This window comes from Magnolia sinica, chromosome 8, assembly GCF_029962835.1.
Source record: "Magnolia sinica isolate HGM2019 chromosome 8, MsV1, whole genome shotgun sequence".
NCBI lineage: Eukaryota > Viridiplantae > Streptophyta > Magnoliopsida > Magnoliales > Magnoliaceae > Magnolia > Magnolia sinica.
Window position 1 is genome coordinate 20,813,034 of NC_080580.1, and position 122,569 is coordinate 20,935,602.

General features: G+C 39.1%; 3 protein-coding genes and 3 long non-coding RNA genes across 12 annotated transcripts; 3 read left to right on the plus strand and 3 right to left on the minus strand.

The window, feature by feature from the left end:
* Nucleotides 1-30,538: 30,538 nt before the first annotated feature.
* Nucleotides 30,539-38,474, plus strand: LOC131253050 (ankyrin repeat-containing protein ITN1-like). Its single transcript, XM_058253872.1, has 4 exons — nucleotides 30,539-30,698; nucleotides 30,789-31,283; nucleotides 34,404-34,813; nucleotides 37,246-38,474. The coding sequence occupies exons 1-4, from the start codon at nucleotides 30,677-30,679 to the stop codon at nucleotides 38,080-38,082; spliced, it is 1,764 nt and encodes a 587-aa protein (XP_058109855.1). The 5' UTR covers nucleotides 30,539-30,676; the 3' UTR covers nucleotides 38,083-38,474.
* On the plus strand, nucleotides 31,290-32,124 carry LOC131253051 (uncharacterized). Its single transcript, XR_009174811.1, has 2 exons — nucleotides 31,290-31,743; nucleotides 31,784-32,124. It is a non-coding gene; the product is annotated as an uncharacterized LOC131253051 (long non-coding RNA).
* A 17,954-nt stretch (nucleotides 38,475-56,428) lies between the features above and the next one.
* On the plus strand, nucleotides 56,429-94,380 carry LOC131253052 (nudix hydrolase 9). Of its 4 annotated transcripts, none has more exons than XM_058253873.1 (9): nucleotides 56,435-56,700; nucleotides 58,588-58,662; nucleotides 64,982-65,038; nucleotides 71,595-71,677; nucleotides 82,085-82,143; nucleotides 90,223-90,386; nucleotides 92,151-92,294; nucleotides 93,514-93,672; nucleotides 93,930-94,380. In XM_058253873.1, the coding sequence occupies exons 1-9, from the start codon at nucleotides 56,605-56,607 to the stop codon at nucleotides 94,023-94,025; spliced, it is 933 nt and encodes a 310-aa protein (XP_058109856.1). In that variant the 5' UTR covers nucleotides 56,435-56,604; the 3' UTR covers nucleotides 94,026-94,380. The 4 variants fall into 4 exon arrangements, with proteins under 4 accessions (XP_058109859.1, XP_058109858.1, XP_058109856.1 ...); XM_058253874.1 differs by having other exon boundaries at nucleotides 56,437-56,700; nucleotides 90,238-90,386; XM_058253876.1 differs by lacking the exon at nucleotides 92,151-92,294 and having other exon boundaries at nucleotides 56,429-56,700.
* An 11,059-nt stretch (nucleotides 94,381-105,439) lies between these two features.
* On the minus strand, nucleotides 105,440-106,065 carry LOC131253055 (uncharacterized). The gene is made up of 3 exons (XR_009174816.1): nucleotides 105,875-106,065; nucleotides 105,695-105,800; nucleotides 105,440-105,628 (listed from the first exon to the last, which is right to left on the minus strand). It is a non-coding gene; the product is annotated as an uncharacterized LOC131253055 (long non-coding RNA).
* Nucleotides 106,066-106,656: 591 nt separating this feature from the next.
* LOC131254162 (uncharacterized) lies at nucleotides 106,657-108,560 on the minus strand. The gene is made up of 3 exons (XM_058255166.1): nucleotides 107,875-108,560; nucleotides 106,966-107,773; nucleotides 106,657-106,881 (listed from the first exon to the last, which is right to left on the minus strand). Exons 1-3 carry the CDS (start codon nucleotides 108,558-108,560, stop codon nucleotides 106,657-106,659), a joined length of 1,719 nt encoding a protein of 572 aa, XP_058111149.1.
* A 444-nt stretch (nucleotides 108,561-109,004) lies between these two features.
* On the minus strand, nucleotides 109,005-112,702 carry LOC131253053 (uncharacterized). Of its 4 annotated transcripts, XR_009174815.1 has the most exons (5): nucleotides 112,439-112,702; nucleotides 111,260-111,371; nucleotides 111,102-111,164; nucleotides 110,965-111,017; nucleotides 109,005-109,053 (listed from the first exon to the last, which is right to left on the minus strand). It is a non-coding gene; the product is annotated as an uncharacterized LOC131253053 (long non-coding RNA). The 4 variants fall into 4 exon arrangements; XR_009174814.1 differs by lacking the exon at nucleotides 109,005-109,053 and having other exon boundaries at nucleotides 110,673-111,017; XR_009174813.1 differs by lacking the exon at nucleotides 109,005-109,053 and having other exon boundaries at nucleotides 110,673-110,969; nucleotides 111,102-111,371.
* Between the last annotated feature and the right edge of the window lie 9,867 nt (nucleotides 112,703-122,569).

A 122,569-nucleotide genomic window follows, 5' to 3' on the forward strand; every position in this document is an offset into this window, starting at 1 on the left:
ACCAAGTGAGGAATAAAGAGAATCAAAGATTTGAAGTGAAGAAAATGAATCCTGAAATTGTCCTGAAAAAGCATATTCTGAAACTTTAGGTCATTTTGTGAAATTGCGCAGAATGAAGCCTATTTTGGAAAGCTGCGCAGAATAAAGTCTATTTTAATAAACTGCATAAATTTGAGGTGGTTTCTAGAGTTTTCCAACTAGGTATGAAAGTTGGAGTTCCACAACTATAAATAGGATTCCCTAAGATGTTCCAAGGCATTTTCTAGGGTTTAAGGAGTGGAGCAAAAGGGTGGAGAAGCCGTCGCTGAGAGTTTTTTTTTCTTATTTCTTAGTTGTTTTCATGTTTTTCTTAAGACACTTTGGTCCAATCATGTCTATAGTTAGCTAAACCTCTTAGCTAGGGCTAAGAGGTGAAGCTTGTACCATGATGAGATGTTTCTATTGCTTTGATTCATGTTTATGTTGAACTCCATAGATTCCGATTTGATATTTAAGGAATACTTTCAGTTTTTAATAGTTTATTGTGACTCAAATTACAGTAGATCTGCAATAGCTTTGAGTATCTTCTTTTCCTGATTTGAGATTGTGAAATTAATAAGTCTTGTTGTTTACCATCATCCATTGGGCATGATAGGGTGATGGAATCCTTCCTAATCTTCACAATTCTCCTTCTTTGAGATTATGGGATTGGTAAATTCTGTTGTTTGCCATTGTCTCCTGGGTATGGTTCGGTGATGGAATCCCTTCAATTATCATAGTTCTCCTCATTGAGAATTAGGTCAATTAAAGTTCATATTTGATTTTATTAATATATTTTCCAATTGAATAGGATATGACTCCAATTCTAATTGTATTACTTGAATCAAGCAAGAGGACTCCCTAATCACTACAAGTGGATCCTTAGCACCCTAGTTCCTACATTTAAATTCTTAGTTTTAATTACTTAATTCACAATTACTCTCTTAATTACTTTAGAATTAGTTTTATATCTTCTTCTAGTTCTGTTCCTAGTTAATTTCAGAAACGTACAAGTTTCAGTCCCTGTGGATTCGACTTCGGTCTTACCAAGATTATTACTAAATCATTACCCTACACTTGGATTTGTGAACAAGCCCCACCCATGTGAGGTGGATGGCTCATGCGAGGCAGAACCCATATGATGTGAGGCCCACGAGGGGGTTTAGCCAAGGACTTAACCCATGAGATATGCGGATTGGGCTATGAGATAAAGGGATTGATTCATCATGCTCTGTCATTTCAAGCTTTTAGAGCAAGCGGTTAGTTATCCTACACCTATTATCAGAGCGAGAGGTATTCGGCGGGTCCTATCAACTATAACCCAACTCGTGATAATGTCATTTCTAAAATCATGGTAATTGGGTTAAATGCTCGTGGTGTTTACTTTTAGTTGCTTTAAATTCAGCTTAGTTATAGAAATTATAATTGAAAAGGTTACACAACTATTGATTGAGAAGAGAAAGCACTTTCGCAACAACTATCTTTAAAAAAAAAAAAAATTTGACCATTTTTACTAGAATAAAATCTAGGAAAACTTTCCTAGCAATGGTTATTAAGTCATTTCTCTTTAGGGATCTAGAAGCCCGAGATTAGCTGGGCACAAGCCAGAGAGGTCCTTTGGGTGACCGTCCATGAAGAATCATTACAGTAGTGCAAAGGCAAAATCCCTGGATCGAGACTTTGGACACTCAGAAAGTCCTTTGGCCTATAAGTCAGATTTTCCAATGTCATTCTCTACAAAGTTCGTGTGTTAAGGAGATGTAATAAGCAAGAATTCCTCATTGCAAGACGCCATTCGTGGCATTAGAAGGGAAATGTGTTGTTTCTACGACCATCGAATATTTTATATTAAAGGGATGAGTCTATAATTTATAGTTGGTTTCCCTCATCACCTTGGAGATGAGTGGAATAATACAATGAAAGTAGCGTCTTAAGGGCCTGTTTGGATACCACCAAATAAGTTACTTTTTAACTTATTTTAAGTCATTAAGTTACTTTTTTCACTTAAGTTAATTTAGTAAGAATCATTGTAAAAGTAACTCAATGCTAAAAACTACTTATCTTAATAAGTGTGTGTGTGTGTGTGTGTAGCTTTTTGACTTGTTACTTTTTTTTCTCTCTCCATGTCAAAGGAGGGGGCTCTCTTATGGTCCTTATCAAAGGAGTCCCCACATCATGAACTGTCCCCATCGAAGGTAAGGCCCACATGATGGACAGTCCACATCAAGGTGAGCCCCACATGATGGATGACGCTATATTAATGTGGGCCCAGATGATGGATGGTCCACATGATATCCAAGTTTTCTTAAATCACCTAATCCCTAGATTCCCAATTTTTCTAATTGGCCATAAACTCCAAACTTCCAACCATCCAAATCCCCAATTCCCTTCTATTAAGGCTTGAAGCCTCTTACACTTTTTTCCCCAAATCACTTAAATTGCATGTGGTGGTGGGCCATGGGCTATGAGTGAAAGTTAGGCGGAGCTATGGAATGAAGGTTATGTCCTAGAGGAGGGTGATTAGGATTAAATACATTTTTTACCAATTAAACATACAATTGCTTACTTAAACTAACTTTTGATTAAAACTAATTAAGACAATTAACTTTAAGGCTGTCAAGCCAATAGAGGATTCAATCACATAGACTGCAAATGATATGCTAATGAAGCAATTAGTTTATAAATGATATTGTACATGTGTATGTGAGATGTGCTACCTATTAACTCATAACATTCATCTAATCATGCATATATAATTCATTAATTAATCATTAAGCATAATTAAACAAGTGCTCAAAAGACAATTTCTAATACAAGCATATATAGTGGTTTGGTTTTTCTACTTTACTATTGGCGGATACACTTAACCTAAAAGTATACCAGATTTAACTATTAGGGTTTTAAATTAGATTCATATCTAACTTTTACAATCCTACACAAGGACTGACTCCCTTAGATGCTTACATGGTTTCTATAGGCTAGCTACGAACCTCGATCCTACACAAGAATGTACATGCACGCACCCGTGTTGGTTGCCTATACAAAAACTTGATTTATGTCCTGCACAAAAACCCAATCGAGTTTGACAATCAAACTCTTACACTTAATCCTACACAATGAAGGAGTGTACATGGACTATACAAATGACAACCTTACTTGTCAGATTAAGCCTTATTGACGTGCTATCTTAATATGCTTCTTCAATACTCTCACGTGCCTTGAATCAGCTTCTAGTTGCTTCCCCGATAGTTGATGTCGATGCATTGTTAATGCTTCAGCTCCATAATTAAATGTCTTGCATGCGATGCTCTGTTGAGGTAACCAAGGTGATGGGAGGTTAGGTGAATCTCCTACAACTAATAAAAGGTTGTAATCCCAAAAGATTCACCTATAAGAGTGTTCTAGAGTATTTAGACAAAGGGTATACCAATAAGGTCAGGTCTAATCTCTGAAAAATTATGGAGATTGAGTTCATCTTCAATATTGAGGTTCAAATCCTCATTAGAATGGTAAAGCTCAAGAAGATGAATAAAATCTCATGGGATTAGAGGCTTAGGGTGTGGAATATGAGTGGGAATTTACCTAAGCTTTTATTACACCAAAAAATCATTAAAAATGCCTAAAGACTAGATGCTTTATATAAATGAATTAAGTTCCAATAGTCATAAAACAGATAGAAACGGCTAGTCTTCAGTCCAACCGAACTAAGCTTTGGTCACATTGAATTAGACAGAAAAGCCATTGGACATATTTTGGCACTTTCAGTTACACCGAATGTAGTATTTGGTAAGACCGAATGTGGCATTTAGTTGTAGCTGAATTACCTAACTTTGTTCATATCATGCTAACTTGTTTTAACCGATTTCGATTGGATCAAAGGTGAGTTCGGTGAGATCAAAGGTTGATAAAATTGTACAGTTTTTTCAGCAACTCGGGACCTCTAAAGCCAATCTAAGTATATTCGAATAAGGCTCTTAGGTCTAAGGCATGATCAATAAAGAGTTTATCTATTAGGTTTAAGATTATCTAGAGGTTTAGGTTGTTTTAGGTCAAGGGTTAGAGTCATTAAGGCACCTCATATACCTTTTCTTTGCTCCTTTATGCTCCACCTCTACTTGTTTCTTTGGTCTTCAGTTTCTAAGGGCTCAACCGACTCCCTGACACAATGACTTACGTGATTAAATAAGTTGCACAAATCAGTGCACAAACAATCCCATGAATCCTAAGTTGGACTAAAACCTAATTGAGTAAACCCTAGGTAGTGTTAGTTTTTCCTTTTTGAAATTAAACTAAAATTTATGCCACTTGGATGTTCCTACATCTATGAGATCTCATCTTTTAGTATTTAATTTTCATGCATCGCATAGTTTGACATATGTGACATGAACTTCTCATAATTACATACTTGATTCTTAGTATATTTGATGATTTAGTATATTTTGTAAATTTTGATTATTTAGATTAAGTTATTGATTGATCTTACTTAATTATTTAGTCGCGTACATACGTCTTGCATCACATTGGAATCTATTTTAGTTGTAGAAGAAAGTGGTGTTATTCCAAGCTACAAGACTACCATGCCAATAGCTTGTTACCTCAGACTTGAACTAGAGAAGAGATCGATAGTCAGAGATTGGTAACTCTATCCGAGTTCGTGCCATTTTCCATGGAGTTTATTCTCTTTTTCATATCTTTTTACAGTTATAGTCATGGAGGAGGAAACAAACTCCTACATTGATGCTTTGAATGCAGGGGAGTTACAGTATTCTCTGGTTTTCATTTGAAGCATGAAGAACCCATTGTACATGATCTAAAACATTGGTCTAATGGCCCCATGTCACGCCCCAAACTCGAAAACCGGGCTCACAAAATTTTTGATCGCCGAATCCGGTGCTGACAGCCTCCGTAGTACCCTATTCTCGGCTTCCAGTGCGCATGCGCTCAATTCCGATCCTTGGATCCTACAAGAAGGATTTTTAGTATGATTTTTTTTGTATGGAGCATAACTACAAGTATACCCAAATCATAAAGGTAACATCATCATCACATATCCACTAATATAATCATTTGGATACAATGCTGAAAGGGAAATACATGTATCAAAATCAAAGCTCCAGAGGATAGCTGCACGCTCCAAGCTCAATGCTGCTCCAACCTAACGCCACCTGCACGCATCTATCATACATAAGCTTACAAAAGCTTAGAGGGTGGTGAAAGTGTGTGCATAAGATAAGTGCCAAGTATACTATAAAGCCCATAAATCATATGTCATTGGAATAAACGGAAATACTGACAAGATCACGAATCATACGATATCAGAGTAAGCGAAAATATACTGGTAAGTCCATGAATACTATCAGCCGTACCAAGGCTATGCGATGCAAAACATAACAAGACAAGAACAGATGCTGAGGATGCAATGCAATATGCAAATCCTGACAAGCCATGAATACCATCAACCTCATCTAGGCCATATAAGTGCAAAAACATAGTAACCTAAAATGCTAAGTACTGCAAATGCAATGTAATATGCGGTGTGAATGAAATGACCATGCTGGAATGTGAAGTCGGGGTGATAGTACGTAGTATCGCAGGCTACGGGCTCCACCACAAGGGACTTCTATCCAAACCAGTCTCATACCTAAATTTAGATAGTTCGACTCAATGTGGTAAACTCCTGATCTCAGGTTAATCGCGCGCCCAACCGAAATTGTGGTCATGCGAAGGTACAAGTAACAAATAGTTACGTACCACCAGCCCGAGTGGATAGTGAATGAATTAATGGATATGTAATTCCTGCTCAATAAGTCCACATATTAGTACAGTTGCTCTTTGGAGAAATTGCCGGGGTCTATTACACTCAACACCGACTGCCTCCACCCTAGCTGTACAGCCTAGTGAGTGGAAGAGACCTCACTATCCGCCTAGCCAACAGTCTGCCAATACCTACTCGGCTCGTCGATAGCGGACCCATTTACGAGCTGGTCATACTCAGCCTAGCTTATAACCTCTCACTTGGGCGGATAAGGCCACACCCCCTTTCAACCGACCATGACACAGTGGAAGACACAACCTCATGGTATAGGCACCGGCGCTCATATTTCACTCGGTCTAAATGTTAAAGCATCTCCTAGTACTCAAGAGGTTCTGAAATTTTCACCCAAGGACATCCTATGTGCCCACAGTGCTAGAACCAAGCATTTTCGGTGTCCCATCTGGCCATCCACGATGTGTCTGTGGAGGCCACGGCCTTGATGTCGCTAGGGCGTACAATGATCAAGTCACATATATGCGAGATGCATGAGTCACACTATCCAGTCATGCAACAATCCTGCGCGTATAGCGCGATAACGTGGGCACTCCGTTTCATAAGGAGTCTTGTAAATAGTCTGCCTAATGGCGTATGCTATGATCAAACATTCCTCATATCAGGCATAGACATGATGCGTATGGGCATGAATTATAGAGTTATACTAAGCATTTTATATGGTGATGAACTATCCTCACAATGAAGACGGGCCTTATGGGCCTTGATGGCCTACACATAACAAATATGGGCCTATCAATGGGCCCTAAGGAGAGTTATAATGCGGACATTTAACCAACATTATTCTTATAATGTGGACGTCAAACCAACATTGCTCCCAAGGCATGGCCTGCCATAAATGTCATTACATAACCCATGATGAAATCATACAATGCAATAGACCTTGTATACATCCCATTGGCCCTCGACCCATGGGCCTCAAATACATCAAATGGGCCTTAACAATGGGCCTCATACACATCAAGGTGGGCCTCAACAACGGGCCTCATACACATCAAGGTAGGCCTCAATAACGAGCCTTAAATACACCACAATGGGCCTCAACAACGGGCCTTGAATACATCACAATGGGCCTCAACCCATGGGCCCTAATGCATCACAATGGGCTTTAACCCATGAGCTCCAAATACATCACAATGGGCCTCAACCCATGGGCCTTAATACATCACAATGGGTCTCAACCCATGGGCTCCAAATACATCACCGTGGGCCTCAACAATAGGCCACAAATACACCAAGATGGGCCTAATCACATGGGCCTTTTGTATATCAGATGGGCCACACCAATTAGCTCACCAATTAAATGGACGGTTTGGATATAACACAAACACCAAGGGTGGGCCCACTGAACTATGGATCGGACTCATTCTTTAGCTCATGTCATAAAATGAGCTTTCAAAATGGTTGGACAGTTTGGATGCGGCACATGCATCATGGTGGGTCCCACCGTCCAGGTGTGGATGGTGTGGATAAAACACATAAATCATGGTGGTTTCCACCATCCCAAGCTGTGGACGGTGGTGAATGAAACACATACCTCATGGAGGCTACAAGACTTGGTGACGTCAATTCACCAGCCATATATGGCTGGTGTGAGATGCACCAGCCAATCTACTTCAAGGTGGGTCCCACATGGGGCCCACCATAACGTAAATTTTCCATCCAATTTGCTGTTAAGGTCACGCAGACCTGGAGGCAGAGGAAAAACAAATTTCGTAATGATCCAAAACTTCTGTGAACCCAAAATGGGTTTCAAGGGCAGACGGTTCACCTCACTATTTCCGATGACGTGGGCCACCTGAGCTTTGGATGAGGCTGATCTTTGGAGGGGGCCCACTGTTAAAAGTGGCCCACCTAATGAACGGGTTGAATGATAACCAAACATCATGGTGGGGCCCACGGCTGGGACCGTGGGTCCCTGCCCATTCACGGTGACACTAGCAACGTCCTGCTGCACAACAGCAGCAGGCGCTGCACCTAAATTTGTTTTTATATATATTTTTTTTTAAATCTCATTTTTCCGAGGTTTTTCGTACATGGGGCCCACATCGGAAGAATCCACCTCGCCCACTGGTTTCTACAGCCCATAAAAAATCCATCAAGCCCAATATTAGGCATCTTTCAGCTTGTAAAAAAATTAAAGTGACTTTAAATGGTGAAAATCACTATTTTCAAAAGTATGGCCTGCCAAAAGATTGGATCAGCTTCATATTTCGGCTCAACGCTTAAAATGAGTTGGTAAATAGGATGTACGGCGTGGATTGAACTCATACACCAAGGTGAGGCCTGCATGAGCGGTCCACCCCAAAACCCAAAGAAAATCCCTTTTTTTTTGTTCAGCTAACGTCCAGCGTCCCTGGACGCTGGACGGTTTTGGGCAAACGGCTTTACAAGGTGGGCCCTGCTTAGGTGGGCCACCAAATGATGGATGGTGTGGACACAACACATATGTAAAGTGGGCCCCACCCACAGATGGCTTGGACCAAATACGTGCTTCATGGTGGGGTCCATCCAGGTAGGCCACACAGCCACATTATCATACAAGAAGAAATGAAAAGGAGAGGGAGAGAGAGAGAGAGAGAAAGGGAGTGGGACACGTGTGATGGAGGGATCCGCCACTATGAGCCCTCCCTTGCATTCAATCATACATCAAGTGGGTCCCAATACATGTGGACCCACCAAATCAAAGATCAACGGTTGAGATCCTTTCTCCACCCAAAATGGACGGTCTAGATGACCTCTTTCATGTAAGGAAAATAAACATCATGATGGGGTCTATGGAGAATGGCCCCATCATGGAATGATCATGAGCATCAAGGCAGGCCATCGGCCACACCTAGGGTCCAAAGTGAGATCCATACCATCAATCGGTAGGCCTCACTTAGCCATCATCAAAACATGAAAAATCTATCCTAATAAGCACCCACCGTTCGATCTTCTTGGTCTGTTAGAAAGCCGATCTCTTTGTGCTTCACATTGATGGAGGGTGATGAGAGTTGAATAGCTAGGATGAAGGTTTTTGGGATGGGAAAGGTAGGCCACACAAAGTCATTTTTCTCTCTTGGAATGCATGGATGTGCATTTTTTTTGCTAGCTTGGGAGTTGTGTTGAGAAATGAGAGAGAGAGAGAGAGAGAGAGAGGGTTGTAAGAGAAGTGAGGGATGGGCGTGATGGGTGAAAGGGTGAGTGCTATGTGATGTGTACTTGACATATATGGTTATTTAAGAGAGAGGGTGAGAAAGAGTTGACTTGGTGGTTGCTTTTGGGGATGGGACATGTACTTGACATGTGAGGTGATTGATTGGATTGATTTGACATGTTGTAGAGATTCTCTTGGGATTGCAAACGCACTGTGTTTTCTCGAAATAAACGCAGGCTCACATCTTTTGACCTGGGTATTGGGTCAGTGCGTGAGTCGCGACGTTGGAACCGCGGCGATGGTGCGGTCGCAATGGTACACGTCTTAGATTAAGCCCACTTAAATCTACAGGATACGACTTAGAGTCGTGTGCAAATGTCGATCATAGGTCGCAGGTTGCCGGAATTCGACGGGAATGATTGCGAGAGTCGACGGAACAGTACAAGCCAGGATATGGGTCTTACACCCCACTTTGAATGGGCCATGCCCCAAATAGATCACAGATTAGAAGATCATAGTCACCAATCTTAGGCCTTTTGCAAGTTGAATATGGAGCCTTTTGTACTTAGTCTTCTTAGTAGTTTATTCGCAAGCCCAAAACTAAAAGGGTAGAATTGTTTGATTAAGGGTCATGGTCCATCTATGGTGGGCCTAACAAAATAATTGTCTATATTAATGGAACATGGGCCATGCATGTACAAAGTGAAAACTTGAGTCCACTACATATGTGCTAACTTATTTGTGATAGCTGAGGACACTTACCCCACACGTACTAATATGGCACATGTATGCAAAATGTGGGCCATTCATCAGGCTAGAGCTTCCCATTTTTCTTTAGCTTGAAAGTATTGCACTCCATTCATTCGTTGGTCCACATTTTTATGAAAAATGGATGTTTAAAAAGAAATGAAAATGTGATGAGCGGACCAACCTGGTTTTCATGCCTTGCCTAATGAATGTTTTTTTCCACACGCATACACTTACACCCCACACACACCCACACACTCACACCACAGTGGGTTTTTACCACAATGGGTATTCAAACCCATGACCCCGTGTTGAAACTCTTTTGAGTCAACCACTGAGGCATGAGTAAGGACCCATCCTAATGAATTATTTTAGATCCCTTGTGTGTCATGTAGTTAGGTGTGAGGCAAATCCACATTCCTCTCCTTTCTATAGAATGCTTTGGGACAAATCTCAATTTCTATGGAGGCTTGCCATTTCTACCCCACCACATGCTACAATTGTGGGTTTTTGTATTGGTCATGCGGTTTTAAGAATGTGATGAGTCTGATACGATTGGTTAGAGCAGACTCAAGCTCATTAGCACCTAATCTGGTTTGATGCCATGAGTCACTCTCCTAGTCACCCCTAACTTGGGTGAGTTGGGCCAATTCAGCCCCAATTCAGTGGGTCTTGACTAAGCTTTAGACCTAACATGTTGGTCAAAGTCGCAAAGTCTTTTAACCATAGTGGATATCAAAGTTCCCGTTTAATCCAGGCCAATTAGGATACTATACATGATTAGATCTATGATTTTAAAAAAATTACAACTCATGAATAAAGAGAAATGATTAGCATTAACCACTTTTTTAGAACCATACATGCTTGCAACTTTCTAATTAAACCTCACATCATCGCCACTAAAATAGTCAAAATCCATGAATCATTACCACACATTATATCACATCATTTACAAATAAGAAAATATTTAAAATAGCTACAATGTGTCCTAATCAAATACGGATTTAATGTTGATTATCAACGATAAGTAAGTTTAATCGGCTTCATCTCCCAATCCATATATTTATGTTCGCTCAAATTGCCAATGAGTGTTCTTCTTTAGGGTTCCACTAATATGGTTGGTTAGAGTGCAAAAAGGACATATACTCGTCATTCATCAATACAATCAAAATTAGAAATTAATGAATATCGAAAATAGAATGCTCTATATCACTTTTTTTTTTAGGATATTTAGAAACACAATGAAAATTTAAAGCTTTTCAAAAGTCTATTTAACGAATTATCCTATAGATCCCTATTTACATATTATCAAATTTCTAAAAAGCTAAATTCAGAGAACTCTAAAACTAAAATTGCCTATAGGTTTATAGAAAGTCAAAAATCAGAAAACTCCAAAGCTAGACTTGTCTGTTTGAAAACGCCGCATAACCATTAATGTTGATCTTCCAAAGTAGAAGGTACTTAGTCTATTCCAAATGGAGGGAAAAGATATTAGAGCAGGGTTGAAGAGACGCCCAAGAGCCATTCTAGGTGGACCTCGCATGTTAGGACGTGTGAATGTGTGAAAGGAGAGGGGAGATGACTCTCTCTCTCTCTCTCTCTCTCTCTCTCTCTCTCTCTCTCTCTCTCTAGTGGTGACACCCTAGTGGGCTAGGGACATCCAAGGCTCTTCTCTTCCTCTACTTTTGTCATAATATCTATTTATAAGGAGTTAAGGTAATAGAGAAAGACACCAATTATAGTGCTCCACCACCCCATAGTCTTCTGAAAGCCCTACTACATCGGAAGTTTGTGATCTTGCCTAACCACTCTCCTTGGCCATCATCACTGGCTTAATATCCCATGCAAGTCAAATGGATGGATCATCATATCTTAAACATTGGATATCTATTAAACTTAATTTAAAATAAATCAATGGTTAGAACTATAAAATGAAAACCTTGGTTAACTGTTAGAAAACTTTTCATGCAATAACTTGCTTGAAAAACACTTGATGGACAGTCCAAACTATAAAATTATTCTAATGATAATATCTAGAGTAACCAAGTAGATTCCTTTTTAGATCATGTTAAACCTCAACAAGACCTTGATGCATGCGATCTAGTACTGAAATGATGGGTTTCTTAGTCTAGAGATTTAAAGTGATCCTCCAATGCAAGAATCCAATGAAAGAATCCCACATCCATACACACTAATACTCCTATATAGGACAGGGCAAAGACACCAACTCATCATTGAACCTAATAGCAGTGACCTTCTAACCCAACTCATTATCCATTCCCTCACACAGGATGAGCGCATAAGGATAACGATAGCTTTCATTCTAAAACTTGTTAGTTAGTCATGACCAAATAGGGTACTAAGATCCATGGCATTTGCCTCTCCCTTGGCCAATGGTAGCTATTTCCAATATTAAGTTTTTAAGGAAAGCTAGAGGAATCCCTCTCTTAACCCATATTTAAAGTTTTGTATGTATTAATGAGGAAACTAATGAATGATTCATTAATAATAATATACAAAGTCTATAACATAGACATTAGTTTTCCAACACAAAACCCTAACAATCTCCTACTTGCCCCAAAATCAATCTACCTCTACACATAATCCCATAATATGAACATGAGCATCGAAAGGATGAGTAGGAAATATCTTTGTAGGAAGATTCGAATGATTATTAGAACCTCAATTACTTTGTTCTCTACATATTCTCAAATGATGTGATACTTCCAGCCAACATGCTTGGCCCTCCCATGACCGAAGCTCCTTGCATTGCGCAATTGCGCCATTATTGTTGCATATTTACAAAGGTCTATCAATCCCTAAACTCTCTTCTTCTAGACCTTAGAGTTGAAATTCCTATTCTGATTCCTTTTTTCTATGATAACTAATTTGCAATCCATGTTGCTTCCAATTCATTATTTCATGAGCTCATCATATATATTGAGGTAGATTGTCATTTCATTTAAGAGAAGTTAATTGTAGGTTTTGTTTCTCTATCTTATGTTCCTTTTAAGGGCCAATTAATAGATGTGCTTATAAAAGCGGTTTTGTCCTCCCATTTAATCGACATTATATTCAAGTTGAGCATGCTTGATGTCTATGCTACAACTTAAGGAGTGTTAATATATATTTATTTGTAAGCTTTGGCCTAGGCTCAATTGGGCTTTATTTGTAGGCTTTTTCCTAGTCTTAGTTCATTTTCTATAAATAAAGAACAGAGTTTAGAGAGCTCTCTGAACCCTAGTTCTCTCCTGTAAAATTTGTAATGCAACCCACCTTGTCTTTAACTTAGTGGTCATTTGGCCCCAATGATTTGGGATAATTTGAGAAGATTTTATTGTATTTGACACTTTTAGAGGCGTTTGGCACTAACAACTCAGATGTAATCCAAATCCTCCGAAAGGGAGAATTTCATAATCATAATAAAGAGGTCAAATTTGGGAGGATTTTTCCCTCGATTGTTGGGTCCCCCCTCCCCGACCAAAAAAAAAATTCTCTTAAGCTGTGTATTGTTGGCATTCTGTCACTCACCATTATCACTGACACTATCAACTGAGCCACATGTTTGCCACCACTTGCTGGTCCTTGTTCACCACCTCCAACAGCGGCTATTCTCGTCGTTTAACCCCCAAGCAACACTCAAGCTACATATCCCAATAGTTGCCGCCTCTCTTATCTCTCTCTTCGCCGTTATTTTTGTGAATATCTTATAGAAATCAAATGCATTCCAAATCCAAGCTGCCAAATACAATTTTCAAATTTCATGGTATTCCAATTACAAGATACTAAACACAGTCAATTTTCAAATGGAGTAAATCGACATTATATTCAAGTTGAGCATGCTTAATGTCTATGCTACAACTTAAGGAGTGTTAATATATATTTATTTGTAAGCTTTGGCCTAGGCTCAATTGGGCTTTATTTGTGGGCTTTCTCCTAGTCTTAGTTCATTTTCTATAAATAAAGAGCAGAGTTTGGAGAGCTCTCTGAACCCTAGTTCTCTCCTGTAAAATTTGTAATGCAACCCACCTTGTCTTTAACTTAGTGGTCATTTGGCCCCAATGATTTGAGATAATTTGAGAGGATTTTAATGTATTTGACACTTTTAGAGGCATTTGGCATTAACAACTCAGATATAATCCAAATCCTCCGAAAGGGAGAATTTCATAATCACCATAAAGAGGTCAAATTTGAGAGGATTTTTCCCTCGATTGTTGGGTCCCCCCTTCCCGGCCAAAAGAAAAAAAAAAAACAATCTCTTAAGTTGTGTATTGTTGGCATTCTGTCACTCACCATTATCACTGACAGTATCAACTGAGCCACATGTTTGCCACCACTTGCTGGTCCTTGTTCACCACCTCCAACAGCGGCTATTTTCGTCGTTCAACCCCCAAGCAACGTCCAAGCTACATATCCCAATAGTTGCCGCCTCTCTTATTTCTCTTATCGCCATTATTTTTGTGAATATATTACAGAATTCAAATGCATTCCAAATCCAAGCTGCCAAATACAATTTTCAAATTTCATGGTATTCCAATTACAAGATACTAAACACAATCAATGTTCTAAATCGCTTTTATGCAATTATGATTTGAAATGGAGGTAAATGAAAAATGGAATTGAAGGTAAATGAATTGGGAGTAAATGGCTTACTCAATTGTGTTTAGATGAGCGCAAATGAAATGCACTTGAAATCCAAATATCATGTTTGGATGGAAGTAAAGGGCTATAAATGGTCAAGTTTGGGGTGGGTTTAGCCAAAGGTAGACCTGCCCATTTACTAAACAGGCCCGCGTGACCCAAACCCTTTTACTAAATGCGCGGGTATGGATTAGGTCTAAGTCAACCCCATCAAACTCATTTATAAATAGGTATGGGTTTGGTATAGGGAGATCCACCCAGACCCATTTATAAATGGGTAGGGTCCAATGAGTCTATTTAAGGGATATCCAGACCTTGAACCGAACCCACTTATAAACGGGTCTAATGAGTCTGGTCAGGTCTAACAGGCGTAGATCATCTTGATTTTATATCAAAATCAATCAATGCCAATGAATAATAATAATGTTAATTAATAATAATAATTAATAAATTTAGCAACTTCTCGTAATAACAAAAATGCAAATAATGGCGTACATCCTAATTTACCAATCCCCTCATCTTTAGCATCAATTTAGAATCTGTGGTGCCATGTATTCTCAACCGAACATGGGATGGATTTCTCGTTTTCTCATGTTACTTGTCAAGGTATGCAAGAATTTTTACCATGTTTAAAACCAGAACTGGATGGGTCCCTTGCAACATAGACTGCACTCACCATTTACTAAATGAGTTCAGGTCGGGTCAAGACATGCCTAATATAAACAAAACCAGATTCACACATGTTTAGCAACTGGGTTTGTTCTTTGACCTACACCTGTACCATTCAACAAACGGGTTGGGTTTGGGTCTAGTCTAAATGGGTTGGATCTGGGTACCCCATCGGGTCCGCTGACCCATTTACAACCCAAGAAAATGGGAGGAATTGGAATGCATTGGAATTTTTTAATATATTCACAAGAACTTATGTGATGTCCCAAATCAACTTTATTATCCCAAATTAGTGTACATATATGATATTTAAGAGAATGATTATACTAAGCCCATTGAAATATATACTTTAGCTAACAAAGAGATATTTTGAGCCTCAGGTGGGCCATAACTGTAAGGATCACAAAAAATAATTTAACAATGTTTTTAAACCATCCATTTAGATGGTCAACCTTTGTACGGTTTAGATCATTCTATTGGTGTGATTTTAGTGATGTAACCGATGAGTGGATTGTTTTGGAGTATTATTAGTGTGTCAGGTGTATGGTGGATATGTAGATAGTGGCACCTTTATTTACTCGTGCGACTCTCCAAGGGAGCTTAAAAAGGCATTTCACCCCCATTTACTTTTAAATCATTTACAAGCTCATTTACTTCAATTTCATTTTATTTCCATGCATGTACTCTTATCCAAACTATTACGTCCTGAATTTTCACCAACTAGGATTCTAAAAAGCCTAAAAAAAAATTTGCTAGAATTATTTTATTCTATCTTTAATACGTGATCCTAACAAAAATGCGGGTGTTGCCATTAAAAGAACTGTACAAATTCAACTAAACGCCTTTAGAAACCTATGGAACACGCCTGATCACTTAAATCTTAAGTCTAGCATTGTGATCTGATTACCTAAGGCCTAAATCTAAGAAATCTATCATTGATTAATTATAATCACCATATTTTAATGAAGATCCACTTGAAACCAAGACAAATAATTGATTAGATCTTAATTATTCTACACACCTATATCAAATTAACGTAGTAACTCTTTATCCTAAAATCAATTATTTAAGATTATTAGGACCAAATCATCGTTTCTACTAATTGCAAATAAGTCACACCATAAACTCTAGTAATCCAAACCCTAATCGTCGTACACGAAAAATCTCATTGTCCAATTTATTCTGGAAATGCATGTATTAACCAAATAGCTCTAGACTACTCATTAATGGGTCGTTGAACCCGAAACTATAGAAAAATGTTCGTCTTTGCAGACTTGACGTCCATTGCAGGACATTAGGCCGAGATCTTGCTTCAAATTGTTTAACTTGGACTCATAAGGTGAACGCATGAGATATATGAATGCCTGAAAAATTTATCAAGAACTTAAGCAAATTGCCCCATGTCTGATCTTTATTGAAATTATGACTTTTCGATTGTTAGATCACGATCATATTAAGGACTCCAACCTAAATTAACATCTTATGTGTAACGCCCTGAAATTCGGGGGTCGAGTATAACTCAGCTCCCGAGTTCCAAAACATCACTAATGCAACATATTTAATGATAGATGTATGTTGACTGTATTAGTGCATAAAACATGGAATAGATTAAGCCAAAATACAGATATGATTCAGGGATAAGTGAACAAAGCAACCGGAAGACTTATAAAAAAATGTGTACAAGTGTAAATCCCCGAAGTACATATACAAACCAGATCGTATGAAAGTGTTATTTAACAAAATTGTAAGTATCGAGTTACATCATTTAAGTTCCCAAAAAATAATCCCATAACCCCGCACATCAGATCGAGGCTCGCTAGAACCCGTCTGAAAACTGCATATAAGAGAAGGCAGCCTCATCATCATCCATCTCCCGCTCTGCCTCAGAAGTCGCATCCACATCTGCAACATCAGAACCTAAGACAGAGTCTGGTGAGTGTTTAACACCGCCCCAGAAATGTGGGAGTGAGTGATCAACTCAGTGGAACAATAAGGCACTGGTTAACATGTTATCAGTTCAATCAAACAGTAATGATAAAGCAAGACAATTAAATAAATCCTAAGTACTCTTGTTAATGCAAGGATGTATGCAATATGATGCGTGCCCTCATGCGTACACCCTCAGCGTCTTCATCTTACGTTACACATGACATCGCCTCAAAGTGCGCCACATCTATAAAGCACATGCAAATGCGGTGCATGGATATGATTACCAAGTTATTATTAGTCCGTTTCCACATAGCAGGATTGGGAAGCTAAGATACCTTCCTCATATCACCATCCAAACAGTGATCCATACTAGGGTCGTCAATCCTAGACATCTCATACGATCATATGTTTGAGGTCGTAGCAAAGGGCTCGTCACCAATCAATGCACGCCTTTCATGCCTTTACTACCATAGTTCGGCTCGTCACCTCCTTGCGGTATCCAGGTATGCTTGAGGTCACTACAAAGGGCTCGTCACCAATCAATGTAGGCCGACAGCACGAATATAGTGTCCCATACTACCATAATCGGCTCACGAATTTAGTTGCTCACTGATCACTACGGGGAGGCTCGTCACCCCAGCGTAGGCCGACAGCTCGACCACGGTGTCCCATACCACCATGTCCGGCTCATGAGACTTAGCGGATCAAGGTACAATGGTTATTAGAATTTTAGTGGTAAGTTCGGTACCCTAGATTCAAGCAGTAGCGTCCATACATGGTGAACATACATCGGACAATTGGGTTACTTGACGAACTCGACTAGCACGAGCGCACGTTGAATTGAGCGACAGAGTGCGCAAACACTCCGCGTGGCCAAATCACTGCTGACAACTCTAATACGACTCGGGTTCGTCTAATACGTCCTACGTGGCGAAAGCAATCTCAGCCACGAGCATAGGGTCAATTACCGATTTCCTGAACTAAGGCATAGTCCCAAACACCTTACACTACAACAGATATTCATGTTGAATGTAAAATAGTAATGGAACAACAACTTAAATCATGGTACATACGCATTTGAAGAATATCAACTTAACATAAATGTAAGCATATGGAATGCTTGAATTTAAATAACATGGAATGTAACTTGCATAAAGGAAATCATGTGCATCAATAGGAGTGTTGAGAATCACTTCTCAACGCCCGCAATTAGTGTAATAAGTTACACTTTAGATCATTCATGCATTTCTACAAACACTTAGCATACATGAACAACATACATGACGTATGTTGAAATACATGCATATAGACAATTCCTTTTACCAAGGAGTTGTCATACATGCATCTAGCATACATACATGACAAATAATCATGGAAAACACAAGTGCATATTTTATACGTATACGATACTTTATAAATACACATAGAATACACAAATCTCAATATAACGCATGCATATCAGGAAAGCAACGTAAACACAACATTTGGCATGTGAAATCTCATCCATAACAAGAATAAATCACTAACTGGCGTTGAAAGCCTTGAAAACCATAACCTATATACTTAAAGTCCGCACCTTAAGCAAGGAAAGAAACACCGAACTGATTTAGACGAGTTGTCTTCGTCAACGGCGATAAAATATCCTAAAATAAGGATAGAAATGAGATACAACAATACCAAGACTAATCTAAGCTCTAACACAAATTAATGTTAGGTTAACTTACCCCAAAATGAACTCAGAACCGTCAGAATAACGATTCAAAGTGAAGGTTCAAAGATGAAGAAGAACAAGGAAGAATCCAAGATGATTCACCAACTTCTCTCTCACTATCTCTCTCTTTTCCACTCTCTTTCCAAGCAAGGGTTAGAGAAAATTCGTATGGAAAAGAGAGCTAGGGTTTAAGGACTATAAATAGGCCTCAAATTGATGAAAATAACCCCAGGGACAAGGTATACTTAGGTTATAACCAAAGTAAGCCTCTCTCGATCCAACGAAGCATTTCTGGTGGGCCTATAACCACGAAAGGTCGGACTTAAGCTCATAGACCATGGATCTAGGTCAAGCTGAGTTTTCGTACCGACCGGCTCTTCAGATCAGCCGTGGCGGACCACACTCAAATCAACGGTCACGGAAACTCGATCAGGTCCACAAGCACTAGGATATGCCTGGGCCACCTTCCCTGATCAGAGGGTGAAATTGGGTCAGAATCCAACGGTTAGAATGCTTAAAATCGTCGCGCAAGCGACACGACTTAGATTTCATAAAAACATATTAAATTCCAACCGTTCTCACACTCTTCACTCCGAACTCAATCAAATCGACCCAGAACATCACATGGACTTGATTTTCGAGGTGATGGTCAAGCCCAACTCGGTGACCGCAACAGCCTAAGATCATCGCCATCGGACTTTCGACGCGCGGTCCAGGTCCGATCCAGATCTTCCAAAAATTCCCCAGAACAACTGGATTTAGCGATGGATCCCAGATTTCAGAGTAACGTAGCGCTAACTAATCTACAAGTTCAGAGCCATGCAGATATAATTTAAAGTGATTGATGCAAATTTCACAAGCAATCGAGTATAGTGCTAATTACCCCAAAAACAACTACTTAAGGAAAGATTAGCACAAAAATTCCAAGGTCGTTACATTATGCGTATTCATATAGTCGTGACCCCGATCGATGATCGATGGCCCTCAATCTAACTTTCGATCATAGCCATCGATCAACGCGTCTGAATTACAGGGCGATTGTAACCATACGTAGATCACCACTAGAGACAACTATCCAACGACATAAATCAACCTATACATCTCCCAGCGAGCCCCATCAAGTAAAAACAACCTCCCATAGGGTTATAATACCGAATAACTAGCCTTTAGGGTTAGTTGCACCCTTTCTAGCACTATAAAAGGCCCCTCTATTACATACGAATTTTTCCCCAGCTCTTGTGAGAAAGAAGAGAATGAGAATGAGAAAGAGAGGAAAAGAAGAATAGTGAAAGTGAGAGGGGAAGATTAGTGTCTCCTATATCGATTCCCTTTGATCAAACCCTAGCCACTACTGAATCCTCCATCGAATTCATTTCCGTCAATGATCGGAGGTATATGAATCTCATATAACGATTCGAATTGATTTAAGAAGCAGTGTTTTCCCCAAGAACCCAAACCCTAGGCAAGATTAGATCGTGTAAAACTTTACTAAGGTATGGACTATTCTCCTAGGTTTCCTTTTATCAGATTTTAAGGGTGTTAGATAATGATTTTCGGTTGTTGATTAGAACTTCATATGATATTTTTGTTGTATTTGCTTCATTATTACAAACCATATTGTTATTGTTGTCGGCAGTTAACATGTTTGGTGAAATGCTTGATCCATATGAAATTTCTATTATTAGAACCCCGTCATGATAAACGTTGTTGATGCGTATTGACTTATATTAATATACATTTGATTGTAATAGTCCGTACATATGTTTCATTGATATATCCTAGTGGGGTATTAATCTGTATTATTGATACAATTGGGATTGTGTTAATATACCTTAAATTGTGTTGATTCATATATGTATTAAATTGATATACTCTATTGCAGTATTTAGTTGTTATATGACTACAATTGTGCATTTGATGAGCTAAATTTCTATGGATGTATATTTTAGATTTTGGAAGTGATTACACTTTTATTTAGACTTGTATATATTGTTTTGTTTAGATCTTACGATTGCTTGGATGCCAATGTAACTATACAGGTATATCACGCTTCCACAAAGCAAAAGTGACACACGAAATATCGAGAATCGAGTTTGTTCTTAACCCCTGAAATTTGGGGCGTTACAAACACATTGCAAATGTCATTCACCCTTATTTACTCTCATCCAAATTTCTTATTAATGTGTCGGTAGTGGTTGTAACTGGTGTCCGATTATGTACCAATGTAGTGGAATCGATCTCAAAACTGGGCAACGTATCACGTCAGACTTACAGTGATGACCCGAACAAATCCATAATATGTATATTCTACAAGATAACGATAAAATATTCCACCCCTCTAGCAACTCTAGCCAAGATGGATGACCCATGCAATGATAAACTAAGGTCGACCTGCCCTTTTTAATAGAGGTGCTAATGTTGTTGTACATTGATAGAGATACCTTTTTCAAGAAAGAGAGTTCTTAGAGATTATTGTACTCTATTTCTGACCGTTCCTAAAATAGTCAATTAGAAATAGACACGTGTCATTATATGGGAAAGAACTAGCATGTAAAAGATATTTAGAGATATTTGGAGCACTTTTCACAAAAGTACAGCTAACGCTAAGTTGGGTGATACACATCAACTGGTGATGAGGCATAACCGAGAAGTCCAAGAGGTGGAAAGCGTTGAGCGGAAAAGAACGATTAGAGGGACACGAAAAGATAGAAAGATTTGGAAGACCAGCGTGACAACAATTCAGCTATCATAACCGTTGAAATAAAGAAGAGAAACGCCTTAAGAAAAGCTACAACGATGATCTATAAATAGCAAGAAGTGCAATTAAAAAAAGTTATCCCATACTAACCAAACAAACCAATTACTTTATATTTTCTTATCAATGCTTTAGTTCTATCTTAGGAAGAACAATAATCTTTATTGATAATCTTTAATTGTAATTCAAGTTTATGCTCTTATGATAGACTATTTTTGTTTCAATACAAACAATTCTTCATTAAGAAAGGCTTCTTGCAGTTTCGCCTTGTGGTCAATTATAAGTATTTCCTTTCTTTGTGATTGTTTCTAATTGCCTGGTATACCGAAAGTCCTTTCATATAGAAAGAAAAGCGTAACCCATCTTCAGAGGAAGAACCCTACCCTCCAACAGCCGCTTGATCATCTTATAAAAATCTTATGCGAGTGGTTGAATAAGCGATCAATTTTCTCAGGTCTCGATCATATAAGATCGCATTCAACATATCTGACTATCTTAGCCCTTGGGGTCAAAGTTGTTCAATTTGAATCGAGCCGCATAATCAATTCTAACATACTCGCACACACCAAACGCGAAAAAAAATAAATCGAGTGCCAACAGAGATGCAATTCTCGTCTTGGATTATTGGCTCTAAACATGAACTTTCTAGTAAGGAACCTTAGTCAACCACGAGATGAAATCTTACCCACCATTAATATAAAAATCAGTCCCATTACTATCTAATTGCTATGTTTAGAGCCTAAAATTCGCAAGCCATCTTTGACTCGACACACATGTGAACTTTTTGGTGAGCCCCCACCACATGGGGTCCACATCCGACGTAATACAATTCTGATTTGAATTTCAACGCACATGCGTTGCCGAGTTTTAACGCATACGCATACTTGCCTGTTCTGCGGCGTGTGTTGCATGTAAAAAGCATACATCTCAATGAGCTGGCAAAAATAAGTAATAAAGCTAGTGGTGTCAATGGGCCGTGCTTGGGCTGAAAAATCACAATTTTATAATAGGACTGACCCGAAAGCCCAGCCCAAAATAATTCAAAATCTGGGCTGAGACCTACCCTGCCCGGCCCATCCCAAAATAATTCGTACGAAGACCCTAATCAAGAAATCCTAGCCATCCAGCTGGAGACTATCCAATGAATCGAGACGATAACAACGACTGCTACAAATTCAACACCAAAACCAGCTGGACGCGGATTAGTTACAGGTTGAGTAGCGAGACTTGCTACTGAAGTGACGTCACCAAGTTCTGTGGGGGCCACCATGATGTATGTGTTGCATCCACACTGTTCATCCATTTGGAGAGATCATTTTAGGGCATGATGAAGAGAACTATGCAGATCCAAACTGGAGTGGACCCACCACAGAAAAAAGTGGTGAGAGTGACGCCCACCGTTGAAACCTTCCTAAGGTCCACCGTGATGTTTATTTGAAATCCAATCTATTCATAAGTTAACACAGACATTAAAGAAGGGAAAACACAAATATCAGCTTGATTGAAAACTTTTGTGGTCCTTAGAAGTTTTTAATGGTGGGGTAACTCTCTCCACTGTTTTTTGTGGTGGGTACACTAGAGATTTGGATCTGATTCATTCTTTGGCTTATGATCTAAAATGATCTCTCTAAATGGATGGACGGTGTGGATATAAAACATACATCATGGTGGGACCCACAAAACTAGGTGACGTCACTTCAGCAGGTACTCTCGCTACTCAACCTGTCAGTAGCTAATCTGCGTCCAAAACCAGGTGGTCACTGTCATATGCTTAGCTGTATTATACGGTTTATATTCCTCCAACACGGTCTCACCACCGTGGGAGGTCTGGATATCCGTACGATGATGCCACGTGTACGGTACAAGAAACACCACATTTTTAAAAAGGTAGTGTGAACTCTGACGGTAATGTTCTCTTAAAAAATCCGCGGAAGCTACCGACCGCGCTACTGCCAAGTGCCAACGGCTGCTTCCGTCGTTGACTGAAAGACAAACCACAAACAAACAGAACATACCAGCATAGCAAAGATTGTTCTCGTACTCCGCAGGACCATTCTAAATTATAGTCTTAGAGACTCTATCCAGCGGGACATTGCGGACGTCCAAAATGCAAACATTGCATCTGTTGACAGTCAAAACGATTAAACATGAGCCGTCCGTTTCTTTATGTATCCACCCAATTGCAGGGTTTTAGTGTCCCACCCTGGGGTCACCGAAATGGTGGGCCACAACCCGCCGTATAATCATGGACGTGAAATGATTACATGCACTCGAATGTACGGTCATTACCATACGTGGTAGCTGTGTGGGGCTCACCCGGGATGTGTACTTGGAATCCAAACCATAGATCTGGTGTGCCTACTCTTGTTTCACAGCACATGCTTAGAATCATACTGAATCAAGACTTATAGAGGTGCACAAGGGTTGGTGAAGTCCGGTTCTGGGGTGAAACCATAACCGTTCCAGGAAAATCGGAGCCCGACTGTGAAATCCAGTTCAGTTCAACGGCCGTGGGCTTTTTATAATCTAACCCAATTGCATGTGTGTGTACATATATATTAATTCAACCAATGTCCTTTCGTGTTGTGGTCTATTTTTTGAAAGATCTATACATTGTGTGGGGTGTGCAAAAAGATATTTATACAAACAATCAAATGGCTCATTGTAAATCATAAATCATGAGTTAAACAAACAACTAAAATATATTATAAACTAATAAAATAAGCAATTTAAATATATTTTAAACTCAGATCGATTTCACGTTTGGTTCCGAGTTCAGTTCTGCGGTCCAGTTCTAAGTTCGGTTATAAGACTCGTTTAGTTTTACAAGACCCCAAACTGAGAAACAAATTAAATTAATGGATTCTTTGATTTTCAAAACTCGAACAGAAACCGATACAGTTCGTAACCGTCTAAATTGTCTGTTCCAGTCTGATTTACAGGATTTACCGGTTCCATGTGCCCCAAAGAGCCCCTGACAGGACCGTACGTCTCCAGATAGGTCCTGCTGGGCCTGGGGGTAGTACTTGACCCAATCCGCGCGCCGGTAGAGCGGTGCATCTGCATTATTATATATACACAACACAGTGCACCCTACATTCCATTTTAGAAGTTTCTTTGGTGGGTGTTACTCGATTTTAGGGCCCTGGCACTAATATGAGGGAACACATCTGATGGACAGTTTGGATGGCACTCAAACATCGCAGTAGGCGTAGGCTGTTTTTGCTCGTTCATAAACCTCTCATTTAATCGCCAATCGAATTCTCCACTTGGTTGGGATCTTTCGGGGCCCACCTCGTCTCGGATACGATAATCCCCGGATTACAGTTCGTGGCAGCGGAGAATTACATTTCCATACCGGTAGAGCAGGGCGGGTACTGGGTACTACCCCACAAAGAGACGGACGGTCTTGTCAGGAACTCTATGGGGCCCACCGTGATGTATGTATTTTATCCACTCCGTTCATCCATTTTGAAAAATTATTTTAGATGATTAGGCCAAAAATGAAGTATATAGAATGCCCAAATGAACCACACAGTAGGAAACAGTGGGGATTGAATGCCTACCACTAGAAACCTCTTGTGGGCCACAGAAGTTTTGGATCTAGCTTCATTCAGGTCTATGTGAGCTTATGAACAGGTTGGATGAAAAATAAACATCAAGTGGGCCCTAGGAAGGCTTCAACGGTAGGGTCCACTTGAGCCTTCCGTATGTTTTTTGTCCTAATGCCTAAAATGATCTTTCAAAATTGGATGAACGGATTGGATAAAACACATATATCACGGTGGGCCCCAAAGAGCCCCTGACAGGACCGTACGTCTCCAGATAGGTCCTGCTGGGCCTGGGGGTAGTACTTGACCCAATCCGCGCGCCGGTAGAACGGTGCATCTGCATTATTATCCCCCACCGTTCATACCCATTTACCCACTGTGTGATATAAGATCCACGGTCTCAAGCTCATCGGACCATCATAGCCATCTCATCCATTTGATGGTCCTCATTTGGATGGTTATTATTAGTTTAGATCTTGATCGATGTCCATTTAGATGTTCTAGATTGACATGCTTGTACCCTAACTATCCTTCCTGGGAAACGGATTGGCTACTCCCCCTGCCACTAGCCCTTGGCTGGTGGTCGGTGCTCTGTGGGCCCCACCATGATGTATGTGTTTCATCCATTCTGTTCATCCATTTTTACATATCATTTTAGGGCTTGATCCCAAAAATGAGAGGGATATAAATCTCAGGTGGACCACACCACAGGAAAACAATAGTGATTAGATATCTACCATTAAAATCCTCCTAAGGCCCCTGTACTGTTTATTTGACATCCAATGTGTTGATTATGTCATACATACCTAGATGAAGGTAAAAGAACAATATCAGCTTGATCCAAAACTTTTATTGGCCCTAAAAAGTTTTTGATGGTAGATGTTCATTCAGCACTGTTTCTTGTAATGTGGTACACTTGAGACTGTGATATACCTAATTTTTGGTTTGATATGCTAAAATGATCTATAAAAATAGATGGACGGCATGGATGAAACACATACATCATCGTGGGGTCCACAGAGCACCGACCATCAGCCATTGGCCGGAGGCAAGGGGGAGTAGGCAATCCATTTCCTCATTCCTCGGGTTGCTTATTACATGGACCGGAGGAGGACTAGATACGTCAGATTCACGTATTTTACATGGACCGCAGGAGGACTAGATACGTCACATTCAACTTAGAGATAAGAGGCATATTTTATGGATGAGCCACCGAAATGGGCGGATGCGTGACTACAGGGCGTAACTTCATCCATTTTTTCCTAAAAGGCATGAGCATAACTTAAAGGAAACGGTGGTGCTTTAATGTCTACTGTTAAAAACTTTCTAAGGCCTGCTTATATCATATTATTTTATTTACCATCTAACCTTTTGATTAGGTCACAAATACCTAAACAAAGAGAACACAAGCGTCATATTTCCCACTTGGGTAGTGATCTACCTAAAATTTGAATGTACCATATATATTTTTTGACTTAAAATTTTTTAAAAAAAAAAAAAAGAAAAGAAAAGAAAAGAAAAGAAAAAGATGGATAGTACGGATATAAAACTCATCATCACAAATGGGCCCCACAGTCATGAATCCACCGACCTCAAAGTAACATGGTTACTCCACTTCCTGAAAAACTGGCACCTGGGTTGAGTTGAGGGGAGCGGATTAGGTGTGGCCTGTTCTCACCCCGGATGATTGTCCCTTGCCATTGGACAGCCTCACCCAAGAAGATGTGTTGCCATGAGGCCTACCTTGATTTATGTATTTTACCATGAAGCAGATTGCTTCTGGCCCTTGATAGACAATAATCCTTCCTGGTATGGTTTTATGGGACCCACTACAATGCAGGGGCTTTATCCATGCTGTCTATCCATTTTTATTTTTTAATTTTCATATCATTTTAGGATATGAATTTAAAATGGAAGCAGATCAAAAGCTCAAGTGGATCACATAATAAGGATTTAATTCCGATTATTAAAAACTTCTTACTAGTTGCGTAAGTTTTGCATCATAATGATATTTATGTTTGCCCTTCATCCAAGTGTATATTACCTTACAAACCGGATAAATAGTAAATAAACATCACAATGGTCCTAAGAAAAGTTTCAACAATGAATTTTATTATTATTGCAACTTCCTATGGTGAGTTCCACTTGAGCATTGGACTTGCTTAATTTTTAGACTCATATCTTAAAATGATAAAAAACAAGGACGGAGGGCATGGATAAAATCTATGCATCAAAATGGGCCCCATAGAGCCTCTACCTAGATGTATAAGTAAATGCATCCAAGTAGGCCAGGACACAATCCACTTTCATATTCTATGTCCATCTTGTCCATCTATCTTGCTAAATCATTTCAAGGCATGATTGAAAAATAAAAAAGATTTAAATCTCAGGTGGCCCATACTTCATAAAACAGTAGTGAGTGAACATCCTCCTGTTAAAAACTTCTTAGAGCTTACTATAATGTTTTCTTAATGTTTATTTGTCGTTGATAAGGTCATACAAATTTGAATGTGTATATATATGTGTGTGTGTGTGTGTGGGAAAAGGTACTATGTGCTCGAGCTGACAAGTACATCCCATGAGGTTGAGCTGTGTGGGACCCACCGTGATGTGTTTCGAACATCTACGCCATCAGTTAGATGCACCATTCCATCGTGGGCCTAGGTCTCAAAAATCAAGTCAATCCGTGACTTGTGTGGGCCACACCACATATAGAAGTGGGTAGGGGCCGTGCACCATTAAAACATTCATAATCGTTTTTTGGGCCCATCGAGATGTGGTTTGCAAATCCAGCCCATCCATTATGTATGTCCCACTTGGACGAGGGTTCAGACCAAGTTTCAGCAGCATTCAAAACTCAAGTGGGCCCCACCAAGTGCTTTTATATATTTTAATGGTGTCTTCACATGATTTTAGATGGTATGGCCCACATGAGTTCCGTATACGGCTGATTTTTGGGATATCTCATAATTTAGAGGGGACTCCTCAAATGCACGGTGTTGATGGTCGACACGCGTCATGGTGGGGCCCACACAGCTCGACTTCACAGGAGCTTATCGTGAGGTCGAGGCGCATAGTACCTTTTCCATATATATATATATATATATATATATATATATATATATATATATATGGAAAAGGTACTATGCGCCTCGACCTCACGAGTCTGTCCCATGAGGTCGAGTTGTGTGGGCCCCACCGTGATGCATTTCAAACATTTATCCCATCAGTCAGATGCACCATTCCGTCGTGGTCCTAGGTCTCAAAAATTAAGTCAATCCGTGACATGTGTGGGCCACACCACATACAAAGTGGAGAGGGGCCATGCACCATTAAAACATTCATAACCATTTTTTGGGCCCACCGAGATGTGGTTTGCAAATCCAGCTCATCCATTATGTGTGTCCCACTTGAATGAGGGTTCAGAACAAGTTTCAGATGCATGCAAATTTCAGGTGGGCCCCACCAAATGCTTTTATATGTGTTAATGGTGTCTTCACATGATTTTAGATGGTATGGCCCACCTGAGTTCCGTATACGGCTGATTTTTGGGATATCCCATAATTTAAAGGGGACTCATCAAATGCACGGTGTTGATGGTGGACACGCATCACAGTGGGGCCCACATAGCTTGACCTCACGGGAGCTTATCGCGAGGTCGAGCGCATAGTTACCCCCCCCACACACACACACACACACATATATATATATTAGCATATTAGCTTGATCCAAAACTTACGTGGCTCATTAATAGTCAATCACCATTGTTTCGTGCACTATGGTCTACTTTGAGAATTGGATCCACCTAAATTGGATGACGCCGGATGGATGGCGTCCATGTAGAATACATACATCAAGGGGAGGCGCACCAGGGTGACTTAGGGGCTGCACCTAATTGGGCCCTGGTCCACTGGCTTACGTTTGGAGCAATCTGGTGCATTAGGGGAGTATACGTGAAATATGCATGCTCATTCTCAATCGTTCTGGTGGCATGCGTGTACCTAATCCAACTCTTCCGCAGCTTAGGACCCACAAAGCTGGGGCATACGTGTACGGTGAGCCGACAATGATGTGTTACACCTCATTTAATGACATGATTAAAAAAAAAAAAAAAACCAAACAAACAAACAAACAAAGCAGATCCAAATTTCAAGTCGACCAAACCATGGGAAGCAGTAGTGATTGAATACCCACATTAAAAACTTCTCGAGGGCTAACATTTACCATCCAACCCGTTGATAAGGTCATAAAGACCTGGATGAAGGGTCTACACAAATATCAACTTGATTCAAAACTTTTGTTGCACCCGAGCAGATTTTAATGGTCAATCACCAATATTTCCTGTGGTGTGATCCGCCTGAGAATTGGATTTACTTCATTTTTAGGATCATGCCCTTAAATCATTTGTCAAAATGGACGGACAGCATGGCTATAGGGAACATAGAGAGAGAGAAGAGAGAGAGAGAGACTTGCGCACCTTCTCACGGTATCACCTGCTTGCACATTTGCGCATATGGGCACAGAATCTGAACGGTCCACGTGACGAGGCTCTCATTGAAAACTTTAGTGGATTATAAAAAGAAAAATGTAAATCAAGGGAGGAAATTGTTTCCCTTTGCCATGGCTCATATCAAGATGGTGAGGTTTCAAGGGGTGTAGCATCACGTGGACCGTTAACATTCCGCACACATGACACTTGTGCAAAGGTGCTCCGGTGAGCATTCCTCTCTGTACATATATAACCATTCTTCAGATCTTCATCAATCAGGCAATTAGAACCATCAGGTATTTTGTAATTTATGGGTTATCACCCGTCTAAAGTGTGACCCACAATCAATGGTTCGGATCGAGGTGCGTGTATGGTAAATGGACAGTGCCTCCGGGTTCATGTGTAAGGATAAGCGTACTCTCGACGTGCATTAAAAGATCTCAGAGGACGTAAGTAGCGCACCGTGCAACTGCACTCGAGTCGCCTCTACCAACTAAGAAGTCGCAAATTGTCAATTGTCTGAAATCTTGTTCGCTTATTAATAGGCCCACGACCACATGGAAAGTTCACCACAATTCCATCTGGCGCCATCTTCGCGATCGGATAAGATGTCGCACACGTGTGCCAACATAGCATTTAAACAGTAACAAACGCACACTCGAAAAAAGCAACCCCACTCCCGTCCAAGCATTGAATAATACACTGGCCGATGTAATATACAATACCATTCGAGCATTCATCTTATACAAATGGGGCCGTTATTCACTGATCTGGACCGTTGATACTATGGACCGCATCGTGAATGGTCTCCACACCAAAAATCTCCGCCGTGAAATATTAATAAAAAATGAAGGAATAGTCCCCATCCAACCTTCAAAAAGCCAAATATTCTATGGCTAAGATTACTTTAGAAAGAATTTTGGTCTATTGACCATCCGACATCCACGGTGAGCTCCGTCATATAAACGGCTTGGATCACTTTAAAAATGGGCCATCTTGTAAAAACTCAAAGCCCGAACATACTATACAGTTCTCCGCCCGAGCATCGTTCAGTACTCCTTTCCACACTGTCTCCTTCCTCGCTCCTTCGTCGTTCACCTCTTTTCCACTCCCTCCCTTTCCTCCTTCCTTCCTTCCCCTCTCTTCTCATGCAAGCTTTCTAGGGTTTCAGCCGATCTTCCAGAGCAAAGTCCCCATACAATGGATTCCCAAATTCAACAAGGTAAGATTATTCATTCCTCTCTCTTTCTTTCTCAATCATTTCCAGCATTTAAAAAACCCATCTGTAATTCCTCTCTTGTTCCAAAAGCAGGAGATAGGGATTTGGAATCGGGGCCTTCTCCGTTACCGATAGCGTCATCGTCAACGTCTCCGTTACCCTCCCCGTCGCCGTCCCCGTCGTCGGCGTCGACAGCTCCGGCGCTCGTGCTGTCGAATTCCGGCAAGCGGATCGACCAGAAGAAGAAGTATGTGAAGCAGGTAACGGGCCGGCATAACGACACGGAGCTCCACCTGGCGGCGAAGCGGGGCGATCTGGCAGCCGTGCGGCAGATCCTTGGGGAGATCGACGCGCAGATGGTGAGGGCAGCGGCGAGTACGGACTTCGACGCTGAGGTGGCGGAGATACGGGCGGCGGTGGTGAACGAGGTGAATGAGCTGGGGGAGACAGCGCTGTTTGTGGCAGCTGAGGGTGGGCACCTTGGTGTGGTGGAGGAGCTTCTTAAGTATTCTGATCGGGATGGGGTCGCAAGGAAGAACCAGTCGGGGTTCGATGCGCTGCATAAGGCGGCGACCCAGGGGCATAAAGGTGAGTGGAAATTCTCGAAGCGGTACTTAATTTTATTTTTGTAATTTTATTTTCATTTGGGTTTGGAAATTGGAAATTTGTTATTATTGTTGTTTGAGTTGGATTCAGATGATGTTGCAGCCCATCCTTCGATCGAGTTTCTGTCTTGTGAGCTCACTGAGATGGTTGATCTCTCATATTTGTTTGCATTTCTGTTCCTTGTTCTTTTTCTTTTTGAAATTTTCATTTGATTATTCTTGTTTTAAATGGAAGTTGGGAAAGTTAAGTTATGTTGGATGAGGAAATACTACAGTTAGCAAACTGAGAAATGGGTGCTCGAATGGTGCGAAAATAGATGGCATGAACCTCCAAACTAGGTGTCCCTCCAGCTTCAGACCATGCTTTAGACTCTTGCTCAACCTGCCAGCATTTTGAAACAGATGTTTTCCCGCTCCTGCACCTGAATTAGCTGGTGCTTTCGGTCCCACTTTGTGCAACTATGGTGAAATGTCTCGCTTTAGAGTAATAGTGACAGTAGTTAGAAAGAAGATTGAAAGGAATGTAGGGAATGGGAAGTGAGAAATGTTCCTATTTGGGAAGTTCACAATGCTCTTAGCTTGAATTACTTCGGCCAGCATATTGTAACAAGAGGGGCCTAACGTTGTGTTCTGAACTGTTTTTCATGTGTGCCACGTTTGTAACAGGATGGATGATGCTCTAAAGAACTATGGCTGGTGTATAATCCTGGAAATCAGATAATTAACTTGATGATATAAGATGTTTAGGGAACAAAATGCAGTCAATGGCTGTGTGCAATGTAAGAAGTTCATTGAAACAATAGCTGGAATTGTTTGATGGAGGATATTTAGGTGTGTTTCTGATGCAGGACAATTAACCACTTGCTCTAAAAGCTTGAACTGATAGAGCATGGCCAATTAATCCCCTTATCTCATAGCCCAGACTCCAAATCCATGGGTTAGGTCCTTGGCTAAACTCTCCTCGTGGGCTCTAAATCCATGGGTTCCTCCTCACACAAGCCACCAACCTCACACGGGCCCCAAATCCGTGGGTTCTGCAGGCCGCCCACCCCGAGTGTGCCCTTGCATCCCACAGGCCACCCCACTCGAGCCCGATGTGAAAATGCCCCCGCATTAGTTTCCCATCCACGACCACAATGGCCTACCAGATGAACAATCCGGATCATTGAAGATGGACCCTGCCAGTATGAGATGCTGGCCAACATAAGCATTTTAATTTGTCCCCAGCACAATTGATGTAGATAAATCTCTTGGTGCATTTGGTCTATCAATGGGCTGGGCTGGCCCGTCAGGGTTTTGGGCCCAATTCTTTCTGGGATGGGCTTGGTCTGCTTTATCAGGCCCAAGGGCCTAAAATCAAGCTCTATATTGATCCGGTAGGTGCAGCCCATTTCTAAGTCACGATTTACTTAAATATTATGTGCATAGAGTACTTTTTGGCAATAGTTACGGATATTTCCTCATTTATTTATTTATTTTCTTATAGGTAATGAGTAGAAAGCCTAATCCTTCCATCTCTACTCCCAAATTTCATATTGTCTCTCCCTCCCTAAACCCTTTCATCTTCTCTCCACAAATCCTTTGTAACCATCTGTTTTGTGTAGTTTGCGAAGAGCGTCTTTTTGGTCCGCTGTTCGATTTGTCATGTATGATGTATCGCTGGTCTTCCATATCCTAAAACTTCTTCAATCCAATCTTTTATCTTATTTACTTTCAATAGTTGATGCAGAGTCTATGTAGCTCTAAGCTCTGTATTCTTAGAAAGGATAAACATTCAATGATGTGTTCTCCATCTCAGATTTGTAAGTCAACAAAGAGGACTGGTGCTGAGTTGGGCCGGGCCTGCCTAGCTAGGCTGTAATGAGCCTAGGTTAGGCTCGGTGTTAGGTTTATTTCATGTGCTGGGCTTGGGAAAACCCTGGCCCGAGGGGAATTAAAGGACTGCATTGAGCATCATTTGTGTCTACTTGACTTCTTCTTGGAGACACAAGTTTGCGCTTGGTCATCCATTTTGGATTACCTATATAGCTTGTTTCATTTTGAATGTCTTTTAAAGATATTCCATGTTTATTTCTTCAATCATTTCTGGCTTTGAATTATCCATAAGGTTTAGTGACAAAGTTTTTTATTTTTTTTCCATTTGGTTTTTAGGTGTTGCTGACATTATGAAATCTTTCTTGGTTAGAATTAGAAAGTTATTAGATTGAGTGAATTCAACATTGGAGATTTCAGATTAGTCTTAGAGTTCAGATTTTAGTAAAAAAAATTCCTTTCAAGTGGTTCAGATTATAGAATTAATGGAATTTTTTAGATTGGTTTTGCTCCAAGGTGGGCAAACCAACAAACCCCATTTATGGCTGTTCTCTTTCTACTTTGCATGTTTATTAGTAGATTCGTGATATTTGTCATTGTTTTCGTTTTGGCAGATTAGCTTAGTTTAGAGGGTTTTTGTGACATCAGTTGGATAATGCCTCTCATTGAGTAGGGGGTGTAGTAAGATTAGCTTAGACTTATCTGACTGCCTTTTAAATCGTGTCTTATAGACTTTGTCTAGGAGCTTCAGATAGTAAAATGGGGGGATTGTTTTTTTTTTTTTTGGTGAAGCCCCCATATTAGTACAAATTGAATTCCGACACTTCATGATTTCTGGCATAATACTTATTGTTTATGCCAGGTTGAAAGCAAATAAAAAATGATAACTCTGGTTGGTAGTAATAGAAATTAAAGGAATTTGTTGTGATTACTCGGCTTAGATGGTAGGATAGAGGTTGACATTGCATGAATTGTTTTAGATGGGTCAAGCACTGATACTGATACATGGCGAGTTACAGCCATGGTCATTTCACTTCAGATAGCGATTGTTTATAGATGACTGAAAGAAAAGAAAATCTCCTGTCTGAAGCAAATAGAAACTAATGTATTTCACCACAAAACTAGTTTTTGTTTATGCAAGTTATATTTCCATCATTCTGATGTTTCTTTTAAATAAAAAAATAAAATTGGAGCTCTGTTTTATTGTTTTTAAGTATTTTCTTTCTCCCCTTATTCTTAACAATATATACTCAACTGAGGTAATGTAGTTACGTTGACATGCTTTATACAGACATTGTGCAGGTACTTCTGAACCATTATCCAGAGCTAAGCAAAACGCTTGGCCCTTCAAATGCAACTCCTCTTGTATCCGCAGCATCGAGGGGGCACACAGAGGTAGTGCATGAGCTACTATCAAAAGATTCTAGCTTATTGGAGATATCAAAAAACAATGGGAAAAATGCATTACATTTAGCTGCCCGACAAGGGCATGTACAAATTGTACAAGCATTACTCGACAAGGATCCGCAGTTGGCACGGAGGACTGACAAGAAAGGACAAACTGCACTACACATGGCTGTAAAAGGAGTTAGCTGTGAAGTAGTGAAGCTGCTTCTTGAGGCAGATGCGGCTATAGTAATGCTACCAGACAAGTTTGGAAACACAGCATTGCACGTAGCTACAAGGAAGAAGCGGTCAGAGGTACTGTTTCTTGATGCTACTGTTTAATATGTTATATCCATGTTAGTAGTCAACTTTTGTTGTTTAGCATTTTTGTAAGAAAAAGCAGTCTAGTTTTCTAATGTTCGAAAACTAGAGAACTCATTAGTTTTCTAATGTTTGAAGCTTCTAACTAATTGGTTTCATCATTTCAACAATCAATGACAAGGTCTTGGAAGGAGATCTGAAAGATTTTTGCCATAACCATTCGGGAGTCATGGAAAAATCCAAAACAGTGTTGGGCTGTTGGAAATTTGAATTCTTACTTGACCATGAAGAAATAAAAAGTGAAAACATGAAATTGTAAAAATTAGCCTGGCTAATTAACTCAAAAAATGTCATTTCATCAGGTTTCTCACCTAATTCTGAGACTTTGAAGTTGAGATTCATGTTTAATGAGATTCACATCTGGAACATTTTGTTTGGCCATGTTCTCTAAGATGTGAATTTTGCAGCCGATGTTCTCACTCAAGTAGGTGTTGTTGAGTGGAGCTTTGTATAGTGAAATCATGCCTGTTTTGATTCTTCTATAATAATTTTTCATTACCTCTCCAAAAACTTAAAAGAAAAAGAAAAGAAAGAATCATCTGCATATCCACAGCATCAAGGTATCTAGTTGTACCAATTTTTCTTGATGCTGAAGTATCCTGAAGTCCCATAAAACTTCTACAACTCAGTTTACCCAAGGGCTTGTTTGGATGCATTGAAATGTTAATGGAGGAAATGCCATTTCCACGGAAACAATGTTATGGTTGTTTGTTTTTGTAAGTTTTCTAGAAATGCCAATTCCATTTCCCTCCAATTTCCTAACAAAAATGCTACATTTTCATTTCCATACCCATGTAATTTTCAAGAATTTGAAAAGGGGGGGGGGGGGGGGTGGAGACAGCGCAACTACCTACATCTTAAATAATAATAATAATAATAAAGAGAGAGAAGAAAAGAAAAAAAAACAACTCATCTTTCTACAAAGTGCACTTTGTGTTTGCCATACATGCCATTGACCTTCTTCAAGCACCACACATGTGCCCCCATCCATCTTCAAGTGCCTTACATATGCCACTATCCGTCTTAAAGCGCCACGTGCGTGACTGCCCATCTTCAAATGCCCCACGTGTCAATGCGCCACCATCATTTGCAAGCACCCCAGATGTGCCAATGTGCTAATTGTGCTATTTGTGCTATTGTTCCAGTCCATCTTTAAGCTCTCCATATGAGCCAATGTGTCACATGTGCTACCATCCATCTAGTGTCATGCATGTGCCACACATGCAACATATGCCATTGTGCGTCTTCAAGCTCCCCCATGTCCCAATGTCCAAGTGTCCAATCTGGCACATGTGACATGTGACACAATCCATCTTCAACACTGGACATGCCACATTTCATCTTCAAGTAAAATTTCCATGAAAATTCCATTTTTCCGAACAACATATTTGGAAATGGAGGAAATTCTTTTTTGAGATGAGCTTGTCAAAAAACAGTAAGGGAAATAACTTTTCCTTTCCCACAATTTCCTGAAAACGCTATTTTCCAGGAAACATTGTTTCCTCCATCCTTTTCATTCCACGAATCCAAACTGGCCATAGAAGTGCCCATAAAAATAAGAAATGTCTTAATCTATATCCATAATCCCAGAATTGAAACCAAACCCTAAAATATAGTGTTTAGTGTTTAAACACTTGTATTTGGTCAAAATGACTTCACAAAGTGTAGCTAAAGTGGAGTAGACTATTATATGAAGATTGATCTCCCAAGTGCAATGTTCCAGCCATCCGATGGCAGCTGCATCCAGTCTTTAACCAATAGGCTATGTGACTGAAAATTGAGTGAGTCTACCATTCTCTAGAACCAAGATCCGAGAGTACACCGTTTTCATTGCACACCTTTCTTTTGCTGTTAGATGATCATGGTGATGATGATAATGACCTTTCTTTGGCTGTTAGATGATGATAATGACCTTTATTTGGCTGTCCTGAAGATTTACTGCCTGTTTGTCTCAAGTCACCATCATCTAAGCCTGTTTGTCTCATGTAATTCACCTAAAAATCTATTTGGGCAATTTGTTCCTAATATTCATATGCTGCAACCAACTGACCAACCTGGGTTTGGGTCAGGCTATCAGGGTCGTCGTGTTGGAAATAATCACATGTATTTTGGTCAGGTTGGGTCAGTTTAGGATCAAGTATAGAGGAATTCATGTTGGGTTCAGGTCGGGGGCCTCAGGTCGGGTTGTGATTTGAGTCCTCTGAGGTCGTGTCATGCTTGGGTTGACCCTCAACCAACTCAACCCACCTGAGTTGCATCTGTAATGTAATTAGTTTCTTTGATGAGTTGGGATTTAAAGCATGCAGCTAAAATGAGTACACATACTTCCATGCTGTGTGTGACTTTGAATCTCTCTTTCCTTGCAGATAGTGAATGAGTTGCTGCTACTCCCAGATTCCAATGTCAATGCACTAAACCGAGATCACAAAACAGCATTCGACATAGCTGAAGGGCTGCCTCTCTCTGAAGAAGCCTCGGAGATAAAAGAGTGTCTGGCCCACCATGGTGCAGTTAGGGCAAACGAGCTGAACCAGCCAAGGGATGAGCTGAGAAAGACTGTAACAGAGATCAAGAAAGATGTTCATACCCAACTTGAACAAACCAGGAAAACCAATAAGAACGTACACGGAATCGCCAAGGAGCTTAGGAAGCTGCATAGGGAAGGGATAAACAATGCCACCAACTCCGTGACTGTGGTTGCTGTGCTCTTTGCCACAGTGGCTTTTGCGGCCATTTTCACTGTGCCCGGTGGGGACCACAATTCTGGCGTGGCAGTGGTTGTGAATCACACTTCGTTCAAGATCTTTTTCCTCTTCAATGCTGTTGCACTGTTTACTTCTTTGGCGGTGGTGGTGGTTCAGATCACGTTAGTGAGAGGGGAGACGAAATCAGAGAGGCGGGTTGTGGAGGTGATCAACAAGCTGATGTGGTTGGCATCGGTGTGCACGTCGGTCGCATTCATCGCCTCATCTTATATTGTCGTTGGTCGCCATTACAGGTGGGCCGCGATTCTGGTCACGGTCATTGGTGGAGTGATAATGGGTGGGGTCCTTGGCACCATGACTTACTATGTGGTGAAGTCCAAGCGCAGCCGGTCACTTAGGAAGAGGGAGAAATCGAAATCGTCGAGGATAAGCGGGTCGAATTCGTGGCATCACTCGGAGTTCTCTGAATCAGAAATCAATCCCATTTATGCTCTTTGATGGGATTCAAGCTGGATCCATTTTCAAGATGGTTTTTCATTTTGCATTCAGTGCCTGTTTATGCTACCCAAAAGAATCAGTTTCTGTTATAAGCTGTTACCTTGTGTATATGATACAAGGATTGAGCAAACAATCCTGTCATGGAACTCTTGCCTAGACGGAGTTTTGACGCTGGATCAGATGGCTTAATCTTTCATCATTATTAGAAAAATTCGATTCGTCTCATTCTCCACCACATTAATGAGCAATCTCCATGTATCTTGCAGGCCCCTCCATGAATGGGCCACGGCCAAAAAATCTCTGACCAGATGATCTTAACAGTGGAAGTACTGGACTGGTGCTGCAATTCCTATATGTTTTTAGTTTAACTCAGCCCAAGCTATCTTCTTGCCTGACTGTTTTATCTTGCTGCTCTCTGATTTCTCCACAAGGTTTCACCATTCATCATAATAGGCTGTGTGCAGGGCAGTTATCTAGTGGGCCCCACTGTTGAAAAAAAAAACATTTTATGGGAGTTTTGCCTAGCGCCCAGGTATGTATTAATCAGCTCTTGGGACGCCCTACATGTGCCAGCCCTGCACATTGGGATAAGATCTAATCCATTCATCAGAGGCATACAACCATTTAGAAGCTCTGGCCCAATAACCCAATCTTTAGGTGGGCCAGGATTTACGGAATAAATTTATGGGTGAAATTTACTTGGCTGAAGCTTTCTCAACGGGGCAAATATTTCTGACATTGTGGCCAACCTGCTGAATGGACTGGATTTATCGTGGGAGAGAGTCTACGTGGCCCTTCCTTCTTGACTATGCTGGCAAATTTATTATATCCTACCTGTGCAGTATGAAACACATTAGTGGTGGGATGTATTCCACATGTTTGATCTAGTTAGTATTTTCGATTTTCGATCTCTCTCTCTCTGTCTTTTTTTTTTTTTTTTTTCTGTAAATCATATTAAATTAGTGTGAAATTGTTATAAATGCATATTTTTTTTCATGTTTTAATGAAAAATTATAAATTGGGAGCTTCGATTTCAAGATTTGAGGAGATGAGCTGAGTTAAAAAAAAAATCAAAATTTCTTAATTTCTCATAAATCGCTTGTGATCTTTGTGTCCAAATGTAAAATTGAATATGCATGTAACCTGATCTCGTGATTTTACGTTTGCTTTTTAATGTATTATTTGTATTTTGACATGTTTTCTTATATTCATAAATTATATTAATAGACTTTAAATATACTTGCATTAATTCGGTTAGACAACGCATATATTAAGATCCCATATAAAGAAAACCTATTACTTGTTTTCCTTTCTTCGTTCTTTTTTTTTTTTTTTTTGTAATATTTTGATTTATGAGTATGTATTGATATCTTTTTTAATAATCACTAGAGTTTTATTGAAAATTTTGACTAATTTTAAACTATTTTTCTCTGTTTTCAACAATTACGCAATATAATTAATATATCTTTAATTAATATATCCGTATCCCAATGGTGCAATGCCTAATGCAATACTGATATTTTGAACATTAGAGAAGAGGATTAAAACATCAGTTTCAGTGGTTTTGGTGTGCTGAATCAGTAAACAGGTGATGGATTATAGGCAGACAGTTCGAAAATTGCCACAGGGTCAATACCGTTTACTTGATGGTAATAGATGCATGGCTGGCCCATCAAAGGGACGGTCATCATCCACTAGAGAAAGACTCAGACATTCTGGCAGTGTGATGGACGATGCCCATGTAATAAAAAATGGCCCATCACAGGGTTAATCATCTTCGAACTTGGGGTCAAGTAAATACCAACCATTCATTACAAAATGCTAGTCCTGCTTATACTTCTCACGTTGTACCTTTTGGATTATCCAGATGCAGTTCACATGTGCCGTGTACGCTAATATGGCATAAATGCCATGTGTAATGTGACTCGCATGTGTGGCTTGTGCCATTGTATATCTATGCGTGGCACACATGTAACATGGGTCAAGTTGTAAATGTGCACGCGTGGAATTATCGTTTTTTTAATTGGGATTTTTATTTTATTTTTTCACAGTGGCTTAGCTGTTGGACTTTATACCAATAAAATCTTAATAGTTTTGAAGTATTTTCATAGATACCTACCCCAATTCAGGAGCAGCCTATTGTCTTTATTATTATTTTGATGTTTGACAAATCCATCCTGCCCAGTAGTGTTTCTAAATTATTTTAGGGCGGAGACCTAAAAATGAAGTAGATTCAACCTCAACTGGGCCAAACAGAAGGAAACAGTGAGAGAGAAATGCCTAAAGTTGAAAGTTTCCCTGCTGTGACATTTAAAATGAAGTATATGCCACCTAAACTGTCCATAAGGTCATTAAAATTGTTCATAACCCATTGTTTGTGCAATTCAATCAAACATGAGGCCACACATGTTAATAAGGGCATGTATTTAGTTTACTTGTGTGATTAGGATGGTGTTGCTATGCTAGACTCATACTCAACTTGGCATGTATTTAGTTTACGTGTGTGATTAGGATGGTGTTGCTATGCTAGACTCATACTCAACTTGGCATGTATTTAGTTTACGTGTGTGATTAGGATGGTGTTGCTATGCTAGACTCATACTCAACTTGAGTTTGATTGAACATTGGTGTCCCCATGCTAAGATGGACTGATTAAGACTGAATTTAAGAACTCGACTGCTCTCCCAACCACCAACGGTTACAACGATCAACGACTTTAGAAGGTTACGGGTTAATCCTTCCGAACGAATTCTTTTTACCTTGAGTTTGAGGACTTTTTCTTTCATTATATTTCTCAATAAAATAAAGATAAACATGTTTAAAGCTAATAGGACTAAAAAAAAGTTAATTTTATTAATAAATAATGAAAATTCAATACAATCAATAGAGAATAAACTAAATAGATAAATACCTATTATCACCTTTTGGACAAACAATCAAGGCACATTAGTCAATAGGATGTGACAAAGATGTGATCTTCTAAGTAAGATTCAGTTGATCAAGATCCAATGACAGAAGGTTGTGGATATTTATAGTATTCTTAAGCGTACTGCAGTGGTGGCGCTGGACAATAGCGATCTATGCTAATCTAAACCTCAAACATTTTGCAGAATGGCTAGACAGAAGTGAAGGAACTAAAAAGTAAGGTAAAAGATAAAAGAGTAGTGTTGCGTTATATAGATAGATTATGTTTAGTGTGAGCCTGGAGCTCTTCATCACATTCTCCTTTCATAGCTTTGGGAGACAGCAAAACCTTCGTTGGGTTTCCTTTCTGATTGAGGATTTTGGACAATCATGGTGTTTAATTGTTCTTTGATCATTCTAGCCTAGCCAAAGAGATCTTCATATATTAGAAACCGTTTCATATCTTTGGCTGGCGTGGCTACATACATTCGTGGATCTTACGGGATCAAACTTGCTAGGCCCTTATTAATCTTGAATCCATTGGTTCCCACCCGCTTCGATATTAGTACGATTCTTAAGTCTTTGTAATCACCGCAAAAGCTTTGATCGTCTCTGAAAAGATCTCCCATTTTGGAAGGATTGTGTGAGACGACCTTACCAAGCATATCTGGATTTGTGATAAAATCCTTGTCTTAGTGAGTCTTTTATAGACTTATTGAATACGTTGCCTTAATCACACATGCCACACGAATTAGGGCTACGTGTCATTAGTCGCTTTAACTTTTTTGCAAGTGTGTGTACGACTTTGCGCCACTTTTCTTTTGACAGGTGGCGTCGTTAGTACCTTGAGTTTGTCAATGACGTGAACTAGGGTGTCTTAAGTCAGTTGAGCCTTCATGGGAAGACATCGAAGGTTGAAAACTTGAAGACTTGAAGCATCAAGTTCGAAGATAATAGGTAAAACATGAGGTGCGTTGGTAATCCTTAGCCTAAACCCTTTAGTTTCAAAACAACTTACCTTAGATGATTTGTTCCATATAGGAAAACATTTAGTCATCAGGTTTGTGGTGGCTAGATCATGTGCAAAGTGGGTGGAAGGAATAAAAACAAGAAAAATGCACAAGTTTGATTGATCCTCAATCGATCAAAGGCTCTTCGCTTAGTTGACCGAAGGTGCGCAAAAACGTCCAACAACATTTTGCCTCGAAATCAAATTTAGTTTGATCAATCGGATCGATCGATCGAAACTAGTCGTTAGAACTTCATTTGAGAATTTTCCCTATATAATTTGCAACCAGATCTTTAAGAAAATTATGGATTTGATGTTTTAGAGACCTTAGTGTATCCCAAGCCTTACCATTGCTCATAAGCTCAATCCCAAAGAGATTCATGATCTCTTATTAGTAATTCTTCGCTCTAATGAGCATTCAAAGCTCAATTTCAAGAAGTACATAATCTCAAACACTCTCTAGCATTTAGACACCACACTCATATGTAAATCCTTTGTTTAAACACCCTTTAGAATGCCCATCTAGGTGAATCCTCAATTGAAACTAGCTAATATAATTAGTTGTAGGAGATTCAACCATCTTAACTCCCATTACCTTAGCATCTTAATAGGAAAATTGTTGCCAGTAGTTGATTCAAGAAAGCGAAAGAAGATTGACTTCAAAGATCGATGGAGCACAAGATAAGTAGATTTAAGAAAAGAAGATGCTTTCAAAAAGGTGCATCAATGGAGCTCAATTTGACAAGGTTGTTATTTTTAGAGTCTATTGTATATTCCTCATGTATGATTGAGTATAGAGTTTGAGATCCAAACTCGACTAAGTCCTTGTGTAGAACCATCTCTGACAGGGGTGTACGTGGGTTCTTGTGTAGGACCACCACTGGGCACGCGTGCATACGTGTTTGTCTCCGTGAGAGCCTTTGACGAGAGTATACGTAAGTCTTGGATTATGAGCATAGTTGTTATTGGTTAACCGATAAAAAACCAAGTAAGGGGGTTGAGAAGGGAATGAATGTTGCACGATGTTAATGGTTGGGTTTGATGTAACTGATATAAACTTGAATAATTGGATGAACGGTAATATCACAAGGCTAAATTGAGTGGCTCATATTTGAACTTCGGTGGTTCAGGAGGCTTGGACTCTGGCTAGGCTAGACTAGACTAAGGCTAGGCTCTCTCTCACTCTCACTCGGTGGAGGAATGCTTCCTGATGGGTGTGATCTCTGAAATGAGAAGGGAAATGTGGCTATTTATAGCCTCCAACTCAGTTTTCTTATAATTCCTGGTGATCCTAGGGGGAAAAAGTGTTTAAAGGGTTATGATTGGAGATTGCCATATGGCATCATTTCATGGGTTTAAAGATGTGGTAAAAGTGTAATTTTGGGTAAGGACATGGGCATCAGAGTAAATACACTTTAGCCGCACACTTGGAGTTTGAAAAATGAGAGTTGCACATACTTGAGGGATGCTGCCCCAAAGGGGGGGAGTGCTACGTGGCCGGCAGCAACTTGATTGCTGCCAATACCCACTTGGACTCCCTAATTTGGTAAGCAACATCTTCCAAGTGTACTGATGGTCTGTTGTAAAAGTTGTTGCTTTGAGGTTTTGCATATTTCTCCGATTAGGCTTGCTTTTGGGCTTTGGTTCAGGCTTGCTTTTGGGCTTAACTAGGTCAGTTGACTGGGTTGTAAGGCTGGATAGGCTGACCAGGTGAGTTGACTCAGCGAGTTGACTGTGTGAGTTAACTTGCTAAGCTGACTCAAGGCTCTAGGATTTTATGTTCATAAGGTTTAGGGTTAGGCTGATTGGATTAAGTGGGTTTACTGAGTTGGATGGCTGAGTTTAGGGTTTATGACTGGGGTTCGTAGGGTTTAAGCTTCTAGGATTGGGGTTCGGATGTCCATCCATTAGTTCCAACTCAATCATCTTATCAGCCTCGGGTGGGGTGTATACGATGTATAATCTTGGGGGTATTTCTTTAGCCTCTGAGGCCTTTCATTTGACTTATACATGTGTTAGGAGTAGGGAAGAGCATTGGCACTTCTTTAGAGCTAGGAGTCGAGGAGTTAGGAGTTAGGGCGGCTGTGCTTTGAGCCAGCCTGTAGATCCGCATTTTTAAAAGGTTATAAAAGCCTTTCACGTTGTGAGGAACAAACAACTATAAAGAACAAGAGATTTGAGAGATAAGTGTCATGCCCCAGAACCGGACACTTGGGGAGGGTTGTATCTTAATACACTTTATTTTTTTAGCCTCGTTACTTAGGTGTCAGGTTCTGGGGCATGACACTTATCTCTCAAATCTCTTGTTCTTTACAATTAGTTGTTCCTTACAATGTGAAGGGCTTTTATAACATTTTCTAATGTTTCTATAGGTTTCGAAGGTCATACTTGTATAAAGCTTTTTCGAGCGTTGCAACGAGTTAACGCACAGAACAATTTGTACACAAAACTGTCTTTGCCAGTGATTGGTTGGCCATGATTAAAATATGATTTTTATTTATATAAGTGTAAATAAATTCTGATCGGATGGGTCATGCAATGCACAGTTTGGATTTAAATTCGTAGCTTATACAAAGATCCATGTTGGCTTCGAGATCAAATAAAATAACAAAGGCTAGCTCCAGTGGCAGAATTTGATCCGAAATATATTTCTTCATTTTGATCATCATGGACAATTTGAATTTGATGCATGATGTTTGTGGATATGGATTTTCGAAGGTTGAAGGTTTTTTATCCAATGAGTTCTTCATTTGCAAGCTCTAACCCGACGTGGTTCGTTTATGAAAAAAATCAAATGGATGATTTGGAGAGGGGAGATTGGAACGGGAGAGAGGTGAGGAAACTCAATTTCCCTTTTCCAGGAAATCTACTATATCCATTCATTTTTTCAAATCATGTTTGGACATGGGCTAAAAAATGAGGTTGATCCAAAGCTTAGGTGGGTTGCATGATAGGGAGAGATGCCTACCATTGAAAACCTCTCTAGGTTCATTGTAATAGATGGATATGTTGGATGACTGATTTGAATGAGTGTGTGCATGGATGGATGGTTAAGGGTTTCATGGATGAATGATTAAATAATGGGTTTGATGAATAAATGGTTAGGATTGGTTAAGTGAATATGGTGATGATTGACCTGGACATCCTAACAAATGGATGGTTGAATTTGTAGGAAGGATGGCCATGGAAAGATTGATTGAGTTATGTTGATGGTTGATTTGATCAATTAATGAATGATCACATAGTTTATAAGACAAATGGTGAATCGTACGATTTAATTGGGTCAGGAGACATTGGTATGTTTGTGGTCATTGGAATTTGACTTTGATGGTGTGAAATGTTTATCAAAATATTAAGGTCGTGTTGGAGGGTTTAGAGTCGCAGATGATCGGATGCAGATGGCTTAAATTATATCTTTATCGATTTTGTGATGATATAATTGTTCAGATCAAGATTGAACGGTTAGATAGATTCATTAGTACATGAAGAGTACTCCCAATATTGTCTTTAGATTGATAATATATCAAGTGTAAGAGGATATTTAAACTTGAGATGTATGAAGGGGGTGTATGTACATGTACTTAGGAGTGGGGTCGTTAAAATTTTTAATGGTTAGATAAGCTTATATATGGTTGATAGATAAGAAGAACGGGTCAGATTTATAGATAGACATGCACGTAAGTGGATGAGATGATCCCGAAGTTGATTTATTATGATCGAGCGGTCTAAAAGCTAAGTGAATGGTTGTATATCTTTCTTCAGTGATAAGAAGCTATCACATAGATTGGTTAGATGACTGATCAAGTATGTGCATATATAATAGGTCTCAAAGGTATAAGGTGCTCGAAGGTAAAAGTGTGTGTAGATGTATGTAAGTCTAAGTGTCATTCTCCGAAAAGTACGAGTTCAAATTGAGATATATACAAAAATAAGTGCTCATGTACATATGTAATCGCAAAAATTCTTGAGGTATTATAGATCCAATGGATTTTAATGTCTTCTATTTAAGAAATATGATCGCCCTACTTGCTGGCTTTAAAGTCTTCCAACAAAGAAACACAATCACAACTTTTTTTTTTTTTTTCCACATTTGATAATTTATTAAATATGCACGTATATCATGAAGATTCAGTACGCTCTAAGATAAGTAAGTAAAGAAATAAAAAAAGGAATCTAAAACTTTAAAAAATATAAATATTCCATAGAATCGGATTTCCACACTATGATACAAATTTTACACAAAGGTGTAGAAATTTAATGTTGTCAAAATTTAGTCCTTGTAATTACTGTAAGGCAATGTTGTTTTTTGTAATCATTGTTGGAAATTCCGTTTATATCTAGAAAAATGATTTTTAAATTAATACAATTATATTTGGATATAGAATGGTTACTTTATAATAAGTTTTAATTCATATTTAATAATTATTGAGAATATTTATATGAACTTAGTAATTAAATTATTAAATTTTAAATCTAAACCAAGAAGAATCTAGCGACGCCACTAAGCCCAATGCGTAGATCCGCTCATTCTACCCCAAATCATTTTTAACATAATTAATTTAGATTATTTATTTTAATAAAAAAATTTGAATTTTCATTTATTTACGATATAAACTTAATAAAAATTTACACTTTATATTATTATTTATTAAATTTAAAATTTTAGTTAGATTACCACTTACATTTAATAATATTGAATTAATTCCATTATTTTTCAAAAAAAAAATCATAAATTCACCTAGAAATAAATCTGATTTATTTAATTTAACTGGCTCTTAAAATTTAAGAAGTAAATCGAATAAGAATTGACTTAAAGTTTAATACAATAAAATTTAAAATTCATTAATTTAATTAAATTACCATCTAAAATTAACAATTTATTTTTCAAATACTTTACAATTAAATCTAAATTTAACCAATTAATATCAATTTGATAATTCTACCATTCAAAATAATAAGTTATTTTAAACTAATTAATCTAAATTTTCAGATATTATATTGGATTAAAATTTAAATTTTTTAAGGTTAATCTAAATCAAGATTATAATTTACTTAAATTGGATTTACATCTAAATATAACAAAACTAAATTTAATTCTAGAATCTAAAATTAAACAAATTAAATAAATTCTAAAACTGATAATTAATTACTAAATTTAAAATTTTTAACTCGAAAAAGATCACCCCACCTTAATTAATCTTCAAGATTTTTCTTTCTTCCTAATTTCCTCTCTCTCTCTCTCTCTCTCTCTCTCTCTCTCTCTCTTCTCTCTCTCTCCATCTCTCTCTCTCGTGATTGAAATCCTCTTATGATACTTTGTTACCGACTCCACTTTTTAAAGGAGATGTTTTCTTACGCGCTCCAATGTTCCAGCTTAGACTCATAGGCACCTCACACAACTTGATTGTAGATGCAGTTCTCCGCACATAAGTGAAGATTTTTTATTCAACTTGTTGTCCTTGTGGTACATGCAGACAATCAATATATGGAATTGTTGAATCTTTGAATAGACGATCTTTAATAGTTATTTCACAATAAATAGTTCATTTTTTCTGGTTTGGAAAACGATCGATTCTAGTGGCGAATTGCAAATCTAGATAAATCTTGATAAACCGTCTTCAGAGAATCGTTTGGATTTATTAAAAGGTATTTAGTGTCAATGTTTTTCAGAGGTTTAAATGGTTTTGGCTAGTGTATTATGGAGTTGAGTCTATTACCATTGCATCTTGATGAGAAAGGAGAAGAGATCGGAGGGTTGGTGTCGATTTTCTTGATCGCCTTGATTGGAATGGGAGTTGAGGGGTCCCACGTTTTGGAAGGTTTAAATGGACGATGTGTCAAGGTTTCTGCTGCGATAACTGCTTTTCTACAGCCTGACACTACTGAAAGTGTTGAAAATATTGGCGACGTGTTTTGGCATGCAAAGACCATAAATGATGAAGGATCTCATGGTTGGACAGTGTTGATCAATGGCCTTGATCAATGGGTTAATAATTCCCGCTGTGATGGTGACTTGAATATGTGTCGTGTAAGGAAGACAAGAAAAATGAGAAGATGAATTTTCGATAAAGTTTGCAACACGGTAGCTAGTTACTGTTGTAGGTTGGGTTCTCATTATAGTATGTGTATTTTGATGTGTTCAGTCATTTGGGTTCGCGAGTGAAAATATAGAATTGGTGGAATATTGTTTTAAGATGAATGAACGTTTCAAGTTGATGGATGGTTTCAATAGATACATGAAATGATGAGATGTCAAGTTCAACAAATAGACAGGGTAAATCAAATGGATCTTGTTGAAGAAAGATAGGTTGCACGACAACAGTGTTGCGTATCCACCATTCAAAGAAGAGTGAGGAAACATTGGATTTTCAAAAAATGGGTTTTATGATAATATTTTTTATATTTCTAACACATCAACTTAATGTTATTTGACACTAGTTCACACGTGTGATACATGGAAAGTTTTGGATCGGGTGGATGTACACTGTCCATGATGCATATATTTTTGGGTGGCCAGATAGGCAAATGAATAGTTCTAAATGAGTTTTAAAAAAAACGGATGATGGTAAGCTTAAAATGAATGTTGAAGGCTTTAATAAATGCGAACGAAGTGAACAGGGCTCATTGATGCATTGGGAAGTACATGTATGGTAAGTTTTGTGAATTGACTATTAGTGTAACGTCGAAAAAATTCGTACAAAGACCTGAGTACCACCTCAGGCAGAAATCTCACAGGACCAAATCCTTTAGAAATTAGGCGTGAATTAACTAGTGTTAAACTAGTTTATCTGTGAAATTAGCACTAATCACTTTAAATATGATCTGCAAGACCTGAAACGTGCAGAGTCATTGACGCTACATTACCTCGAAACCTAGAATCCATCCCTAAACCCGGTTGTTCTTGGAAACGCTTTAAAACTCCATATCGAACCTGGATCGCAGTCGAAAGTCCGATAACCGCAAAACTATACAGCTATGACCGCATTACTGGACTTAACAACTCCCTCGAAAATCAAGTCTTAATTGTGTCTAGAAATGCACAACTTGAGCCCAGGACTAAGTGTGCGAGAAACATGAATGTCTTTAGAAATAAAATTCGAATTTAAGTAAACTGAGTCGTGTCATTTACGAGTCAAATATAAGGGTTCAGACCGTCAGAATCTGACCCAAATATACCCTCGGATCAGGAAAAATTGCCCATACATGGCAATGTACTTGTGGCCCTGATCGAGTGACGGTGACCGTTGAACTGAAACTGGTCCACCACGGTCGATCTGTAAACCCGATCGGAGCGAAAACTTAACCTAACCTAGATCCATGGTCAGGGAGCTTAAGTCCGACCGCACATGGAAAAGGGGCCACCAGAAGTGCTTCATTGGGCTGAAACAGGCGCCCTTTGGATATAACCTAAGTATACCTTGGCCCTGGGGTCATTTCCATCAGGCCTGGGCCTATATAAAGGCCTAAACCCACTTATCTCTCACCACATACGAATTTCCAAACCCTAAGAAGAAAAGAGAGAGAAAGTGAGAGAGTAAGTTAGCGATTCTTCCTGAGATTCGATCCCGCTATTCTACGTACTCAACTACCATTCCTGTATCGCTATACAGGCGATTCCGATTTCGTTCTTAGGTAAGAAAACCTAACCCTAATCTGTTTTAGGGTTTCAAATCGTGTAAAGCGTGAAATAGCTAACTTATTTCATACTGTAGGTCGCTATTGTGCCACAGACAAAGACTCAGTATACAAACTGAGTTCGATACTTGTTTATCGGCGTAAGATGCGGACTATAACGTTTAAGATATGGTTTTCAAGGCTTTCAATGTTGGTTAATGATTTATAACTGACGTGGGTGCCATTTCACATGCCAAATGCGACGTTTGTTTCGCTTTTCAGATATATAAAAAATATGTTGAGTTTAGTGTATTCCATGTGTTTGATGAAGTGACTGGATTCGTATGGAATCTGGATTTGTGCTTGTCATGATTAATCGTCGTGGATATATGATTGTTGTATATGTGACAGCTCCTTGGCGAAAGGGTTTGTCCTAATACATATTACGGCCAACATACGTCGTGTATATTGGAATGTGTAGCCTAAGTGCTTGTGAAAATGTTCAAATGAATATGGAACTATGATTTGTGCTTGCCATGATTGTTGGTTGCTAATGCATAATCGTTATATGCGTGGCAACTCCTTCGTGATAGGATTTGCTACTATATTGTTTTTAACTAAGTTATTACAGGTATGTAATATGTGTAGTCTAAGTATTTGATAAAATGCTCGAATGTGAAGATGCTTATTTAAATGCATGTAATGAGGGTGTTGGGATAGGAATCTCAATTCCTTTAGCTATGGTTATAGTAATCTTTATATAACCTATCTTTTTACTATGCACAGTATGGATGAAATGTCTACGTATGATACTATGTGTAGTATGTGTTTGATAAATTGCTCAAGTACGATTTATATCTGATTTCTGTTGTCACATACTGTTCTGGATTACTATATGTGAATGCTATCTTTGGAATGTGATTGGGGCTATGATGTAGTCCAGGCAATCGGTAATTGTCTATGAACGGTGGTTGAACTACTTAACCACGACAGACATGCCCGATGAATCCGAGTCGTACGCTGCTTGTCGGCAGTAGTTAGCCACGCGGAGTGCTTGCGCGCTCCATGTCGATCGGCTCAATTTACGCTCGTACCAGTCAAGCTTGTCAAGTAACCCAATTAACCCGATGTATGTTCACCATGTATGGACGCTACTTCTTGAATTTAAGGTACCAAACTCACCAGTGAAAACTCCTTTAACTTTAGTACCTCGATCCGCTAAGACTCATGAGCCGGGCATGGTGGTATGGGATACCGTGGTCGAGCTGTCAGCCTACGCTGGGGTGACGAGCCTCCCCGTAGTGTCCAGTGAGCAACACAAACTCGTGAGCTGAATACGGTGTTATGAGACACTGTATTTGAGCCGTCGACCTACACTGATAAGGTGACGAGCCCTTTGTAGTGACCTCGAGCATACTCTAAGACCGCATAGAGGCGACGAGCCTTTACGTAGCAACGAGAGTATATATTAGGCCTGCACTGATAAGGTGACAAGCCCTTTATAGTGACCTAGAACCGTAACATCGTATGAGATTTACTAGGACTGACGACCCTAGAATGTATCATCGTTTGGGAATTGATATAAGGGAGGTACCTTAGCTTCCCAATCCTGCTGTATGAAACGGGTCTAATAAGAAACTTGGTAATCATGTTCATGCACTGCATTACGTGTGCGTTTGGCATAGTAGGTCAAGCACTGAGGAAGGGTTGCATGTCGCAATCGTGAGATGAAGTCGCTGAGGGAGCGTAGGCGAGGGCATGCATCATTATTTCATATCATTCTTGCATTAATCACAGTACTTAGGGATATTTGCTTGTATTGCGTTATCATTACTGCTTGACTGAATCGATAACATGTTAACCTTTGCTTTATTGTTCCACTGAGTTGATCACTCACTCCCACGTTACGGGACGGTGTTGTACACATCAATCAGACCCTATTGTAGGTTCAGATGATGGCATAGCCTGCGAGGCGGAGCCGAACTTTGAGGATGACGAGTAGGCATTCTCATACATGCAGTATTTAGGCGGGTTTACATAGACCGTTCTGAATCAACGGGGCTTCAGGGTTTATGCTTGTAGAGGACTACCACTCTTTTATATTTTGAATCAGTACTTGTAACTATTTAACCTGGCAATGAGTTTATACTTTGGGGACTTACAATGGTATATATATATATGGTCTCCCCTTATCACAATCTTCCGCTTGCGAGAATTCAACTGTCCTTGGAGTATGATTCGCTGATTTAGCTTAATCTCATTCATGTTTTATGCACTAACATGGACAACATCAAATCATCATTATATTTGTTGCATAAGTGATGCGTTGGAACTCGGGAGTTTGGTACCTGCTCGACCCCCGATTTTCAGGGCGTTACAGTTAGATTGTGATATGTAAAGTGGATGATGTATAGTGAAAGGTACAAATATGTATATGATATGCTTTCACTTTTTAAAAGTTTTAGAAACCGGATGATTCTTCTTGGGAAGCTCGTGGGCTCCAAAAATAGGCCCAAACATAACCCAATCTGAAAAGTGATCTAGTGGGTTTTGGAGAAGATGTGAGGATCTCATTAATAATTTTTGTTTAGCGATTAGGTGGGCCGTCTAATGGATAAGATGAAAGATTCTAATGGATGGTTGGATATCGTGACTTAGGTGGGGAGGTTATAGATGTGTGGTTTAATTGGATCGAGTAACCTATGGTGAAATTTCTATCACAATTGGATACTTACAGGTAGGGTTTTTAGAATGGTGTATGTGTAGGAATGTGTACACCATGAAAATCCTTAGATGATCAATGAATATACCTATTACCATTAAAATTGAAATTTGGTAGCATGAAATAATCACGCAAGGGTAAAAAATATGGTGAATGGTTTAAAATCATGGACAAACGAGTATATATATGTTTAGATTAACTTAGGATAAGTTCGTCATAATGGAATCATCCAATGGTGACATGGACAGTTAAATTGCTAGTTCAAAGTCTAATTAATTAGATATTTATATAACTGGTTGATGAATGATTGCGTATACAAGCCGATATGAAAGTTAATTAATGAATGTCATAGAATTAGTGAAGTTGAAAATTTTGTACGCGTTAGTAAGAACGAGGGAGTGGTTTATCTTCTCGATTAAGTTGTTTTGGATGATTTAGATACGTTATCATATGACTCAAAGGGCTGATCTAAATCATGGGTTCAATAGTTATTAGAAATGTAAGTATATGGTGAGAATTACGGATTAAACGGAAGGAGATTGATCTCTAACTTTACGGGTTTGCTAAGGGTATATATAACTTGAGATTAAATAGTTTAGAGTGGATTGTTTAGGTGTATAAGTGGGTAATTTAATTTGAAAATTTTTAAGTATAAATATAAGGTCCTAATTAAATAGTTTTGATATACAAGTCATGAGTAATGATTGGCTAAGTTTAATGTTTCAATAGTTAATTTCAAGTTAATTTATATATGAATGGGTGATCATGTGGGTGTAAGTGACAAGAGCACACATGTGCATGTATATACATTTATTAGACACACAAAACATATAATTACTAATTACATAGATCTATAATTAACAAATATATCACACGTATTAATAAGAGCATATTACACAAATTATAAATGCATTTATATATGAATGCTAGGATGAATTGTTACATGTATGCATGTATGCTTCAATAAATGCAAGTATACATGTATGTTTGTGTAGGTATGCGTACTAAAATACCAAATTATTACACTTTTGGGCAAGCTTATAGTGATACATATAATGAAAAATCCAAACATATTAGTTTGATACATGATTATATCAGGCAATTGATTTAAGATAAATTCATTACTATCACTTATATGAAGTCAAGTAATAATTTGGCTGATTCTTTTATAAAATCTCCAATAAAAGAAGTGATAAAGATACCATTTAGAGATATATGGTTGAAACTCTTTAATTAAAATATTCACAAATGATAGAAACCTAACCTGATACGAAATGACTAGTTGTTCAATCAGTAAAAATAAGTCACCAATATATGGTAAGTTTTAACATTAAAGTTAATAAGAACTTCATTCGAGATGGACAATGTTGGTCATTACATATAAAAGGTTGAATTATTAAAACTCTTAATGAAGTCTAGTCTTAAGGATAAGTGTTTAAAATATAATGGAGACACTAGAAAGACTTCACTTATGTAAGTGTAGATGTGGTGTCGTCTCTCATTAGAGTTATAGTTTCTCTTGAAATCACTCATGAAACAAGATAAACATATGGCCATTAACAATGCTAAGTGAGTTTAAAATTAGGAATCTCATATATGCAAACGTGATTGTATGTAAGAAATAATTGATTAAAAGCCTATGTACTTAGAGATTTTGATAGGACTTTAAGATGGTTATATTAAGGAGCGATTCAAATCAATAGATAACTTTATTTATGTACAAGAACAATATTTCTTTTCTAACATGTATTTTTATTATTTATATTTAACCAATTGGGGGATTATTCAGATTTTATCTCATTTGGAATTATTTAAATTGATATAATAAAAATGTTCTTTTATAGTGCATGCACTTGCACATTTTCTTTAGTTTTATAAAAAAATATTTGAATTTAATTTTTTTTCTTCAAAACTTAGTTTGTAAAAGTGAAACACTTTAAAATTCTATAGTCCCACATTACTTGGAGAGATAAAAGCTAGATGGTTTATAAGTTTTGAGTTCTCTAAAATTCTTATGTAGTTTTATAGAGAGTAGTAAACTAGCATGTGTGTATATGCTTTTGCTCGTGCACATATGATATGGGCAGTGAGGCTATAGAGGTGTTAGTGGCGTAATTTACACTTCGCACGGGCATATTGTGCCACAAGTGGCTCTCCTTCATGACCTATCATGGAGTGTTGTGACTCTGTGCGAGTTGTAGTGTGACTAGGCTAAACTATTGCAGAATCAGCCGTAGCAAGTAAGTCCATTGTGAAATTGGTTGTTGCAATAATCAACTAATAGAAATCAACCATTGTATAAATCGGTCGATAGAAATCAATCGTTTCGATGATCTGTTGATAGAAGTCGGCCATTGTGACAATTGATTGTTTGAAAGAGTTGTTACAACAGTTAGTTTGACCGATCTGAACAGCTGAGTCGTGTCTCTTTATTCAAAATGAATAGATACGACCATTTTGAACAGTTACAAAAATAACTATTCAGAAACACCTTTTTGCAAAATCGCATAGCCCTTCATTTTGTATAAAACTTAAAATAGGGATTAAACATAATTTATATTGCTCTTTCTAGAGATAAAAATCATCCATTCAAATTCTATACTATTTTCTCTCTATAAGCCCTTGAAATGAGTTATCTGTTCACAAAAACATAGTATGTTGGGATTGTAAAATTGCATACTAGAGTTTCTATCATAGGTTTTTTGTGATTGCTATACAGGGAACTATCAAAGCTTGTTGTATTCTGTAAGCAGTTCACTAGCAACTCAATAATAATCTTATGCAAACCAAAGAGACCGAATAATACCTTGAGGAAAGTGTATTCGATATGCGCTTCGAGCTTGGCTTGAAGTTGTTCTTTCATTTTGTTTTGTTACGATTTTCGTCATCTTTTTTCAATATCTTATTTTTTAACCCAAACCCTAAAATGAGCCATCACGACAAATAAATGAGGTGGGTTTCTCAAAAACATCACAGTGGGCTCTATGCTGCAGATAGCTCCACATCCCACATAGGCACGCAGCCAAACTGCCTTACAAAATGAGAAGGTGCCCATTGAATCACAAGGTACAAACTACCTAAAAAATAGCATCAAATGTATAAAGTGAATGTAATATCTAGGATTCAATATCTAGATATTCCAATAGGTTGGAACCACCATGAGAATCAACTAACATAAAAAATCTCTAGCTAAATCATAGATTTATATATATGGGACCACATGATAGAAAACAATTTGCATCCATTGATTAAAAAAAAATAAAAATACTAGGGTCCATCAGATGAGTGGATATTGCTGACATTTTCACCAAGAGATCGAAATGATGCACTAACATCACCTCTTTTCAAATTTACTGTGCTACCTTGACCACGCATAGTCATTCAGGCGGGCGTGACCCTTGCTAACAAAGTGATACCTTGGAAGACCATCCATTAGATCCAGACCGTCCATCAGCTGAGATGCCACATTTTCACTATGTATTCTAAAAATCAGTCCAATAAAAAGACTCAGGTGGGCCATACCATAAGGAACTGCATGAAATCATACTTAAATCCTCTAAATTCACGTCGTGTGGCATTTTTGAAAGTTTTAGTGTCCTTATTTTCATGAAGTCCCTTCATCCTAGTGAAACCTATCAGATGAATATATTTGATATACACCACGTTAGACTCACACACAATTTGGGATTTTAATGGTGGGCTTTTCCATCCCAACTGTTCCATGTGGAGTAGCTCACCTGAGGTTTGAATCAGCCTGATTTTTGGTTTGCCATTCAAACAAATGGGGTCCTATTTGATGGACGGTTTGGATCTTATTTACATTAATTTGTTAAATTATTTATATTTAAAAAATGATTATAGTTTTTTTTAAGAAATAGTTAAAAAAAAATATAGGGGAGGGTTTGGGTCTCTCTCGCCTTACCGACATGAGCACTACCTATTTGACTTAAAATGCCTTGAAAAACCACAATGTACATGCGACTCATCGGTCTACCGATGGAGTAGAATGCAGACCGTTGATTATTCCCTTGATCAATTATAACCATCCGTTCAAATGCCACCAATCTAATGTCAGCATCATCCATCCTCCACCGTGAATTTTTGGGTTGTGGCCCATCATGTTAATTCGTAGATAAACGGTTCCAATCAACTGATCATCTTTCCACGTGCGACGAATGGTGGTGGGGGAATTGTCAATCGCGACTCACAAAAAACGACCTCATTTCCCATTCTTCCCAACAGACCGAAGTTCGAGTGGAAGAAGCTCCTTTCAATGGAGAAATCAGATACCTCTGTCGCGACTGAGGTCGATCCTCCTCCTACCTACAGGCTGCTTCTCACGTGCCCCTTCGGTCTCTCCCCGGCGCATGTTAGCACCTCCCCCTTCATATTTATTTATTTATTTTAAATTTCAGATTATTGCTTTGAAAAACAAAAGAAGAGAAGTTTCAGATGATTGGTTAGGCGTAATCTTGAATCTGTTTTATCTAATTTTTGATGATCATAATCCGAAGAGTTATTCGATACTCTGCTAGAGTATGATCATTCGTACACATGCACTGGCATTGTACACGTGTCATGCATTTACCACAATCCAAACCGTCCAAATTGTGGGCCTCACTCTTCATGGCTTATAACTGAAATCAAATTGATCAGATCCTAACTAACCTCTTATTAATGGTTATTTATTTGTCGAATTTGGCCCATTGGCTGTAGTTCACTTTAATTGTCCATTTTCTGGCCACCCATCAGATGGTTTGAACAAATCTGTAATGTGGTTTTTGGGTTGTGACCCGGGAACGGTTTGGATCTGCGTACATATTGCATGTTCAATTGCTGTGTGCTTGCATGTGGATGGCCCATTGGCTGAGTCGAGTGGTACTTGATTGGAGGAAGCTATCGTTAAACAATCAAGTGGGCCCCACCTTCCAGTGATAACCATTCATTTGGTTGGCCCATCATGGACATGCCATTCCATGATGATCTCAAATATTAGCTGTCCAATTGTTGGCACACACTACAAACAGGAAATTCCTGTTTTCCTGCACCGTGATTGGTCCACGTCATCACTGACATTATCAGCACTGCTGCATGAAATGCAATGTGTGATGATGATGATGTGGCCCAACCAGATTGCAACAAACAAGAATTTCCTATTTGTGGCAAGCAGAGGATCTGGATTCGTTAGAAAATGATGTCTGCTAGTGATGCTTGCTTGCCCTTCTTTAGCATTCCACTGTTTACATGGCATTTTTCTAGAGTGATCGGAAACGTTGATCTAGTGGGCCTCCACATCCACAGGCCTTAGCCCAAAAACCATGGACAAACAAGCTATCTTAGCTATCGCATCATTGTTGTGCATACAGACAAAAAGTTTAACAAAACAAAGAGTAACAAGCTACATTAAATGAATCCTTAAAAAAAAAAAAGAAGCTACATTAAATGGGAGGATTGTCCAATCACCGTGTTTTTTTGGCTATGAACCGTTCATTTGGTGGCCTGTCAGATTAAAGCTTCCAACCATCCAAGATGAGTGCACTACCACCTTTACAACTAATATGCTAGAGATGGGCAAGCAACACTGGCAAAACCTCTGAAAACATGTAGAAAAGGCATTGGTTCACATTCAAGTGAAGTCCACCAATTATATGGCTAAGATTGGCCACTGGTGGAAGTTTTGCTGGAGAACCCATCCATGATGGCACCCAATAGGAGTGGTCTATTTTACCAAAAGCGGACCCCCTAGAAACTAGATCATTTCGTTTGGATGGTGGTAAATGGTTTACTAGTAAATCACTTAAAGGATGTAAATGATTTACAGCTTGTCTGTTTGGCTTTAAGTTGTAAATGATTTACTAGTAAATTGTTTATAGTGTTTGGATAGGCTGTAAATGGTAAATGAAATCTGCTTTATAGGCTTTCATTTAAAAAAATAGAGCCGTTGCCATCTCCTCATTTACTAGTAAATGAAAACTCACCTTTTTGCTGGTAAATGAGAATGGGGCTTTGCTAGCAAATCATTTACAAGCAAATTAGAGCATACAAACACGAGTAGTAAATGATTTGCTAGTAAAACATTTACTACTTGCCCCATTTACCACTATCCAAACGACCCCTTACCCTTCATCTCAAGATGATGTTATTCGGTCATCTTCTCTTACATGGCTTGATTTTCTTAATTGAGAGAGAGAAACTTCATTAATTTGGTTAAGCGAGTTCAAGTTTTATTTATTTATCATTTGTGTGTTAAATGAAGGTGTCCGTAAATTTCGATGCATCTTTCGACAGGATTCCCCATCCTGATACTACCTTGGAAGAATCCATATTGCAGGTGGGTAATATCTTTGTTGTTCTTTGTTTTTACTCTTCTGATGATTGTATGTGATGAACAAGTGAAATGAATTGCAAAAATTCAGTTTAATCAAGAGGCTATGGCAGAATTAGTTATGTTTAATTCAAAAATGAGAAAGTGGCCCTCAAATTGCACATTCCTTTCATTTTCTTCTAGCTTGAAAGTAATGCAATTGTAATTTGGATACCAGACCATCAATACAATTGCTAAGGAAGGATTCTACAATTTTAATATTTCCACATTATTAGGCTATTTATTGTAATTCAATTTGTTAGTGCATCTGCACACACCTTTAATACTCTACTTGTCAACCAAGCACTGGCAAATGCGCATGAAACATGAAGTTGTTACAAATTTAATTGTAAAAGTAAATAATTTTAAAATAATTAATTAAACATAAATACTTTGTATAAAGTATGTTTTTTGTGAAACTCACCCAATTAAAGTTATTTATTTTTTAGTTATATATTTAATTAAGAGTAATGCTCACACGCAACTGGTTTGATGTCCAACTAGTTGGCGTGTAGGCCCACCATGGTGTTTGTACAACATCTTGTCCCTCCATTAACATTATCCCATCATGAAAATTGGATGCCCCAAAAATCAGGTTTATCCAACTATTAGGTGGGGTACACCATAGAAAACCGTGAAACAACACCTTAAAACTTCACATTCATGTGGAGCATCCCATTTTCATGGTTGGATCATCCAGATTTTTGGGGTATCCTATTTTTATGGTGGGACAACCTTGTTGGATGGACAAGATGCCATGCAAACACTATGTTGGCCCCCACATGCCAACTAGTTGGATGTACAACTAGATGCGTATGAGCATTACTCTTTAATTAAGTACCACAATAATACAAACTTGATAAATTATTGTTTTATTAAAAGGAAATGTTATTGTTAAATATTTTAAATATTGTTTCATCCTAGAGAGGTTCTCTTTCAAAATATTTAAAATATTGTACAATACTTTATAATTAAATAATTAAAATAATGTATAATGAATAAATTTACAACTATTAAGAGGAACTAGGATTTTAAACCATTTAAAATATAAAATAAATTGAAAATATTTCAAACTAAATATTTAATTAGAGAACTTTTAATTATAAAGAGAAATTCATTAAAATTTCCTAATACTAATAGAAAACCACAATAATATTGTTTTAACTATTTAATTATTATTTCAAAAAGAGAAATGTTCAGATACTATGATGTATGATAACTTTAGCATACATTTTCTTAATTTTAAAACATTTTAAATATTTAAATAAATTGATTTAAGGACATTTTAATGAATTTCTCTCTATAATTGAAGTTTTCGTAATTAAATAGCCATGAATGGCCTGGAGCTAAAGGTCCAATGATGCTCTCTATATGTACAGTGGCCTCCAATGGATGGTGGCATCCATTTGGTATATTTTCAACAAAGGGCCACATACAAAATGGACCCACTTGATGGATGGGATCCAATTCACCTCACAACCTGCCAATTGCATGTATTGGGTAATGAATTACATCCCTGTCTGATCCAGAGTCTTATTGAGGATTGCAAGAATTTACTCATCCATGGTGAGCTCCAGCTAGTTGATAATTCAGGTAATTGTAGTAGATGTGAGTCTTGTGACTGCAGGTACACCGGAGATGGGTTGGGGTATGATGTTGCATGTCATCGATGAATGGAAAATGGCATCTAATGAGAAGATCATGTATGTTGGTTTTTGTTTTTTTAATTGTATGCAATCCTTGGGCAACTGGAACTGTTTACAACTTTTCAAAACTTTAATGTTTTAGGCTTAGGCCCATCAAGAGTGGTCCACTAGGTGGACAACCTTACTCTAATATGGCAGTTTTGCTGGGCTCAGCTATGGACAGTCAATGGCTCAGAAACATCACCTATCAGATTATTCTAGCCGTCAAATATGATGGCTTGCAAAAACAGAGTGGTCTGTTTGATAGGCATGGATTTTGAACAATGGCCATGAACAATGAGGCCCAGAAGATGGATGGTTTAGGAAGCACTACTTGTATCCACATGTACAGTGGGGGTGAAGGCTATGAAACTTTTTTCCACCTTCTAAAAAGGGGAAAAAAAGCAGGCATCTCCTCAAAGTATCCCATGTGCTTCTTATGGAGGCAAATCTTCCTCTTTTTTTTTTCGACGTTGTTCTCTTCTCACTATAGCTGAGATGATAGAATGTCTTCTAGGTCTTAGTGGAACAGCTCCAATTCAAGAGTTGCAGCTTGACAAACCTCTTTTTTCTATCCAAAGGTATTTGGGTGTGTGTGTTTCATTCATTTTCTGAGCACTCATCATGATAAATTTGATGCTAAAGCCATCAAATGCATCTTCTTAGGTTAATAAAGTTCCAAGAAGGATACAACTTACAACTTACAAGTGCTATTTTCTGGGTATTGTATGTACTAAAGGATAAAAGTTAAAATGTTGCCCATCAACGACAATCCACAACTGGATGTGTCAGACTTAGGTAGGGTTTCAACTATTCCAGTCTGTGAACATAATGACCTTCCCATTGCATTCTAAGGGAAATGTGTATGCACTGCTCGTCTCATAGAACACCCTTTCACCTTCATACCATGCCTTTTCATTTGTTTATGTGCCTTGTAGTGTTAGTCATACTCCTTCACGTCCTGAGTGGAGAGAGGCTATGATGGACGAAATGAGTGCCCTCAAAAAGAATAAAACATGAGAGTTCATACAGTTGCCTCTTGGAAAATAAGTTGTTGGATATAAGTGGTTCTTAACAGTGAAGTACAAAACCAATGAAGAAATTGAGCTCTATGAAGCCCATTGAGTAGTTAAAGGTTTTACTTAGACTCTAGGAGTTGATTTTCATGAAACTTTTGCTTCATTTGCCCAATTGAATTCGGTGTGTATGTTACTATCCCATGCTGCAAATCTCTCTTGGTCCTTGCATCAGTTGGATGTTAATACTGCCTTCATTTATGGTACCTATGGGAAGATGTATACATGCCTCCGTTGCTAGGTTTTATACCCTCTATTGGTACTAGTCAATGTTTTAAATATCATTATCGTGTAATGTATCACACCCTCGGGATATGGATACATATTGGTTATCGCCTAGGATATGTCGGTTGTATCGCTGTTGTTGCGAAACATGGGAATATTGAGAAATTAATCGAATTTTTCAATGAAACTTCAGGGATTGTTGAAAAAGACATCAATACACACTTATAAATCAAAACATTATAAAAAATAAAAAATAAAAAATTGCACGTAATAGGAGTTTCCTTTGTATGGGGTCCTAATATATGCGCTTTCCAACTGAACTGATGCAAGTATATTCAAAGTCTATTCGTATAATTTATAAACGTAAGAAGACATGTATGGAAACACAAGCAATACATTCAAAAGTAAAAGAAGAATCACTAGATCAGGTTACATACATGTTTAATTTTGTGATTGGATACAAAGATTGTAACTGATTTGTGAGAAATTGAGAAAATTTGATTTTCTCAATTTTCTGCAACTTGACCCATCTCCCATAAATCTCAAAATTGAAATTCTAAATGCATGATTTTTCATGGAAAATATGAAGAATCATAGATTTGTAACCATTTGACACTAGTTTAACGTGATTTACAACAAAAACATGGATTGAAAATCGAAAATGCTCACTGGATCGAATAAGTGGGATATATCGGCACTACTTGTGCGTTTCGTATTGCACAAGTGGGATACAAGATATATCGTGGGATATATCCGCTGATATCGTTGATACTTAAAACACTGGTACTGGTATAGTATGCAAACTAAGCAAGAATATTTATGGCCTAAAGTAATCACCTTGTGCTTGATTTGGATGCTTTAGCAAGGCAATATTGAAATTTGGGTAGTTTCACATCAAAGTTGATCATACACTATTCTTTAACCGGAATGCTGATATAATCATTGTAATTGTCTAAGTTGATAACATTTTCGTTATAGGGGATGTCATAGGGGATCATCATCTAAGCCTTATCCCAACTAATTAGGGCAGCCACAGCAACCCCATTCCTCCATTCCACTCTATCAAGGTCCATAACTTCAGCTAGAACATAGGTCATCAGGTCTGTGATTGATGTAAAGACAAAACTGCTTACAAGCCATATAGACATCTGCTATAATAAGATTTCCACTTGATCTTCTTAACCATTTAAACCTATAGAAGGCAAGCCCCTAACCATTTAAACCTATAGAAGGCAAACTCCTAACCATTTAAACCTATAAAAGGCAAGCTCCCAACCATTTAACCTGTAGAAGGCAAGCCCCTATCTCTTCTATATTACATCCCTTAAATAATGGAATGCTTGGCACCCAATCTCGGATATGCTCCCTGGCTATATGAAACATCATATTCATCGACTCCAATTTATCATTGGAAGTTTTGCTATTTCTTTGCTAGCATGATCCACACTACTCCAAACAGCTTGAGAACTTGCTGTTGCTAGTTAGTCAACCATCTCAACTAATTCTTCCTTTCCACTTCTATTGTTACTAAAATTGCATTAGTATGGTTCCAAAGCATCCCTCCATAGTTCTAGCCAGTGTTTTAAGTATTGGTGATATTAGCCGATATATCCCACGATATATCTTGTATCCCACCTATGCGATACGAAACGCACAAGTAGTGGGATATATTCCACATGTTCGATCCAATGAGCATTTTCGGTTTTCGATCCCTTTTTTTTTTTTCCCTATAAATCATGTTAAATCGGTGTCAAATTGTTACAAATTCATGATTTTGCATGAAAAATCATGCATTGGGAGCTTCAATTTTGAGATTTGGAGAAGATTGGTTGAGTTCCGAAAATTGAAAAAAAAATAAAAAAATTCTCAATTTCTCGCTAACCAGTTGCAATCTTTGTGTCCAAACATAAAATCAAACATGTATGTAACCTGATCTAGTGATTCTTCTTTTGCTTTTGAATGTATTGCTTGTGTTTCCACAAATCTTCTTACATTTATAAATTATATGAATAGACTTTGAATATACTTGGATCAATTCAGTTAGACAGCGCATAGATTAGGACCTTATACAAAGAAAACGTATTATGTGCACTTGTTTTTTGTAATGTTTTGATTTATAAGTGTGTATTGATGTCTTTTTTAAAAGTTGTATTGATGTCTTTTTTAACAATCACTGAAGTTTCATTGAAAAATTCGACCAATTTCCCAACAATTCCCCATGTTTCCAACAACAACGATACATTACGTGATACGACCAATATATCCCATGTGATAACCGATACATATCCGTATCCCAAGGTTGCGATATGTAACACGATACCGATATTACGAACACTGGTTCTAGCTTTGCATCTACCCCTTCTCTTGTTTCTTCAATCAAAACTATGCCATCTGCAAATAACATACACCATAGGATCTCTACCCGTAAATGCCTCGTTAACTTGTATATCTATATTCATGCATGTGCTATTTCTTTTTTCTGCTTTTTAGTAGTCAGGTTATGTTGTCATGTTGGATACCACATTAGCTTTCTTTTATTAATAAAATCAAAGTGTTAGTTTCACGACTAACATGCTCATTTTCCCTAGTTTCTTCTTTCTTTCTCCCTTCCCCTCCTTCTATCATCCATCTTCTCCCTGAGATCTTCTATGCTCCTTTCCTCTATATTAAAGGAATTTCTATTGTCCACAATTTAATTCACATGTGCATCGAAACTCAGCCATATTTAGCAGCTTAAGCCTGAAGAGGGCATCAATGTGCCAAAGGGTGCATGTAATGGCCACTTAGAAGGCCATAGGCCTTTTGGCTGATGTTGAATCTCTTTTTTAATTCTTTAAGCTTAACTCCTAGCAGCTTGGAGGAATACGTGCCAAAAGTTGCAGGCGATCTCAATACTAATCTTTTCCCATTATAGGAAAAATAAAGAAAAGTGTGACCATAAAAATAGAAAAAAGTTTGGTTAGTTTCTTTCTTGGTAGAGAAGTACTTTTGGAAGAGTTGGACTGAAGATAGAAGTAGAAATGCCTACTAAGACAGAGAAATTCAGAAAGATCTTCTTCATTAATTGACATCTCTTTCTTCCCTTTCCATGGCATAATAGGTATTAGTTGTGATTATTGGAAACTCTAATCCAAATTTCTACATCATTCATCTATTTCATTTTGAGTATTCAAATCGATGACTACCAATGCTATTGGTACACCTCACCCTTAAGAGATCTAGGCTTTATTTGATTTCTTTGTATTCTATTTATTTAAATCCTTCTTTGATCTCATATATGTCTTTCATCTCGTTTTGTAGATTTGGAATCAGCAAATTCAAGAAAACTCATCATTATATAATGGGAAAAAGTTTAGGGTATGTAGTCCATATTAACATGCAAACTTCCATCTATTTTGTCTTTATGCTTAAGTGTTTTGGTATTAGCTTATGTAAGTTTATGAGCTTCCTGGAATCTTTATTTGTTGATTGTGCTAATTAATTGCTTTTAGTTTTCATGTGACAGAATTAGCATTGAATTCAATTTTGACTGCAACGGTCATGATGCCATTAGTGCTTCATCGTTATGGTAATATTTGAGATAACCCAGGGAAGATAGCTGTAAGGAGATATCTAAGATAACATTGAAGATGATTTAGATAGAATGCTAGTTTTCTTGTAATATAAGAACTTATTTGATGAGATTCGCATGATTGGATTCTCTTATGTCCTTAAGGTGACACAGCTTGAGATGCAAAGGGATCAAACACGAAATGGTTATCCTTTCATTTCTGCTTGATGTTCTTATCTTGGTTCTTTCACAGGTTCTACCAGCTGGTTCTGTGCCATCATGCCACTCTCTATGAAATCCATGGTTGTCTCAGTAGCAATTTTCATCCCACCATCCTTTTGTGGAGGATCATCCTTCATTGGGTGGAGAATGATCTCCTTTCCATTATGCACAAGGTTGTTGGTTTGGTGAACCCACAGTACTTCACACACCAGTTATGCATCCAAGGTTGGCTCTCATTGGGACGATCTCACGCCATGCTGACAAAGTGTAATATTTCCTAATGAAAAAGTGACCAGGCATCAATGGATCACCCACATTATTGTGCCTCTTATCCACATTAACTGATAAGCCGTCAATACTTTTCCATTCGCGGCTGCAACCAACTATTTTCTGGGAAACAATGTTAAGGGTGAAGCCATTGTGATGGTGAATTTAATGGGCTTTCCTTCGCATGTACCTCTTGTCTGGAAAACACCTGTGTACAAGCAGTTCCTAGTTGTCTTCTCCTTCGTTACTCTCGCTATCTGCTCTGTAGTCCAAGGGAGAGATGCCCTAATCTTCAACTGTCTTTTACACCATCTTCGCTTCCTTAATGACCTCATCTGTTCATCTTTCATCTCCTGACTTGTCTTCTTTGAGAGGTTCATCACAATATTTTAGGTTCTTCGTAGGATGAACAACTGCAAGATCTGCTTTACCACCACACTTTTAGTAAGCAAAATCCCTATGATCTCTCTTTGAGGTCTCTCTTGTTTCATGAGTGGTCTTAGGGCCAGTAGTGCGTATAGCATATAGCTGTCCTCATTGCTGATTGAAGGCAGACACATGACTGCAAGATCTACTTGACCCCCAAGCTTGTAGTATGAAAAATTCCCATGATCTCTCTTTGAGGCCTCTCTCATTCCATGAGTGGTCTTTGGGTTAGTTGTGCATATAGCCTCATAGCTGTCCTCATTGCTGATCGGAGGAAATTGTTGAGATTTTTCTACATGTGGTGCAACAATGCGAGGGGTAGAGTTACAGTGGGGTGGTATGTTGGATATTTCCCTTCTGGGAAAATACGACCTCTAGTTATCATGCATTTGTTATGCTTATGCACTTTCCTTGCCATTCAGTATGCCTACACTATTCAATTGAACAATCACCAACTCACGTTGGATGCCTAACTGTAGTTCGTTGCAAGAGTGTTCAACCGTTGCATGGCATCTTAAATAGTCGGCATTGGGCCATTAGCTCATATTGAGTATGCTCCTCAATGGTTAGGTTTGACGCAGATAGAGGAGTTCTACAATGAAATCATCTCGTATTCCAGAGGCAGAAATCTTTTCCCCATGGGAGGTAGGCCACATCATTGCAAGTCTCCTTCAACTCCGTACTATCAGTCCTGGACTGTGCCCTTGAGTTCCAGAATTGTGAAATGCAGCTTAACAGTTGTGGCCATCTTGTACCAACAGTAATACTAATATCTTTCCATTGATTTCAGCCAATCATTGAAAATCTTAGGATTTAGCTTACCATCGTAATCCGGGATCTCGATCTTTACTTGCTTGGTTGGGTTCTCGGTGTGATCATTACATCCTCCAAGTAGATACTCTTCTTGACGGGGAATGGCAGCTTGGGCACTCTTAAGTTAGGTAAGTTGTTGAAGTCTTTTTTGTAGGTCCCATGCACCTTCAAAGGTATCTTGTTTCTTTCAGGTAAACCGAGAGAGACATTCTGAGACTCCATGACACCTTCTAAGCAGTCGTTAAGGGCCCGTTTGGATACCACTAAATAAGTTACTTTTTCTACTTACAGCAGTAGACAAGTAACTTATTTGAGATAAGTAAGTTTGGTTTATAATCAATTATAAGTAGCTTTTTTATTTGAAGTTACTTAATCACTTTGGTTTAATAAGTAGAAATCAAGATAAGCTACTTAAGGCATAAGTAGCTTAAGTAACTTACGATCTAAACACCCCCTAAATGCTTGAGGAGCAGCAGTGTTATCCCAGCTGCTTCCATCTATAGCGGTCACCTAGCCCACTAGAGTATTCAATTGAGCTGTGAAATTCTTGTTCATGTCAGTAATTTGTTTGATTATCATATGCATCCTTTGTTGTAATTTGTAAAGGCCCTGGCATATCATTCAGGTTTTCGTTTGTTGTATCACAATTGTAGATAGTCCCTCTTCTAGTGCACATGCACTGATAGACTTGAACATAGATTGTGAATCTGTCTGTTGGTGGGTATTTGATTGTCAGTCTTCTTGAAAATCATTCAAGAAAACTGCTAATCTAAATTTTGGGGCAGATCTGACCATTGATTCGACCTTGAGTCAATGTATCCGCTACATGGACAACATATGAATGTTGATCTTCAATCTGGGACAAATCTGCCATTGATTTGATCGTGGATCAATTGATCTGCCCTATGGAGAATATTTGGACATAAATCTTCAATCTGGGAGAGATCTAACTGTTGATTTGAGCAGGGATCACTGGATCCACTATATGGGCATCGTATGACACTGATCTTCAATCTTGGACAGATTAGACTGTTGATTTGACTACAGATCAGTGGATCTGCTGTCTGCATAATGTATTGACACTGATCTTTAATCCGAGATAGATCCCACTGCCTATTTGGATTAAATGGGATGAATCTGTGGATCAGGGGTGTACAACTGTGGTTAAATAGGGTGGGACGGGCTGAATTTAGTGTTAGGGTGCTAGATCTTAAAAATTAGATGTGGACATGAACATGAGGGCTATTATTTGGATGTAAGGAAACAGCAGCTAGATTTTTATTTTTATTTTTATTACTTTTTTTTTTTTTGGGGGGGAGGGGGGGGTGGTGTTGTTGTTAGTTATGGACCTATGGTTAGGGTTTTGTTGGATATAGGGGAAGGGGCTGTTAGGGTTTTGGGGCTGGATTTGAGATGGGAATTGGAGGGATAGTGTTTTGAGGTTTAGGAATGGTTTTTAAGATGTGAATGGGAGTGATTGGGAGGTAAGAAATAAAATAGAAAAAGGGAAAGAAGGGAAGAGGAACGAGAGAAGATTAAAGGAGATGCCTCAAGTTCTAATGGAGGAACTTACTCTGGTACCACTTAAACACAGTTTGTGATGCAAAGTAGATTAAAGATCAAAGTCAACACTTGCCTTCAAGAAAAGTGCAACACAATAGAGTATTCTTCACAAAGAAGAGAAGAAAATAATAATAATAATAATCAACCACTGTGGGGTTATACGTCTGATGAAAAATATTTATAATGTAGAGAAAATGAAAGAGCCCTAGTGCGATGTGATTTGACTAAAATTTCCCTACTTACATATCTTTCTCTATTAGTTCTCAAGTGAGGGCATTTTTCACTTTATGTTAAAACATTTAAAAAAAAAAAAGAAAAAAAAGAGAGAGAGTAAAGAAGAGCTCTCTCCACATGTGTGACCATGTGGATCCCAAACAGTGGCCATGTAGGGTCTACATGTGTAATCAATTAGGATCCAAGCGTGGGCATAGATTTTTCTTGCATCATAAGGACTCCCACCTCTCAGTAGTTATCATTTACAATGTGTACATTCTAGTGTATAAACTGTTGCAGCGCATACACAAACTTTTCCATGGTCATAGACTCATACCACTATTTATGTTCTACACCTATGTTCACAAACTTTTCCATGGTCATACCACTATTTATATTCTACACCAAAGTTCTAACATAGTTGCAGAAGTTCAAAGAATTTCTTGTGTGTGGAATGTACAAATACAAGAACAATGAACTAGAGAAAACACGTAGGTAGTGTAACTAACATAATGATGTTTGATGGAATGGAACTTTATTTTGCCTAAATAGTGCCATCTTTTTCAACCTTTTGGAAGTATGGGCTCACAACTAATCTGGTTATCAGATTCCTTTATTTATTTATTTCTGAAATATGCAATGAAAATCACATTATAGGCAAAGAAATAGATAATCGCAACAAATGGACAACAAAGAGGATAATGATACACATAAATAAGAATGATAGACACCCTCATTTACTAGGCTGTGGCGTCTTTGTTGACCTATCTAGTTATTAGGGAGATATATATCAAGATCAAAATTGATTAGGTTAAATGTTTTAGAGGCATACATTATCTAAACAAAGAAGGTAATAGGATTACAAAATGAGACATTGAGAATTTATTTAAACCATAGAACCCTTGATATATTTTGGTCATTCAATATCAAGGTAACATTTTTTGTGCCCAAATAATTTCAGGATGCATTGTACATGATACAAAGTCAAATATTTGAAAGATTATTATTATTTTTTTAAATTCCATTTTTAAAATGTCCATTTCCACAATATTTTGTAAACATATAAAGTAGAATGAAGAGCACTAGCTTAAATGCTTTATGATTCACACAAAAATATAAAGGAAAAAAGACCGATGGATGGGATTGAGAATTCGAAGCTAAAGAATTTATGTTTAACGTTGAAGAATGTCCCCTACACTTTGTAAGATTCTTCGAACCACTGAATCCCCAAGCCTTTATCTCCTCCCCCCATATCCCAAGCTCTTCCCTTCTACACTATATTTGTTACTGGTGTTGTTAAAATCTTATGATTTACGATTTAAGTTGAATCTTAAGCAAAGTGATTTGAATCCCGTCTTTGAGTCCCTTTCTATATGAACCTTACAATTTTATGATTTGAATCCTACGATTTGCGATTCAAATCCCAATTTATGAATTCAAACTATACTTATTCTCTTCTATTTTAAGCTTCACTTGGCTTTCATTTTTGAATTGGTGGGGGCTTTAAGAATCATTTGGGAAAAAAAAAAACCCTTCAAAAAGAAAAAAGAATTGTTTAGAAAAGGTAAATTATTTTATTTTGTTTTTTTTATAAGAGACTAATCTGGAATGTTTTCATGGATGGTTACGATCATGTTGACTTATATGTATTGTGGAATGATGGTTAGAAATCAAAATATCTTTTTTCCTCGGTTTACAGAATCAAATGCTCTTTTTCTAGCATGATTTTACATTTAAGAAAGTTAACAAGAACATAAACTATTAAAGGATCCTTGTATGTTTTTGATGAAAGTTTCTCGAAAGACTTAAAAGATAAGAATCCTTTAACACAATCATGATATAGTATTACTAGGTGCATATTGATGGCAAAAGGATGATTGTTGAGTTTTTTTTAATTTTTATTTATTTATTTATATTTTTTCATATTTTTAAGAATATCATAAAAAATCTTATGATTTATGATATGATTTGTGATTTGATACAATTCAACCTCTATTACGATTTGTGATATGATAACGATTTTGACAACATTGTTTGTTACCAACAATTTCCCAAAAAATGGCCTCATTCATGGTGTTGTAAAGGCTGTTACGGGGCTGTAAAAGCCATTACGTAAAGGTAACGGTGGCAACCGTTACACGTTACGGGGTTGTAACGGCCGTTATGTAAAAAATGACTTGTAAAGGCCATTACGACCCTCGTAATGACCTGTTATGCCCCCCATAAAGGCCGTAACGGCCCTATAACGGTCCATTATGGGGCCAATAAAGTTTCTTTGGATTTTTTTTTCAATAAGAAAAAGACTGTAACGGTCATTACAGGAGCTGTAACAACCATTACAACCCGTATTGTAAAGGTAACAATGGTGGCTTTTATGGCCACCGTTGCTATTATGGAATACCTTGCCCTCAATTTCACAGACAAACCTCCACCACATGGAAAGAAGAGCACAATTCATATTGCTAATCCTACTGATTCCTAATCTACCTTCTGTTGGCTTTTGACGTCATCCCATTTTATCAAAAAATAGCAACACTTCTCACCCCTATCTTGTCAAAAAAAATGTTCGTTGGAATTTTTTCTAATTTGTTTGCCACCAAGAGAGTAATTTTCCCCAAACTATAGGAGGCTAAATCTCTCCATGATAATTCAGATAAAAATGGAAAAAAGAAAAAAGAAACCTAAATCTCTCATGCTTTTCTGCCTAATACTTTTCTTTTTCTTTTTTTAGTATTCAAGTCATTTGGATATAAAATTTTCTCTGGTTCTGGTAGTTTTTTGCTGCTTTTTGTTGTGAATTGTGATAACTTTGTTTGGATTAATAATTCTATTATATGATTGTTTTATTGCTTTTTACAGTATGGAGGACATATCGTGCATGATGTTGGTGGTTCCAAGCAAGAGTCCTCTGTATGTCTTCACCTTGGTTTGACAGATTACAGGTTTATCTCTGATCATGCCTGTTTGATTTACATCCATTCCAAATTTGATGGGCCAGATCAGCATTGTTGATTATGTACAGCCATATATTCAATTGTGCAAAATGTGGATTTATACCTGATTTGTCAGTTGCTTTGATGAAAGCACAAGGATTACACAAGTAGATATAAATATCACAAGGCCAAGTAGAAGCCATCATCATCATCATTATAGCCTTATCCCAATTAATTGGGGTCAGCTACATGAATCATTTTTTATTTTTTATTTTTTAAATTTTTTTATTTTTAAATTTATATTTTAAAGTTCACAGAATTTTATTAAAAGGGAAACAAAAACAAAAAGGAGAAGAGGGGATGCTGAGGAAGCAAGCCCATCTAAACTCCATGGAAAAGGAAATTACAATCCTTAAGACTGTCTACATGAGTGGCCCATTTGATCATAATGCGCTTGGCCTTGCTAGCTACACTCACAGCTGAGTGAGCCATGTCCTGAAAGCATCTCTTGTTCTTTTCTTCCCAGACGCACCACCAAATGGCGATGATAGCCATTCTCCAAATCCTCGTTCTCTGTTTACCAAGACTGACCCCATGCCAAGCTTTTAACAGAAAATCCACCGAATCTGAGAAGCACCAGCTGATTCCAAACCGAGAGAGAAATTCTGACCAGATGTGTTTGATAAAGGGGCAGTGAATGAGCAGATGGTCCACCGTTTCTTCTTGCTCCATGCAACAAAGGCAAACATTCGCAAGAATCATACCCCTTTTTCTGAGATTATCGACTGTAAGAATTTTCTTCTTTCCAACCAGCCACCCAAAAGAAACGTACTTGGGGGGGATATGATATTTCCAAATTTGGCTGATCAGAGGAACAGATGAGTGAGGAGGACTGTTTACCATCTGATGGAATGGCGATTTTACTGAGAAAGAGCTAGTTTTTTCTGGCCTCCAGATTCATTTATCTTCACTTGACAGATCTGGCACTACTCTGAAAATGCGATCCAGAAGAGCAACATATTCACTGATTTCCCAGTCTTGAAGGTTTCTTCTGCAGGCCACATTCCAAACTATTTTCCCACCTTGGATAGAAAAGAAAGAATCCACCGTAGCTGCTTGGTTGGGAGCCAGGAGATAGATGTTTCGAAATTCATCTTTCAAGGGAGTGTCCCCTATCCATAAGTCTTCCCAGAATCTGATTTTATTCCCTTTTCCGATCTCATATCCAACACCTTTTATCACCTCCCTGTGCATAGAGACGATTCCCTTCCATAGGGCGGAAGACCTATAAATGGATGAGTCTTTGGTCCACCATTCACCATCCGAACGGCCATATTTACTTTTAATAAGCTTGTTCCAAAGAGATCCGCTTTCGGATCCTAACCTCCATATCCACTTACCTAGGAGCACCCGATTCATTTTTTTGAGGTCCTTGATCCCTGCACCACCATCCACCATCCACTATCAGCTACATGAATCATGTTTCTCCATTCTACTCTATCAAGGGCCAGGCATTCAATTAGACCATAGGTGTATTTTCTTACCATCTCCATCCACGTCCTTTTGGATCTTCCCCTTGCCCTTTTAGAGCCTTCAACTTGTACTAACTCACTCTTAACCGACGCAGTTCTTGGTCTCTGTTGCACAGGACCAAACCATCTAAGTCTACTTTCTTCATATTATTACCAACCGGTGCTACTCGTAAGTTACCTCGAATGCATAAATAACTATTTCTATCCTTCCTTGTCTTGCTACTCATTCATCTCAACATCCGTATTTCAACTAAAATCACCTTATGAACATGTTGTTGCTTAATTATCCAACATTCTATACCATAAAGCATGGCTAGTTTTATAGCTACCACATAAAATTTCTCCTTTAGTTTTCGTGTACCATTTCTTCCACCCAACTTGAATTCTATGGGCAACATCTGATGAGGACATCGTGCACACGCACACCACCATCCCTACGCATGTACGTACGCAGAAGGAGGACCCCATCATCGATCTGGCTTGATGACGACATCCAGGGAGGGCCTCCTAGTTAGAAGACAAGTTTTGGTTCAAAAAAAAAGTGGGCCCGATAGTCAAGAAAAGCCCATCATAGGATCTCATGATCGTGGCCCACTCGTCGGATTGATTTCATATTTTAGGTTTTTCTTATTGTTATTATTTAGAACATTGTGAACACTTTAGATTTCTCTGTTTGGTTTTTATTTTAGTTTACTTCATCACCAAGTAATAGGTTGCGTACATAGTGCGAGTTTTGGGGTATATGATTTTCCCTATAAATAAACACCCCTTGTTGTTCTTTTGATTCATTGAAGTTAATAAAAAAATTCCTGCTTTATTTTTCTGCTCTCTTCGTGAGTTGTGGAAGAATTCAAAAGTGGGTGCGAAGCCCTCCCTTTTCGAAGGGCTAACTACCATGGTGCGAAGCCACATCGATCCCGATTCACCCCTATCCTCCATCATCTTTTTTTTCTATCTTCCCCCACTATCCGTACTTCGAATTCGTCCCTTTTGTTGCATCAGATTTCTTCATTACAGCAGGTTTCCAGATTTCGGCCCGTAGGCGAGCTGAAACTTCGGCGGAGCACCACACTCAAATCAGAGCTCGGATCGACGTCAGATTTGGGGGTTTTGTAGCCCAAGCTTGGCCGACCAAGGCCTAGGAATCCATTTTTGGATTCCATCCCCCACCACTGGCCGCACGTGCACCCGCACCTGGCTCGCTGTCTACACGCATGGACTATCTCGGGTTCAGGTTTCTTCTTATTTTCCTCTCTTTCATACATAATTTCATAAATCCTGACCCTAGATTACATTATCCCTAATTGATTTGCCCATTTTCTCATCCTAGGGTTCCTTGAATTAAGATTTGGGAATCCCTTGGATTAGGGACTGATTCTTATGCATGTGTGGTTTGATTTCTATTTCCCTTTGAGTATTGTTTGGTTCATAATTTTCATTGATCCAGCCCTAACGTGTGTAAGCCTGGATCCGCATAGATTCTCCTTTAATTGAATGTTTGGACTTTCATGTGGGATGTGGAATTTGTGTAATTGTTTCTGAACTAACGTGATCTTAAGCCTGAAATCTCGCATATCATATTTAATTTTCATGTCCTGCATCAACATCCTTCTTAACCTCCTCCACTCTCATGAATTATTGACCCAAGGTGTTGGAAGTGGTCATTTTGGGAAACTTCTTCGTCAACATAGCATACTCCATATACTATGTTGAGTATATGGGGTGCAATTTTAGTAACAATAGGAGTGAAAAAAAATACTCAACATAGTCCGACTAATTTTGAATCCTTTAGATTTTAAAGCATTCCTTTGTAAATGTAGCTTTGTGTTTATGCCTTCCATTGTCTTGTCAATCAAAACTATGTCATTTGCAAACAACACACATCATAGAATCTCTTCTTCAAATGCCTTGTTAACGGGTCCATACACAATGCGAAAAGGCACCGGCTCAATGTCGACCCCTAGTGCATGCCTATAGTAATTGGGAAATCAGTTGTCTCTCTACCAGTGGTCCTCATATTTGTCACCACTCCCTTATCCATAGCCTTAATCAGGTTCCTTTCTCCCAACACCCACCAAATTAACTCTCTAGGAACCCTATTGTATGCTTTCTCAATAAAGAACATGTGAAGATCCTTCTTCCTCTCCCTACATTTCTCCATCAGTTGTCTAAGTAGGAAAATAACTTTAGTGGTACGCCTCCCAGGCATGAGATTAAACTGATGTTCTGATACATTTGTCCCATGCCTTGGTCTTTGCTCAATCCTCAATCCATTGTAAAGATCATCATAAACCTTACGTTTAGAATCACCTACTACTTTATAGAAATCGTTTTAGAAAATTTTATTTTGTTGAAAACTTTTAGCATTTCTAGCCTTTTGCCAAGCTTTGAAACATGAACATTTCTTGTGAATAGATTTTTGTAGATCATCATTCCACCACTAAGTTTCCTTGGCTTTTCCCTCTAGATACTCCTAAAACATTTCTTGTCATTTCCTAATGCACCTGGTCATCTCATTCCACACAACATTTACTTCCTTCACATTCAATAACATTATTTTCACTCTTTTTAAGTACCACCACCTAGTTTTTGGACACCTATTAATTTCATTCCCTTTCTTCCATCTCTTCATGTAAACATCCATAACCATTATCTGCATTGCGCAATTTGACTCTCTCCTGGTATAACCTTGCAATCCGTACATATTATCTTCATTATCATCCTGTTTTCCCAAGTAGAAAGAAATCTATTTGGCTTGTATATGATCCACTTTTGAAAGTTTTTAAATTTTCAGCTCTCTTTTTAAAGTATGTGTTTGCTAGAACTTGATTGTATGCCATAGCAAAATATATTAATAATATAATAATCGTTCTAATTACATTTTACTAATAGGATTTATTCATAACAATAATATAATATACGTTATGGGGCTAGTGGCATGAAGCAATTCATTACTTTTGTTGGTTGGAGTGACGATATGCCATCCTGCTATCAGTCATGCCTGCCATAATTGAACATGCTAATGGTCTAAGGATGTTTTTCATCCCTTGGAACAACAACGGCCCCACTCTTTTGGTGAAGATTTTGAATCTGAACTCTGAAGTCAATTTCCACATTCATGGTCTACTTGTAGTCCTTCAAGATATTTGCCTTATTGTTGAAGGCTTCTCGATTCAAATCAAGATGAATTTGAGGCAAGCTTTTATACTATTGCCATTCCTTAGTTCCCTGGAGGTCCCGTGTGCAAGCAGTGTTCGAAATATCGGTATCGCGTTATGTATCGCATTCTTCGGATACGGATACATATCGGTTATCGCATGGGATATATCGGTTGTATCGTGTAATGTATCGCTATTGTTGGAAAAATGAGGAAACATTGGGAAATTGGTCGAATTTTTCAATGAAACTTTAGTGATTGTTAAAAAAGACATCAATACACACTTGTAAACCAAAAATTACAAAAAACAAGTACACATAATAGTTTTTCTTTGTATGGGGTCCTAATCTATGCATTGTCTAACTGAATTGATGTAAGTATATTCAATGTCTATTAATATAATTTATAAATGTAAGAAGACGTGTGGAAACACAAGAAATACATTCAAAAGCAAAAGAAGAATCACTAGATTAGGTTACATACATGTTTGATTTTATGTTTGGACACAGATTGCAAATGATATGTGAGAAATTGGGAAATTTTGATTTTTTTCAATTTTTCACAACTTGGCCCATCTCCTCCAAATCTTGAAATTGAAGCTCCCAATCCATGATTTTTCATGCAAAACATGAAAAATCATGGATTTGTAACAATTTGACACTAATTTAAAATGATTTACAGAAAATAAAATAATTGAAATTCGAAAATGCTCACCAGATTGAACATGTGGGATATATCGCACTACCTTGTGTTTCGTATCGCACAGGTGGGATACAAGATATATCGTGGGATATATCGGCCAATATCATCAATATTTAAAACAACGTGTTCAAGCACTATTATGCCATAGCTTATGCGCGGACCTCTATGTGATTAAATTTGAAGCTTATCCTCTTAAACATTATGAAGACTTTTTTTTTTTGGAACGGTTATGAAGCTTATATGTTTGCTGATGAATTGTACCAATGAGGCCATCGATCCTAACTCTAAAGAGTTAGTGATTTAAATTTAACTTGATGGTGGGTTTGGGGTTTCTTGGCCTAGGATGTGGGCTCTTGGTGGGGTGGCTCTAGAGGTGGTCACTGGACGACTCGATTCGGCTAACTCTACTCGTCTGACTCAACCCGAACCGAATTGGTAAGTCGGTCCGAACCAAGTAGGCTTCGCCCAATCCGAACTCAAACCGAGTCGAGTTCGAGTTACCTAGTAACTCGACTCAACTCGACCCTGAAACTCGATCTGGTTAGACTTGACTCGATCTGAAACTCGACTCTCTAACCCTACCCACTGCACCCTACCCCAACCTGATCCCAAAATCTCTCTCCCTCCCTCATCCTCTTCATCTTCCAAAAGCCCGACCTCTCTCTCTCTCCCTCCCTCCCTCATCCTCCTCATCTTCCAAGCTCGGCAACCACCCACCTCCATCACCCTCTTCCTCCTCCTCCTCTCTCTCCTCTCCACTCTCTCGGTCTCTCCCTCCCTCGTCTCTCAATCCGACTCGGTGCCAACTCGACTCAACTTGGTACTTCTGATCGGATAGGACTTGGTCCGGATCAGTCTAGACCAGACCGGACTCAGATCGAGTCAAGCATGCTGGACTCGATGTCGAGTCGGATCGAGTTCAGGTCAGGCCTACTTCAAAACCGAATCGAGTCAAGTCAACCCTAAGTTGGTCCGACTCGACTCGATGCCCAGCTTTAGGTGGCTCCTGCCCTTTGCTTGACTGAGAGAGAGATGCTCCATTGTGAACTGTAGTTCAGGGGAGCATCATGTGACCAAAATCAGGTAGGTCCCATTATGATGTGTTGTGGACATCTACTTGGACCTTTAGATGTGTCACCTCATGTCACACCGAGGGTCCATTAAGCCTTTTAGTGATTAGGGTGGGCTACACCAAGGCAATGGTTGGGAGAGGGACAACCCACCCTTGATTTTGTACGAGACCACCTTGTTGTGTATGTGGAATCTGGACAATTTAGCCCCTTCGTCTGCCCTGGATGAAGGGGCATGCAAAAAATCGGGGCATTTTGCATAGCAAGTGGGCCACGTACAAATTAAGGGTGGGTGTTCCCTTGTTCAATGTTCCCTGTGTTGTGGCCACCTAATGTTGAAACAGCTTGTTTTGGGGCCTTAGGCCTAACATGAAGTGACGTATCCGATGGTCAAAGTGGCTGCCATCAATGTTCAGAGTATTGGTATCATTACACGTATTGATGACTGGGGATATGGAAACATGTATCGATATCGTTGATTAACATCCATATATGAAAAAATAATGTTGAGGGAAACATGTATCGATATCATTGATTAACATCCATTTTATAGGGTCCTAAAGCTTTTTTTTTTCTTTTCAGAAAACAGTAGTACAATTATAATAAAAAGGTGTTTATATCATTCAAATATCAATATATCATACAACGCATGTAATAAAACATAAACAATATATCCACAAACTAAAGAGAGTGACACCACATACCTTTCCCTCAAACCTCACGTGGAGTCACAAGGCGGCTTGAATTCGTCATCTCTATACCCACTATATTCATAAATGATAAATCCAATTCATCCATCCATACATACATGACACATCCATGCATCCATCCATATACCTATCCATCTATTTTCCAACCATCCATCCATACATACATTGCATACATGATAGATCCATACATGGATAACACATCCATCATGAATGCATCCATCCACACATAGAGCTGTACACGAACCGAGTTAGCTCGGTTAACTTGCTCGACTCGACTCGACAAAGCTCGATTCGACTCGGTTTGAGTTGAGTCGAGCTAATTTTTTGAGCTCGAAAAAATTTCGAGCTGAGTTTGAGCTTGCCCGAGCTCGACTCGATTCGGATCGAACCTCAACTCGAATCGACTAGGATTGAATCGGCTCGATGACTTGGTTATTTTGATATTGATGCTGCTCACCAAGTGTTTGATGAAATGACTCAATGAAGTGTTGTTTCGGCTGCATACATTCTCCACGGGATCGGCTAGTGGCAAGGAAGGAATAGATACGAAACAAATCACTACAAAAAAAAAAAGTCACATTATAAAACTACCCTCAAATCGTGATTTTGATGTTGCCCACCGAGTGTTTGATGAAATACTCGTATATTGTTGTTACTGTTTTGCATTCTGTGAAAAATTGAAGATGCGCTCTATGTGTTTGAGACAATGTCGCACAGGCTCGAACTCGGCTTGAACTGGCCCGAGCTGCTGACCAAGCCGAGCTGAGTTTGAGCTGGGGTTAGCTATTGGCCGAGCCGAGCCGAGCTGTGCCAAGCTCAACTCAGTTCGACTCGTGTAAAGCTCTATCCACACATACATGAATACAAAATTATGAAACAATATAAATAATTTTAGAAATATAAACAAAATTTTAATTTATTTTTCTTAATTTTTAACAGTGTTTTCGGTAGCGCTAGTAACGTAGCGTATGTAGGTAGCGTAAGCTACGGAGCAGGTAGCTTACGCTACAGGTAACATAGCGTACAATGTAGCATATGTAGCGTATGCTACTTGAAATCTCCTCTCTCTCTCTTTTAAATGTTTTTCTTCTATGCTAGTTCAACGCCTATTTTAAAATGGTAGTGACTCATCCCCATCAAATGTGGCACTACATTAGATCAATTTGGACCATCTAGATTGTGGTTCATATCGTGGATAGAGCAGTTAGATCAATCAAGATTATCCAAATTGTGGTCCATATTGTGAATTTGTGATGTTTCAATAAATAAATAAAAAGAGGTCACACTTAGAGATGTCTGAAGGCAAAGGGACGGAGATTTTCCATGGAAATATGTGGTTGATGATCCAGATTTGCAGTAAAAAAATAGGAATTATGCATTTTGTAAATTTTATCATATTTGTATTATTTTAATTAAAATATTAAGTATCGTGTGGCTTACGCTATACACTATGTAGCTTACGCTACACGCTATAGAGGGCCAAATGCTATGCTATACGCTACGCGCTATTTAAAACACTGATTTTTAAACCATTTAACAGTATCCACCATATCAGTGATAGTATCGACAATATTGCCGATGCAAGTAAATATTATCAACAATACATTGACGATATTTTAGTAATATGGATGGCATTATCACCAAGAGAAGTATATATATATATATATATATATATATATATATGGGAAATAGTACTATGAGGTCAATGTCATGGGAGATACTGGGCAGACCCCCATACATTAGAAGGAATAATGTTGACTAGATGAACACATGCTGCGGACATGATTACGCTAGTGTGCCGTGCTCGAGACGGTAACTATTCACATCTACAAGTGGCACTGGCATACATGAGAGTATACAAACCATTAAATCAGGCCCTGCTAAAAATCGGTCATGGCTTAAATAATCACTGTGTGAAAGATCATAGCTTTCCGATGGTGGTCTTCAATTGGCAATTAAAATATAAAGTCAATGGTGCAGATTCAAGAAACAAATTTGCATTAATCAGAGGACAGGATCGTCTAATCAACCTCATTTTATCTTCATTAAGGCCCTTGACTTGAATGTTTGGAAGAGGTACATGCACGCTGCATATACCCTTGCTGAATGCATGAGTGTGGATCATTATTTTTATTTGAAAGATTACAGATTTTATTTAGCATGCAGCTCAAAAAGAGGGAACAACAAAAAGGAAAAGCAGAGAGAAGATCACCAAGGCAGCGATCCGGCTAACCAACTAAGAAATCCAAATTACAGCCCTTGGTAGTGGAAAAGGACACGTTCCATTCAGAAACCAACAATTGAACTCTTGAGGGATACACTATCTGTTGGCTTTATAGTGTTGTTAAAACGCCTAGCATTACTCTCCTCCCAAACTGCCCACCAGATCGCCACTAAAGACATCCACCAAAGCGCCTTCTTGAGATTTGAGAGCCTCACCCCGTGCCATGTTAATAAGCAAGAATCCACTGAGTTCGGCATTGACCACCAAATATGGAAACAGCCCAAGATGTCTGCCCAGATCGGCTTTAAGAATGGATAGTGCAGGAATAAGTGATCCACAGATTCACCGTCTTGCATACACATGCAGCAGATATTCAGAATAATCATAGCCCTTCTTCACCATCATTATACTCTGCCATCCCATCAAACTTTTTAAGTTGTAGGACATGAAGCTCTCACGATGATACCAATTTGATCACGCCCTAAACAAAATATCATAGGCAAGAAGACAGGAAAGAAGAAACTAAGAACGGAGAATGAAGATGAGCAACTAACCCAAATAAACAAAAGAACATTTGTTTTTTTTTTTTTCTGATTTATAATTGGCTTGCTGAATTATACCCAAACCACTTTGTAACACTGCTCATAACTATAATTCTTTTGACCAGTTTTATGTTTTCTCTTTTGTTGTTATAAGATGCTAAGTTGTGTTGCCTGTTGCCAACTCGCTCAAGCTAGTACTGTATTGATAAGTCTTATTTATCTTGAAATGTTGGCGCTTTTTTTTTTTGAGTACAATGCTCTTTCCTTTGGATAATAGTTATTCTAAGATCTTAGTATCACTCAGTCTTTTGTTGTTGTAAGATGCTAAGTTGTGTTGCCTGTTGCCAATTTGCTCAAGCTAGTACTGTATTGATAAAGTCTTATTTATCTTGAAATGTTGGCTCTCTTTTTCTTTTTTTTTGGAGTGCAATGCTCTTTCCTTTGGACAATAGTTATTCTAAGATCTAAGTATCACTCAGGACATTCGTGGGCACAAACTTAAATCCTTGTTGGGAGAAATTTCTTATTCCTTCAGAAGGTAATATTTGTGACCAAATATTTAAATTGTGTGAGGTATTGCTTTTTTTTTTTTTTCATTTTATCAAGTATCATCATCTAGCCATTTGGACTTTGTTTTAGCCTAGAGTTGAGCCTAAATCTGTACTAGCAGCAGTATAAAGACCTGTTTGGATGTACCCAAAAATGCAAATGATGGTAAATGCTTCCTCTCATCTGCAATTTGGGGTAGAGTTGCCATGTCAGTCTGTCATGAAAAATGTAGATGGCAGCGTGCACTAAGTTCTACTATTTGGAAAATGGGCCTGAAAACATGTATAAGATGAAAAATTCTCCTGCTCATTTCATTCCATCAACATTTTGGAAACAGATACCTGTTGGAATTTAACAGTACATCTTAATTCTTAACTTACCCTAAACACACACACACACACACACACACACACACACACACACACACACATATGGTTTTTCTATTTCTTGGTTTTGCACTTATTGAAGCCCATTAGAAAATGATATTGTTTCAAAATAAATGTGTATTCTAGTTCTCTTGGTTTGGTTTCAATATCTCATCTAGACATCACAAAAAGACGCCTCCTTTTTCTTTCTTTTTTTCTTTTTTTTTTTCTTTTTTTTTTTTTTTTTCCTTTTTTTTCTTTCCATTTGTGTGCTTTTGAATTCTACCCATCATTTTGGTCATGTGGAAGCATGCCCCGAGTTATTGCATTTGCTTTGCTGGTAGGTGGATCATCTATTGAAAAAGGAATACGATCATTCTTAATGTATGCATTATGTGGATGCAATATGCGGAATTGGTGAATTATTTATTCATGTATTGCATTCTCTTTAGAGCTGTGTGGGAGTTCTTTTCCTGGGGGACTGGGACATGGAGATACACAGGGAAAGCTCACACACACATAATTAGCAGACGCCTCCTTGTCAATTTGGCATGGGTGATAAATCATTGTTTCCTCACTCAAAACTAAGCTTTTTTAATCTCTAGGGAATGAAGTTCCTCATTGGTCTAAGTCAATGTTCTAAATATTGTTATCGTGTAATGTATCGCACCCTTGGGATACAGATAAATATTGGTTATCGCATGGGATATATCGGTTGTATCGCGTAATGTATCGATGTTGTTGGGAAACATGGGAACATTGGGAAATTGGTCGAGTGTTTCAATGAAACTTTAGGGATTGTTGAAAAAGACATCAATACACACTTAAAAATCAAAACATTCTAAAAAAAAAGTGCACATAATAGAGGTTTCCTTTGTATGGGGTCCTAATATATGTGCTTTCCAACTAAACTGGTGGAAGTATATTCAAAGTCTATCCATATAATTTATAAACGTAAGAAGACATGTATGGAAACACAAGCAATACATTCAAAAGAAAAAGAAAAATCACTAGATCAAGTTACATGTTTAATTTTGTGTTTGGATACAAAGATTACAACTGGCTTGTGAGAAATTGAGAAATTTTGTTTTTTCTCAAATTTCTGCAACTTGACACATCTCCCCCAAATCTCAAAATTGAAGTTCAAAATCCATAATTTTTCATGGAAAACATGAAGAGTCATAAATTTTTAACCATTTGACACTGGTTTAATATGATTTACAACAAAAACATGAATCGAAAATTGAAAATGCTCACAGGATCCGATATGTGGGATATATCGGCACTACCTGTGCATTTTGTATCGCACATGTAGGATACAAGATATATCGAGGGATATATATGCTGATATCGTCCATATTTAAAACACTGGTCCGAGTATTACAAACAGAAAAGAAAAAAAAAAAAACTAATGAGGGTTCTTGCAGGCTCGACCGAGCATTCTGAATAAAATGGGATGGCAGGATAAAAAGAGCCCAAGCTTTGAATAAACCATTAAGACGAAAATTGTTGCCCACTTTCAAGTTAAGATTTTAGGCAAATGAACCAAAATGCTTATCATTGAGGCATTTTGCCCACTTTTTATCTTAAAGGTCTAGGTACGAGCACCGTAAGGCCTATCTCTATGGAAATTTGCACTGTCCAAATTAAAATTCAGTGTAGTCGCACTAAATGCCAATCCTTGAGAGGCATTTACTTTTTAATTTGTAAATTTGGGTATAGGCACCAAAGCGCCAATCGTTGAGGCAATTTGCCAACTTTCTAGGATTGAAATGTAGGTCTGGGCACCTAAGTGCCTATCGTTGACGCATTTTTCACACTTTTCATGTTAAAAAATCTAGATAAAGGCACAAAATTGCAAATACTTGAGGCATTTTGCTCACTTTTTCTATCAAAAACGTTGATATGGTCACCTAAAAGCCTTCCTGAAGGGATTTTGCTCTCTAAGTTAAAATCTAGGTAAGAACACCAAAATGCCTATGCTTGAGGCATTTTGTCCACTTTCTAATTTGAAAAGGTAGGCAACAATACCGCAATGCCTATCATTGAGGCATTTTGCCACATTTTCAAGTTAAAATCAAGGTAAGGGCACCTAAATGCCTATCCTTAAGGCATTTTGCACACTTTTAAAGTTAAACTCTAGGTAAGGGAACCTACATGTGAAAACCCAATTGTTTCGGAACATCTAACCCATGTCAGCTCCTTTTTTGATAGGTATAAAATACAGCCAAGGATTCACAATCACCTTCAAAATCCAGAGCTTGGGGGATCAGCACCAGAGCTCGATCTTCCACAACAATATCAGCCTATCTTACTGAAGAAGAGCCACCTCCCCATCATAGATAGAAGCTTTCCCTTGGTTGAAAAGGATCGGACAAGAGGAAAGCTTCCGAACCGAACTACCCTCATTAAGACACAGAGACCTGGACAGCCCCCTTGCAATTGCAATACAAGGGAGAGAAACCCACAAGTCTCTTGAAGGGGTTGTGAATCGGCACGTGTTAGGAGGTGCCCCACCGGAACATGATTGGCGAGCTTAGACGAATTTGCACATTCAGTATCCTCCGCAGGTGCAAGGAGAAAGCCTTGGACATGTGTAATCGATCCCATGCTTCTCTCTCTAGTTGGCGAATCGCAAAGCAATAATTGATGCAATTGACCTCCGAACCAACAACCTTCAGTGACATGCATTGGTCACTCCTTAAAGTCCATCCTTATTACCTAAACAACAACCATGTCTGTCCATGTGATTCAAGCCACTTGTAGATCATGCCCTAACCATGCTCCCTCTTGGACACACGTCACCCCTATATGCCCCAGTAGGTTAGTAGCAGCTGACATTTGAGTACTGTCACTGATCCCACCCACCGCCATGTCAGAGAGAACGACATTCTCTCCATGGGTCATAACGAGAGACGCCACCTCGCCGACCTTCCCCTCTGAACCATCGGCCTCATCTCCAAGACAGTAACCTTGGATGACACAAGTCGCATGTCCTAGATTTCACACCTGGCATCCAAAAGACATCTTCATCCGTCCATGTGATTCGAACCGCCCGACGCTTGTGCCCGATCTAAGCTCCCTCTTAGACACATGTCATCACTACATGCCCCAACAGGTCAACAATAGTTGACATCTGAGAACCACCATAGACTCTACCTACCTTCATGTCTATCAAAGAGGATGACACTCTCTCCATGTGTCACAACGAGAGATGTCGCCTCACCGTCGTTCCATTGATAGCCAATCAACAACCCCCCCCCGCTATTGCTCCTCCCTTTGCTGGTGCCCCTCCACCTAATCTCCTCTTTTAGACCTCCCCCACTTGCTTGGCAAACCCCATTTCTTCTCTCCACCTGAAAATGCAGTCAAGGTATTCTATATCGGTAACGGTGGCCGTAACGGTCACCATCGGTACCGATATGGGTATCAGCCATAACGGCCGATACTAGGACATAAAGCCCGTTATGACCCATATAATGGTTGATTATTATTATTTGCTTGAAAAATTATGGAACAATATTTAGAAAATCCAGAATAATATAAATATTCTAAATATATATTCATTTTTTATTTTGAACATGTTTATGGTAACGTAACGATCCACTCTAGTGTTGTATCTAGTTGTCTGGTGAATTTATGAACATGGTTGTGTCTCTAATATTTACACATCATAATCAAACATTAGAGTTAGAAATCGGAAAAAAAAAATGCATAAATACCACTTTTTTTAAAAAATGGTTCTTAGAGCTTTATTTGCCCAAATCGCTTTAATCTTCAATTTTAATCCTAAAAATTATAGTAAAAAAGTGGCCATTTTTCGACCATTACGAGCTTAATGGTCGTTATACCCCATAACGGCCTGATATGCTCCTAAAAAACCAACTACCCTTTTTCATCCCTATATTGCATAATGGTCACGACCGTTACCTATACTTTTTAGCCTTTATGGTCGTATCGTAACAGATACGGAACACCTTATATGTAATCTCTACTCTCCAACCATGATGAGAACTGACCTTGGCAACCTCACTAGCCTACTCTTAACTCAAATTCTGGCCGCACAAACCTGTCTCCTCTTTCAATGTCGGGATCAATGGCAATGACCTCACCCAGGTAGGAGCTAACTGCATGAAATGCCTCTTTGAACCATGGCTCCAAGGGCAAACCCCAAAGCAGAAAGCTAGGAACCAGGCCTCCTTCACCCCAAAGATCAAAGTCTCCGACTTCACTTCAGGACGAAGAGAAATCCACACTTCATTGGCTCCAAGTGGCTTTAGAGAGAAGTCCTCTCCCACTCCCTCTTTACAGCCTCCTTTGGAACCCAACCCATCTCTCAACTCCTTGCTTTGAACTACCCTTTGATCAATCCCTCCCTTAGTATCCCCCTCATCTTTCCCATCTATACATGTTCACCTCCTGAGGCCCATATTGGGCTTTTTGCACTTGAATCCTTCTCCCTTGGAAGCTTTTCATTTAGCATCGCCATCGCACGAACCATTCCATCCACTATCTTCATGTGGATGAAGGCGAATCCACTGATCATTGGAGATCCCTGACTTTGTGGAATGGCGACTTCCTTAACCACGCTGCCAACTGAACAACCGAGAGGAGTTCGGATGGTTCCAATCCTTCGGAAAGTTTCCCACAAAAGAGCTAGGAGCTCCGACAGGGGTCTAGCCTTCCGTCCGACTCTTCTCATGACAACAAACCTTCTCCACCCCTCCACCTTGGCCCAACTCTCATATTCTTTAGATGTTTGTTCTTGAAGGTGAGTTACCTCACCCCTCTTCCCTTCTTCCTGACCGTTGACCCCACCCTAGATCCTCTTATTGGTACCCACTCTTACCCCCTCCTTTCCATCCCTCTATTTCCTCAACTTTGAGAATGAAGCCTCCCTCCCACCCTACTCACTCCCTCACTTCCGACTCTCTCATTCCTTTTAACCCCTCTCCTACTCCTCCTATCATGGTTCTGAAAATCAGTATCGTATCGTCTGATATGGGCATATCGTGTTCGTATCGGCTAGATACGATATGTGATACAAGGCTGTATTGGTTGTATTGGAATTGGTTGGACCGTGTTGGTCCATATTGACCGATACAACTTGTATTGGTGCCGATATGACCGATATAGGCTGATATACCCATAAAATCCCAAATTTGATTTTTTTTTTTCAAAAATTCCCCCTTTCTCCTCTTCTTCTTTTCATTTAAACCATGGAAGAATCTAACAAACTCATTTTAAGCTAGATCTAGACCTATTTTGGGATCAAAACAAATGATTTGAATGAGATTCGACAAATTGAAGCGAAGTGGACAATTATGGGAAAATTCGGAAAGGAGTAAACCTTCATTTTCATTTTTATATTTTCATCTTCTTTTTGTTGTATTTGCAATATAATGGGCCACTGTTCACCAAATCATGTTTAATTTGTGCTCAATTAGGGCCCATTTAGTTGACCTTCAATAAGTCAAATCGACAAACAACATTGTCATCAAAGAATAGTCTGATACACCATTGAATATGTGGTTAAAAAAAATGATAGATTCATGAATATCTCATTGTTTTTCCTATTTTTCCGATATTTTTTCATATATATATATATATTGTTTCAAAAAGAAAATCTAATCGATACAGGCTGATACAGTCCCAATTCCAATACGTGTTGCCATATTGTATTATTTTTCCATGGGGATAATACAGTGGTCGATATCGTCATCCAGAACCATGCCTCCTATCCTTCCCTCCCTATCCCATGCCATTTTTGGAGTCATTTTTCCATTTCAAGTTAAAAATCTTAGTTGGTGCCGAAATGCCTATCTTTAAGCCAATTTGCTCATTTTCTAATTTAAAAACCTAAGTTCACCTAAATGCCTATCATTAAGGCATTTTGCCAACTATTTAACATAAAAATCTAGGTAAGGTCACCTAAATTCCTATCCTTTAGGAATTTTGCACACTTTTCAAGGTAAAAATTTTAGTAAGGCGCTTAAAAATTCCAATCCCAGATGCATTTTGCCCCCATTCTCTAGTTAAAAATCAGGGTGAGGGCTCCAAAATGCCAATCCTTTAGGTGTTTTGCCTGCTTTTCAAGTTGGAAATATGAGTAAGGGAAACTAAATACCATCCTAAAGATAAAAATTTGGAAAATGGAACCTAGATGCTGAACCCTGGAGGCATTTTACCCACTTTTTAAGGGAAAAATCTGGGTAAAGCCATCTAAATGCCTATTTAGGAGGCATTTTGCCCTATTGTCTAGTTGAAAATCTAGGCAAGAGACCAAAATGTCTATCCTCGAGGAATTTTGCCCATTTTTCATGTTAAAAAATCTGGGTTGGAGCACTTGAATGCCTATCCTTGAGGCATTTCACTTACTTTCCAAGATAAAAATCAATGAGAGGACACCTAAATGGCAATCCTTGAGGCATTTTGTCCACCTTCCAAGTTAAAAATCTGGGTTAGGGCACCTAAATCCCTGTCCTTGAGCCATTTTGCCCACTGTCCAAGATAAAAATCTTGGTAAGGTCACATAAATGCCTATCCTTCTGGTGTTTCACCCACATTTCTAGTTAAAATCCAGGTCAAGGCCCGTAAATGTATGACGTCCTTGAGGCATTTTGCCCACTTTTCTTGTTGAAGATCTCGGTATGGGAAAATAAATGCCCATCTTTGAGGAATTATGACACTAAATTAAATATTTAAAGGCACTTAAATGCCTATGCTTGAGGCATTTTGCCCACTTTGTGAGTCAAAAACCATGGTAAGGTCACCAACGTGGCAATCCTTGAGGCATTTTTTCCACTTCTCAAGTTTAAAAATCTGGGTGAGGGAACCTAAATTCTAATCCTTGAGTCATTCTTCCTACTTTCCAAGTTAAATATCTAGGTGAGGTCTCCATGATGCCTATCCTTGATGCATTTTACCCAATTTCCAAGTGAAACTTTAGGTTAAGGAGATAAAAAAGCTAGTCCTTGAGACATTTTGCCCGCTATTAAGGTATAAATTGGGTTATGATATCAAATTGCTAATCTTAAGGCATTTTCCACACTTTTCTAGTAAAAAAATCTGGGTAAGGGCACTTGAATACATTTTCTTAGGTCATTTTGCCCACTTTCCTTGATATAAGTCAAGGTAAGACAACTAAATACCCATCCTCAAGCCATTTTCAACATTAAGTTAAAATTGGGAAAGGGCACGGAAAGCCAATCCTTGAGGCATTTTTTTAATACCATTGTTGAAGTTAAAAATATCGGTAAAGACATTAAAATGCCAATCCTCGAGGCGTTTTGCTACTTCTCAAGTTAAAAATCTAGTTATGAGTTCCAAAATGCCAATTCATGTTTTCTAGTATTTCTGGCCCTGATAAATTCACTTGCTTTATGTTGTTTAGAAGTTGTCTTTTCCTTCTTCTTCTTCTTCTTCTGCTTCTCTGTTTTTTTTTTGGTTGGCCTTTTCCAATGTACTAATTAAATATACTTTCCAAAGTTCTACTAATTAAATCTACTTTCCAAAGTTTCTATCTTGTTATGGTATTAAACTACTTTATATTTGTGATCAAATGGTGTATTCTACTTATCCCTACATATCCAAAGGATTACATTGCTCTGTTCAAGCATGCACAGCATATGATATTCATTATTGAAGTTACTGACTGCATCTTCCATAAAAGAGAAGTTATCAATGACATCTAAATACCTCAGCTATGCTTTTTGTAGATGACTCTGTTCGGTGCCAACACACATCTAGTCCCTTGGGCAATGGTGCAATTGTAGAGACAACTGATAAAAGGATTCTTGTGTTGCAAAGAAGCTATAATGTAGGGGAGTTCCCAGGACACTTTGTTTTCCCAGGAGGTCATTCAGAGGTATCTCATCTGAAATTCCAGAAAAATATTACCAATTAACATTTTCATTATCTGTTAATTGATATAATTCAATAAAAAATCTGTTAAGTTGTATGATACACTAGAGGAAGAATGCTACAGTTTTTCATAAACCAGCTGCATGATGTTGGGCCTGTTTGGATTGCGAATTACATCAGTAATGTACTGTAAAAGCGCCATCATTACGATTTAACCATGACTGTTTATGCAAGTGATTTTGCGGTCAAATGCAGATGTATCAGGAGACATGTCTTGTAATTCATAATCATTACAATTTTACATTGCATTGCAGTGGAAATCTCTTATCCAAACATGCACATCGGTGTATTTTTCTCTATGACTTGACATTGAAGAAATGTAAAAGTGCCATTATTATGATTTTACCACGACAAACCAAACACAGGAATTAACTTACCTGTTTTCAGGAGACAGGTATTGTAATTTGTAATCATTGCACTTTTACAGTACACTACTGATGTAATTCACAATCCAAACAAGGCCTTAATAAGCATCAAGTAGTCAGCCAGCGAAATCTTATGTTCCATGGTCCTTCATCTTGCTTAGTGGTATTTTGACCCTTTTGACTCATTGAGTGTGGCTGTTACATGTATGCAAACAACATCTATATCAATCAATGGAATAGGCTAACAACCAAAGGATCCCATAACTAGCAGTTTTAGCAGGTTCTATGTTACCTCTGGTAGTTTCTGGCATAGACAATCATGAGAAAACATCATGCTGAATACCTTGAGATGTAATTCAGATCTCTATTATGTAGTGACTTCTTTAAGGTCTATTTTGCTAGATAACAAAACAATGGTAAGCAGTGGCAAGGATTGTCTGAAATCCTTTTGATTAGTGCTTGCCATTTTAGCCTTTGGACCCTACATCTGATAAAGATGTGAGAAACTGCCTTGAATTTCCAAAAGTTTTGAGTGGCCTGAAATTTTGAAAATACCCTTGAAATAGATTGTTCCATAAGTTGTTTGACAGATTCCAAAGATAACGTTGCTATTTGATTAGCATTTTTTTTAGTTAAAAATATATTTTTCGGATGACATGGTATGGAAAAATACATAACATGGGAGTTGAAAAGCAGAGTAACAAATGATAAGATTGATGATGGGTCTTGCTGGAAGTATCTGAACATGATTGGTTCTTTCGAATTGAGGTGTGTTTTTCAGCTATTTATAAGTGGTGATGATTTAATCATCAAGCGGATGATCACTCCATTTAGTTCATTTGTTTGACATCTCATGGAACATCTTTTGATTACTAATAAATGGGGCTGTGACTTGGGTTTGGGCTTGTGTTCTGGTCAACCTGAACCTGATTGACCCAACCTAAGTGAGGTTGGGTAGGGTCAGGTTGTCAAGGCCCTCAGTTTGGGTTTGGGTTCCATAATGCCAACCTAATTTAAATTCGGGTTGAGCGAATTTGGGTTGGGAATAATCACATGTATTTGGGTCGGGTTGAGTTAGAGTTTAGAGGATTTATGGTTGGGTTCAGTTTGGGCGCCTTGGTTTGGAAATTGGGTCGAGTCGGGTTGTAGGTTAGATCCTCTTGAGGTCAGGTTCGGGCCGTTGGGCTTGCGTTGACCCTCAACCCGATCCAACCCACCCGAGTTGCATCCCTTCTACTAAGTGCCTTTAGCTCTTCTTTTATGCTTTTCTTGACAATTGATGTCATGTAAAGCTGACTTCTGTAGAATAAATTGCTGACATCTGTCCTTCTGCTGATTGACAGCCTGAAGAAGTAGGAATATCAGACCATCAAGTTGACAAAGATGCAACAGAATCTGGACATTTAAACAAAAAGATTTCTCAGGAGATGTTCGATGGTATCATTCGTGAAGTAGTTGAAGAAATTGGGGTTCCTCAACCAACTCTCGTTAAGTTACCCGTACTCATGAATCTGGACTGCTGCCATTGTGACAGTATCTTTTGGTGCTGCTTCTGTTACCTAATGATAGAAATACAATGCACTTGTTTTCTATGTGCTTTGAGTGTTTTTTTTTTTTGTTTTTTGTTTTTTTTTTTTTAATTTTTAATTTAATTTAATTTTATTTTTATTTTTATTTTTATTTTTTTTTGTTTTTTAAGTATGGGTAATGGGAGAGCATGATTTTAGAAGATTAATGCTGATTTTTATGAGATTTTCTGGAAAGTTTTTGAAGGAGTTCCAGTCAAAATAATAATAATAAAAGTTGGGAAAAACCAGAGATTCCCGTTTTTTTCTCTCTAGAGTTTTTTCTTGGGATTTCTTGCACCATTTTTTCATAGGGATTTGGTGCATTTTGGGGTTTCTTGTCTATTACAAAAAGTATCATGTAGGTGGAGGTGAAAATTAAACTCTTGCTATGTAAAACTCATTCTATGATATGCTCTTTAATCTAATTGGAAACCTCATTTTGCTTCTCCTAAAATATTCTGTTGTTTTGGTCCAACCAAATATCCGCAAGATAGCAAGGTGGCCCACAAGATTCTATCAGCATTAGATAAATGGCTTCCCTTAACCCTCACAGACTCCAGCATGACCCATGACACAAATGAAAAAGTGATATTAGTTTTTTGTCTACAGTAGTGTCCACCTCGCTACACTAGCACATAATTCTTTAGCAAAGTACAGTGTCCTTGTTAGAAGGTATCATATAATGCTCAGACAGATAGTTTCTATGATTGGTTGGGGTTTTCAGTTTGTAAAAGTTGGGTCCATGGTTCAATGATCGAAACTGTAGATATGAATGGTGGCCATGAATCAAAAATGCCCCAGAAAGGAAGATTCTAGCCATTGAGTCTTTGGCCTTCTGGGTTGACTGTGGACCATTGCTATATTTTCTTTCTTAACTGTCCATTTGCTGGCCATCAATTGGACTGGATCTTCCAATCCGGGAGCTGTGGTACACCCATGATGGCTCCCATCATATATCAACACTTTGGATCACTGGCCACGGGCCCACTTACACAAATTGGAACTTGACTGTGTACATAGAGACTACTGGTCAGAGCATTGTATATATGTCGATGGGTTTATCCATTCTAGCAAGTTGAGAAGTGCAGCTATGTTATAGTCTATCTATGATACTGACTGTATTTGAACTAACATGCAGACAGAGCCAGTCTTTATTGGCATATCCCGCAGGGAGCTGAATGTTCGACCAACAGCTTTTTTCTATCTCAAATGTAATCTTGAGTCGAAGGAAATTCAACAACTATATTCCACCGCACAAGATGGCTATGAGTCCACGCAACTTTATACTGTTTCAAGGGTTAGTGCATGCCCATTCCTGTTTGTGTGCACAAGAGTCGGTGCACCCATCTCTCAAACTGTCCGAGATGGCTGGTGGGAATCCCAAGTCATTCCAAAATGAGACTTTTGAAAACACATGCTGGATTCTCCCCTTCTGTGTTTGGACTGGGAGACCTTTTATCTTTTCTTTTCTTTTCTTTTTTCTTTTTTTTTTTCTTTCCTTTTTTTTTTTTTTTTTTCTATTGGTAATTACTAATATGGCTTCTTACATATCAGGGTGAACTGAAGAACATGGCATCGAGAATGCCAGGCTGCCATAGAGGCGGGTTTGCACTGTATGAGATGATGGTGGAAACTGCAAAGGATATTTAATAGTCCTAACTTCATTTTGTTTTGCTCAGGATGATTGTCATTTGAGCAAACTGCGAAATGGGCAGCAAGTTTTGGTCAGCATCGAGAATGCCAGATTGATGGAAACCTCTGAAGCTTGTAACCTCTGACATTGACGATTGACAGCAACTCAGGTGCTGATAACATTCTGTCAACCATAGTTCAAAAAACCAGAAAATTGATTCAGTGTCCAGCCACCTCGAGTTGACACGAAGACTCCATGGAGTCTTTACATGACTAGACTTGATGTTAAGAACTACAATAAATGTATTAGAGTGGAAATAAATGTTTTAGATAGCTATCAGAGTATATAAAATTGCAAAATTAGCTGCCCTCATGATGCACTGTTAACAATCCCATGCCCTCTTGGATGAGGCCATGGGTTCGACCATCCCAATTCACGGCGAGTCGCCTTTGGTTGGAGTTCGGGAGCTGACTCTACAATTCTTGTTGGGTTGGGACCGAGTCACATTCCTGAGTGAGTTTTGCAATGACTCAGCTCGAAATCTTGTCAAGTTGTGTTGACTCAGCCGAGTTTTGAGTCACGAAGTTATAGAACTGTACTGTCAACATCTGCAAGCTAATAGTTATAAGAAAATATAAACATAGCATCATTTTACAAAACCATCCCCCTTTATAACATTTGCTCCAATTTTGCACTAAAAATTTTAAGAAAACAGGAAAATCTAGGAAGTCACACCTCACTTAGGTGCGGCATTAATGCAGGGGCATTTTTACACCGGACTCGAGTGGGGTTGCCTTTGGGATGCAGGAGCACGTTCAGGGTGGGCGGGGTCCATAGGGGAGGTCTCGTGTTCGAGAGTCCTCATCGGGGGTGATAAATGTGTATTTCACACCGGGCTCGAGTGGGGTAGTCTATGGGATGCGGGAACACACTCGGGGTGGGCGGCCCGTGTGAGGCAATACCCGTGTGATTTGGGGCCCACAAGAAGGGGGGGGGGGGGTTCAACCAAGGTCTTAACCCATGAGATGTAGGGCCTGAGCTATGAGATAAAGGGATTAATTCGCCATACTCTAACAGTTCGAGCTTTTAAAGCAAGTGGTTAATTGTCCTGCATCAAATTGGTATAAGAGCGAGAGATCTCGTGTTCGAGACTCCTCACTGGGGGTGATTAATGCAGGGGCATTTTTACAATGGGCTCGAGTGGGGTTGCTTGTAGGATGCGGGGACACACTCGGGGTGGGCAGGGCCCACGGGGGAGGTCTCGTGTTCGAGACTCCTCACCGAGAGTGATTAATGTGCATTCGGGTAGCTTGTGGGATGCAGGGACACACTCGGGGTGGGCGGCCCGTGTGAGATGGTACCCATGTGATTTGGGGGGGAGGGGGAGGGGGTTTGACCGAGGTCCTAACCCATGAGATGTGGGGCTTGGGCTATGAGATAAAGGGATTAAATCGCTATACTCTAACAATTCGAGCTTTTAGAGCAAGTGGTTAATTGTCCTGCATCAAGCATCCCATTCGCTTCATAATTGTTTCTTTCTTTCTTTTCATAGTTTTAGCTGTGTTTACACCCTCCATCTCGTCAACCAAAACAATGTCATATGCATAAACCTGTCCATAACCAATGTGAAATGGTGGAAAGGGATGCATGTTGCCGACCCTAATTAATTGGGAGAAGGCTTCGATGATGATGATGATGATGAACTTGTCCATAACCAATGGGAAAATATGTGGTCTCAATGTGATCGCTAGTGTAAACCTAAAGTAATTGAAAAGCCACTTGTTTCTCCATTAGTGGTCCTTATGTTTATCACAGCTCCCTCATACATATCATTAATTATGTCAGTATATCCTCTTGAGACTTCTTTCCTTTCCAACACCCACTGGATTTGCTCTCTAGGGATCCCATCGTATGCTTGATTTGAATTAATAAAGACTCTGGAGATCCTTTCTCTCTATCCATATTTCTCCATAATTAGACAAGTATGAAAGTAACTTAAATGATCAACCTTCCTAGCATAAATCTAAACTGATTTTCCCAACCTTCATCTCATGCCTTATTCATTGCTCAACCAATCTCCTAAGGTTTTATGGTATGATTTATGAGTTTAATCCCACAATAATTTGTGCAGCTTTGTATGTCAATTTTTTGAAAATGTCATCTGTATGAAGATGGCCTTATCAAAAAACCAATCAGATCTATCCATTCATCAGGTGGTCGCATGCATTGATTGATAGTAGACTATTGGTAAGTTTCTCCTCCATCGTTTTTTAACATGGGTGGCCCACTTATTTTCTCTTTCGGCTGGGTTATTTTCTCCACAGGATACATGGTATGTTGAGCAAGTGAACATCAGGCAAAATGAGAACTGACCACTTGCAGGCAGGCACCCAAAAATGTGGTGCTGTGGCATTTTTTCCGCTGACATGCTGCTTTAGGACAATTTACAGCCAAACATTTATAGTTATGGTGTAATTACAATCAGCCACCTATTTATCATCTAATTACAGTTATGATCTAAACATTTTATAACACTTTCTTTTATACACTTTGGTCACAGATTTAAGAAAGAAAATTCATTGAAATGACCAAAATACCTTATTTAGCAATGGGAACAATCTAAAATTGTTAACAAGTTTTGGCCCACCTGTATTTTGGACCAGGCTGATATTTGTATATTCTGCTTATCTTTGTGACTCACACCTGATGAAGGGGTTTGACATATAGACACCATGAAGGCCCCATTGTTACCCAATGCGTGTTTTGACTGGGGTTAAAATATCAGGCCGATTTAAAACTTAGGTGGCCTATAGCATGGGGATCAGTTGAGATGGGGACACCCACTATTAAAATCATCCAAATTGTGTGTGGAGCCTATGTTAGGGGTGCACATGGTTCATTTTTTGGTCCGGTTCTGGGGTGAAACTGGAACCGAACCGTTTCCAATGGTTCCAAGAAAACTAGAACTGGAACTGGACAGTTTGCACCTAGAACTGAATTGGAACCGGACCATAAAAAACCGGTTCAATTACGGTTCAGTTCCACAGTTCTAGGCTTTTTTTTAATCCGGCCCAAATTCATCTACAGGAAAATTTCACAGAAAGTAATGTTGTCATAGTTTGTTTTTATGACCCTTTGGTGTTCCAAGATGATTTTGCTGCCAATGTCTATTCGTGGTGTGATGCATTTGATGAATGGAATAGTTATATATATATAGGGAAAAGGTACCATGCGCTCCAGCTGATGGGAATGTCCCATGAGGTCAAGTTGTGTGGGCCCCACTGTGATGCGTGTCAAACATCTACCCCTTCAGTCAGATGCACCATTCCATCGTGGGCCTAGGTCTTAAAAATCAAGTCAATCCGTGACTTGTGTGGGCCACACCACATACAGAAGTTGAGAGGGACCGTGCCCCATTAAAACATTCATAATCATTTTTTGGGCTCACCGAGATGTGGTTTGCAAATCCAACCCATCCATTATGTGTGTCCCGCTTGGATGAGGGTTCAGACCAAGTTTCAGCAGCATTCAAAGTTAAGGTGAGCCCCACCAAGTGCTTTTATATGTTTTTGGCATGTCTTCACATGATTTTAGATGGTATGGCTCACCTGAGTTCCATATACGGCTGAGTTTTGGGATATCCCTAATTTAAAGGGGACCCATCAAATGCACGGTGTTGATGATCGACATACATCACAGTGGGGCCCACACAGCTCAACCTCATGGGCCGTTATCATGAGCTCGAGCACATAGTACCTATTCCCATATATATATATATAACCAAGGGGTTTTAGGTTCAGTTCTAAGGTCCGGATTAGTTCTACGGAAACCAAAACTGAGAACCGAAACAAACTAATTAATTCTTTGATTTTTGGATAAGGTGCACTTCAAAACCAGACCAAACCGTGCAGTCTGGTCGGTTCTGATCCGGTTTACTAGTTCCATGTGCACCCCTACCTATCCTGGTGTATATATTACATCCTATCTATTCATCTGAAGCGGCCGACCAGGATGAAGGGATGCTTGGAAAATTAAGACATTCTGAAGCTCCTGTGGGCCACACTACCTAAATTTAGAGGTTTAGTCATGATTTTACACTCTTCCTTGTGGCGTGGCTCACCGAAGTCCTAGATTGGACTGATTTTCAGGATCAACGGTGACAATTTGTGTCACATATGATGGACAGAGTGGATGTGATGCATGTCCCTCCCATTTAGCTCTCATTCAGTGCCAGTCATGTCCTCTGTATGATTATACGACTATTCATCCATACGTATTCTGGCTAGTGAAGTACTTTACGCAGTTGTACAACACCCAACTCTGTGGCTCACCTTTAGAGCATCTACACCGTCTATAAGGAGTCCTCTCAATACCTGCCTATGTAGTTGAAAACCAATCGGATTTGGTGGGCCACCCCACAGAGAACAATGGTACAGGACACCAAACCATAGGTATGTGTGTGGGGCGACCTTGGTGTGTATATATCATCAAACCCATTCATCAGCTGTCACCTATCATGATCAACGAAAAATACAAAAACCCAGCATTAATCTAAAACTCAGATAGCCACACTGCGTGAACTTAGATGTTTTAGGCTTGGAACTAGAGGGAACTTGAGTGAGGTAAAAACAAGGGTTATTTAAAAAGGTTTTTTGGTTATTTAAATAAATTTTCTTTGTTGATTTTGGACCAGGTGTTAAAAAAAAGTATTCTAAATTTCTCGGGATATAACTATAATTGGATGATTAATATATGAATACTAATAATTATAACATAATTATAAGGATTTGACTATAATTGTCCCAATTGTAACAAATCTGCATTGAATCCTCAATTTGGAATGTTTAATTTGAGTTAATGAAAGTTACATGTACAATTTATGAGGGGTCCTGATTTAATGAAGGTTGTGCTCATGTCCAATGGCAGAAGGCGTATTAGAGGTCGAGGCCTTCGAACACATGTTAAATTAAAAATCATCTGCCCATCATGTACCGTACTCTATGAACATTTCATGGACCAAAAAATACTCTTGTTCCACTGATCCCAGGGGTCAAGATTATAAAAGAAAAATGGGTGCTTACATAAATAAGTTTAACATTCTAAATTCAATACACATGTGTGGCTCACTCAATGAGTGTATTACCTCAATTTTTATCAATATCATGTTGGAAGTGTATAGAGCGAAACAAGCATCCTGCCAGTGGCATGTTGAGTTTATGATATCATCACATCCTTCAAATTTAAAGAAAAAACCATCGTGGGTGAATTTAAAGAAACCACTGTCAATGGGTGTATATATCTGAAAGTTCTTGGGGGTAAGTTTATTATCTTGGGACTGTATGTAAATGATATTTTACTTGCTAGTCGTGATTTAGGTTTGTTACATGAAACTAAATATCTTCTTATCAAAAACTTTCCTAAATGCTTCAGGAACGGTTTAATACCGTTTCTGAATGAGGCGTCGCAGAAAATCAGGAACGGTTCGGAACCGTTTTGGGTACCGTTTCAGTTTTTAGAAATGGAATTTTAGGAACGGTTTTAAACCGTTCTGGTGCCAACGATCACATTTTGGGCAGAAAATTTTAGAAACGGTTTTGAATGCTTATGAACGTTGCCAACGGTCAGATTTTAGGACGGAATTTTAAGAACAATTTTAAACCCCTTTGTTAATTGTATGAGAGAGAGTGGGGTATGTAATGGGGTATGTAATCTACTTGTATTATATGCCAGATAATTACACAAATAGAAGAAAAAGACAATAGAATGATTCACAGGCAACAATTTTCCTTCCAGTACACATTCAATTTAAATTCCAATTTCAATACAACATTTCATTTCCAGGCTTCTATAATCCAACAATTCCTTGCTCTTTTCTAGAATGATCACTCTGCCTTCAGATATGACATCCGTTGTAAATCCTCCTCTTTAATGTCTTCTCGTCCATCCCCCACAACCCGAGCGATCTCTTCCACCAGTTCTTCAGGCCTGGTATTCCATCTGCAAAAATACCATATTTATATTAAAAATAATTGCACAGGTAAAAATGTTATCAGCCCCTGTCCAGGCTCTTTATCAACGAGTTCCAACAGGAACACAACAGATATCCTGAACCACTCATCGGTGGCCCCCATCACATATGGGTCATTGATAAATAATCTGACCAACTGGACAATCTTAATCCTAGTTGCTTGATTGGAACAGTTATCATGCCTCTTGTTGTTGTCTGAGAATAGCAACGTACCTTGCACATGAATACCTGAACTGGGCTAATGGAGAGAAGGCACTTTTACTTCTTTTTTTTTCAAGACATTCACAAGCAGGGGATTAAAGGCAGCTAGATGTGACTAGCTCGGACTGCTGGTTGAGTTGAAGATATGGTGATATTCAGTATAGGTGTATTTATACTCTAGTAGTAGGATTTCCCTACTCAGAGCATGGCTCCTCCCGCTTCCATTCCGATAGTGGGTCAGGACAGAAACTGACACATTAGCAGATCCATTCAGGGTGGGCCAGGCCAGAAACTGACCCATTGGCAGCACTACTCAATGAGATCCCAACCATGATTTTAAGACTGGGAGACTCAAGACGCTTTGCTCAGTCCGAGTTGGGTTGAATCACCCATATTTTCAATGCTAACTCATGGTGCAGTACCAGATTGGCCTCACCCGAGTCGACTTCGACTCAGATGAGTCACATCTAAAGCCAACCAGTCATCAATCCCTGTTCACAACTTCCTGAAAAATTCCAAAACCGGACCATGATGGGTACTGAGTTTTTCAACCTCTGCATTCCCCCAACTTTAATAATGGTCTGGAGTTTGGATCAAGGTATTTCATTTTTTTATTTTTTATTTTTACACCCCACACACTCACGCTCACACTCACGCTAGTGGAATTTCACCACCTATGGATACTCGTATTTCATTTGAGAAATGCCTTTCCTATGTATTGCGCGCATGTTTTCCCATAATGTGTTTCTTGTCTAGTACATCTAGGCCCTGCAAAAGATTGGCCTCATCATGCATATAACTTGTAATTAAAATCAGAACAATCATGTTTTCCCACCAATGTGTTTCTTGTCTAGTACATCTAGGCCCTGCAAAAGATTGGCCTCATCATGCATATAACTTGTAATTAAAATCAGAACAATATATGAACTAGGTAGGCCACAACATTAAAGTAAATTAAAAGCATTAATCTGACCCAATATACCTGACATGAATGGATCGGCCTTCTTTTCACATTGGGTTCTTCTAAATGATGGGGCCAATCTTTGTATTCTTTTCACATTGGGTTCTTCTAAATGATGGGGCCAACCTTTTACAAAGATCAGATCTCCCAAACAAATATCAGTACCTATTTCAGTTGAATATGGACCGAGTTAGGGCTGACCTGACTCGATCCGGTTTTGAAATCGACCTAACCCGAACTCGACCCGACTCGGTACCGAGTGCTGCATGCCTAACCCTGCACACACTTCTCAACTCATTGTCTACATGCACACACTCATCAACTCTTCCTCTTTTGGAGGCGTTAATCTCATTCATTGTTGGTTGGGATCATCCACTCTATATCAGATACGCTCTTGAGTGGAAGTTACAACATGAATAGGGTAGAACTCAAATGCATGCAGAATTGGATTACCATTTGATAGTAGCAGCAGCAGCAGCCAAACAGAGATAATACTGCTTGTAGTAAGTATCCAAGGCAAGAGCAGATGGTTCCTTGGCAGCCAAACTTTTAACCAGCACAGCTCCCTGTGAAACATTGATGAAAAGCTACTTATAAACATAATTATGACATCCAAAATCCTTTTTTAAAAAATCAAAAGAACAAGAGGTTTCTTCAGCAACCTTAGTATCATCAAAGCACCCACGAGCCATGATTAACTGCGCAATTTAGTGTTAGGGTGAACATTTGAAAGAAGACTATCAAAACCCAGAATACACACACACACACACACACACACACAAATTAATTCAAACTCTTCAACAGAGGAGCAATGATTTCAGAGCACGAGCTCAAATGACTAATCAGCACTGAATCAGCCTACCAACATAGATTGGTCTCTGTTCAATTTTTACATAAATGCAGGAAGGGAATTATATATAATGGAAAGAATATTCTAAATTACAGCAAACAGATATACATGATATTTGATTAAAAGCATAATTGTGCAGTGGAAAAATAATATATAAACAGAGGGAGAACAACAAAGATTTATCACATTTGAAAAGAGAGATATATGGGCTCAAAGACAATTAATGGACAGAATATAGAGTTGAAACTTTAGAAAAAGGGGGAAATGATTTAATGTTCAAAAAAAATTCCACGAAAATAACACCTGAAAGACTAAAGAACTCTTTTAACATGACCTATTTCCTACCTGCTCAAGAATTTGAATCCCAATCCCAACGATCAATGCATGCTTCACTCCTGGTTCCAAAAGACTGGCCCAACTTGGCCCTTTGACGGTTTCAGATGGGTGGACCATAGCAAGTCCAACTGGATGTTGCTCCATGAGCTCCTTGGAGTATAATGCAGGCTGGCTCACCAAAGCAGCAGCCTGGATGAACTCACCTACCCCCAGGAAGCGAAACAATAGACCCACGGCAGGACCCAGGGACACCCTCCTGGTGCAAATAAATTCTCTTAAACCATCCTTCCTTCTTCCCATCTTCCCCTTCTCTCTCAGACCATTTCCAAGCCAGCTGTCACCCACCACCAATACCTGTACTGCTAACTGCCTCCCCAGCATTCCCTTGCATGAGATTGCTGTGGCGTCTCATGCTCAATACACTCCCATAAGCTGCCTGCGACGGTGGGACCATATCCTTCTCCATGCTCGTTGTTTGTCGTGAGAGTAGCGGGCTCTGCAAGTTGTCATCGGAATCACCTCCCGCAGCGTCAGATGCATAGTCCTCACCCTCTCTCGGGAGACTCTCCTCATCCCACTCTTCATTTTTGGTGGGCTGCCCTGCCATGCTGAACATGCTGCCAAAGTTCGGAAAGAGCGTGCTTCGCATGCTTCCCATCTCAGGGAGCTTCTCGTGGACGCTACCAAAGAGGGTGACCATTGGATCCATAAGGGGCACATTCTGACTTTCCATACTTCCATGGCGGGACACAAGACCAAGAGTACTTTGTCCAGTGATGGGTCTTGCAACCCAGGAGAGGCCTGACAGGTCCTCTAGCTTGCAATTTGCATGGTACGGATGCCATTTTGACAGGAGAATTAAGACGGCACGACAAGTTATCAGGTATCATGCAGGCAGCTGCAGGTCGTTGGATCTCCTCCTTCAATTCACACAAAAGGTTAAATGTAAACAAACAAGTCTTTGACATTTTTGTTACTACTGTTAATCTTGCATGACAGAAAATTTTAAATATTCAAAGGTTATAAGAAAAAATATTTAAATGAAGTCAATAATAGTCGTGGAAACTAAAATCACCGACAAAAAAGAAAAACCTAAACACTGTTCCTCTCAGATGGACTGCCAGAATTCTCCCAGTGACTTCTTGGGCCTTGTAGAGAGCCCACCATTTCAGTAAAAAACCTGACAGCATATAATCATTCATGATATTTAACTCTGATGCAAGAAGCAAATCTCTCCCATACAGATACCTAAAAATAGGCAACAACAATGCAGTGTTAGCCAAACTGGTAGAGTCTACTTTCAGTAAAGTGTTTTATCTGTGATATAATTCCTTACCATGCAGTGATGATCGAAGCCATCAACACATTTGTCAAAAACCTGCATTATATCTATCATGTTCAGTCTATAGAAACAACTAATCAAGTAAGCTATACAATCAAAACATATATATAGTCCAAAAAGGTTAAGTGTCCAAAAAAGTATTAAACTATTGTTGCTAATCAGTGAACTCAGTAAAGCAATGATGTCATGCAACAAATGAGCCAATTCCAACTTCGCCTAAAGTCGAATGATATCCGTCTGGCTCGGGCAATTCGACGTCTCCTTTGATAATGACATCAATGGCAACCTTGTAAAGATCTTCCTGAAGAGGTTTGCCATGAATCATTTGAGGCCCATCTGCCAAAATAACTCACCCTTGAGCAACGAGCTCTTTACGCCAAGAGTACAACTTGCATGGCCGCATTCTCTCTACACATTGATGATTCCCAACTGAGGGTCCACCAGTCGATTGTGGATTCTCCGGTTGAATCGAATCCATGTGTTGCTGCTATAATAAAGTTCCACGCCTGTCACTCGTATGGTAACTTTTTAGATTTTTCCTATTCTCGGTATTTTTTTCCTTTGTTCTACAATTATGGGATCTGAATTATGTTCAATGAACATTTTCCAATCTTCAGGCCTAACTCTTGGTAGACGGTTGTTTAATTTAGAATCGTGATTTGTATGGGGATCGAGGTACTACATCCTCAATTTAGTCTTGTACTTCCTGAACATATGGGACATGCTTTTAAAGTATTTCTCCTGGTAAGACCGAGGAATAACAAACTCGTCCTACAAGAAAATTTGAGATTGAATTTAGTTGAAGCAAAAAAAGAATAATGATTAATTTATATCATAAGAAATTTTGTTGTATCTTACCTGTAAAAGCTTCCAAAATTCTTCTTTCTTACTCTTTGGCACTACACGCCAATCTTTGATGGCAATAGAGACATGGGTGCGAACCAACTCTCCAATTCTTGTAGCCAACCTATGTGAGTGTTCGCCCACAGGTAGTCCAAATGCATTTAAGGTGATCACAGGCTTCTTCTTTTTTTTACGATGATGAAGTTCCTAATACATAAAAAACTTATATTTTATCAAAATAATATTATTTAAAACAATGTATTAAATAATACGGTAATGAAGGAATTGTATTTACCCGCATTTTTTTATGTGTGTGCTTGTGAAGTTGACATGTTCCCTTCGGCTATTAACATGTCCAACCTCACCTATAGACACAAATTCATATAAGAAGAAATCATCATACAAATAGAAATTCATTTATCAAATGAATTAACACAAAATATGATAACAAAAAAATTACATAAAACTCATATCCAATTTCCTTTATAATATTTTATAAATTTGTATTCTCGCCCCCAGAAGAGGAAAACAGAGTCGGATCTTCAAGTGTGTCTACGTCTTCCGTCAATCTTTTTGGTGACATTAAAACAACATACCATCCAAGCCTTGTTTGATCCTTGGAGTAGAATACTTGACTTGCTTGGGATGCAAGTATGAATGGTTCATCTCCTTCCTTCCCATGTCCTTTCAATTTCTCCATATTTACCATTACTAAATTTGACTCGGGATCAACAATGCATCCATTGGTCTTGTCTTCCACTCTGACCCAATCACAATAAAATACCATTTGACGAAAGATAGTGTAATCCAATTCGATTATTGTTTTACTACTCCATAATAGGTAGCCTCATCTTCTTTATAATTCTTATCTTTAGCACTTGCCCAGTATTTAGTGATGGCTTTCATAGACACCCCACTATTTTATGTTGACTTAGTAGTCTCATATTTACTTGGAGAGAATACAAAACCATTCACGCGATACTTGTTATAGCATTTTGCCTTAAATGTAAGGCCATCTACTAATCGTTTCAATGTCAACTCGCCCTCAACAAACTCCAACTCCAAATAAGAAAAAGTAATATATATGAACAAATATATCAATTAAATGAATAATTAGAAAAATACCTCATTTCGTAACCAATTGATGAAATCATGTTCAATGTTCTTCGACACACTGCCCTTTCTTCTTTGCCCCTTTGATGTGGTCGGTCCTAAATATATTTCATACTTTCTATATGAAATATATGTAAGTATTTATCTAATTACTACACGTGATTTGATATTTTATAAACTTTATCTACTTACCTGTTTCATTCATAAATTCCAACATAGCAGTGTAGAACCCATCTACGTACTTGTTGATGTTGTATGTTAGTTAAGTATACATTCTTCCCATTATCCAAAGGCTCTTCATCACACACCCTATCATCGTTCAGGAACCTTTGATGTGTATGCTTGTGACTTCCTCTCTCACCGTTTGGCATATACTCCATACAATATAAAATAGATTCTTCTACAATGTAACGCTTTGCAATACACCCTTCAGGATGTGATGTATTCTTTACATATCCTTTATAAATCTTCGTTAACCTAATGAAGGCATCCAATCAATAATATATTGTCAATACATTATGACGATGAAGTCTAAATGAATCGCATTAAAGTTAGATATTTACTGTTCAAAAGGATACATCCACCAAAATCTAACTGGACCGCAAGCTAATGCTTCGTTAGTTAGATGTACCATAAAGTGAACGCTAATAACAAAGAATGAATGAGGAAAAAACTTCTCCAAAACACACATTACCACAACAACACATTGTTTGACGATAATGATATTATTTGCACTAATTTCCGTCGAGCATAGGGCATTAAAGAAGTAACAGATGTGCTGAATAGTAGTTCGCAACGTCTTATGCTCGGAGAAAGTATGCTGTAGTAACGCATGTAGTAACTGACACATAATGATGTAATAATTATGCGACTTTAGTCCCTTTTATCTCGAGAGTTTGTATGTTTATAAGATGTTTAAATCTGGAACTATACCCTGTTAGAACCTTCAAGTCATGCAATGTTTGATAAAATAATTATTTCTCCTTGCAACTTAAAGTAAATGGTGCCTTTGGTTTAATAGTTTTGCCATCCGCTTCTTTCAGCCATAAGTCTTTCATTATGTTCATTTTTTTCAAATCTTCGCATGCACTTATATCATCCTTAGTTTTATCTTTGACTTCTAGAATCGTCGACAAAAGATGGTCACCAACATTCTTTACAACATGCATTACATCCAAGTTATGCCGAACTGGTAACTCCTGGAAAAACACAATTATGATGGAATGTTAAGTTTTTATTCACTGACATATATGCAAATGAAACTAACAAGTTAAGGAAATCACCTTCCAATATGGCAAGTCGAATAGGATCGATCTTTTGTACCAAGCAGTTATATTCCCAGTCGAATCATCACCGTAACTTTTTCGTTTCTTCCCCTTCGATTTACCGATATCCATCTGAATACCGATTACCTTCGCTTCAACCTCTGAACCACTTAATCGATGAGAAGGTCTTCCTTCTTCCACTTTATTATTGAATGCCGCTTTTTGAGTCCTAAAAACATGATTAATAGGAAGAAATCTTCGATGGCCCTGATAGGAGTACTTCTTGCCACTCTTAAGTCGTTCAGCGACGGTTCCCTCGGCACAAACAGGGCAAGCATATTGTGCATGTGTAACACATCCTGATAAACTCCCATATGCAGGAAAATCATGAATTCCCCACATTAAAATGGCTTTCAAATTAAAAATTGTCTTTAAATGAGAATCATATGTTGTCACTCCATTAAGCCACAAATTCTTCAACTCGTCAATCAACGGTTGTAGGTAGACATCAATGTCCTTACTTGGTCCTTTTGGACCTGGTATCAATACCGTTAACATTGAAAATTCTCTTTTCATACACATCGAAGGGGGTAGATTATATGGCACTATAATGACAGGCCAACAACTGTAGGCACTACTAAGATGTCCAAATGGGTTAAATCCATCAGTCGCAAGCCCTAAACGCACATTACGGAATTCTTCAGCAAAACTTGGCCACTTGTTATTTATTACCATCCAACTTGATGAATCAGACGGATGCCGCATAACACCACTATATTCTTTCGGTTGAGAATGCCAAGTCATTTGCTCCGCTATCCATGGCACACTAGAAATAAAGTTTTTTTTTTAAAAAAGATTACTTATTAATTTTTTTAACAAAAGGTATATAGGATAATATTAAAATTATATTAAACATTGAATGCACACCTGTATAGCCTCTGTAGCCTTGGTGCTAAAGGAAAATATCTCAAAACCTTTGATGGAACTCTAACGCCTTTTTTCTTTGCCAAGTAATCTGACCTCCATCTCGATGTATGACATGTTGGACAATTTTGTCTATCTTTATACTCTTTCCAATAAATAATACAATCATTGGGACATGCATGTATAGTCTCATAAGTCATTCCCAATGAGTTGATCATCTTTTTCGCTTGATATGTGCTCACTGGCAACGTGTTTTCCACTGGTAACAACTTCTTAACCAATTGAAGAAGATCATTAAAGCTGTTATCCGACCAACCATTACGTGCCTTTAAACTATACAACTCAACAGTAACCGATAATTTTATGAGTTCTCTAGGGCAGGAAGGGTACAAAGATTGTCTTGCATCATCAAATAAAGCCTTATATCTTTCTGCATCAAGGTCTTCATGACAATTTTCATTTCTAAGATCATCCATAAGAGTATCAGCATGTTCTCCAATATTTCTAAATGCATCATTAACAAGTTCCTCCATTCTAGGATACTCATCATCGGATTGATCATCAAACGTCGATGATGATGGTTTCTCGTTACTTTTCGCAAGACTTTCACCGTGAAAAATCCAATGTGTGTATGACTTATCAATACCGTTAATGAGCAAATGCTCATGAATCTCTCCAAGAGTGAACATCCCACTCCCATTTCTACATTTCACACACGGACACGAATAATGATCAAATCCACCACCGTTGTTCTTTGTAAACTCAATAAAATGCACAAGTCCATCCAAATATTCTGGACTTAACCTATGTTTGTCCATCCATGCTTTGTTACTTAATGACGACATTCTGCAATAAATGAGAAAATCAAGTCAATTTTGATGTTAAAATGATGGTTGGACCCTATTAACTAAATGTGTTTAAAGTGAAAAAACAAATTCCGATGCATGCTTTAGTGAAATAAAACTAGTTTTTTATTTCCATTTTTCAATCGTAAGTATGATAACAAACTAAAATAAAAAACACTGCATCTCTTTTTTAGACTCAACAGGCAGATATGTTTACATGAAGTAATAAAAATATAAATTAACTAAGACTATAGGTAAGCACACAATTATACCTGATTCAGTAGGTTCTTCTTATCTACAACAAGAGAAGTGGACTTCAACAAATATGATTATATTCCTGAAACAAAACAAAATAGATATATGGTTCATTTGATTAAAGAGGTATTTAGCATTCTATAAAAGCATTTAATGCACCACATTAATCCATTGCACTCTCCAACAAGTAATACCATTGTTAGCAAGCAATGTAACATTCATTTTAAAAATAAACTCTCCACCATCACTACGAACATTCTTTTGGGTATGCAAACCATTCATTTGTAAAGAAAATGAGTTTACAGGAACAAGTGGGAAGTGCAGTGGAAGAACAGGGAGATTGGCCTGGTAAAATGTCAATAAAAACATGTACCTCAGTGCGCCCTTTCACAGCTTTTGGGTATTGGTCAGATCAGTCAAGCCCGACTATCTAGTTGCATAGAATGTTGTGGAACCTGTTGTGGTGTTGCAGTTTAAAATCAGATTTCTGTTACAACGACCAATTGGGGTAGAAGACTAGAACTCATCTTCCATCTAGTCTAAACAAAAGATATATAATTTTTGTAAGCTGAACAAAAGAAATGAAGAAAGAATGAACGATGACTGTGGACTAGAAGCTGAACAAAAGATATATAATTTTGTAGGAGCATTGAAGTAGTGACCCACCATAAGATTGTGGACTTCTAGTTGCTATCCCTAATTGATCCATGGATGATGACTGTGCAGGCATGGAAGCACTTCCCTGTGTAGGAGCATTGGAAGTAGTGCCATCCCCATACTGCTTTGGTTCCCCAATAAGATCGCACTTTTCAACTATTACTTCCAAGTTGATGATAATAATGATCTTGATTGTAGTGAATGAAATCATCATGAGAGAGAATATTAAAAAAAAAAAAAAAAAAAAACACCTAGATGAAATGAAGAATAGATATGATATGCATATGCTGAGCATTTTAAGAGAATGAGGTTGGGCAAAATTAGCTTTAGCCCAAAAGTAACAGCCACATAGCTTTCTGTCTTACACAACCTAAGCAGAATATTAATTTTGAGTTTAGAAGGAAGAAAATGAATGGCCTTCCTAATAAGAAAATATAATTTGAAAATTAATATATCTATTGCGGGTGTTATCCACCACGGAATTGTATCTTAGATGATGATCTGAACCAAATCATGCTGTGGATTGTATGCTACTAGTGCCATTTGAAGAAAATTGGTTTTGGATGATTGTGCATGAATAGGAACATGGAATATTGAAAAGTAAAATTTTTAATGAGTCATGTTCAAATCCAAGATTCAAAGGTTATAGGATCATCAATGATGCATGATTACAAGAAAGTAGCAAACATGAACAATTGAGATCGATATGAGAAAGTACCCTGTGTCTGTTGCAACCCTGATAAAAATGCACCCACCATGTCTACTTTCTAATTTAGTATTATTATCTGACTAAAAGCAGAAGGGATGGGGGGGTATTTATCAAATCAGTGGGTCTATACAAGAATGGTGATTCCTTACATGTGCGGACATACAAAACGTGTGCAGGATTTGTGATGATCAATGAGCAGTAAAGATTAGGTGAATGTATTTCAGCAAAAAATGTTGTGCAAATTGCATATGATAGATAATTGTAAAAAGAAAGAAAGGAAAAAAAAAAAACAACCACATACCTTTGTCACATCCTACACCCGATGATACAATGCATTGACCTCAATAAGAGTACAAAGGTATGATTTCTTTGTAATCCAAAATAAACATAAATGTAATGTACTACTGGCCACAACTAGCCAACTTGGTAAGGTATGATTTCTTTCTCCTTGTAAGTAACATGTTTATTTTGAATTTCTATCCACATCTCTACCCTCCATTTCCACCTTTGCTACTACTAACTATAAAATTGGTGGCACTCTAACTTTTTGGCTGTTACAGAGTCACAGTCATCTGTTGTTTGTCTTTTATTCTTAGTGTCTTGGTGAAAATGGAAACATGCATGTACAGAATCTGTTGCACAAGAAGCAACATCTTATGAGAAAATTGATGCAGGAAAACCTGCAACCATGATTCGGAAGTCCAATAATAAAAAAAATGCTACAAAGTAGAAATAAAGAAAATGCTAACAGGAGCATGTGTTACACTAGTAAATTCAGATTCTGATGTGCCACATAGCTCAATAAGCTTAATCTTGTCTACTTTAAGCTGCAAAACAAGTAAACACTGAAGCGTAAGAAACATTTTAAAAAATCAGGCAGGTTGAAATGGAAAGAGAAGAAAGGATTTCAATGATTAGCTACCTTGTGCCTTTTTGCACACAAGTAGAATGCAGTGGCTGTGAAAACAGGCCGACTGAAGTCAACACTTGCTCAACGAGGTGCTGGCAAAGCAGCAAGAAATCGATCCTTGTAACTGAAAATCAACATTATTATTCAATTACATACAGATGAAAGATTACACAAAATTGCATACATCCAAGCAGGCTGACAGGCAAGCATGAGTGATTTATGTTTGTTCACATCTTATATAAGGGTGAACTCCCTCACATAGACAATGAGAACATCAAAAAATAATAATAATAATAATAAATAAATAAATAAAACAAGGAGATATCCAAGAGGTGAATCATCACACATGTGCCAACATGACACATTTATGTGACATCCTTCATCAGGTTGATCCCACCAATAACATCCAGATGACTGCATAGTGGGTGCTTAGTTGCAGAACCCATCAAGTTAGGCATCGCTCCTACTTTGAACACACTTTGGACTTTCACTCACAATGCCACTCCCTACCCATTTGCACTTGTTTACATTTTGAAACGGACGCTTCCCTGATCTCACACCCGAATCTATTGTCAATCCATGCAACTATAGATAGGTGGCATGGGTCTTAAGTATGGCTAAATTGAGAATGACCCAACCACAAACAGAATGCTAAAAGACATCCTTTCTTTCCTATGAAAAATAAAATAAAATCAACCAATGCAGATATCCAAATAAATGGAAATAATAAAGAACTAGAAACATGAGAAACAACTAAAATACTCAAATCTACAGTTGGCAAGGACAATCATGGAAAGTTAAAATGCAGTGTGAACAGAAAAATAAAATAAAACGGTTATTCAACGGATCCAAAAACTAAATCTGTGTCCCTTCATGCTAGGATCTAAAAATCATGAAAATCTACAGCCTCGCAACCAAAAAATTGAAAAAAAAATGCTAAATAATCCACGTATGGATCAGAGCAAGAAATGAGATCTCGTCCATGACTATAGAAAACAGAAACTACATTGAGAAAAACATCAAATAAAAATCTCGCATCTACGACTACAAAGCAGAGCTAAAGTAGAAAGAATGAAAAATCTAACAAATCGCAGCTTTGAGAGATGTAAAACAAGATCTGCGTCCTTACAAGCTGAGATCTGCTGGAGAGACGGTGACTGATATAGAAGATAGAAGAGGGAGATGAATTACTTTTCTAGGAATCCGTTGTTGCTGCTGCTGCTGCACTCACTCCCTCCCTTCAGTCTTCCCCATTCAACCGTGGACGACAGATCACACACCCCATATGGAGCTGCTGCTGCTGCTTCTACAATATTAGATACCCCATGTGTGGGGACTGTCGTGGAATGGTTGATGTTGAAGGGAGAGGGAGATCAAGAGAGGGAGGGAGAGTGAGAGGGAGATTGAGAGAGAGGGTTGAGATCGGGAGAGGGAGATCGAGGGAGAGGGAGATCGAGAGAGGGTTGAGATTGGGAGAGGGAGAGGGAGATCGTGTTTTGGGCGTTTTGGAGGGATTAGGGCGTTTTGGCGACCGAAATAATCCAGTAGTCTGTGGCATTTTATATAAATGTGACTCTCGGGACATGTGGGGTCCACTTAGAGGGTTCTAATAGAATCCATTCCCTCCATCTATTTCAAAATAATATGATAAACTATAATAGTAAGAAATAAGAATATGGAACACTCAATCGGGACACACCAACAAAAAAGTGAAAGTAACAACGTACAACAGCCACTATTCGAGTACGGTTCACTACCGTTTCAAATCAGAAACGGCTTAGAGCCATTTTTGAACCAAACTACGGACCGTACTTGATTGACGATTTTGGTGTAGTGTAGGTTTGTTACATGAAACTAAATAGCTTCTTATCAAAAACTTTGAAATGAAAAATCTTGGCAATGCAGACTTTGTGACTGGCATCGAGATATAATAGGATAGATGTCGAGGATTATTTGGGCTAATCTTAAAAGATCTACATCAAAAGAGCAGAACTCGAGAGAAATATTGAAGGAAGAATTCTTCATTTAGTAATACACCCTTAATAAGAGGTAATAAGTTTAGCCAGTCATAGCCCAATGAACAATCTATAATATTAGGAAATGGGAGGGATTCCACGTACTTCTGCAATGAAGGGTTTGATAAACATAGAATTACACGTCTAGAGGCTAGCTTTGCAATCGGAATGCCTGAGAGGTACTAAAGAATCCTAAAATGAATCACCGAAAGGTTAAAAAGAAAGCAATGTGGCATCCACAAGGATCAAAAGAATTAAGCTAGTATAAAAGATGTGAACGAATACTTGCATTCGGATTTTGCTAGATACTTCGATAGCTAGAAGTTTAGCTTAGACTTTATGTTCTTGCAAGTTAGTAGAGAAATCTTATTATTGAGGTCTAGTAATTCATGGCATGCTTTGAGGTTATAAGCCATGCAACATGGTTATAAAATTTTGTCTCAGGGCTTGAGGTTGTCCACACTATTAATGAGTGTAGAGAATTTATTATGATAACACAATAATAATTTCTTTCTTTAAGAACGACCAGTACACAAGTGGCACAGAGTATGTAATAGTCAAGTACAATGCCATTAGGAAGAAGTTAATCAAGTACCAATAGAGCTCATAAGCATTAAGTTTATGATTACAAACTATTTACTAAAGTCAATGTATAGGGATTATGAAAAAAGAAAAAAGTACCCTATCAACCGCGCCATCGCCGCGGTTCCGATGCCGGGTCTCGCGCGCTGAGGCGATACCCAGGCCAAGGTATGTGGGCCCGCGTTCAGTTCGAGAAAAACACCGCGCGTTGCAAATCCCGAGAAAAAAGTCTCATCAATCACATCAAATGTCACATCAATCCATCAATAAAAGTCAAGTACAACAACCCATACCTTAGCTTACCTTTCTCTTACACAAAGACTATAAAGTCAACAACTACCTTACCTCTCATGTCACTCCACCATCTCTCTCTCCCATCATTTGTCTCTCTTTCATTCTCTCTCTCATTTTTTTTATCCCAAGCAACTAACGTCCAAGCCTCCATATGAGAATCCATGTGTGGCCCACCTTCCTACTTTCCATCTCCACCATCCAAAGTCCATCTCAACCGTCGGAATCGTCTCCTTGGAGCTTTAGATCGTGTTGGCGAATGAAGTCTAAGAAGATCTTGAGGTGGGTGCTTTTATTTATTGATCTTATGATTTGAGGGCCCACATTTGTGGGACCCATCTTGATGTATGTATTATATAGGGAGGGCCCATAGTGGCGGGGTCCCTCCCCTCCTCACCGCTTCTCTCTCTCTCATGATGTGTGGCCCACCATGATTTTTTTTGTGTTATCCCATTTGTGGGACCCACCTCGCTGACGTCCAGGGTAGCAGCCCACTGTGATGATTTGATCCAAGCTGCCCATTTAACAGGCCACACCACGTAGCAGCAGCTGCTGTTGGGCGCCAGCAAGCCCTGTGGGTCTTCACGAGGTATGCGTTATATCCATGCCATCTCCCATTCACAGCTCTTGGGGATCACCCCACACGTGTGGTGCATGTGGAGTGAGACCCACCGTGATGGGTGCACCTTATATTTGGACCGTCCATCCGGTGGACAGCCAGCAGCTAAGCTGCCCATGACGTCTGCAAGTCCTATGGTCCCCTTGACATATGTTATATCCCACAATCCATCTAGCATGCAGTCCACCCCACACGTGTGGGTGAGACCCACCTGACATATGTGGTAATCCTCACCGTCCACCGTGAAATATGTGTTTCACTCATGCCGTCCATTTGCATTGCCATGGGGGTGGGGCCCACCTTGCCGTATGAGTTCTATATGCACCGTCCATCCGGACGGGTGCTAGTGAGGCCCTACCATGATATGTGTTTACCTGTACCGTCCGTCCAGCAATAATATAGCTGCTGGACTGACGCCAATAGGTTCTATGGGTCCCACCTTGGCTGCAGGGGGTTTGATCCACACCGTCCGTCTATTTGGATGAGGCCCCACATGATACCTGTGTTTTATCAACACCGTCCATTTTGGCGGAGTAGATGTGGTGGGGCCCACCTTGATATATATACACATATTGTATCCAGGCCGTCCGTCAACAACAGTCCAGGCCTGGACGTTTAAACAACAATATTATAAATAAAGTAACACAATATAATATTATATATATATATCATATATTATTTTTATAATGGCCTCACGTGGGACCAACCTTTATGTATGAGGGATTGGTTGGTGTGTACCCTACAGCATCCTGAGGGTTGGACTGTGTTGTACGTGGGGCCCTCCATAATGTGTACGTGCCATCTGGACGGTGCTGTGCAAGCCCTTCTATAATGTATGTGTGTGCACCGTCCATCTGGACGTTGGATGTGGGCACTGATCACGAGGTATGTCCTATCTCTACATCGTCCACATGTGGGACGTGTGAACCCTAGGCCTGATGCAAGTGTTTTATTAATGCCGTCCATCCGTACTTCATATCTGGGCCATCCATTTGGGTGGCCAGTAGCATTAATTGCTGCAAAACGTTAGCAAGCTCCGTGGTTCTAATCACATCCCAGCCATTCATCTGTGGACCCCACGCAACTGATTAGCTGTTGTTGTACGTCGGCAAGGGCTGTGGAGCCCACGTGATGTATGTGTTTCATCCTATGCCTTCCGTCCTGACTAGTGGGACCCACACATGATATATGTATTTTATCCATGCTGATGGATGGTGCTGATTTACATAGGCAATATTCGGATAGTGACGTGGGCTCCACCGTGATGTATGTTGTATATGTTGTACCATGCTACCCCCTGGTGAGGCCCACCTGTTGTGTAAGCGCAGGGCTCACTTGCTTGTCGTGCAGGGCCCACCTACTCGGTGGCCTAATGTGATGTTATGGGGCTCGATATGTGGCCCACTTGATGTGTATCAGGCCCATGAGAGGCGGCCCATTGCGATGTGTATGGTGATGTATTTGAGGCCCAGATGCGTGGCCCATTTGATACACATGAGACCCACGTGTAGGGCCCACATGTTATGTTTTTAAGGCCCACCTATTGCGTAGGAGACCCATGATATTGTGTATTAGGCCCTTGTGTGAGGCCATGGGCCCACCATACGTTTGGCTCTAAGTGGGCCACTCCTTGGGAGCAATGTTGGTTAAATGGCCACATTGTTGGGCAATGATGGTTTAATGTCCACGTTGTCATGACCGATTGCCGATTCTGCTTATCGATCGATCCGATTATCGTGACCGATTGCCAATTCCAACTATCGTGACCGGTTTACCGATTCTGATTATTGATCGATCCGATTATCGTGACCGATTTGCCGATTCTGATTATCGAGACCGATTTTACCGATCCTGATTATCGATCGATCCGATTATCGTGACCGATTTTACCGATTCTGATTATCGATCGATCCGATTATCGTGACCGATTTTACCGATCCTGATTATCGATCGATCCGATTATCGTGACCGATTTTACCGATTCTGATTATCGATCGATCCGATTATCGTGACCGATTTGCCGACCCTGATATCGAGGCCGATTGTCATGATCGATTTATCGATTCTGCTTATCGATCGATCCCGTTTGTCGTGACCGATTTGCCGATTCTGATTATCGATCGATCCGATTATCATGACCGATTTGCCGATTCTGATTATTGATCGATCCGATTGTCATGACCGATTTGCTGATTCTGCTTATCGATCGATCCCGATTGTCGTGGCCTTGCCGATTCTTATTATTGATCAATCCGATTATCGTGGACCGATTTGCCGATTCTCGATTATCGATCGAACCGATTGTCATGACCGATTTGCCGATTCTCATTATCGATCGATCCCCGATTTGCCGATCCCGATTATCGATCGATCCGATTATCGTGACGATTTGCCGATTCTCGATTATCGATCGACCCGATTATCGTGATCGATTTCGATTCTGCTTATCGATCGATCCCGATTGTCGCGTGACCGATTTGCCGATCCCGATTATCGATCGATTCGATTATCGTGACCGATTTGCCGATTCCGATTATTAATCGATCCGATTGTCATGACCAATTTGATTCTGCTTATCGATCGATCCCGATTGTCGGACCGATTTGTCGATTTTGATTATCGATCAATCCGATTATCGTAACCGATTTGCCGATTCGATTATCGATCGATCCGATTGTCATAACCGATTTGCCGATTCTGGCTTATCGATCGATCCCGATTGTCATGACCGAATTAATTTCGCTTATCGATCGATTCCGATTATCGTGACCGATTTACCGATTCTCGATTATCGATCGATTCGATTATCGTGACCGATTTGCCGATTCTCGAGTATCGATCGACCCGATTGTCATGACCCGATTTACTAATTCGCTATCGATCGATCCCGATTGCCGTGACCGATTTCCGTCGATTATCGATCGATCCGATTATCGTGACCGATTTTCGATTCTCGATTATCGATCGACCATTGTCATGATCGACGATCGATTTTGCTTATCGATCGATCCCGATTATCCGTGACCGATTTGCCGATCCCGATTATCGATCGATTCGATTATCGTGACCGATTTGCCGATTCTCGATTATCGATCGATCCGATTGTCCTGACCGATTTTTATCGATTCTGTTTATCGATCGATCCCGATTGTCGTGACCCGATTTGTCGATTCTTATTATCGATCAATCCGATTATCGTGGACCGATTTGCCGATTCGATTATCGATCGAACCGATTGTCATGACCGATTTATCGATTCCGCTATCGATCGATCCCGATTTGCCGATCCTGATTATTTATCGAACGATCCGATTATCGTGACCGACTTGCCGATCCTGATTAATTATCGATCGACCGATTGTCATGATCGATTATCGATTCGCTTATCGATCGATTTCGATTGTCGTGACCGATTTTCCAATTTGATTATCGATCGATCTGATTATCGTGACCGATTTGCCGATTCTGATTATTAATCGATCCGATTGTCTTGACTGATTTGCTGATTCTGCTTATCGATCGATCCCGATTGTCGTGACCGATTTGTCGATTTTGATTATCGATCGATCCGATTATCGTGACCGATTTGCCGATTCTGATTATTGATCGATCCGATTGTCATGACCGATTTGCTGATTCTGCTTATCGATCGACCCCGATTGTTGTGACCGATTGCCGATTGACGTGACCGATTTGCCGATTCCGATTATCGATCGATTTCGATTTGTCGAGGCCAATTGTATAGGCCGATTCTGAATGTCGAGGCCGAGTATCGAAGCCGGTTCCGAGTGTCGAACCTGATTGTTAAGGCCGATTTCGATTGCCAAGGCCTATTGTTGATGCCTACATGATGCATATGCGACCCGTAGTTGAGGCCCATTGTGATGTATTTGAGGCTCATGGGCAAGGCCCATTGTGATGTATTCGTGGCATATGGGCAAGGCCCATTGTAATGTATTCGAGTTCCGTGGGCGTGGCCCATTGTGATGCATTCGTGGCATATGGGCAAGGCCCATTGTAATGTATTCGAGTTCCGTGGGCGTGGCCCATTGTGATGCATTCGAGGCCCTCGTATGGAGCTCGACATGATGTATGTGAGGCCCATGAGCAGGGCCCGCCTGTTGTGTATATGTGTCCCTTGAGTAAGGCCCACTGTGTTGTATATCAGGCCTTTGTATGAGACCGTGGACCCATTATATGCTTGGCTCTATGTGGGCCATTCCTTGGGGGCAATGTTGGTTAAATGTCCACATTGTCGAGGTCGATTGTCGATGCTGGTTGTGGATACCGGTTATGAGTATGTGACAGCATAGCATCATGATACATGCCATACGCATCATCTGCATGTTTGTTATGAGAGGTGGTTGATCATTGCATATGTCATTGAGCATGTTGTTATGAGACTCCCTGAGCACGCGGTATGTGCAGGACTGATGCATGACTGGATTGTATGACTCATGCATTTCGCATTATGATTACTTATGCCCTAGCAATATCAGGGCCGTAGCCTCCACAGGCATATCGTGGATGGCCAAATAGGACACCGGAAATGTTTGGTTCTAGCATACGGGCGCCATAGATGTCCCTGGGTGAAAATCCCTAAACCTCCGTGGCCAGGAGACGCCCCAACGTCGAGACCGAGTGGATACATGAGCGCCCGAGTGCCGAATACCAGGAGGCCGCGTCTCCCACTGTGTCGTGGTCAGTTGGGAGGGGGTGTGGCCTTACTCGCCCGAGGGTAGGGGGCAATACTAGGCTGAGTTTGACCAGCTCGTGAATGGGTCCGCTATCGACGTGCCGGATAGGTATTGGCAGACTATTGGCAAGGCGGATAGTGAGGTTTCTTATGCTCACTTGGACTGTGCGGCTGGGAGAGCGGCAGTGCCATTTGTAGTGTACTAAACCCCGGTGATGATCCTAGAGATGAACTGTACTGATATGTGGATTTAGTGAGTAGGAGTTGCATACTCATTCATGCATTCATTCATTCACTATCCACTCGGGTTGGTGGTGCGCAACTATTTGTTACGTATGCTTTCGCAATGGCCAGGATTTCGGTTGGGGCGCGCGACTAACCTGAGATCAGGAGTTTACCACATTGAGTCTGACTATCCAAATTAGGTATGGGACTAGTTTGGATAGGAGTCCATTGTGATAGACCCCCATAGCCTGCGATACTACGTACTACTATCCCGACTTCACACTCCAGCATGGTCATTTCATTCGCACTGCACGTGCATTACATCCGCGGCATATGGTATGACTGACGCTGTTTATTTTATTTATCAGGAATGTTTATTGCATTGCATCCTTTGCATATGATATTTGGCTCTCTACGACTCTTCATTGTATTGCGTATTTTAATATTGTGGGATTTATGACTTTGTCAGTATCTCTGCTTACCCTGATAATTCATGATCTTATTCGTATATCTTTTTATTCTGATATTGTACGATTTATGGATCACCAGTATTTTCAGTATTGTATGATGATGGCATAGTATTGAATACTTAGCACATACCTTGTGCACACACTTACACCACTCTCTAAGCTTTCTATAAGCTTATGCACGATAGATGCGTGCAGGTGATGTTAGGTTACAGCAATGTTGAGCTTGGAGCGTGCGGCGGTTGTCTGGAGCTTGGTTTTTATTTATGTATTTCCTTATAGCATTGTACTCAACTGATTATATTAGTGGATATGTGATGATGATGTTGCCTTTGTGAGTTGGGTAATCTTGTGGTTATGCTTATTGCGAGTAAAAATAATAATAATAATAATAAATATTCCTCCTTGCAGGATCCCAGGATTGGAATCTGGCGTATGGACGCTGGGAGCCAAGAATGGGGATTATGATAACACAATAATAATTTCTTTCTTTAAGAACGACCAGTACACAAGTGGCACAAAGTATGTAATAGTCAAGTACAATGCCATTAGGAAGAAGTTAATCAAGTATCAATAGAGCTCATAAGCATTAAGTTTATGATTACAAACTATTTACTAAATTCAATGCATAGGGATTATGAAAAAAAAGAAAAAAAGACAGCCTTGTAAGCTATTTCTATCCCGGGATGCTACAAGGAGGATTTTTAACATCCGCTTTGATTCGTAATAAGCATAAACAAAGTCATAACCCATAAACATCAACCAAAACTCCATCACATTTCCACTATGATAAACAAATTTACAAGTACAATGAGCATATAGGGAAATACAATGAAGATAGACCAAAACTCAAAAAGAAGATCAGCCACGCGTCCAAGCCTCAGCGCGATCCAACGTCACCTGCACGCAACGGCCGTGCATAAGCTTATAGAAAGCTTAGAGGGTGGTGAAAGTGTATGCTCAAGGTGATAATGTAGTCATGCAATATCAGAGTAATGCGGAACATGCTGATGAATGCTAAGAATCCCATTAGCCGTACCCCAAGGCCATGCGGTGCAAAGAATGATGTCGGCCATACCAAGGCCATGCAATGCAAAATGCAAGTCAAGCATACAAATCCTCATCTAAGTCCACATGTCAATACGGCTCAAATCGGGAATATCACTGGGGTCTAGTACACTCCAAGCCGATTGCCGCCCCATCGCGCGCAATAAGGTGAGTGGAAAAGACCTCACTATCCGCCGCCAATATCGGGCCGCTCTCCAATAGCGGACCCATTCCTCGAGCCGGGTCAGACTCAGGCTAGCCCCTACTCTCGGGCGTGTAAGGCCGCACCCCCTTCCAACCGACCACGACACGTGCTGGAAAGCGCAACCGTCCTGGTAATCGGCACTCGCTCATGCACCCACTCTGCCTAGACGCTGGAGCAACCTCCGGTACCATAAGGGTTTAGGGACTTTCACCCAGTGGATATCTATCGCACCCCATGTAGAACAAATTTTCAGTATCCAATCCCGCCAACCACGATGCGTCGTGGAGGCTATGGCCCCGATGTCGCTAGGGCGAACAAGTAATAATATCACACAATGCAAATGCATGAATCACACTATCCACTCATATAACAATCCCGCGCGTATCGAGCGCTCATGTAGGGCAACACCGTCTCAGAGCCCCTAAACAATCCGCCCGAAGGCTATGCTATGATCACCATTTCTCATATCAAGCATACGTATGATGCATATGATCATGAATCATGGAATTAAATATGTTATATGGGGTGGATGATGCTCAAATGAAGACGGGCCTAGACGGCCTACATATTACACATATGGGCCTATCAGTGGGCCCAAGGGAAGGTCATAATGCGGACATTTAACCCCACTACACTTACAATGTGGACGTCAAACCAACATTGCTCCCAAGGCACGACTGCCACAAATATCATTTCATAAGTTATTTTGGGATCATACATTGCAATGGACATTAGGTACATCCATTGGGCCCTTAAATACATCAATTAGCCAAGTCATATGGGCCTTATATTCATTAAGTGGGCCACACCAATGGGCCTTATGTACATTGCAATGGGCTATAACCCGGGGGCTTCAGAACATATCAAATAGGCCTAAGCTTATGGGCCTTTCACGTGTCAAATGAGCCTCGACAGTTGGGCTCCATATGTACATCAAATGGGTCTACTCACCTGGGCCTTATATGTGTCAAATGGGCCTCACCAATTGGGCCCCATGTGCACATCAAATGGGCCTCAACTCATTGGCTCCATTACATCCAATGGGCCTCGACCCATGGGCCTTATATATACATCAAAGTGGGCCTCAACCATGGGTCATGAGTACTGAGGTGGGCCTCCCACCATCAATAAATTATATATAATATAATATACACACACACACACACACACACACA

Excerpts from the sequence above, each read along its gene's own strand:
- LOC131253050 (XM_058253872.1), top strand. The coding sequence starts at position 30,677 with ATGGATTCCCAAATTCAACAAG. Across the intron at positions 30,699-30,788 it reads GGATTCCCAAATTCAACAAG|GAGATAGGGATTTGGAATCG; the intron begins GTAAGATTATTC and ends TTCCAAAAGCAG. Across the intron at positions 34,814-37,245 it reads CAAGGAAGAAGCGGTCAGAG|ATAGTGAATGAGTTGCTGCT; the intron begins GTACTGTTTCTT and ends CTTTCCTTGCAG.
- LOC131253052 (XM_058253873.1), top strand. The coding sequence starts at position 56,605 with ATGGAGAAATCAGATACCTCTGTCGCGACTGAGGTCGATCCTCCTCCT. Across the intron at positions 56,701-58,587 it reads TCGGTCTCTCCCCGGCGCAT|GTGTCCGTAAATTTCGATGC; the intron begins GTTAGCACCTCC and ends TGTTAAATGAAG. Across the intron at positions 92,295-93,513 it reads GGGTTCCTCAACCAACTCTC|ACAGAGCCAGTCTTTATTGG; the intron begins GTTAAGTTACCC and ends ACTAACATGCAG.
- LOC131254162 (XM_058255166.1), bottom strand. The coding sequence starts at position 108,560 with ATGTTCACTCTTGGAGAGATTCATGAGCATTTGCTCATTAACGGTATT. Across the intron at positions 107,774-107,874 it reads AGGCTACAGAGGCTATACAG|TGTGCCATGGATAGCGGAGC; the intron begins GTGTGCATTCAA and ends CTTTATTTCTAG. Across the intron at positions 106,882-106,965 it reads TCGACTTGCCATATTGGAAG|GAGTTACCAGTTCGGCATAA; the intron begins GTGATTTCCTTA and ends GTGTTTTTCCAG.